Genomic DNA, 144179 nt, shown 5'->3' on the forward strand with positions numbered 1-144179 from the left:
AATTTACGGTGCTGTAATTAGCGCCTTCCCCATTCCCATTATGCCCTATGGGGGCAAAAATGGGAATGGGAAAGGGCAAATGGTGAATGGGGAATTACCGCCCCACTCACCTTGGAATGGGGTGGTAATTCCGCCATCCACCATGGCGGAATCGTAACCTTAGCGGCATGGACCATGGTGCTAATAGCACCATGGTCCTCCGCCAAGGTTGTAATGAGGGCCATAGTATATTTTATTTTATTTTTGGATTTATAGAGCACACCACAGCCCACAGGCATCTAGGCGCTATGATGAACGTAAGAAGGTTTGATTCAGGGTTACAAGAATGCGGCCCAACAAAAGGGTAAAGCTTGGTACAATTGTTTCGTTGCAAAAATACATTTGATGAGGATTACTTGGTTGCAAGACAGAGATACATACAGAGGATGGAATGATGCCCTTCCAGATAAAGTGTCTGGTTTAAATGGCTTTTCGGAAGGCTGCATGAGAGTCAATCAGACTCATCAGGGATGGGAGAGTGTTCCAGAAAGTGGCAGCCATGGTTGGGAAGCTGATGCAACCCACACGCACTCTGCAGGTAAGAGGAATAGAGATTCTGTTAGCATAGGCAATTCTAGAAGGTCAGGAGGGCGTGTGTCTGATAATCCTTTGAGCTAGGTGGGGGGGGGAGCAAGCTGTGGAGACATTTATGCATCAAGGCAAGGGTTTTAAAGACAATCCTTTCCTTGACGGGAAATAGTGAACCTGTCTTCTGAGATCCGAGATATGGTCCCTCCGTGAAATGCCCGTTGCGGCCCTCAAGGCATTGTTCTGGGCTAGTTGAAGTTTAGCCAGATTCTTGCGGGAGGTCCCTACAAAAAGGGCATTGCAGTAATCCAGCCTAGACACAATAATTGCCCTAGCAATGGTGAGGCAATTCTGTTGGGAGAGGAAGTGTCAGGCAGCATTGAGCAATTTAGAGTGGTAAGCGTAGGAAGATGCGATTGCATTGACCTATATATCCATGGTAAGGTTAGGTTCAAGATACAGATACATGCCTAGTGTTTTTGATGACTTGTGATACAGCGATGGGGATGTTATCAGTTGTGAAGGAGCAATAGTGCTTGTCTGGTTTACCCAGAGTGGAAGGGGAACCAATCAGCAGAAGTTTGGTTTTCTCACTGTTGAGACATAACCAGTTCTCTGCCATCCAGGATTGGATCATTGAGTAAATGGAATTGAGGGTGTTCAGGTCCGAAAGGTAATCGCCCGAGAGGAGGTTGAGAAACTGGATATAATCTGCATAGTTGGTGTATGAGATGTCCAGAGTATCCAGGATTTTGAACAAGGGCCTTGTGAATAGGTTGTAGAGGGTAGGAGCTGTGCAAGAACCCTGTGGGACCCCACATTTGATGAGACTAGGGTTAGCACTAGAGTATTAAAGACGTTCATCACTCTTTCCTGTAGGAACAAAGTTATCTATGCACAGGGCCTCAGGGAGAAATTGGCTGCAGAGGAGAGATGATGGCATAGGGTCTTATGATCTACCAGATCAAAGGCAGCGGATAGGGCTAAGAGAAGGAGGAGCGCAGGTTTGCCTGCATCTCTAAGGTCATCCATTTGGTTTTTTTAGGTCAAGCAGTGCCGTTTCAGTGCCATGTCGTGGCTGGAACCCGGACTGCCGTACACCAAGAAGGTGGCTGTCTTCAAGGAATTTTTGGACTTGGAGGTAGGCTGCTTTGTCCAAAGTCTTTAGCAGAAAGGGAACAGTGGTAATGGGCCTGTAGTTCCCTGGGACCAATGGGTCCAGGGAGGTTTTATTTTTAGAAGCAGCCAGACCCACACTTCCTTGAGTCCAGTTGAGACATGGCCAGACTGGAAGGAGGAATTAATGAAGGCAGTGATAAATGGGGCGAGGGAGGAGGCAGAGTCTTTGACAACCTGCGCGGGCCAAGAGTCACCTTTACAATTAGATGGCTTGATGGACTTGAGGAGAGCAATGACTTCGGGTTCACTCATATCCTTGAATTCAAACACCAGGGATTGGCTATGATGGGTCGGGGTGGTGGAGGTGTTTGACTGTTAACCAGGAGGTTAGAGAGGGTCTTTTGGTGGGCTAGGATTTTGAAATGCAGAGTACTAAGTTTGTCTAGCATGGCTTGAATTTTGTTACACCAAGTTTCGTCCTTGAGAAGAGTGGGAGGTGGGGGTGAGAGAGTCTCCAATTCCCTATGGATGGCAAAAATGTCCTTAGTCCCAGATTTGGCATTTTCAATCCTGGAATTGAAGGAGGTGGCTTTGACCTGAATGATAGCAGATTTGTATTCTTTAGAGATGAACTTAAAGTCTGCCTTCGAGGCGTCATTGGGGTTGTTTTTCCACATAGCAAGCGCTGCCCTTTTTATGGAACGAAATTCAAGGAGCTCTTGTGTGAACCAGGCATTAGAGTGCTTTGCTTTCTTGGCTTCTTTAAGGGTGAGCGAAGCAATGAGGTGAACTGCTTGGGTAATGATCCTATTGAAAGCTGTTGCCAGAAGCTATGGGTCATTGGGGAAGGGGGGCAAGAGTGCGGGTACCTGGAGGTAAGGCAGCAGGAAGAGGGATAGTGGCCTTGGTAGGCCCCTTGGACGTGATAATGTCAAACTTGATGCAAAGGTGGTCGGACCACGGAATGGGAGAAATTTCAGAGACGAAGAGGGAACAATTATGGTGGGAGGCCCAGTCCAAGCGTGCACCCTTTAATGTGAGTAGGCTTAGAGATGGCTTGAGTTTTTGCAGGGTGGAGGCGTTTGCATCATTAGGGTTGTTGAGTTCTAGATTGAGGTCCCCCAGGAGAATGATTTTTGAACATTTTTTTAGGTTGTCCGACAGTGCGTGGATAAAGGCCTCATGGAAGGCAGTGGAAGGGCCTGGAGAGCGGTAGACAAGATGAAAGGCAATGGTGCAATTCGAGGAGAGCTTCAGTTTGAGTAGGAGGTAGTTAGAGTTCTGACTCAGTTCACCTTGGATCCTTTGAATGGTGAGTGTGTCCTTGGTGAGGACAGCTACTCCACCGCCCCTTTGACGAGTCCGATCTTGTCTAAATATGGTGTAACCACATGGGATGGCATATTCTTCAGTGAACCCCAGTCCTAGTTTTTTCTCTGCATTCTGGGACATGTAGTCCATGTTTTAGAATGGGAAAAGTGGAACTACAGGTCCCAGAATGCAAAGAAAAAAACAAGACTTGATAAGCACCTACAGATTGGAATGTAGTGCCAACGTATTAAACCTCCACAAACCAAGTGCCACTTAAAAATGTTCAACACATCTTTTCCATCTGCTTTTCCTTTCTTTTAGAAGAAAGTTACACACACTGCTGCTATAACTGCACATATGCATTTTTTTACTTTCATGAACATGCTCCTAAAAAGAAACATTTTAAATGCTCAGAATTTGACATTTTTCATTCCATAAAAATGTCACGCTTTCCAACCTCTCTCTTTAAATCCCTTATACTTCCACCATTCTCCACCTGCTAATACATATGTCTATATCGCCAAAGTATCTATATACACCACTTCACCTTACATATAAAGTACTGTTGTTTCCCAACCTCTACTATAAGACACCAAACACTGCTGCAACAACAATCTGCCATTGCAGTACTACTAGGCCACAGTTACCCTATTCTTTAAAAACACTGCAACACATTACAAATACATTGAACCACAAACACAGCACTTCTTTTATTAAAATCACCAGCCCAAAAATAACCTATATATGCCTCTTTATTTTCACACCCAATTTTGCCCTGTTCCTTGTAATGTCACAAACAGCACCATTCATACTCCAATCGTTCTAACAACATAGTTAACATACTTTACTACACCCCCATAACACAAGTGTATTAACTCTTCTTCTCAACAAATCCTCCTACTTTCATAAATAACAACCTCTCTTACTAAAATTACTTCACCATTACCACATACACCCACTAACTTTCTTTTGCAATTACAGGAAATAAGAAGATTGCCAAAGACAGCTACCGATAAATGAACACGCTTTACATCGTCCTCCCCCTTCTCCCTCTGATACCTCTGGCCCCCTGCTGTCACCTCTCCTCCCTCTTTCTCATCTTTTACTCTGTTCTCCCCCAATGAGATTTCCAGACAAGTCCAATCTATGAAAGTCTTGTCAAAAAAAGGCTTGTCCCAAACCATCAAGGGCCACATTGACACCCTCGCTTCTGCTCCGGCCGACTTAGGCAACCACTCCTTCACCTCTGGAGCCTTCCCCTCCCCTCTGAAGCATTCGCTTATGCACCCCCTCTTCTAAAAAAACCCACAGCCAACCCCTCTTGCCAGGCTAACTATCGCCCGATCTCTATCACTCCTTTCCTGGGCAAACTCCTGGAAAAGCTGGCCATCTCTCAGCTTAATCTTCACACCGATTTTGTTGGTTGCCTCCATGACCATCAGTCTAGCTTCAGAGCTGCCAGAAGCACAGAAACTGCTCTCCTGAACATCCGTGAAGACCTGCTTGCCAACCTTGATTCTAATATCCCATCTGTCCTCATCCTACTTGATCTTCCTTCTGCCTTTGACACGGTCAACCATGCCATCCTGCTCACCTCTGTGATAATCTGGGTATCACTGATCAGGCCCTGACCTCCTTCCTCTCCAACCTACCCTCCCAGTTCCAACTTGGGTCCATCCTTTCCTCTATCTCAGTTTCTACCGGTGGTGTCCCCAGGGGTCTAACCTCTCGCCCTGGCTCTTCAACCAATACCTGGCACCGCTCCCCCACTGCATTACTACTCAAACTTTCAATGCAATGTGGATGACACCCAACTTGTTTTCAGGCTCCCCTCTGCCACCACTTCCCCCTATCTCATCTACGACTGTCTGTCGGCAATCCAGGAGTGGTGCGCTGCCAACAACGTCTGCCTTAATGCCACTGAGACAGAGATCCTCCTCAACGGCACACCTCCACCTTTCTTTCCTGTCACTCTCTGGCTGGGCTCCCTTGGCCCTCTCCCTGTTCCCACTTGTGAGGCTATGAACCTCAGGGTCATCTTGGACTCCATGCTTTCCTTTTCTCCTCACATCTCTGATGTCTCAAAAAACTCTAACTACCAGCTGCACTTCCTCAGAGGTATTCTTCCTTTCCGCTGCTTCCTCCAGAAGCTCACTATCTCCAGAGCTCTGGTTGTCTCTAGGATGGGCTACTGCAACAGCCTCTTTCTAAATCTGCATGCAACCACTCTCCTTCCTCTACAACTCTTCCAGAACAGGAAGGCGAGACTTGTCCTTGGCCTCAAGCCCTGGGGTCATATCTCTCCAGCCCTGTAATCCCTTCATTGGCTCCCAGTTGCTGCACGGATTAAATTCAAGACCCTTTGCATTGTCCACAAGGCTTTCTGGGCCTGGGTCGACAATACCTTCAACCCTCACTTCAAAAATACATTCCTACTTGAGCTCCAACTCCCTCAGGGTCAGTCGCTTATCCAAGCAACGAGTTGGGGGTAGATCCCTTTCCTCAGCTGGGGCTACCCTCTGGAGCAGCCTCCCTGCCCCTCTGAATCTTGAGGAGAACCATCTTTGGTTCCGGAATCACCTCAAGACCTTCCTCTTTGCTTCTGCCTTCGCTCTTCCTCTCCCCTGCTAATCTGTCAGCGTTGTCACCGGGCACCTGGTTACCCTCTGATTTTGGGCCCAGATCCCTGCCCTTCCAGCTACACACCCGCACTGCCTCTTGGAAACCCCTGCACTTGGGTTTGTATCTGCAACTCTACAGTCCCCTTCCAGCACTTACCAGCCACCTGTTGTCTACACCTTATTCTCACACTTACCACCTGCTGGCCGCACTACCTGTTGTTGTTCTATCACGTGTTCTGCACTTTCCACCCCCCCTCCCCTCACACTTTCCCCCTTCCCTCTCCCCTGCACTTGCACATTCTCAATGTCACTAGTAAGATTGTTGTTTTGCCCTCCCTTTTACCCCTCCCTTGCCTCATTACACCCTGAAACACCTGTGTTGGAGCAGGATACAAATAAAATATATTATCATATCACACAAAGTAAGTACATTAATATAGCATGTATCTTTCTCTAATTGTAACAGTGCACTTTCACTATATATTAGCCTAGAGTATTATTATCAAGTCAACAACATTCATTTCACTCTTACTCATTATATTGCACCATTCACACTCTTTCTATTCCCATTATTCAATACACCATCCTGTCTGATACTGCACTGATTACCTGGCTACCCTCTGATTTCGGGCACAGGTCCCTGCCTGCCCAGTTGCACACCCGCACTGCCTCCCGGTAACCCTTGCACTTCGGTATGTATCTGTAACCCTACAGTCCTCCTACTTGTACTTTTGGACACCTGCTGTCTGCACTTAGCATTGCACCTGCCACCTGCTGGCTGCACTTCTTGTTATAGTTTTGATCCAATGTATAGCACTGCCCACCTCCTCTTTCCCCTGGCACTTTTCCCCTCTCCCCTCCCCTGCACTTACACAATATCAAAGTCACTTGGCCTAGTAAGATCGGTGTCTCTGTCATTCCTCTGTTACCCTTTCATTCCCTCGTTGCACTGTGAAACACTTGTGTATAGGTGCATTACAAATGCCATATATTATATCATATCACCACCCATTCCTTACTGGCTAACAACACATCCATCTTTCATCAACATCTATACCACAATTGTACTTCCTTACTATTCCATACCCCTATCCACACGAGGTCCCAATTCCCACCCAACAAGTTTCACACTCAAGGCATTCCAAATCACTATCACACATTATGACACACACACACGCACACACACATCCTCACAACCCTCATCCCTACGCACTAAATCACACCATTATAACAACCACTGTTTACCTCTAAACATCAAAATGTCCCTACCTATTCAATAATGCCACCACTCCCTTCCTCACTAACCCAAGCCCATCACACAGACTCTTACTGTAACAACCTTCCCAACCACACCTATCACCCCACTACACAATCACACACCACTCTATTAATCTCTGCAATCAAACCCACACACTCATGCACAATATATGCATATACATTTCACAACTTTCAAACCCAAACTTTCTTTTTTCCCAACAGACAAAACAGAATGCCTACTAAAAACCAACTCTGTAGAAAACAAAGTAAAAATAGAGCAGATAAGTATAAAAGCAAGCCATGTAGACATCCACCTCTAAAATAAGTTTATAGAAAACATAAAAAGAAAATGGCGAGTAACCACAAAACTAAACCAGCCACCATTAAAATAAGTAAGGCCCCTCTTACACAAACTAAAGGTGAAAAAGGATGTGCACTCAAAAGCAGAACTACTTATGAACCTAACACTATATCTAGCAATGTTAACGTAGCCACAGTAAAGCATTCCAAAAAAATAATTTTACAATAAATGTTCCACTGTAGAGTTCTTCACAATCTTATAAAGACAGCTAAATGTCACGATCTACCCTTAAAAACTACAGCAGAAGACTAATCCTCGAAGCTCTAGTTGACAGCGCATTTGTACTAAAGAAAAAATGTTTATGTTTGTTTGTTTGTTTGTTTGTTTATTTATTTCTAATGCGCACCAAACACAAGGGTAACAGGGTGCAGCAGTAAGAAAATGCAAAGCTTACATAGTTACAAGTATGGTCGCAATAAGACATGTATAGTTACAGGTATGTTCCCAGTAAGACATATATACAAATATACAAGTTATAAGCAAGTAATGAACAGGAAGGATACATAGGCACAAAATCAAATGTTACAATATAGTGGAGGGATAGTCTAAGGCAGCCTATTTGAGGATAATGCAGCGGCACAAGCTAGTGGTCAGTAGAATTGAGCATGTTAATGTAGTTACTTCTAAATTGTGAGTACGGTTGATCTGCTCTAAGCAGTGTGGCAAGGAGTTCCAAAGTTTGGATGCTTTCACGGGAAAGCTATTACCACCAATCTTGGTGAGTCGAAATCTTGGTACAGTGAGGCAGTTTGCATTGCTGGCTCTCATGGGTCTGATAGACGTTCTTCTGTGTGGTCTGTCTACAAGGTAGCTGGTGGCAGCATTGTTTAGTGTTTTGTAGGTAAGGGAGACCAGTTTTAGAAGAAATGTATTATGAGTAGAGAGCCAATTGTATTGGCGTCTAGTTGCAGGGGTATGTTCTCTTTTATTCATGCCTAGTGCAGCTCTTAAGGCGTTATTATGGAGTGTTTGTAGCCTCTGGATGATGGCCTTATTAGCGCCACTGTAAAGAGCATTACAGTAATCTAGCCTAGAGAGTATTAGTGCTCTGGCCAGGATCATAGAGCTGTCATTTGAGAGGAATGGTCTGCCTTCCCTGATGAGTTTACAGGTGTGGTGGTAGAGGCCAGCAATTTCACTTGTTTGTCAAAGGACATGGTGGAGTCAAGGTAAAAGCCAAGGGTTTTTACCTCCTTGGCTACCCTAATGATATTTCCATTTATGGTGAATGACGAATATTCATGGCCTAATTTCTTAAGGTTAAGATGGGTACCCAGGATAACGAGCTCTGTTTTATCATCATTCAGGCATAAACCGTGGGTGGCCATCCATGCCTAGATGATGAGATACACTCTATTCACCAACGCTAACTCCTTCTCATAATCCCCTGAAAGTGGGAGGAGAATCTGAGTATCATCTGCATAGTTAGTGTAGGTGATTCCCAGATGGTCCAGATCATCGAACACAGGCTTGGTGAATATATTGTATAATGTGGGGGAGACACAGGAGCCCTGTGGTACACCACATGTGATAGGGAGAGGGACCTCAGCTGCCGATGGTGAGAAGACCCTCATAGTTCTATCGCTCAGGAATTATTCTATCCATCTGATGGCCTCTGTAGAAAAGTGAGCTGCTGAGTCCAAGTGATTACACAGGACATTATGATCCACTAGGTTGAATGCAGCTGAGAGATCTAACAGTAGGAGGAGGGCTGTTTTACCTTTATCTCTTAACTCATCAACCTGTGTTTTTAAGTCAATGAGGGCAGTTTCCGTCCCATGTAATGGATGAAAACCAGATTGTCTTTCTCCCAGGAGTTTATGCAGTTCTAGATATTTTTCGATCTGGGTGTATGCAACCTTATCGAGTATTTTAAGTAAGAATGGTACTATCGTGATGGGATGGTAGTTAGTAGGAATAAGTTGGTCTAAAGTTTGCTTCTTTAGAAGTGGGAGTACCCAAGAATGTTTCAAATTAGAGGGAATAGTATCAGATGAGAAGGAGGCATTGATCCGTTTAGAAATGAAAGGTGCACGATCTCTAGCTGCATCTTTTATAATCTGAGCTGGGCAAAGATCACCTTTACAATTAGACGGCTTGAGAGATAGGATTACTTTCTCTACCTCTAATATGGAGGTTCTGGTGAAGTGGAATCTGGCAGGATGGTCAGTAGGTATTTTGCTCCAAGCGGGGAGATTGTTAGATTGTGGTGGTAAATTCAAGGTATCTTTTTTTTGGGCAATTTCATTTTGAAGAGTGTTTATTTTATTAGATAGTGCATGTTGAATATCTGAGCACCATGTCTTATTTTTGGTGCAGATGTCAGGTGTAGGAATCAGGGACTCTAGTTCTTTTAGTATGGTGAATAATTCCTTCATACTAGAGTTTGCATTGGCAATACCTTCATTATAGGAGTTTCGTTTTGCCAGGCAGATTTCATTTTTGTATTGCAAAGATATTTTAGTTAGCTTAGATTTGTTATAATTGGAAGGGAGTAATCTCCAAGTGGTTTCACATTTCCTTTTTAGAAGACGTAAGTCCTTTAACTGGGGGGTGAACCACTTATTTAGAAGAGATTTAGGTTTGTTGTCTAGTGTGGTAAGCATAATTTTTTTGTATTTTTGTATTCATGGACCTATGTACCAGGGTCTAGGTTATCAGCCAGTGAGTGTAAGGTAGGGAGAATGGCAGGGATCACTTTGTCCACTGTGATATTGTTTTTGTTCCTTGTTGGGCAAGGTGGGGCAGTAGGTAGGGCCATCGGGGGTGATCTAATAGTTGATAATGTGAAAGACACAAGGGAATGGTCTGTCCACAGTTGCGGTGTGATAGAGGTAATAGTGGCAATGCAATTATAATCAGCTACCAAGTCTAGGGTTCTCCCTTTATTGTGGGTAGGTTTGTTGATTTTTTGTGACAAGCCTAATTCTGAGACGATATTGGCTATTTGGAAGGCATGCTTATCCTGTGGATCGTTAAATCCTAGATTGAAGTCACCTAGTTATAGTAATTGGGTGGTTGTTTTAAGGTTGTAGGCTGTAAATATCCTCCTCAAATGTTCCAAGTGGATCAGGTGTTCTGTAGATTAAGTGGATAGTAAGTGACTGGGAATTAGTTAGAGGGAGTTTAGCAGTGAGGACTTCACAAGATTGTGTGATTTGTGGGGGGGCTAGTCTGAAAGATAGGCTAGGTCTAGATATGATAGCGATGCCTCCCCCTTGAGTTTCATCTCTGTCTTGTCTAGATATCGTATATCCATCTGGGATAGCTAGCATAAGCGAAGGTCCTGCCGCTTCATGTAGCCAGGATTCAGTTATAGCAAGGAAGTCCAAATTACCTTCCAGTATTAGGTCAGAGATGTCCGTTGCATGGGCAACCAGAGATCTGGTGTTTATGAGTGCTCCTTAAAGGAGAGGTGCCTCAGTTTTGGCTGTGGCATGGACAGGAGTAAGTAGGTTGGGGTCAGCTAGCTTAAGTTGTGTACTGTTTGCTGATTAGCGTTGTAATGAAGCAAAGGCGAGGAAGTGGCCAGGATGGAATTATTAAGCTTCTCACCAGTGGGGCAGTTTGTTTTCTTATTTAGTGATAGTGATCTCGTAAGTGATTTTTTGCAGTTTAGTGAGTCTGGCAGGGAGTTTGAGGTTTCTGTCATTTGTCGTGCAAGGGTAAGTTGCATAGGATCCTGAGCCTGTTGCAGTAAGATAATTAGGTTAGACGATGCTAAGGTTGTTGACTGACATTGTAGTCAGGATAGGTGTGACTTGTGCCACCTCAGATGATGGGAGCAGCCAAGCACAGTCCTCTGAGAGGTTAGTTGTAAGGAGTATAGTGGCAGCAAATAAACTGTACATAATGTGTAGGTTTAGCATATTTAGCAAGTGGTAAGCTAGGAGTAGGGTGAGCCTGTTTGGCAAATGAGCCCATCGAGCAGATTCAAATGGCACGGGCAATATGAGCAAGTTCAAGTGGCAAGGGGCAATATGAGCGCAATCACATGGCAAATAAGAACAGTGAGCAAATTCAAATGGCACAGAGCAATATGAGCAAGTTCAAATGGCACGGGGCTAATGAGCACAATGACATGGCAAATAAGAACACTGAGCAGATTTGAAGTGACAAATGAGCATGGTGAGCAGATTCGAATGACACGGGGCGATATGAGCACATTCAATGGCAAACAGGAACAATGAGCAGATTTGAAATGGCAAGTAAGCGCGGTGAGCAAATTCAAATGGCACGGGGCAATATGAGCAAGTTCAAATGGCACAGGGCTAATGAGCACAATCACATGGCAAATAAGAACGATGAGCAGAAACGAAAGGCGAGGGGGCACAGAGTTATGCAATACACTGTCTAACGTGAGTTATGCTGGCATTAATCAGAGGGGTATGGTGACATTTGTAATGACATGGTGAAGTTATATAAGACTCATTAGAAAGGAGGCAAATTGCTTAATATAGAACAATCATCAGGACAAGCATAAATACAAAGGCAGATTTTCATTTGCAGTTTAGCGAATTAGGTCTTTTAGTGTACACGTTTGGCTTGTGCTGGGAAAGCGGCAAATGGCGTCCATTACAAGGTGACAATGTATCATAATGATTGAATAAGCAGGTGAAACGTGCAAGTTGTTGGTGTCTCTAGCCTAATGTTAGTAATAGATTAGGTGTGCACGGGCTTCGATGAGACATTGGCAGTATGGCATGGGCGTTAACAAGTATCAACTTTGGCTGCAAGTGTTCATGCCGGTGGTACAACAGTACTAGGATATGAAAGTTACCTTAGATGCATGAGATGGGCCAACTGGAGTCAGCCATGGCCGGGCCAACCTGGGAAGGGGGTCTGGCTGATGGCGTGTGCAGCTGGGGACAGGCTCAGGACAGGTATCAGCCTTACTCCTTGGGCCTTGCTGACGTGGGACAGCGTTGCCTGCCGGCCCGTGATAGGGCAGTGTAAATGGCAGGAAAGCCAATCAGAGCCTGGCAGTGTAGACTGGGCTAGGTTTAGGCATCGGATACCAAGGCCATGCGGCGGGCAGCCATCTTAGAAGGTGGTGCCTCCCTCATGGTAGGCAATGGAGGTTAAGGTGCAATTTCAGCAAAATAAAGCGCATAAAGGCGCTGGATCCTGTAGGCTGGTTGCTGGTGCTAATTTAGCAAGGTAGGCATCGACTGGATGATATTAGCAATAAATGTAAAGAGGAAAAAGCATTTTCGTTTTTTCTGGCGCAATAGCCTATGTGCTTACCGCTTCAGCTGTAAGTATGGGAGACCTCTCCTGGGCTGGCCCCTGGTCCTGCAGGGTTGGAGGGAGCTCCTGATCCACGGAAGAGGCTGGCTGGAATGCTCATATTGATTTTAAACAGAATTAATTTAATTAATTAATCAATACATTACAAAATGTACTTCTAAACATGTGCAATGTCAATATAGATACCTTTTTAAAACTTCTGTGAAGGTGAATGGCTTGACACAAGCAGCAGAGAACCATATTTCAATGAGGGGGCTTATGAACAAGAACAAAAAAAAACAATTGCCATAGACAGTAATGGCTGAGGGTATGAAATGGTAGGAGGTACCATTATGGCAAAAGAAACCCTTATTAAAATAGTAGATAGATCCTAGAAAATAGAGAACCCCAATTGTTCTGATTAGCTATATATCTAACAACAGCAAATAAATACAAAATAACTGACCCCTCAACAGTTTGCACATACGGCAATAGAAAGCTTGACAATAACTAAATGACATCATGTGCTATCACTAATAACTTATACATATTCCCATTTCCAAAGGCTCTCCAAAAACCTAACATGTATGAGAGCATTATAATCCAAACAGTACACCCATTTCAAGCTATAATACAGCTTCAACCGAAAACAGCCAAATTGCCTGCATCTAAGTTACAAAAAGGCGTTTTTTGCTTAGTAGTATATTTACCATTAGATCTTAAAGAAAATAGAGAAACTGTAGGAGTACAACAGCCAATATATCCATTTTTGATTGTACTAGTTAATGGTGTACCAAGAAAAGACCAAACATGTGTCAAAAACTAGTCGACTTAAACAAAGTTAGACAAGCCCTACAATATCTCAAATTCAAGATTCACCACTACCAGGCCAATTTCAACGTGTAGATCTTGTTACTGAAGCCAACATTTTAGAACAGTATAAAATTCAAAGTAAATTCTATGTTATGGAGTTGCAAACACTTTAAAAACAGGTTCTAATATTACATGTCTGCTACACATCTGCTTAAAAAAATAAAAGACAAAGATGAGTTTTTGCAGCCAAGTATCATAAATCTCTTGGCAAACATGCATGGTACAAAAGAATCTGTGTTCTGATGTCACACAGATGTATGTTGTATGCTAAGGAACCTAGCCCTACCCACATGGTTTGTTACGTTAAGTTGAGCAGAATACACATGGGATGATTTGCACAATTTCATATGCACTGCAAACCAAAATAAAGAGGGAATAAAACATAAAATCACCAGAAGAACTCTGTTCCCTTGACCCTGTCATTGTATCAAGGTACTTTCACCATAATTTCTTTGCCATGCTGCACTTCATCTGCAATAAAACGACCCCTCAACTCAGAGAAGTGGACCACTTCTTTTGGAGAAAAGAATATCAATACAGAGGAATACCACACATCCACATTTGTGGATAACAGATGCTCCTATATTTGGCCATGACAGTGATGCAACTGTTTTACAGTTTGTTAAAAATACATTTCCTGCAACATCCCTTCAGTAGCCACACATAGTGACCTATGTACACAAATCATCCGCTTCCATAAACATAAGTGTGGCAAATATGCCAACATAGATATAAAAACAAAGGTAAATACTATGCCAAATGTCGCTTTGGCTTCCCTAGACCAGTTTTCACAAAAGGACAAGTAAATAGCTTGATGTCCTCTGTTAGACACAGTGTAAAAGGGAAATCCCCTAAAAACACATACAGCATCAAAAGGGACAGAGCACCAAGTACATCAGTGATTACAATGCAATCATTGCCCCCTTGTGGATACAGACATACCATACATTGCAGCCAATTCCACTGCAGATGCAAGATATGTCACAGCCCAGCTCACCAAAGCTGAGATAACAGAGCTAAAAGACCTATGGGATGACATATCTGACAAAAGACTGTCACAGAAATGGCACCGCTTTGGTATAAAAATGCTCTCCCATAGAGAATGCGGGTGCTATGAAGATGACCGTTTAACACTACAGCCTTACATGGCAAATCTGAACACATTGTCTGGCTAAACCTTGGTCCAGCTTCATCCCAAAAAAGAGTACTAAGAGTACTACGATCCTAGCAAGAGATAGAAACAATAGCCACAAATGATCCCAACAGCCAGGACATTTAAAAAAAACAATTTCATTGAGACATACAGAAGTACTGCTTTGGAAAACATGTGCCTGTACGACATAGCCTAAAACTACTCCTACAAAAACAATGTCACACAAGATGAGACCACTGGCAAATATTCAGTCTCAACTTGTGAAGGAAGCCTAGTAAAACGTACGAAACCCAGCCTAATTAATCATATGAAGTTGTCCGCAACATAGAGAACTTTAATACATGGCCCTATTGCAACTTTCTAAACATTGGAGAAAAGAATAAGAAATTTTAGATGACCCTGACTCATTTGAAGCTGCATTCAAAGCAAATGTAAGCAGTATAACAAATGTCATTTTCAAACAATACAGACAAATGTTTGACAATGAACACCAACAAGAGTTAGACATTGAAGCTCTACTAGATAAAAACCATCCCTTACAGAAAGTCAAGAAGCATTTGGAGAACCACCCATTCTAAATGAAACAGAAAAAGACATAACTGAGGTAGAATATACTATGTATCAATCTAAACAATCTGAAGAAGACTTGTCAGTGCTCAAATGACAGATAAATGATGATCAATTCACCATTTATCTAGAAGTCACTGAAGAAATTGAACATGGTTTTAAACATGAAACTAAAACTTGTAGCTCAACAAATTATAAACCTCTGCTCCTGTATTTAAGTGCTGAAGCTGGTTCTGGTAAAACGTTCTTAATGAAAGTAATCAGCATATTTCTACAAAATGTAACAAACAACAACCTTCCATCTGTTGTAACAGCCTCCACAGGTTCAGCTGCCTACAACATTGGAGGTGTAACTTTACATCGACTACTGCTCCTCCCAGTAGAACACCAAAACAAATTAGAAAACTACACATTATCAGCAGAAGCTTCTACTGAAGCAGGCAGAATTCTGAAACAAATTAAAGTGCTCCTGATAGATGAGGTAAGCATGGATTCCAACCTCATGTTGGCTTTAATTCATCTCAGAATGCAGGAAGACCTAACAACTGACTATGAAGAGTTGTTTGGAGGAAAACATGGTATTGTTTTTGGAGAACTCGACCGTTAACACCAATAAAATGTCAACCATATTTTCAAAACATTCAGACACAAACAAATCCGTTACACACTCAATGTAAATCTCTGGCAACATTTACGCTTCCGAGAACTAACTCAAAACAGGCGTTCGTCTGCAGATCTCACCTAAGCTAACATTTTAAAAAGTATTAGAACTGGTCTGCTTAATACAGATGCATATCCATCTTAAATGCTAGACTAATCCATGAGCTATTTGGGCAAAACGTTACTGATGTCATGGAACAATTAACTCAACAAAATATAAAATTCATGTCCTTAATGCCAACCCTTGCAAGCTGTAATCAATTCAACGATACAATGTTGAATAAAGTAATTCAACCCATACTGCATATCACCTCCACAGACAAACTAGACCTGCACGGCATGCCACTCCCTATGTGTCAACAAGCAACAACACATCTACACAGCTTTAGAACAATGTATCTCTAACACAGCTGGATTAGAAAAAGTATTAACTCTGTGTCTAAACTGATGATTTTTTTTTTAAACATAACCTTGACATAGAACAAGGTTTGTCAATGGTGCAATTGGTACAGTTGTTGGCTTCCAAACATATCCACATAACAACAACATTCAGTTTGTCAACATCCACTTAGACAAACTTGCAGAAGTTAAAAAAAGACCACAATAGGACGTTTCCTTCTTTTCAAAGACATGTATGTAGGCAGATAACAATTCTCTCTATCTCTTGCACTGTACACCCCCTATCTAGATATGTACCATGTACCTCAAAAAAATAAAATCTTTACAAAGAAGACTAATACAAATAGAACCCATAGCAGATCTCCCAACAATACGGCTGTAGAAACAAAGAACAACTGCTGCTCCATCAAATAATACAACCACACAACTGTCTAGTCCAAAATCAACAGTACGTCCATCAGAAGACAAAGAGACACATTTCACTTCTCAAACAACTGCAGGCCCATCAAAGGTTACAGAGGCACAACTCTCTTGTCCATTAAATTCAGCAACACAACTGGAGTAAATTGCAATTCAAATGTAGCAATCAATCTTCTCTTTGAATTGCCACCAATTGTTCATAACATTCACTTAAACTGCTCGGACCAGTTGTGTATGCAAATGTACATCCTTCGTAGAAATGCCACAAATATTTCCTGGCAGCACTTACAGTGTCTCAGATATAAGGCAAGAATTGGACTACTGTACGGGAATGGTAAAATACACCATGAACATACAGGAAAATCCACAAGAATTCTTAATTTACTTACTCCAAGTTGTGGAAACCAAAAACATCCCTATAAATGAAATCTTCCAGATTTCATACACATAGAAACATACACACACTCTTTGCAACAATGGTCCACAAGAGCACATTCCTAATCAACGTTTTGTGTATATATGTATCCATACCAAATTGTTAATCCATTCCATTTCACCAGCTTCTGCAGAATGCAAATCATAGAATATATGATACTAATGCTTCTAAGGTACAATTCAGATGGTACCAAAAACAACTGCAAGCTTACTAGCTTCACACACAGCCAAGTATCTCTTGACAAGAAAACCTTCACAAACAGTGGGCATAATCTACCACACTTGTTCTACAACCACTTCAGGCCACTATACTGCATATCTCAAAGAATAAGTGGTTGGTTCAATGTAACAACACCTCTGTTACTCCAAAACATAGGTTACCAACAAATCTAACAAATGCCTACTTAATATTCCTTCAACCCAAATTTAGTCACTAAGGTATAACACAATAAACAGTTAGAATACGCCAACAGTTATGTAACTGCATCCATAATACTACAATAGTACTTTTAAAACCCAAGACAGTTAGTATATGCCAAAAAGGATCTAACTACTTCAACAATACCCTTCATTGCAATAGACTTCAAATATGGCATTACAATTGTTGTTACTGCAATACTGCTTGTAAAATCCAATATAATTACAATACGCTGATGTTACCACTAAATCTAACAAATGCCTACTTAATATTCCTTCACCCCAAATGTACTCACTGAGCTACAATATATTAAACAGTTAGAATATTTCAACTGGTATCTAACTACATCTAAAATACTATATTCAGACCCTCCAGTTTATAGCGATTTTGCGATCACGCAAAATGCTGCGAAAACGGCCGTTTTGCGCAAAATGCCGCGAAAACGGCCGTTATGTGCAAAAACAGCCTCTTAAAAAAAAATATTTTAAAAGTAATCTGCAAAAATTACAGTTTACAAAAAAAATTCCATAGGGTGCCAGGTTCTCAACTTTTTTTTTTTTGATGCAAAAAATGAAATGTGCCAATACATCTCACCACTTGCGCCCAAAAAAAGAGCAGCCCAATCCACAAGGGACATATGAATGGGCTATTTATATGCGTGCCCATTCAGATGGCCTTTTTCACCTCCTTGATCAAATAAAGTGGCGTTTCTACCAATTTAAAATCACATCACGCATTTCCAAGTAAGATGCACTTTTAAATGTGCAGGATTTATAGGCAAACCTACGCGCCCGGGTTGTGGGGGTGCTACTGCATGACAGGGTCTTTCCTGAGCCTATCATGGATTTCTTTTAAGGTATGAACCGCTGCTCTGTCGCTTGCATTTCTGTTCCTCAAACAGGATAAAAATGCATTTTTTGGGTCGCATTTTACAGTGGCAGGCCACCGAAGGGCCTGTCCCTGTGAAAGGCGTTGGGAGCTTGCAGAACACTGTCGGAGAGCGAGTCTATTCAAGGTACTACCCATTTTGATGACAAAAATCGATCAAATTGTACAATTTGACCTATTTCATCCAGTACTATTCGATCAATTTTTATAAATACCGAACATGTGTTGCGGGGGTGTCACCCGCTCCCCAAGTTCAGTATTTTTGAGTTAGGAGGTTGCAGGGTGTTCCCCACTTCCTCAAAATTGGAGGCGGGGACAGAAAAAAAAGAAAATAACAAAAAAGGGACCCTGCGGAGTCGGATCCGACCCACGTTCGAGAACGGATCTGACAAAACAGGGTTGCATGGGAAGCAGCAGCGAGAAAGCAGTTAAGTAGGGGAGGGGGTGGTGGTGAAAGGTAAATTTTGGGTTGTTTGGCTGAAATGCAAATCAATTCGCAGCGAAATGGACTACGGTCAATTCTGCCGCAAATAATTACACTTCGGTCAAACAAGCCAGAACACCATTCAAGGCACCTGGCCAGCGCACAATTTGCACTACAGCTCAAGCCTGTGGAAATGCGCCAATCACCTTTGAGAATAAGGTGACCTGCTCATTTCCAAAAATGAGTTGTCTAAAAATAGCATATCCTCTGCTCTATTTTTAAATGCCCCATTTTTTGAGGATCTGGGTCAAAATCTACATTTTAAAAAAATTTAAAAAATGGTTACACTATGAGAGGGAAAGGAGAGAGAGGGAGAGTGATGAGTGAGATGTGAAGTGATAGACAAGAAAGCAGAGGGAGAGCAGTAGGTGAGAGGAGGAAGCGGTGCACAAGAGAGCAGAGGAAGCAATGATGCGGTGGGCCTGAAATCTGAGAGTGAGCGGAGGTACAGAAAGTAGAGGGAGCGTGTTGTCAGTGAGCCAGAAAGCAGAGAGGAAGCGGTTGTCCGGAAAGAGGCAGTGAGCTGCAGATTGGAAAAAAGGATGAGGGAAAGGATGCAAGATGCAGAAACAGCACAAAAGAATGAAGGACTGTATGTTGCGGGAGGAATTGAGTGTAAGGTGTGAGTTGGGAGTATGATTTGGAGTGTGGCAGGGGCTGGGCAGTGCAAATTGTGACTTGACAGTGTGACATAGCACGTCAGTATTTGTATGACAGGTTCAGGAATGCAAGTTGTGATGGCGAGTTGGTGAGAGAGGCGTGTGGGTGTTTGGAGAACATAGAAGGGGAGCATTTTCAGCATTACAACTGATAATGATCAATGTATTTAACACTATTAAATAGGCATGCACATTAAACCAAAAATGTAGCCAAATCCAACACTGTTCTGCCAAGACATAGACATCTGGGACTCCTCCTATTAAATTAATACAAAAGATACATAATAATGATACCCTAGCTCTCTTGTAGCCTTGCACTCTGCCTATTTCCTGCAATGTGGCAATCTTACACCCTCCAGTTAATACAAAATGTCCTGCAAAAATGCCGCAATAAATAAAGGTTTGTGCCGCAAAATTTGCCATTTCATGCCGCAAAATTTGCCATTTTATGCAGCAAAATCCTGGATGGTCTGTATATTGTTAAAATCCAAGACAGTTAGAATGCACCAACAGGTATCTGACTACATTAAAAACACCACTTCAAAGATGCTTTCTTACTGCAAAACGTCTTGTACAGTCCAATATGGTTAGGATATACCAACAGGTAACTAACTACTTTAAACATGCCCTTAATTACAGCACAGTGCAAACAAATATACTACCACACTTGCACTCACATAATTACAGTAGTTTTTTTTAAATCCCCTATGTATTTTTCTCCCAAAGAACGAATGATTATTTCATGTCAATATAATAACAGTGTAACACACACAAATGCTGTACCACACATAGTAGACAGAATGTACTATTTATGAGGGTCAAAAAGTCAATCTATATGTAAAATCGGATGCTGTTAAAGCTTTTAAACTATCCTGCTTAACAAATTATATTGTTTTTTTCATAGAAAAAGAACCAGAGATGTCAGATGTATTACCGTATGCAACTAAGTAACCATATAAAAATACATATTCCATAAGCACTATCCTCAATTGTACTTTAATCATAAATACCATACACACTTCAATTATATAACTCTACCATATTACAAATACTGAATACTCCCCCTAAAGTACCTATAATTACTATACACATATTACCATAGTATGTGTCACCAGTGGCCAGATTATTGGAGGCATGGCCTATGGCTTATGACCATGCCCCAAGAATCTGGCCATTGGCCACAACCACTACAATATAATTAAACCATATAACAAGTATTTACTATACACCTTCACATAACAAGACACACCCAGAACCTCCTGTAATCCAAATGATGCCCGCAGTAGCAAAATTGACTGTGGACTTGGCGGCACCTGCAAACCCTTTGTTCATCTAAAAGACAGCTCCATGTCAACTTTATTCCACTGCCCCACCTCTTCCAGGCCGTTTTTCGACCAACAAATAACCCCAAATGTGTTTTCCAGACTTTTTGCTCACCGCAGTGTCTATGATCAGTGGTGACTGTCGTAGGACCGACCATGGCAACCGTTTAAAAAATGATGACGCACCACACATTTTTTCACCATCCAATCAGCTTGTGTTTTTGGTGTCTGTGGACATCGAGCCATCCACTGCTTGGCCCGAAGGCTTCCGCAGACTCCAAATCACGAAATGAGTCAACGGACCGGACCCAGATATCACTCATTTTTGTTTACCTACTCTTTGGCAATTTTTTTTTTTAAACTACTAGACGGATTTACACCAAATTTACAAAAGCACTCTTTGGAGAACAGGCAGCTGCTCCTGGCGGAATTTGGGACACCCCTATAACTTTGCCCCTCCTGGACGAAACTGCACCAAACTTCGCAAAATCATTCCAGGGGGGACATATACTTTTTTTTGCAAGTGGTGAGGATTCATCCGGGGGTGGGGTCAAAGTTATAAGCCACCCAAAAAGTGCTCTTTTTATGATTTGAGCAACTTAACCATAAATACAGGTTTGCTATTGTAGACCCTGTAATTCAGTGAAAACAAACATTGTTAAGCGAGAGTTAAGGTGATCAGATGTAACAACAAAACCCTTGAAATTCAGCACTAGCATTTGAAGCAAGTACAGCTTAACTGTGCTCCCCTTTTGGCAGAGCCTATGACCACAATGATGGCATCACAGACTTTCAAGGTTTTTGTTATATGATAGTTTTTTTGGGGCCCACTAGGAATGGCCTTTGGCTGTGGCCACTGTACATGTTGCACCTATGTGTTTCTTTGAGGTCCACCAGCCATGGCCACTGTACATGTTGCACCAATGCATTTCTTTGTGGCCTACTAGCCATGGCCTTCAGCCATGGCAACTGTACATGTTGCACAAATACATTTCTTTGGGGCACATTAGCCACGGCCTTCAGCCATGTCCAGTGGCCACGGACTTCTGTCGTGCTCACTGTACATATTGCACCAATAGGTTTCGCTGGGGCCCACTAGCCATGGCCTTCATTAGTGATATGACTTGTGGCCATAAACTGCGCAACAGGGGGTGCAAAGTTATGGTGTACTTGCTTCAAATGGTAGTGCTGCATTTCAAGGGGTATGTTGTTATAAATCCGATCACCTTAACTCTGTCTTAACAAAGGTTTTTTCACTGAATTTTAAAGGTTGTATTGCTATCTGTTTCACACTAAATCTGATCACCTTAAATCTCTCTTACTAAAGTTTTCACAGAATTGTAAGGGTTTTATTATACTATAGTTTCTTTGGGGCCCACTAGCCATAGCCTTCGGCCGTGGCCTCTGTACATGTTCCACCTGTACGTTTCTTCCAGCCATGGCTAGTGGCCACAACATTCGGCTGTATCCACTGTACATATGTCTCCAATACGTTTCTTTGGGGCTCACTAGACATGGCCTTTGGCCGTGGCCACTGTACATGTTGTAGCAATAGGTTTGTTTGGGACCCACTAGCCATTGCCTTGGGCCATGGCCAGTGTGGCCACTGTAAAGATTGCACCAATAGGTTTCTTTGGGGCCCACTCGCCATCATCCTTCAGCCGTGGCCACTGTGTATCCCTCAGCACTAGGTGTTTTTGGGGCTCAATAGCCATGGCCTTTGCCCATGGCCACTGCACATGTTGCATCAACATGCTGCTTTGGGACTACTAGGTATAACATTTCTTTTTTTCTTTTTCACTCTCTTCCGATTCGCATGGGATTCCCCCGATATTCCTCCAAACTACAGATATAGCGGTAATGAACTACTCATGCCTATGGTAATCCCCTGGTATTCCTGAGATAATGTAAAAACCCTTGAAAATAAAAAAAATCTTCTCTGCCCTCACTGGCACTCACCAAGTGCCCCCTCCTATTTACATGGTCCCCTCCTGCCCCTCTGAGGCGATTCTTCCCTCCCTGGCTCTTTTGCATTACACACTTTCACTCTTTGCTTTGTGTGATGCATTTTCCTTTCTGAGTGCATCTAGTGTTCTGGCTGTGGTAATCTCCCGAAATTCCCAAGTATTCCCCCGATGATCTGAAAACGTTTGAAATCTAACTCGCTACCCAGACCACTCCTAACTCTCAATCTTTACATGGTATCCTCTTACCCCCTGCCCAAGCTCTAGCCTGATGCAATTTCATCCTTTTTCCTCCTCCACATACCTTTTTCAGCCCTATTCATTTTCGTCTTCCCCCATTATTATCGTGGTAATCTTTTGTATCGAGAAATGGCGGATTTTAATTTCTGGAAAGTCTCTGTGCTGTAAAGCGCCAGGGACGATATAGCTATTGTTGTGGGAGTGGGGTTCCCCCTTCACCACTGAATATTTTATAAACTAATGGACAGAATAACGACAAACCTGTCTGGCAAATTAAGTCAATGCTTCGTGCCCAAGTTGTGCACAGCAGTTTTTGCGCTTCAGCTGTGGCAAGTTTGGACTTTTAAGCTATGGGAAAAAGAATGGGAGAAGGGCGAAAACAGTGTTTTTTTGCTTTCTTAATAAAATCATACATTTTTAATGAATCTTTCCCAATGTTTCTAGTCTGGGGTCGGGGGTGGGCCGTGACAAACTTTTTGTTTGGAAAATATCAGCCATATCAGTCCTGCAAGTGAAAAGTTATTAGCAACAGAATTTTCGGATTTCCTATAACTTAAAACACTCAGCTTAACGATGGGGAGGCTATCACTGCCCTATAATATATAGAACATATAGTGAAAATTAATGAACTGCTAAAATTATCAAAGCCTAGTACTGTTGCAGCAGTTGTTTTACATCATAAATGAGAACGGATAATTACCCGATAATACTGCCAAACTTTGTTTCTGTTACTGCCACACGGTCCAGCAGATTTACTGCATTTTTGTGGTTCATAAAACTCTATTGAGGAGTTGGCAACTTTATTGTGCCTGCATATGCTCAAGGTGTCGCCTCTAAACCTGATTTGGTGGTGCGGGAAAGTGGCATTAATGTGATGTTAAACCCCCTTCCAAGGGCTTGAATGGGGGTAACATCCCGGCAGCCCACATTAACGAGGGCTCCAGGCTGTTACCCCCCTTGCAGCAATTGGATCAGGGGCTTAAGGCCATTAGCACCTGTGCTACTAAAGCGGTAATCAGTGTGTCCCGTTCAATGACTGGAAATACTGTCTTAAGATGGCCGACATGGAAAGGGAAGGCTTATAGAATTACTGGCATTATCCTAAACCGCACAACTCGCAATGCAGTCCTATAACTGGATTCCGTAAATGCACTATAATTGTTTTTTTTTCATTTTGTTGACAAAATCATAACTAAATTCACTAGTTTAGAAATATGAGAACATCTCTCTCTCTCTGTATATAAACCAATCCAAAATACAACTTCTAATTTAGAATATGGTAGACTGGCAAATTACTGGTTTGGGGTGTCTTCTATCAAATGTAAATGCTTCATGAAGTCACTTGAAGCATTTGCAGAGTTTGCAGACGAGTAGGAACTCATACAACACGTCGTTTACATCATCATACCTGCCAAAAAATGAAATATGGGAACATTGAAGGATTTTTTCATGGATCTCACAAACAGCTGCAGTTTACTGGCATTTCTGTCAAAATTGAATTCTAGATGACTGCAATTGCGGCAGTGCTCCACACTATAATTGTGCCAATTGCTTCCTGTCTGTTGCCATCCTTCATTCGCCATGCAAGCGGAAATAGAAATGATGACTGGAGGCTAAACACTCAGAGGTCAGTCTGAACTCATCGTTACTGAATTAATCTATTCAGTCTAGTTTTTCGGTGGATGAGCAGATTCCCTTTGTCTGTAGCGCCATACTACAGAAACTGTGTGGCCTATGCAAACTGGGCTTCATTTGCCTGGCCTGCCTTTGTACCACAGAAGGAGTCACATGACACCATCCAATTGAGCTGCTTACTTGGCGTTTCATGGGTCTAGAGCAGGGTTTTCCAACTCTTGGCAGCGATGGCTGGATCCATGTCTGGTTTTCTGGATGCCCCTCAATAATATTCATGAGATAAATTTGCATACAATGATTCTAAATGTATGCAAATATTTCCTCATGAATATTAATGATGGATATCCTGAAAACCCGTCAGGACTCCGGCCCTCGAGGCCTGGAGTTGGACGACCCTGGTCTAGGGACCAATAGGGTCCAAAAGCTCGGAGCATCTGATTGACATGGTTGTGTTGAACTCAGTCATAGCGGGGCTGCACCCGTTTCTGTCCCCTTAGCTCAGCAGTTCTGAGGTGCATGGGGAAGAGCAGTAGAGGGCATGGTTGTCAGTTTCAAGAGGTTTTAGGCCCTAATGACTAAGTAACTTTCTTGCAAATACTTTGCGAACTCCACCTGCTGCCACCTATTAGGGCAAAAAGCCATAAAAAAAACAATACAATAAAAACAATCATTCCATTCCATACATTCGCAACCGAGAAAGTTCAAGGCATTAAGTAGAAGGCATTGAAGCTCATACAATCGGATTGAAACATCTCATTCAGAAACCCATGCTGCCCCCTAAGTATTTCATAATTGCAAGTAGGCACTTTTCATCCACAGTTTTTTTGAACAGCCTAAACACTTCTTTAATAGTCCTTACTTTTTTTGGATGAACAGCAGTCTTTAATAGAACCATTTGAGATGTTATTTAAAGGGCAAAAGCAAAAGAATTGCTGCACATCATCAACCCACATTGTACTATGTTTACACTGACCACTACCTTTGCTGATCTACTCTCTGAGGAGTAACAAATTGCTGAACAGGCAAAATTCCTAATGTAAGATTATTATTATTCATTGGACATTTGTATGGCGCCTATACCCGGGTGTTTCCAGGCGCCATGTAGCTTTCAAGGACTTCACATTCCTCTGACAAGGGATATCCAAGTACATTTCCAGGGGGGAATTACATTTCATCTCTATACATTGTGCAGCTAGTTTCTTGTCAACTCGTTGCTTACTTAATTCTCCAGACTGCCACAGATCATACGCCTTTCTCACTGCTCTCATTTAATATCTCCTTTAAAAAAAATGATGTGTGTGCAGTTTTTAGGATATTTATTCAGGGGGCGGGGGAATAATTGGTTTAGATTTAGATATTTTTATTTGGAGTTCTTCTTCTTGACATCTAGCCAAAAGTTGATTTAGTTGATTTCCGAGGCCAGCCATTATCTTTGATACCAATACTGCATCCTTGGCATATAAAAGGATGCCCCATTTTCTCTGCCCAATAACAGAGCATTTGATTTCATATTATTTATTTAGGCAAGCTGCATCTGATGGACTGTCTTTCTGCCTGTTGGACTGTATGGTTGTCTTTTCATTACTGGAGCTCCCTTGTGATTATAGCTTAGGTAGGTGTGTTTATTATTTGACTAATACCTTAGTGGTAAGAAGGGATTCCTTGAGAGTTTGGAAGGTACTTAGTTATCTAATGAGTTTCGAAGTTTGGTGTGGGACCAGCCACTATCGTGCTAGACGCTCCAAAATGTCAGGAGAGAAGTTCTCTCAATTAGGCTCATGAGATCTAGGTTGGTGATATTCATACGTGATGCATTAGGATTTGCTGACACGTGTTCTGACCGTTGAGGTCTTTCTCAAGGCAGGAAGGATGTAGAACCACTCGTGTTATGTCTTGTAGTCAGAAGCGGGAGGCACGTGTGCTAATATCAGGTGGGTAATCCACAGTTCTGGTGGAGCCTGGATGGATGCTGGTACAGCTTGTTTCGGTCGGTGAATGGATGCTTGTACAGCTTGTTATGGTCGGTCGCACTGGATAAAGTCTATCTAATGAGTGCTTGTAGTTCAGCCCTGTGACGACAAGGGTTGCTCCACAGCATGAAAAGGAAGAAGGCAGAATGGGGGAGGAGCTAGAGTTAAGATGTAGGAATGGAATGCCTTTTCTACAACACACCATGCGATCCAGGATCATTTCAGACTCAAATGAAAAATTTCCCCCTTAAGGCCCTATAAAGATTCTGTTGCTAATCTTATATATAACGGTGCCCTTCTTCTTTTATTTTTTAGCGCCATGAAACCTGTACAGTAATACAAAAACTCTATGAAACATTCCAACCTAACAGAACAAAACACAACAACGTTAGCACTTAAAATTCAGGAAAATGTTTAAATCTTTCTCGTTTGCTAGGGTCCAGTCTTTCTCAGTATTCTGTGATCTCTCTGTGCACACTCTATTAATGCCAATATGTCTACTCAGTGAAGGAACACTCTGCAGACTCGTATGTAGTACAGTACAAAAGTCATGGTCCTCCTGAGGATTGTTCATTTCGGGATTGGTGGAATGTGCAGTACTAAACGTCATACAATACAATGCAAATCAATGACTTCAAGTGTAATGGGCATTACATTTGCCAGTGTTTGTATGTGTGGGATCTATGGTCTGATTTTTTTGATGTGTCTGTGATGTCTGATTGTCATAGCTTATCCATGAAGAAGACATTGATTTCATTGCACTGATGGATATGGATATAGCTATGGTAGGTGACACATTTTATGTCACTGTATTTCTTTATTTACACACGCCGGCATCAAGGAATAACACGCATGTGTAAGACCTTTTTATTGTGAACTTGTGTACTAACAATACATAATCTCAGTCCCACTCATGATCTTCCTTTGGTAGCTTGTACCTTGGACTTCACAATGTGTCCATTCGAACTTCTTTTAAATTGCATGCTCCACCCTTCCCTGACTCTATTAACTCTCTGCTCATCAACTTCCTCTATCTATCTTCTTCTACGATGGACTGCACTGAAACGAGAAAGATCAATGTGTGTGGTAACAGATCAGGGTTCCTCTGTGTGGCTTTTCAAGAAATCACGATTTCTTCCCACCTGGCTATGAAAATCAGCATTTTATGGCTAATCAAGGAGAGTAACATTATGCAAGTTCAAAGCCGTGCAATCACTTGCTCGATGCACGATCAATTGGCCTAAGCTTACATTTTCTGAATGCAGTCTTTGGCGCTCGGTCTGCAGATCTCAAAACGTCCTGAAACCTGCCGCCAGATATGGAAACTTCTGAAGCCATAGTCCCTCTACCTGAGAGAAAATGTTAACGTAAATTCCTGATTAAACTATTTAATTTCTAACCTATCAAGCAATTGTTGGCGCCAACACGGTTTCATGTGGTTCACTGATTTAAGCGCATAACTGTGTTAGCTTACTATGCCTGCAATGCACGGTTCTGGGCTCAGATTATTTCAAGCATTTCTTTGCAAACTGATGCTAATTCTCCATCGTCATTAGATAAAATATTGAACATGATATTGTTCTATCTTTTTTTTAACAGTAAACATACACTAGCTACTTCATAACATCTGAGGTGACCGGCACTCTCTGAGGACTCTCCTCTATAAACCCAAACACAACACCATCATCAACTGCAATGCCAAGACCTTCAAGTTCAAATTGTAATAATCCTGTATGACAAAATCCTGTGCCTGACACCTGAGGTGAGAGGTGGGTGAGACATGGGCCCCCGGGGGCTGCTGCCCACTTGCTGATGATGGGCCATCTGGTGGCATGGAGATGATCCTCTGGCTTACTCCGCCCCATGCCTCCTGTGTGTTAGGATTTATGACCTGGATCCCAGCAGTATGCGCATTGCTGAAAACTGTCCCAATAATTCACCAACTGAGCCAATATGTAATAGTTATTGGAGGCCAACGCTGCTGAAAAGTGAAGCCAGAACCCACTGGTTGTACCCTAAGCTTTGCAAAGACATATATGGTTTTGCAGATACACATACGGTGGCCCAGGGAAAAGCTGAGATCAAGTATTACTTGATAATGGAGATAGTCTGGCAGTCATTAATAGCTCTGCTAGATTTGGGAAGCAAACTGACGGCAGGGTGCTTGGATTATGCATATACAGAACAAATGCTACTCAGGAAACTATTCCCAGTGATGGGAGTCCAGGGTGATAGAGAGAGATATCTCAACGTCTGGATCTGTTTTGGACAGGAGCACAACAGTTGATGAACCGATAGTTAAACAGGTCTGCCTGAAGCAGTCATGTTATTAATGGCTTCTCCCAGTTCGATGCATAGTGTGCCCAGTGTCAATGGAGGGATCCAATCCCTGGAAAAGAAGAAACTCCGTCACAAAAGGCAAAGTTGAATGGCTGGACAGAAGAACCTGTTGGGACTTGGGAATGGCTACCAGACTTTGAGGGACAAACAGTCTTATCTCTAAGCCTCATCCTGAGAAGGCACTCTTTAACCAACTCTGAGGCACCTTGGAGGAAAGGGGAGTGATATGGGATGAAGCCCCAAGACTGACACTCGGAGTGAGAGATGCAGAGCCGTTCCTGGCATACATTATACAATGCTATGCCTGAGTGCAGAGCGGATAGGTACTGAGACCCCAAATATTCTGCCCATAGGTAAAGATGCTACAATACTGTCACATGGGGGAATACGGTGAAAGGAAAGGTGAGTATCTGGAGTGGATGATTTACTCTTAAGAGCCCACTGTTCCTGGTTACTTTCTGGGTCTGGATGAGCTGGCAGTGATCGTCCTTATGTTTCTCTGCAGCGGTACTCCGAGGTTGATTCACAGAGTAAGTTATCATTTGCATGGTCAGGGGGTCATTATTCTTAGGCTCAGCACTATGTGTCATGGAACCTATTTTCTGGGTCCTTGGTTGTGGTTTATGGTGGGTTACAAGGTAGGTCTTGGCAGGCTACTGGTTATAGGTCAGGACATATCTCGCAGCAAAGTAGTCCTACCGGGCAGTGGTGCTAAAGGACAGGCTGGACAGAGGCATTGTAGAGCCCGGTTGTTTTAGTGCCTTAGGTATTTTTTTGGTATGTATAGGTTGGGTTTGTATCTTGGGTATGTAGTCGGGCAAGGTAGGGAGTGAATGGGTATGATCAACTTGATGGCATGAGAGGCTGCTAGGCCCGTGTAGTAGAATTGGAAAGCAGAGAGTCAGCAGAGGGCATATCCTACAGCCTGCAGGACATTAAAGCTGCCAACTGTGGCCCCAGAGTTCCCAATTCTGTCTTGATGTCTTATTGGTCGGTTTCTGAGGTCCGTTCCCTCTGTATCCCTAAGAACACTTGTTGGCTAACTGTAATTACTTTCCAATTTAATGTAATTGAACTCATGATTCTAGAGGTTTTGGTGGGTTTTGGTTGCCCTAGACAGTCTTAATCATGGTTTACGGAAAAAGACAGGTTTTTAGAGCTTTACAGAAGGCCATGTAGTCTTGGAAATGTCGAATGTGAGGAGGGAGTGACTTCCACAGAGTTGGAGCCAAGGTTCAAACAAATATACAGATTCCTCACATGAGCAAGGTAGATATACAGATTGCTCACATGAGCAAGGTAGATATACAGATTCCTCACATGAGCAAGGTAGATATACGGATTCCTCACATTAGCAAGGTAGATATACAGATTCCTCACATGAGCAAGGAAGATATACGGATTCCTCACATAAGCAAGGTAGCAAGGTATTTTAATAGATTATGCTTCATTACATAACCAACCACAGGAGGTTGGGTTCTGTGTGAATAAAAGCATGCAGGAGAACATGTGTACCCTCCCGACAGAGCACCGCAGAGCAAGACAGCGCGTTGAAGCAGACCGCATGGCTCAGTGATGATGGCAGCTTCAGCTCCACTGATATTCCTGGGTATCTGGTTAATTAAGATGGCAATCACCTTTAAAGAAAGCTCCTTTCGTCTAGAGGCAGCCATTCAGGTGAGGATGGCAAAACGGAGAAGCCATGGACCTACTGAAAGCTACAAATAGGAATTACAGACTAATTATGACACAACAATGGCGATAGTTAAGCAGAGATGGTCCATGATTGTGGGGCCTCACCGTGCATAAATCAGGGAAGCCTGTGCAGTGGGTGTTTGGATGAGTCCATATTGCAGAACCAGGTGCCTTCTGATACATATTGCTCAGAGCTACAGTTGGGTGCCTTCTGGCCTCTGGGAGTGTAACTACTTCCCTAACATCAGTATGGTGGACACAAAGAATGTTCAACTGTGCAGTCCAAACACACCAGCAGATGTTGCATGGACCCTATTGGTTGTAGGAAGAATGTTTAATATTATACAGATGTCTATTAGCACCCATGACCTTGTCATTACCAAATGATACTGACCAGAGAAAACATAATAATAATTAGGAAGATTGGTAGGCCTGGCAGCAGAGAGCTTTTATTATAAGTAGGAAACCCTCATTTCACGGCTCCAATTGTATAGCCAGTGTTCCTCAATAACTGGTGGCAATGCACTACCAAACTTCAGAGGTAAAGGTAGATGATTTTAAATATAAAGCACCCTATTGTGAATGCAATATGTTATGACAGGAAAAGGAAGAAAATGGTCGCCATATTAGTTTTAACATGCATAAATGTGGCAAACTTGAGATTCAATTAGTATTCCAGAGACAGAGTGCAAAGGATGAGACAAAAGCCCATCTATCAGATCAGGCCAAGTTGGCTTGAGCTCATCCCAGTAAGGCCACTTGTCCTCACAGTTGCCATCTCATGCCTGTTGGTGGACTTCCAAAGGTGGGGCCATACACATTGGTGACCCCTTGGTGCATGTACAGCGTCAGAGTGAATGCTGCTGAGGTTGAGAGGCCGTTACACCCAAGTATCCAGCATGAGACAGTGTTCCCGGAGAGGCCTCAGAAGAATTCGGCCTGAGGGGGAAGAGCAGATGGGACTCCAGTTTGAGTGGATCTTGTAAGAAGAACCCCAGCATCAAAACTCCACAAAGTGCTGATTCTGACTTCTGTTTAGCAGACCCAAAAGAACATTAAAATCAGCAGCGAGCCATCAAGCTACTGTTAAACCGCTGGCAGAACCAGCACATCTCCATGAAACAGACTGCTGCCTGGGCCATTGGGCCCCTTTCCACACCATAACACTGCAGATTAACCCAGTAGAAGCAGCCACTACAACTACGTAGTTGCTGAGATACGGTCAAGCCAGTTTTCAGGTCTTGAGATACCTGATCAATTCTCGCTTCGGAACAATGAGCCACTGATCGACATTGTCGGGCCACTTTAACCTGTAACTGAACACCGTTGAGCTCATCGAACAGCCTGAATTGAAAACACTGCCACAGTAACAGTGTGCCACAGAGCAAACTGATAGACATTGAACCGCAGGTCACACACATGTAAAGAAACAGAAGGACCAGCAGGCCTCTGTGGAGCCAACATAGAATAATCTCTATGAAGTAATGGACTAGGTGCCCAACATAATTCTGATTTTCAGTAGGTCTATGCAATGCTTTCCCCTTTCAGAGTTGTTAGTGTTGTTAGTGTTTTAAGTGTACGCTGTGTTTTAATAAACCTCAACAAATGAAAAAAAACAATACATAAGAAAATGTTGATATACCTCAGCTCACAGAAAACACATTGAAGCTTGATTGTGGGCGTATTCCCATTATATATAGAGGATACAGCCAATTCTTGCCAGTTTATGAGGCCGATTCATGGAATTAATGTGCGCTAAAAATTCCTGCGCAAGCGCTTGCGAAAACGTGCGAATCGCAGTGCAAGTGCGAAAATCGCAGCAAAACCCGTGCACATCGATTCATGGAAGTCCGTGCGCAAGTAAAATCTGGGATGCGCGCTAAAAATCTGCATGGTGCACGCCGGCGCATAGGTCATCTAACGGCGTGCGCTACGGCCACAGCGAAAGCGCACATAGCACGGCGCACATAACAAAAGTAGGCGTAACACGGGCGTGAGACGCGGAATGGGGAACAACTCGTGAAAATGCGGGCGTCACGAGGGATGTACAGGAGGCAAGTGCGCGGAACACCCACACGCTCGCCTACAACACGTATTCATGGAATCGAATAGGGAAAAACAGTGCAAGGGCAAAGACGCGCACAGACCTAAACACGTCCGCAACACGAAGGCAGGCGGTAGCGTCCCTGCGTATGAAAAAAATGTGCACCAAAATGTGCGCTAACAAAAAGCACGTATATACAGCTCTGATGAATGTCCCATACTGTGGCCCACTAGGACAAATAACGTGCAAAGTGGTACGCGACAAACAACGACACCCGCTGTGTCAAAAATAGCGTGTGCGTGTATTTCGGGGGTGCACGGGAAGTTTCACACGCGATTGGCCTTGGGCGAGCGGGGTACGTGTAAATCTGGGGTTCGCGTGAAGTTTCACACGCAATTGGCCTGGGTACGTGTAAATCTGGGGTTCGCGGGAAGTCTCACATGCGATTTCAGCACGGTACGTGTATTTCGCGGTTGCCGTGAAGTCCTACACGTCAATTGGCATTGTGGCTCCTCCCAGGTGTTCGCTCTACACCCTCCACGGCCCCTGCAGGCAGCCCACACCACAGGGGACTACCCTGCACCCCTGGTCATGTTCCGCAGGCAGCCCATCCACCATGGGTATGCACCCCAGGCAAGCCACATGTCAGCTTGCACTACTGATCACCAACGATGACTCCCTCCACCCCCACCCCCCAGCACTGAGGGGCACCTGCCAGCAGGCCCCCACTCATGTCCACCAGCACCCCCACCCCCCAGCAGTGCAGGGCACCTGCCAGCAGGCCCCCACTCATGTCCCCCAGCACCCCCACCCCCCAGCAGTGAAGGGCACCTGCCAGCAGGCCCCCACTCATGTCCCACTCATGTCCCCTTGCACCCCCACCCCCCAGCAGGGCAGGGCACCTGCCAGCAGGCCCCCACTCATGTCCCCCAGCACCCCCACCCCCCAGCAGTGCAGGGCACCTGCCAGCAGGCCCCACTCATGTCCCCCAGCACCCCCACCCCCAGCAGTGCAGGGAACCTGCCAGCAGGCCCCCACTCATGTCCCACTCATGTCCCCTTGCACCCCCACCCCCAGCAGTGCAGGGCACCTGCCAGCAGGCCCCCACTCATGTCCCCTTGCACCCCCACACCCCAGCAGTGCAGGGTACATGCCAGCAGGCCCCCACTCATGTCCCACTCATGTACCCCAGCACCCCAGCCCCCAGCAGTGCAGGGCACCTGCCAGCAGGCCCCTACTCATGTCCCCCAGCACCCCACCCCCCAGCAGTGCAGGGCACCGGCCAGCAGGCCCCCACTCATGTCCCACTCATGTCCCCTTGCACCCCCCCAGCAGTGCAGGGCACCTTCCAGCAGGCCCCCACTCATGTCCCACTCATGTTCCCTAGCACCCCCACCCCCCAGCAGTGCAGGGCACCTGTCAGCAGGCCCCCACTCATGTCCCCCCAGCACCCCAACCCCCCAGCAGTGCAGGGCACCTGCCAGCAGGCCCCCACTCATGTCCCCCAGCACCCTGACCCCCCAGCAGTGCAGGGCACCTGCCAGCAGGCCCCCACTCATGTCCCCTTGCACCCCCATCCCCCAGCAGTGCAGGGCACCTGGCAGCAGGCCCCCACTCATGTCCCCCAGCACCCCCATCCCCCAGAAGTGCAGGGCACCTGCAAGCAGGTCCCCACTCATGTCCCCAAGCACCCCCACCCCCCAGCAGTGCAGGGCACCTGCCAGCAGCCCCCACTCATGTCCCACTTATGTCCCCCAGCACTCCCACCCCCCAGCAGTGCAGGGCACCTGCCAGCAGGCCCCCATTCATGTCCCACTCATGTCCCCTTGAACCCCCACCCCCGAGCTGTGCAGGGCACCTACCAGCAGGCCCCCACTCATGTCCCACTCATGTCCCCTTGCACCCCCACACCCCAGCAGTGTAGGGCACCTGCCAGCAGGCCCCCACTGATGTCTCCCAGCACCCCCACCCCCCAGCAGTGGAGAGCACCTCCGGCAGGCCCCCACTCATGTCCCTCAGCACCCCCACCCCCCAGCAGTGCAGGGTACCTGCAAGCAGGCCCCCACTCATGTCCCCCAGCACCCTCCCGCAGTAGTGCAGGGCACCTGCCAGCAGGCCCCCACTCATGTCCCCTTGCACCCCCACCCCCAAGCAGTGCAGGGCACCTGCCAGCAGGCCCCCACTCATGCCCCACTCATGTCCCCCAGCACCCCCACCCCCCAGCAGTGCAGGGCACCTGCCAGCAGGCCCACACTCATGTCCCACTCATGTCCCCCAGCACCCCCACCCCCCAGCAGTGCAGGGCACCTGCCAGCAGGCCCCCACTCATGTCCCACTCATGTCCCCCAGAACCCCCACCCCCCCCAGCAGTGCAGGGCACCTGCAAGCAGGCCCCCACTCATGTCCCCCAGCCCCCCCAGCCCCCCCAGCCCCCAGAAGTGCAGGGCACCTGCCAGCAGGCCCCCACTCATGTCCCCCAGCACCCCCATCCCCCCAGCAATGCAGGGCACCTGCCAGCAGGCCCCCACTCATGTACCCTTGCACCCCCACCCCCCAGCAGTGCAGGGCACCTGCCAGCAGGCCCCCACTCATGTCCCACTCTTGTTCCCTTGCACCCCCACCCCCCAGCAGTGCAGGGCACCTGCCAGCAGGCCCCCACTCATGTCCCACTCATGTCCCCAGCACCCCCACCCCCCAGCAGTGCAGGGCACCTGCCAGCAGGCCCCCACTCATGTCCCACTCATGTCCCCCAGCACCCCCAACCCCCAGCAGTGCAGGGCACCTGCAAGCAGGCCCCCACTCATATCCCCCAGCCCCCCCACCCCCCAGCAATGCAGGGCACCTGCCAGCAGGCCCCCACTCATGTACCCTTGCACCCCCACCCACCAGCAGTGCAGGGCACCTGCCAGCAGGCCCCCACTCATGTCCCACTCTTGTTCCCTTGCACCCCCACCCCCCAGCAGTGCAGGGCACCTGCCAGCAGGCCCCCACTCATGTCCCACTCATGTCCCCAGCACCCCCACCCCCCAGCAGTGCAGGGCACCTGCCAGCAGGCCCCCACTCATGTCCCACTCATGTCCCCCAGCACCCCCAACCCCCAGCAGTGCAGGGCACCTGCAAGCAGGCCCCCACTCATATCCCCCAGCCCCCCCACCCCACAGCAGTGCAGGGCGCCTACCAGCAGGCCCCCACTCATGTCCCCCAGCACCCCCACCCCCCAGCAGTGAGGGGCACCTGCCAGCAGCCCCACTCATGTCCCCCAGCACCCCCACCCCCCAGCAGTGCAGGGCACCTCCCGGCAGGCCCTCACTCATGTCCCCCAGCACCCCCACCGCCCAGCAGTGCAGGGCACCTGCCAGCAGGCCCCCACTCATGTATCCCAGCACCCCTACCCCCCAGCAGTGCAGGGCACCTGCCAGCAGGCCCCCACTCATGTCCCACTCATGTCCTCTTGTATCCCCACCCCCCAGCAGTGAAATGGCGATCTCATGACACAAACCAAAAGTCAACTATGTACATCAACCTATGTCCGCCACACGAAGGCAGGCGGTAGCGTCCCTGCGCATTAGAAAAATGTGCGCCTTAACAAAAAGCACGTATATACAGCTCTGATTAATGTCCCATACTGTGGCCCTCTAGGACAAATGGCGTGCAAAGGGGTACGCGACAAACACGGACACCCGCTGTGTCAAAAATAGCGTGTATTTAGGGGGTGCGCAGGAAGTTTTACACGCGATTGGGCCTGGGCGAGCGGGGTACGTGCATTACTGGGGTGGGCGGGGAAGTACAGGAGGCAAATGCGCGGAACACCCACACGCACGTGGCAAAAAAGACGCGCTAATCCAGAAACACGTACGCCAGCAGGAAGCAGGCGTACATGGACCTGCGCAGTATAAAAGTGCGGGCAAACAACAAGCAAGCTCAGACGCCAGGATGAACATACCGTTCCTAGCAGCAGTGGTCGTGGGATACCGCAGGAGGAGGAGGAGGATAGTCAGGCCCAGAATTTTCACACCCAGAACCAGCCTTTTTGGGATGCCTGATGACCAGGTGTATGGGAGGTACAGGTTTCCACCTCACATAATACTCGACCTGGTCAGTGAGTGGGAGTATTACCTCACATCACCCACCCTCTGCTCCCAAGCACTCAGCCCCCTGGAGAAGGCCCTCAATGTACTGCACTTTTGGGCCACCGGATCATTTCAGCGGACAAGTGCCATAGTGGGGGGGGGTGTCACAGGCCACGCAGTCACACTGCCTACACCAGGTCTTGGCCATCATGACTGCACGCCCATCAGTCCGCAGGCACATATACCTGCCCAGAACACCTGCAGAAAGGCAGGCTGCCGTCCAGGATTTCTATGCGGTGGGACAGTTCCCCAAAGTCCTAGGTGCCATTGATTGCACCCATGTGGCTCTACGTCCCCCCCAGGGCATCAGAGCACATCTATAGAAACCGCAAGCACTGGCATTCCATCAACGTGCAAGTAGTATGTGATGCCAAGGGAATCATCACCTCAGTATATGCCAACTATCCAGGGTCCACCCACAACAGTTTCATTTACAGAATGTCAACCCTAAACCGGGACCTAGAAGCTGGGCGGCATGGCGATACATGGCTGCTTGGTGAGCATAAATGCCACAGCACATGCATGCATGCCAGATACTGAGTAATGTCACAACCCTACTAATGATACCCATCACCACCTCCCCAGGGGACAGTGCCTACCCTCTGAGCACCCACATGATGACGCCAATTCGGAACCCCACCACGCCACCCGAGGTAAGATGCAACACAGCCCATATTGCAACCCGGGGCATAGTGGAGCGCACATTCGGAGTGCTCAAGTCACGCTTTCGCTCCCTTTACCCGTTCTGGCGGGCAGCTGTTATACGCTCCCCCAGTAGTGTGCAGGATCATAGTGGCAGCATGTGTCCTGCACAACATTGGACATGGTGGTGCCCCCACAACCCCAACCACATGCACGCCCGCTGCTCATGGGAGGGGAAATGGTGAGGCAGCCCGAACGCAGCTGGTGGCTAATTACTTCACTTAGAATCACACCCCTGTGGAGTGCACACAGCCCTGCCACATACCAGCTGACAATCGATGATGACACAAGGGACAGTCAACTGTCACAACCATACCAGCCTGAGATTCGTCACTTGGAAGTGTCACAATGTGTGCATCCCTACCTACAGAAACACCACCAATGCTGTGTCATCAATAGACACATATGTTAAATGCATTACCCCCTTGCAAAATACATGAGAACAGTGCCATGTCACCCAACCCTTCCCCAGCACCACCACCCAACACACCACGGCATGTCATGCTATGTGAGAGCAAACAAAGCAATCCCGAAAACCTGACACAAGTGTCACAAAGTACAGTGTCCCTAATGGAAACTGGCCACACACAATATGCTCCCAGTAATGTTGAACTAACAACACACATGACCAAATACTTACCAACAATAAAATGCAGCCACACAAGCTCAAACATAACTAAAACATGACAGTACTAAGTTAAAGTAGTCGTAGTCTTACAACCTGAATATGCCACCACATCGCCCCCTTCCAACTGTAGTCTTGCAGGCTTCAAAACTTGTCTGTGTACTGCATACAACATGAACTCCATCTCCAAAGTAGACGGCTTTGTGAAGACATGAGGAATGAACCTGCAAATTTTGAGTGAGACATGGAAGCAGAAGCATACATAATTACACCATGCAGTGTACAATACAACAACAATATACACAAGGAATGTCTACACAGTATCAGACTGCCCACACAGCTCATGGGAGTCCAACGTCACTGTGTAAGTCACTGTCACTTGGGCACACCCTTTGCAAGCCCATGGAAACGAGAAGCAGGAGGGGTGTGTGTCTCACGAACCCAAGCATCTAACCCAAACTCAGGACAAGCCTGCATGTGCCCAGCCGGAATACAGTGGATGTCCACGGGAGCCACACAAGGCAACACACTGTAACAAAAAAACAAAAATCAAAAATCAAAATTGGCCATGTGGAGTACAGGGGGGGTGGGGGAGGCCACCCAGGAGGTCTGAGGACAGGGTGCACACCAACAGCCACCTGTGTGGATGTTGGGGAAAAAAACACCTCCATGGGCTCATGGCCTGCACGGATATGCTATCGTGGGAGAATCAGAATCGCTGTGGTCGCTCTCATAACCCTGTGCTGCTGCCGCCACAGGAGGTGGTGGTGCTATGGGAGGCAGCCCACGCAAAACCCTAGTCTGGTCCTACATGGCAGCAAGCATGCAGGTGTGGAAGGTCTCGTTCTGGAGGATTATAGTGCGGAGAACCCCATGCACCACCTGACGTGAGGCCCGGACCTCCTCCCGAGTTGCCTGCATCTCAGCTGAGAGCGTACGTGTGACCCAATCCAGCTGCTGTTCTGTCCTCAAGTTAGTGGAAGCCTCAAGGTCAACAAGAGTCTCCCTGAGGTGATGGAGTTCTAACCTTAGGTCTTCCCTGTGGACCTGGGACTCTATCGATATGGCTTCCCAAAGAGTCTCCAGTGCCGCCCGTCTGTCCCTGTTGGACGCCAACATGTCCTCCCTGAGTGATTGGCACATGGAGTGTGTTGCCTGCTGTAGTTGCTCCATCTGCCTTTCAGGGGGGACAATGGAAGTGGCCACCCTCTCCATTTCTTGAGCCATCATCTCAGATGATGTTGCCTGTTGTTTTGCCATACCGTATATGGATTGCTCCCATGCGGTATTGCCTGGTGGCGTACGGCCACCACGTTGGCGGGCACCACACCTGTCTGGGGCAAGGCGAATTGCGCCTTGCTGTGCCGGCACTGCCTGAGGCTGCAGGACTGCATTCCCCCTCTGATCTGCTGGCCCAGGAACAGGATCAGATGTTGCGGAGTGTGACCCTGCATCCGTAACCACCAAAGGCAGACCTACCAACACTGACATCCCCATAGAGGGTTCTACCCCTGCTGCAGGTGGGTTGGACAGAACAGAATCCCTGCCAGGAACACTTACCTGCGACGCCACATAGGTCTCATCATCCGAATCGACACCTGAATAGAGGTCTGGGGAGGTGCACCCAGAGACACCCCTAGAGAGAATGGTCTGCAGCAAGAGTGGGTTCTCACCCACCACCACACCACGTCCCCCACTGGTGCCCGGTTGTGCCTGAGATCCCTCCTCGGTCTGCACCATCTCCTCAACCTCAACAGCATCAAGTGCGTCATCCCCTGCAAAAACATGAAAGACAAAAAATGGACACAGGCATTAGCACCATGGCACACAATTAGGCCTGACAAGCTACAGAACCAGTACTTGATTAACACATGTTCCACATGACTATAACCCTTCCATGCATGCACTGTCACTGAGTTTGAAGGGGAGGCAAATGGCAGACACTGATGACACCAAGATGGAAGAGCAACACATTAGCTGCATGCTGGCTAGCAGTGCCATCACACATTGGCCTGTGAGTGGCATGTCCAATCCACATACATGACACATGCCATCACACAGATGGCATGTACCATAGGCATGTCACATATTGTTTGACAATAGGGCTGAGAAATGCGTAGTAAAAGTGGGGGAATTGAAACAATCAGCCTGAATGAACACTGAAAAATACAGAACAATGTTGTTGCAAGATGCCACTTCAAGGGCAACTGACGTGATGTTGCGCAAAATGTCTGCTGTGGGCAGAAGGGATACTGTAATACCCAAATCCATGGGCGCAGAATGTTTTGGGTGAAGCACATGGGTGACCCAAACCACTCGGGCACACACACACCCTCACCTGGCACTCAATCCGTACCCCTCACACACACAACATACACATGGATCACACACACATGCATGTGCACTCACCGGACAATGCCTTGTAATCTGGCAGTTCTCCCACACCATGGATCTGTTCCTCTGTGACGTAGGTCCCAGCAACATACTCATGTATAGTGAGTTCAATGTCCTCTGGTGGAGACCCACCTCCAGTCACCAGAGTAGCGGCATGACTTGAGGCCAGCTTTTTCTTTGCCCTGCGTTTAAGGTCATTCCAGCGCTTGTAGCAAACACCAGCTGTGCGCCTCACAAATCCAAGGCCACTTATGATGTCCAGGACAGTCTGCCAGTGTGCCTGACGTTGAGCAGGTGTGGTCTTGCACCCTGCAGTTATCAACATTTCGCAATCATGTGCGGACACATACTGCACAAGTGCATCATGTTCGGCATCATTGAAGCTAGGCTTCCTTGGCGTGCCGGACTGCGTAGCCGTGTCTAGGGTATCAGCCTGTAGTGGACAAGCACTCTTCCTCTTTCTTTTGGAAGGTGGTGGGGCTCGTGAGTGGCTTACGCCGCTCCGGTCACTAGGGGCAGGAGCACCGGTGGACTGGGTAGTAGGAGTGTGCGAATGCACACTGCCCATAGGACTTGGTGCAGGCATTGGCTGGAGTGTGATGTTGGCAGGGGGAACGTCAGTATGATGGACCGGGACCGACACTGTCCTGGCTGGGAGAGTCAGAGCTGGGGTGGATGGAGCTGCAGCTGCCCCTGCAGCCTCCCCACCCTGCCTACTCGGGGAAGCAGATGACATAGCTGCCCCAGATCCACGTGGCCTGGTGACACCAATTTGCACCGCCACACGTGGCCTAGACTTGCTGCCCTGGAAGTCAGCCTGGGAGTCTTCCTGTGCCAGGTCAGGTGCCACAATGGGCCCGACCAAAAAGGGCTGAGCTGGGATGGCCTGACCAACAAGGGCTGAGCTGGGATGGTGTCAGACACGTTTCCCTCAACCAATGGGGGGGCATGGGTGTCCCTGATTGGTCCTCCACACATGGGGGGATAGGGGCACTCTGCAAATCCCGGCCACGTCCGCTACCGCGCCCACCACGCCCACCTGTTGAAGCTCGGTCACCTTTGCCTCCCTTACTGCTTGCTCGCCTCCCAGCCATGGCACTGATGTTGTTGTGCGTATGGCAGTTGCAGTAAACTATTGTCCTGGGCAATTGGGGGTCAAAGGGGTAGGGTACTAGATGGAATTCGTACCCTAGTGCACTAGCAAGGCTGTATGTGACTCCTGGGGAAAGATGACGGGTCACGCAACGCACAGGCACCCCAAAAATAGAAAATAACGTGCACGCAACCCCTCGTAGACCACGTGCGTGGAAAAATGAACCCGCACTACGGTGTGGCACCCAGAAACACAAAAATAAGCGTACGTGTGTCACACGCAGCCTACAATGACCTCTGAAGGGGTACACGACACATGGCGAAGCACAGTTGGTAAATACGTGCACGACTCACCGTCTGCCTGGAAAAAGAGCGTGAAAATAACGCGCTGGCAACACCCCCACCAAAAGAAGAATTGTACGCTGTCTGAGGAGACAGGACAAAAGAAGAAGTGAACGCTGTTTGAGGAAACAGGCCCAACAGAAAATCAGAAAAAAGCTGTCAGAGGTAACAGGGAGTACGAACTAGAAACGCTGTGAAGTAAATCGCGTGTGAACCGACAAGAAGTACAGAATTCACCCACTCGCTCTACACGAAAAGCACGTACAAGGAAATGACGTCCTACACATACCTTTTAAAACCGGACCACATGTCCAACGTCACTTCCGCGTATACACGCTAAGGCCCTATCCTCAAATTACAAGAGCTGACACTCGGACATGCAGTTCTTGGACGTGTATCATGCACCCGTGTTCAGGGAAACGCCCGCGTGCGCACGTCACAGACGCGCTTAAGCGCTAAGGGCCTTTTGTCCAATGAAATCGCGTACGTGTGCTGATGCGCTTAGGGCCTTTCCTTGAATTACACGCTGACGTGCAAGATTTTCACGTGCCAAATCACTCCGTATCAAGCTGGCCACGCGTTCACACACGGAAGACCACGCTCCTGCCCAGAAGGCCGAATTACTGCCCCCCAGATCCCCGAGTACGCTCCCACCTGCCATCTGCTGCTGTCTGATTGCCTGCTGCCCACGTGCCCTGCCATTTGCTGCCTGCACGTCAGCCAGGGATGCTGTTGCTGTGACCACCCCTGCTGGAACAGAAGACTCCCGACTGGGATTCCATCGCTCCACAGCCCAGCCCCAGGACCCAGTTGCCCACCCACTCCTGCCTCTGGGGTTGCCATGTCCAGCACTACACCATCTGGCGGCACTGGCAACCCCAAGCCAGAGAGGCAGAGGGCCACCAGCTTCACTGCCACCGAAGTTGGTGTCCTGGTGGAGCAAGTCCTGGGGCAGTATGATGCCCTCTTCGGAAGGTCGCGCGCCGACAAGGAAGGATGGACCAGGATCTGGAACGGACATCGTGACTGCCATCAACGCGGAGGAGGTGGCAGTCCGTGAATTCCATCATGTCAAGAAGCGCTGGGAGGACTTCAGGTCCAGAACCCTAAACAAGGCCCGGCGCCTCTTGAAGGAAGCGGATGCTAAGGGGCGCCGGGGCCACCTGTCGGAAGAACAAATGAGGGGCCTGGAACGCATATGCCCAGCGCTCCATGTCCAGGTCCTTGAGAGGCACACCCGTCTGGAGTCGAGCGGTAAGTGAACATGCATACTGATTGGAAGCTGTGTGTGTGGTGGTGTGCCAGTACTGTGCAGGTTGCACATGTGGTTTTGTAGGGCCATGTATGGATGTGTATGTACAGGGCGTGAGGCTGACACATGCAAGTCCTTTCATGTGTGAGACACATGGATGGTGTATTTGTTGGTAAGCATGCAGGCCAAATGCAGATGTGTGAGCACACATGTTTGAATGACTGTGTATGTCAGTTGTCAAGGTTGTGGTGTCACACATGGATGTTGGTTGCAGCTGCATGTATCTGCACTGTGTACATGTGCATGGATGTGTATCTGACAAGTGCGCAACTGTCATGCAACATGGATGCATGTGAGACTGATATGTAGAAGACTGATTGCCAGATGTGACATGGATGCCGATCTTATCACTGCGACACTTGGTGGAGGTGTACACATGCATGTAAGTGTGGTGGCGTGTGTGCATGTCTGGTGCACTCCCTGTGTCTCATGTGATGTCTGGCTCACCTTTGCCTGCTCATGCTGTTGTATGTGTATGGATGGTGCTGGCTGTTGCGATATGGCTGTGAAATAGCTCATGTGTGTGATTTGAAATGACATGTGTGTTGGGGATTGTGATGCCATGTCTGAAGTTTGACAATGACACTCGGGTGCAACTGTCATGTGTGTATGAGTCCATTGTACAGTGCCCTGATGCCTGTGTCCTATCTCTCCCTGTCTGCAACGTCGACTGATGAAGAGGGCGGAGAGGGTGCTGTGGAGCACAGCTGCAGGGATTGCACCGCCAGCCGGAGATGCAAGGACCGGCTCCCCTCCCAGTTTGTCATCTCGTCGGGGAGTGAGGAGTCCGGTGCCGCGTCCCAGGTCGCAGCTGCCGAGGGGAGGTCCAAGAGGCGGAGGTCAGAGTTGGAATCCTCGGCAGCAGAAGGGGCAGCTGAGACCCCACAGGGCCCGACGGAGGAAGATGGCACAGAGTCATCCAGGTTGGTGGGGGGTTTGGTGGCGGAGGAGGCCGTGCAAGGGACAGAGATGGGGTCTGGAGGTGGGGATTCCACTGGTGCTAGTGGTGCAGTGCAGGGGCAGGGACAGGAGGCAGCACAGTCTGCCGCAGAGGTGCCTGTGTGTAATCCTGTCTGCGATCCTGTGACTGCATCATCCTGCACCAGCAGGGATACCTACGTCCAGACCCGTTTTCAGGCAGGGGATGAGCTTACGACAACTGGCCTTCCTCTGCCTGCGGACGTGGCTATCCGGGACCTTGTTGAGCCTGTCCTGGGTGGTGTGGCGTTGCGTTAACGGGCTATGCGAGGCGAAAAAAAAAGCTGTCTTTTCATGGGGAGACTGCGTGTCGTCTCGAATGGCTCGTTGACCACGTCGACCTACTGGGACAGGTCACCAGGGCCGGATTCCTCCGTTTGCTAGGCCTTGTTCCGACCCCCTCCTCAACTGAACCCCCTATGCGCTAGTCGTACTCCGTGCCATCTTCCCACCCATGTGTCACCTGGGTGCCCTGTGGAGCTGCCTCTGACCCTGCGGCCAGGCTGGTGGAGGACACATCCCTGCCACAGTCGGGAGTTGGACGACCAGCAAGGGTGGCCACCTCAACATCTGCACCCCAGCCGGAGGAGGATGTGCAGGCAGCAAGAGCCAGGGCACGGGCAGAGGCACAGCAGCAGCAGCAACAAGGTGGGAGCCATGATGGCTCGGGGCCTTTGTCATCCGAGGGGCAGGCATCGCCCAGAGGGCAGGAGGACCCAGGATGGGAAGTGTCTTCTGAGTGGCAGCGGTTAGGCCATGCCATAGATGCAGAGCAGCAGTGGGCAGAAGAGGCATGGCTCACGATGGTCAGGGCGGAGAACTCCATGCGGAGGGCCCTGAGGCGGGCCGAGTGCCTCGAGGCAATTCGCAGGGAGTTGGAGGTGAACATGTCGTTGTCCCTGCAAACCCTCAGGGCCATGGAAGAGGACCGCCTCCGGGACATTGAGCAGGAGTTCGATGATGCCCGGGACATGCAAAAGTGAGCCGTCGGACTAGCCCGCTGCCCTTGTAAATAGTTAGATAGTGTTAGGTTTCCTTTGGTTTTTTCTTTATTTTGGTTGCGCTTGGACAATGCACCACGTTTCTGTATATAGTTTTTCATTAGGTAGTATTTTTGATAGGTTTCATTTCTTCAGATGGGATCATGGACCCTGGATTGTTCATCTGTATATAGTTCACTATTGGATTCATCTCTTTTTTTTGGATTTCCCCATGGAGAAATGGTTTTCACTTTTGTTTTTCCCTTGGATTTGCTTTGATGGACTGTGACTTTGGACACCTTTCCTTTGGATTATGATTTATTGTTTTTCACAATTTTACGGACATGCAGCTTTTCTTTTTTATTCCCATTGTTGTTTGTTTGATTTTAATTCCATTCACGTTGCATTTAATACATTTTTTTGTTCATACTTCGATGTGTGGTATTATCTCATTGGTTTCATGCATGTCATGATATGGGTTTTCACATTCACTTGCAACCATTGTGTGTGTGTGACAGACATGTGTTCATTTACATACTTGCCATTGGGGTTGTATCATGTAATTGCCTTTTCTATGTGGGTGGATGCAATACTTGGTTGGGTCTTTGGGCTGGGGAGGCTGGCCATAAGGGCCATGATTGAGGATCGTCATGACCTGGGGGCAGGGGGACATGAGTGGGGGCCTGCTGGCAGGTGCCCTGCACTGCTGGGGGGTGGGGGTGCAAGGGGACATGAGTGGGACATGAGTGGGGGCCTGCTGGCAGGTGCCCTGCACTGCTGGGGGGTGGGAGTGCAAGGGGACATGAGTGGGACATGAGTGGGGGCCTGCTGGCAGGTGCCCTGCACTGCTGGGGGTGGGGGTGCAAGGGGACATGAGTGGGACATGAGTGGGGGCCTACTGGCAGGTGTCCTGCACTGCTGGGGGGTGGGGGTGCAAGGGGACATGAGTGGGACATGAGTGGGGGCCTGCTGGCTGGTGCCCTGCGCTGCTGGGGGGTGGGGGTGCAAGCGGACATGAGTGGGACATGAGTGGGGCCTGCTGGCAGGTGCCCTGCACTGCTGGGGGGTGGGGGTGCTGGGGGACATGTGTGGGACATGAGTGGGGGCCTGCTGGCAGGTGCCCTGCACTGCTGGGGGGATGGGGGTGCATGGGGACACGAGTGGGGGCCTGCTGGCAGGTGCCCTGCACTTCTGGGGGGTGGGGGTGCAAGGGGACATGTGTGGGACATGTGTGGGGGCCTCCTGGCAGGTGCCCTGCACTGCTGGGGGGTGGGGGTGCAGGGGGACATGAGTGGGGGCCTGCTGGCAGGTGCCCTGCACTGCTGGGGAGTGGGGGTGCAATGGGACATGAGTGGGACATGAGTGGGGGCCTGCTGGCAGGTGCCTCTCAGTGCTGGGGGGTGGGAGTGCTGGGGGACATGAGTGGGGGCCTGCTGGCAGGTGCCCCTCAGTGCTGGGGGGTGGGGATGCTGGGGGACATGAGTGGGGCCTGCTGGCAGGTGCCCTGCACTGCTGGGGGGTAGGGGTGCAAGGCGACATGAGTGGGACATGAGTGGGGGCCTGCTGGCAGGTGCCCTGCACTGCTGGGGGTTGGGGGTGCTGGGGACATTTATGAGGCATGAGTGGGGGCCTGCTGTCAGGTGTCCTGCACTGTTGGAACCGAAGACTCTCGACTGGGATTCCATCGCTCCACAGCCCAGCCCCAGGACCCAGTTGCCCACCCACTCCTGCCTCTGGGGTTGCCATGTCCAGCACTACACCATCTGGCGGCACTGGCAACCCCGAGCCAGAGAGGCAGAGGGCCACCAGCTTCACTGCCACCGAAGTTGGTTTCCTGGTGGAGCAAGTCCTGGGGCAGTATGATGCCCTCTTCGGAAGGTCGCGCGCCGACAAGGAAGGATGGACCAGGATCTGGACGGACATCGTGACTGCCATCAACGCGGAAGAGGTGGCAGTCCGCGAATTCCATCATGCCAAGAAGCGCTGGGAGGACTTCAGGTCCAGGACCCTCAACAAGGCCCGGGGCCTCTTGAAGGAAGCGGATGCTATGGGGCGCCCGGGGCCACCTGTCCGAAGAACAAATGAGGGTCCTGGAACGCGTATGCCCAGCGCTCCACGTCCAGGTCCTTGAGAGGCACACCCGTCTGGAGTCGAGCGGTAAGTGTACATCCATACTGATTGGAAGCTGTGCGTGTGGTGGTGTGCCAGTAGTGTGCAGGTTGCACATGTGGTTTTGTAGGGCCATGTATGGATGTGTATGTACAGGGCCGTGAGGCTGACACATGCAAGTCCTTTCATGTGTGAGACACATGGATGATATATTTGTGGGTAAGCATGCAGGCCAAATGCAGATGTGTGAGCACACATGTTTGAATGACTGTGTATGTCAGTTGTCAAGGTTGTGGTGTCACACATGGATATTGGTTGCAGCTGCATGTATCTGCACTGTGTACATGTGCATGGATGTGTATCTGACAAGTGCGCAACTGTCATGCAACATGGATGCATGTGAGACTGATATGTAGAAGACTGATTGCCAGATGTGACATGGATGCCGATCTCATCACTGCAACACTTGGTGGAGGTGTACACATGCATGTAAGTGTGGTGGCGTGTGTGCATGTCTAGTGCACTCCCTGGCCCTCATTACGACCCTGGCGGAATACGAAAAACGATGGCGGAAATGTAATACCGCCATCGAATACCGCCCGTTGCGATCATGACCCGTCACCGTAAAGTACGATGCCATTAGCGACACCGTAGCGAACGCCAACGCTAACTGCACCAAGTACGCGCACGCGCGCCCTGCAAAACCGCAATATCCGCCATGGCGCAACGGTACGCGAATGCTGACCCCAGCGGACATTCACCTAACGCCATCAAGCATGGCAGAAAGTACCATTCCGCCATGGCGAGAACTACGGCATCGCGAACCAACCATAATGGCCCTACTGAGTGCCTGTACTCCACTCCCTGGCCACATTGCACAACTCCTCGTAGGCGCAATGCAGTCACACCATGCAACCAGCGAAATGTACAAGTCACCCATGCATGCCAACGAACAAATGCATGCAGGGGCCCCAAGTGCCCTGTGAGTGGCCATCCACAATTGGCAACACACCATTGCCGTACTGATGCAGCACAGGCATCTGAAGGTGCAAGTACACCAAAACGAACAGAAAATTCCATGACACAAAACAACAACAGTCCCCCATCGCTTGCCACCAGTGCAAATCAACATCCAAAGCAGTAACCTGAGGGAGACTGCACCAGCCCTGTACACATGCCAGTAGTCAAACCAACCATCAGCATAAGGACGTACCACACAACTGTACCCAGAAGCCGGAACCCAATGCAGAACACCTCACAATACATTGCGCCACAAATCGGAATATGCCACATTACTAGCAAAGAATAACGCTACACGGTAAATATCTGAATATAAATTTAATGCACATCAAAATCACCAAGCCCATACAGCCATTAGAACATAAAATCACAAATGATCAGCATTACTGTGGGCTGCTTCCGCAATAAATGACCAGCTTCCCCATGTGTGACGCCCTGTACCTTCATGGCACACAGGGGCTACATCAACGTCCAAAAAGGCAACATGGAAGCGCCTAGGACCGCAGGGCCGTCCCATGAAGTAGGCACTAGTCCAGCTGGAAGCTAGGTATGCTGCACCTAGCCACTAGTACTGCGTAAGGGCATGTGGGCCATTGGCGATCGTCCCATAAGATCGTAATGGTGCTCCACTGATTAACTCGAAGCTGCAGGTGTCGACTGTAGAAGCCATCTGCAGGAGTGGCGTACAGATGGCAGCGGCAGAAGGGGAGGAGATACCTGTCACCCAAATGAAAAAAATGATAGTATGGGCATCCGAACTCCATATGCATTACTCACTTCATTCAACACACCAAACCTACAACCATATGCATGCCAGCCCACTCATAAGGATCAATTGCACCCAAAAATCACTTGCGAATCATTACGACACAAATCGAGGTGAATACACTATTTCAAACGAGTGTCTGTGTGCATGCGCCTGTCAGAACAGGATCCATCAGATGGGATCATCAACGTGCATAGACACAAGTGATTGAAGGCGCGTCGAGACAGGGAGGGTTCAACAAGGGCAGACAGACGATGGTCCAACTATGGCAGCCTTGTATCACATAGCGCAGGGGAAGGGGACAGATTCCAAATAGGCATGTACATGGCAGACTCCCAATTAAATCATCTTTCCATGCATCCATTCATCATTCCCTCATCCCGTAATGAAAACGCCTGAATATTCACTCACATAACATTCGAAATTTCCATAGAGTCTGTGCGTAATGCAGCCTTCAAAATCCACTGTGCTCCTGCCCGGATTCCTTGTGTAGTGAAGTCACATGTATTTGGGAACGTCCTGCCTTATCGTCCACTACGCCATGGTGCATCCCATTCAGACCATATCAATCATTGCATTCCCGTCATGGGCCCTGTCCCAAGGACATTCAACAATAGAACGTTACATTTCCAGTCAGACCTGTGGGCGTCTCCACGCCGCTAGTTGAAAACCGAAAGCGCTGTCCTTCGAATTCCTCATTTGCAACATCACGTTGAAAAGGCATCTGTGAACGCTTGTATTCACAAATACATGTATGCAGTGCGGCTGTGTGTGAAAATGGTAACTGGCCTCAATCACTGATGGGACTCCCCGCCGTCGGAGAACGTCGGTACAGTGCTGCATGAGGGTCCACCGTTGATCGAGCACTACATTCCACTGACCCTTCACAAGTCTGCTCGCGAATGCAAATATAGTATGTGCAACAATGGGACCATAGCAGAATTAACATATAAACCAATATTCCACAGCCATCGGGATTAAGAACATGATTGCAAATGCAAGATGCCATGCGTCGAATTGCAGCGTCGTGTGCGGGACGTTCTCGCACGAAAGGCATTGCAGCTGACACAGGTGGAATGAATCACCACAGGTGAAGGCTATACAGCCTGAAAACACATAAATTGCACACCCAACCCCCTCCCCCAACCACACCCACTCCAGAATGCTACCGGCAGGACTAGCGATGTTGGGCCTGGGGGACCTGATTGCACTGCAAATACTCCAACTTCAAGAAGAAGACGGACGCCAACTACTACAACAACCGGCCGCACAGAGGAGACGCAGGAGGAGGAGGAGGAGGAGGGCAAGGCATGGCCAGCAAGCCCCACCAGCACAGCCACTACCACCACGCAGGCAGCCCGCAATCCCACGCCTCCGAGCTAATCCGTTCAACCTCACAGCTGAGCAGATCCACACCCTCTACCGTTTGGACTGGGACACCATAACCGCCATTGTCGACATGACACACGCTGACCTTGTCAGCATGATAGATAGCCCAACCGCCATCCCACCCCTACTGAAGGTGGTGTCTGTACTCCACTTCCTGGCCACAGGCACCTACCAGCACACAGTCGGACAGTTGCATGGCATTTCACAGCCACTATTCTCACGGACACTATTCCAAGTGCTTGATGCCCTCCTGAAGCACTCAGACGACTACATCACTTTACCACGCTCGGAGCAGGAGCTAACAAACACAAAAGTAGGATTCCATGCACTTGGCGGCATACCGGGTTGCATTGGTGCCATCGACTGCACCCATGTGGAATTGGTTGTCCCACATGCCATGGAGGCCCAGTACCGCAACCGGAAACAATATCATTCTATCAATGTGCAAATGGTGTGTGACTCCAACAGGATCTTTACACATTGTTCTGCCCGATTTCCGGGATCAACACATGATTCTATGGTCTTGCGGAACTCTAGAATACCACGCTACATGGAGCGACACGCAGGGCGCCGATCCTGGCTACTCGGTGAGTCTCATTTAATGCATGAGTATGTGGGGTAGGTGATGCGTGAATGACCTGGCAGGAAGGGGGGGGGTGCGTACGTAGCAATGACATTCCACAAACATCCTTTCTTGTCCACATACAGGTGATTGCGGGTATCCACTGAAGAAATGGCTCCTTACACCAATCCGGAACCCACAGGACCAGCATGAGGAGGACTACAACCATGCCCACTCACGTACCCGTGTGGTCATAGAACAGGCATTCGGCCTACTGAAGGCTCGTTTCCGCTGCCTCAGCAGGTCTGGCGGGGCACTCCTGTACCGCCATGAGAGGGTGGCAAAGATGGTCATGGCATGTGTCATGCTACACAACATGTGCGTACGTAGGAATGTGGCCATGCCCCCCGACGCAGAACTGCTAGCACCTGAAGATGGTCATGATGAGGGTGGGGATGTGGAAGCACCTCAAGGGGTCCGCGAGGCACAGGAGGCCCGTGAATTACGGCAGAATCTCATAGATGCATGCTTCTAGCACTCACGCCTGGTGGCTGTTACATGGACACAGGACTTGTGGCACTGTGTGTGTCTGGGACATGCACAATATGGACTGTACGCCAGGATAGGCCTCGTACACAGAGATCAATGTCCACACATCTCATAGGATGAATATGAAGATTTGTATTGCAGATGTGAGAAGACATTACACACCCAATCGACCCGCCACCCAAAGAAGCCCAACACACCCCCTCCACCCTCCTACCTCCCCCCCGAACACCAGTGTCCAATGACGCTCATTGTCAGTGGGCAGACGCTATTGCAAGCCCCCTCTCCGGGTATCAGGGGCACCCCTGCCTGTGGAGCGCCGGGTCCTCCCAGATCTACGTTGGGGGCTGCCCTGGACGGAACTTGCAACGGATGATGTCTCTGCCTGCTCACGTCCATGCATGTCCCTAAGGGTTTGTGAGAGCTCAGTGAGCACACGGCGCACAGCGGCAAGTTCACCACATACGTCTTTGGACGTCGCATGCAGTTCACCCCTCAGGCTCTCGGTACTTCTCCCATTTATGCCCTTAGTGTCTCTGTACTTCGCTCGATTTCTGCCCTAAGTGTCTCAGTAGATGTTTCAATGGCTGCCTTAGAACCCCCACATTCATCAGCATGCTCCTTGAGGAGCGTGGCCATTTGCTGCTGTTGCACTATCATCTGCTCGAGGGACTGTTGCCTCTGCTGGGCCATGCCCATTTGCGGTGGTGTCACAGAGGGGCTGGACGCCTCATGTTGCCTTGCAACAGGCCTTGTTGGGGTTGGCCAGTCGTCGTCTTGTGGGTGCCCCTGCGTGGTGTCCTCATGGTGTACGGGATGAAACATACAGGGGGATTGGGACAGGTCATGGATGGATCCTACATCTACAGCACCGTTTCCTGTGTCGGAGCATGCTGGCATGAAAGCAGTTTCACCTATGGTGCTGCTGCCACCAGAAGCAGTGCCTTCTGTGGCATCCATTGGGGGGACCTGTGGAGCTGCTGTTGTGGACATGCTGGCTGCTGGGGTGCCTGTTGATGTCCCCTCCAGTGTGCTGCCACTCGATTTGTGCCGCTGCCGTGCCTTGATCCGTGCAGCTGAGGTGGAGGGTCTTTGGCCGTTGGTCTTGGCCCTCTTTGCAGGTGTGCTGGTAGGGGTGTCCTGAAGCTCGTCGTTGGAATCGGACCCTGTGGTGGAGTAAAGGAGGGCGAGCGTTATTCATGGGTCTGTGGTGATTGTAATGGCAATTGTATCACATGCATTGGGGTGGTACCTGGGGGTGATTTGGGTCAGGGCCTTGGAGGTGGTCTCATTTTTGTGTGCATTGGGGATGCAGTTATTTTGCAGTCTGCAGTTAGGGTGTGCATGCTGCACATGTAGGGTGTGTTTTTTGGTTTTTTGAATATTTAGTTATTTGATCTGACTTTTAAGGGGCGCTGTCATGGCATTGTATGTGGTCGTTCTCCTGAACATGTGTTTCTATTGCACTATGGGGACACATGGTACTTCACATGGTTGGTAATTGGGGATTTGCCATAGTTTTATTTGGGCCACCTACCTGATTCTTCTGATGTCTGCACTCCTTTCTCCATCCCTCCGACTCCCTCTATGCTCTCCATTCCGATGGTGGAGGCACAGATTTCTTCCCAGGGGGTCAACTTGATGGGTGATTCCAATCCTCCCCCGGTAGCTGTGGCAATGTTCCGGTTGGCAGAGAGTATGCTCCGGACGCGTATCCGTAGGTCGTCCCATCGCTTTCTGCATTGCTGTGGGTTGCGGGGTGCGGTCCCCACCGCACTTACCCGCTGTGCCACCAGCGCCCATATGGCCTTCTTGTTCGCAAGTGCCGTCCTGGTCATTTGCGTGGAGAAGACGACGGCAGCGTTCTCCTGGAGGGTCTCTGTGAGCACGGTGAGTTCCTCGTGGGAGAAGTGGACCTGCCGCTTGCGGTCGCATGCTTTTTTAGCAACTTTTCCCATATTGATTTTTTGGACTGGGGTGGCTAACGGGTTGGGATGTGTCTCAGGGTCGGATTTTAATGGTTGTGTTGGGATTCTGCTTTTATAGGTGTACGGCGTGCTGTTTCCCGTTCCGGCCCCATGTTTTTACTTCCGTTTCCGTATATTTACGGTGACCGTATTTTGCGCTGACCGCTCATTACGGTGACCGGTAAGATGGGTGGCGGAATTGCACCTAGGGCGACGTACGACGGCGGTAAGGGGCGTTTTGGGGTCATTTCCGCCATCGCGGACTTTGCACTTCCGCCATGGCGTAATGCTCGTGCCCGATGGGTCAGAATTAGCCGCACTTTCCTCCATCGTGCAGTGGCGGAAACGCTATTTACGCTATGGCGGTCATGTCAGTTGATTTCCGCCAGGGTCGTAATGAGGGCCCCTGTGTCTCATGTGATGTCTGGCTCACCTTTGCCTGCTCATGCTGTTGTATGTGTATGGATGGTGCTGGCTGTTGCGATATGGCTCTGAAATAGCTCATGTGTGTGATTTGAAACGACATGTGTGTTGGGGCTTGTGATGCCATGTCTGAAGTTTGACAATGACACTCGGGTGCAACTGTCATGTGTGTATGAGTCCATTGTACAGTGCCCTGATGCCTGTGTCCTATCTCTCCCTGTCTGCAGCGTCGACTGATGAAGAGGGCGGAGAGGGTGCTGTGGAGCACAGCTGCAGGGATCGCACCGCGAGCCGGAGACGCAAGGACCGGCTCCCCTCCCAGGTTGTCATCTCGTCGGGGAGTGAGGAGTCCGGTGCCGCGTCCCAGGTCGCAGCTGCCGAGGGGAGGTCCAAGAGGCGGAGGTCAGAGTTGGAATCCTCGGCAGCAGAAGGGGCAGCTGAGACCCCACAAGGCCCGACGGAGGAAGATGGCACAGAGTCATCCAGGTTGGTGGGGGGTTTGGTGGCAGAGGAGGCCATGAAAGGGACAGAGACGGGGACTGGAGGTGGGGATTCCACTGGTGCTAGTGGTGCAGTGCAGGGGCAGGGACAGGAGGCAGCACAGGCTGCCGCGGAGGTGCCTGTGTGTAATCCTGTCCGCGATCCTGTGACTGCATCATCCTGCACCAGCAGGGATACCTACGTCCAGACCCGTTTTCAGGCAGGGGATGAGCGTACGACAACTGGCCTTCCTCTGCCTGCGGACGTGGCTATCTGGGACCTTGTTGAGCCTGTCCTGGGTGGTGGGGAGTTGCATTAACGGGCCATGCGAGGCGAAAAGCCGTCTTTTCATGGGGAGACTGCGTGTCGTCTTGAATGGCTCGTTGACCACGTCGACCTACTGGGACAGGTCACCAGGGCCGGATTCCTCTGTTTGCTGGGCCTTGTTCCGACCCCCTCCTCAACTGAACCCCCTATGCGCCAGTCGTACTCCGTGCCATCTTCCCACCCATGTGTCACCTGGGTGCCCTGTGGAGCTGCCTCTGACCCTGCGGCCAGGCTGGTGGAGGACACATCCCTGCCAGAGTCGGGAGTCGGACGTCCAGCACGGGTGGCCACCTCAACAACTGCACCCCAGCCGGAGGAGGATGTGCAGGCAGCAAGAGCCAGGGCACGGGCAGAGGCACAGCAGCAGCAGCAACAAGGTGGGAGCCATGATGGCTCGGGGCCTTCGTCATCGGAGGGGCAGGCATCGGCCAGAGGGCAGGAGGACCCAGGATGGGAAGTGTCTTCCGATTGGCAGCGGTTAGGCCATGCCATAGATGCGGAGCAGCAGTGGGCAGAAGAGGCACGGCTCACGATGGTCAGGGCGGAGAACTCCATGCGGAGGGCCCTGAGGCGGGCCGAGTGCCTCGAGGCAATTCGCAGGGAGTTGGAGGTGAACATGTCGTTGTCCCTGCAAACCCTCAGGGCCATGGAAGAGGACCGCCTCCGAGACATTGAGCAGGAGTTCGATGATGCCCTGGCCCGGGACATGCAAAAGTGAGCCGTCGGACTAGCCCGCTGCACTTGTAAATAGTTAGATAGTGTTAGGTTTCCTTTGGTTTTTTCTTTATTTTGGTTGTGCTTGGACAATGCACCACGTTTCTGTATATAGTTTTTCATTAGGTAGTATTTTTGATAGGTTTCATTTCTTCAGTTGGGATCATGGACCCTGGATTGTTCATCTGTATATAGTTCATTATTGGATTCATCTCTTTTTTTTGGATTTCCCCATGGAGCAATGGTTTTCACTTTTGTTTTTCCCTTGGATTTGCTTTGTTGGACTGTGACTTTGGACACCTTTCCTTTGGATTATGATTTATTGTTTTTCATAATTTTATGGACATGCAGCTTTTCTTTTTTATACGCATTGTTGTTTTTTTGATTTTAATTCCATTCACGTTGCGTTTCATACATTTTTTTCTTCATACTTCGATGTGTGGTATTATCTCATTGGTTTCATGCATGTCATGATATGGGTTTTCACATTCACTTGCAACCATTGTGTGTGTGTGACAGACATGTGTTCATTTACATACTTGCCATTAGGGTTGTATCATGTAATTTCCTTTTCTATGTGGGTGGATGCAATACTTGGTTGGGTCTTTGGGCTGGGGAGGCTGGCCATAAGGGCCATGATTGAGGATCGTCATGACCTGGGGGCAGGGGGACATGAGTGGGGGCCTGCTGGCAGGTGCCCTGCACTGCTGCGGGGTGGGGGTGCAAGGGGACATGAGTGGGACATGAGTGGGGGCCTGCTGGCAGGTGCCCTGCTCTGCTGGGGGGTGGGGGTGCAAGGGGACATGAGTGGGACATGAGTGGGTGCCTGCTGGCAGGTGCCCTGCACTGCTGGGGGGTGGGGGTGCAAGGGGACATGAGTGGGACATGAGTGGGGGCCTGCTGGCAGGTGCCCTGCACTGCTGGGGGGTGGGGGTGCAAGGGGACATGAGTGGGACATGAGTGGGGGCCTACTGGCAGGTGCCCTGCACTGCTGGGGGTTGGGGGTGCAAGGGGACATGAGTGGGACATGAGTGGGGGCCTGCTGGCAGGTGCCCTGCACTGCTGGGGGGTGGGGGTGCAAGGGGACATGAGTGGGACATGAATGGGCCCTGCTGGCAGGTGCCCTGCACTGCTGGGGGGTGCGAGTGCTGGGGGACATGTGTGGGACATGAGTGGGAGCCTGCTGGCAGGTGCCCTGCACTGCTCGGGGGATGGGGGTCAGGGGGACATGAGTGGGGGCCTGCTGGCAGGTGCCCTGCACTGCTGGGGGGTGGGGGTGCAAGGGGACATGAATGGGACATGAGTGGGGGCCTGCATGCAGGTGCCCTGCACTGCTGGGGGGTGGGGGTGCTGGGGGACATGTGTGGGACATGTGTAGGGGCCTGCTGGCAGGTGCCCCTCAGTGCTGGGGGGTGGGAGTGCTGGGGGACATGAGTGGGGGCATGCTGGCAGGTGCCCCTCAGTGCTGGGGGGTGGGGATGCTGGGGGACATAAGTGGGGGCCTGCTGGCAGGTGCCCTGCACTGCTGGGGGGTGGGGGTGCAAGGCGACATGAGTGGGACATGAGTGGGGGCCTGCTGGCAGGTGCCCTGCACTGCTGGGGGTTGGGGGTGCTGGGGGACATTTGTGGGACATGAGTGGGGGCCTGCTGTCAGGTGTCCTGCACTGCTGGGGCGTGGGGGTGAAAGTGGACATGAGTTCGACATGAGTGGGGGCCTGCTGGCAGGTGCCCTGCACTGCTGGGGGGTGGGGGTGCTGGGGGACATGAGTGGGGGCATGCTGGCAGGTGCCCCTCAGTGCTGGGGGGTGGGGGTGCTGGGGGACATGAGTGGGGGCCTGCTGGCAGCACTGCTGGGGGGTGGGGGTGCTGGGTGACATGAGTGGGGGCCTGTTGGCAGGTGCCCTGCACTGTTGGGGGGTGTGGGTGCAAGGGGACATGAGTGGGGCCTGCTGGCAGGTGCCCTGCACTGCTGGGGGGTGGGGGTGCAAGTGGACATGAGTTTGACATGAGTGGGGGCCTGCGTGCAGGTGCCCTGCACTGCTGGGGGATGGGGGTGCAAGGGGACATGAGTGGGGGCCAGCTGGCAGGTGCCCTGCACTGCTGGGGGGTGGTGGTGCTGGGAGACATGAGTTGGTGATCATATTGCAACGTGACATGTGGCTTGGCTGGGGGGCATGCCCATGGTGGATGAGCTGCCTGCGGGACATGACCAGGGGTGCCGGGTAGTCCCCTGTGGTGTGGGCTGCGTGCAGGGGCCGTGGAGGGGGTAGAGGGGACACCTGGGAGGACCCACACTGCCAATTCACGTGTAGGACTCCCCGCGCACCCCCAAAATACACGTACACAGGCCAATCACGTGTGGAAGTTCCCGCGCACCCCTGAAATACACGTACCCAGGCCAATTGCGTGTGAAACTTCCCGTGCACCACCGAAATACACGTACAAAGCCCAATCACGTGTGAAACTTCCCACGCACCCCTGAAATACACGTACCCAGGCCAATCGCGTGTGAAAAATCCCGCGCACCCCTGAAATACACGTTCCCAGGCCAATCGCGTGTGAAAGTTCACGCGCACCCCTGAAATACACGTACCCAGGCCAATCGCGTGTGAAACTTTCCGCGCACCCCTGAAATACACGTACCCAGCACAATCGCGTGTGAAACTTCCTGCGCACCCCTGGAATACACGTACCCAGGCCAATCACGTGTGAAACTTCCCACGCACCCCTGAAATACACGTACCCAGGCCAATCGCATGTGAAACTTCCCGCGCACCCCTGAAATACACGTACCCAGGCCAATCGCGTGTGAAACTTCCCGTGCACCCCTGAAATACATGTACCCAGGCCAATCGCGTGTGAAACCTCCCGCGCACCCCTGAAATACACGTACCCAGGCCAGTCGCGTGTGAAACTTCCCGCGAACCCCATAATACACGTACCCTGCTGGAATCGCGTGTGAAACTTCCCGCCAACCCCATACACGTACCCCACTCGCACAGGCCCTTTCGCGTGTGTAACTTCACGCGCACCCCAGTAATACATGTTCCCCGCTTGGCGTTTGCTGTTTGGCAGCCCTGTAAACTGGTCCAGGGTTAGCGCAGCCCTTTGCGATGAATTGGGAATTTTGATTGCTTTTCCTTGCGTGAGGGCGTTCTTGGGGGCGTAAGTGGCGTTGCTGCAGGGTCGCTTGCCACTCTGCGCCACGCCTGGTATTTGAGGCTAAAATCCACAAATACGCTGTGCGTGGATATTGATTTTAGCGCACACGGCTGGCACAGACATTCGCACGCGCACCCTGTGCGCCAGCCATATGCGCCACTTTTGTGCGAAATTCTATGCATTACCCTGAAAATCTTTTGCTTGGATTTGAAATGATATAAGTCATTTATAACGTGCCTCTACACAGGTGGTTCTAGGCGTGACAAGACAATGGAGGGAAGAAATAGGGAGGACCAGACTAATGATCTTACTAGGCCTTGTGACATTCAGATCGTGCAAGTTTGAGACAAAGCTTCTAATTGTAACTCAAATAAAGACTCATAAAGTAGTACAACAAACAGCATTTGGTTTAGAGTACAGTGACCAAAGACTGGCAGAGTGATCGACAGTAGGGGGTTCCAGGGAACATGGGGAACACTTTAAGCATTAAAGATAACCTAGTGAAAAGAGCAAGCATGCCTTGTGCACCTAGGGCAACATTAATGTGAAAGTGTCGCAGCATGGGAGTTTCTCTGATATAATGCGCTCTTTTGGGCCTGAAGCATGGCATTTTTAGCACGGTTCAAAGTGACTTTGCACTGCTGAAAAGTGACTTTGCACTGCCGACACAAACCCAGATTCATGGAACTGTGCAAAGTATATTGTTGCAAGGAAAATTAAGTGCAAGTTAATTTTGCACTGCAAAAATATACTTTGCACAGTTCCATGATTCAGGGTTTGTGTTGGCAGTGCAAAGTCACTTGTCAGCAGTGCAATTTCACTTTGAACCGTGTAAAAAATTCCATGAATCGCGCCCTTAATGGGCTTCATTATGTAAAGCTCAGAGGCCACTTAAACTGGAATTAGCGCTCTTCGCTATACATCCCATGCACTTTGTTGTTACAGAAGAGCCTGCAATATGCAATAGCAGATGTATGCATGCTGTTGAAAGAAGCGTTTCCTGATTCTCATTGGGGCTACCTAGTGCAAAACAGGGAATGGGTGCAAAGGTGACATATGTTCCAGTTATAGACAATGTGCCAGTGTGTATGCCCCTCCCCGCCCCCCCCACCCCCCGTGACACTATTGTAGAACGTCTGCCACCCACGGGGTGGTCAATATTTTGTGCACTTGGGGCTGCTGTGTGTGTAGCATTTATTCGTGCATTTATTTATTTATTTATTTATTTATTTACATTTTTATAAGGCGTCTCTCACACGTAGGTCTCAGGGCACACATCAATGCAGACCCTTATTGTTCAGCCGGACCCAAGAAGACCTGATTTAAGCAGGTGTGGGGGGCACACCAACAGCAGGTGTAAGTCATTGAAACAATAGGGCAGCGCCCAGTACAGCGGCGCAGCCACTCTGTCAGTTTGCAGCTACCAAATGGATTGCCTTCAAATTTGGTTGATTTGACCCCTGACACTGAATCATGAGACTCTCCTGTTAACCCAGGGCCACATTGGAGCTTTGCAATTACACCTTGCAACGTAATAGCAGCAGGAAAATCAATACACGACACAGAATTATTGCATATGCACTGCTAAAATAACATGCACACGACCCGCATCTATCGGCCTTGCCATCAATCAGGATCCACCTTTTGCTCTTGTGACCTCAAACAGAATTCAATACCATCCCTTCTGTAGTTTGCCAGAGGTCAAATGCTTTATATGTATCAAGTGTCAGATTATTGGGAACAGATGGCAGGTTGCCTATTTGAACAGACACTTGTGTTCCCTTTACCCAAAGTTTACAAGAGGCATAGGCAAATACAGTGCTTACATTTTAAAAAGACACAGTAATGAAAAATAGGTGTTTAATTTGGAGATATGAAGGGGGGCTGAGTGGTGTGAAGAAAAACAAAGGTGATTTAAGCATAGATTCATTCTAAGAGTCTATTATAACCTCAAACTGTGATTGATGTAGTACATTACCGCAGAGCGTCATGTGGGTCGCTCGACATGCAGTGAGTTTGCTGATTGAGGGGAGCCTGGCCTTCCCTTTTGCATTAGGTTAAATCTGGGCAAATCTCTTAAAAACCCAACCTGTACATTTCCACGGGCTCAACATCTGGATTTGGGTACACCTGTGGGAGATTGCGGGGTGGGGGAATCGTGTGTAGAGCATGGATTCGGATGAGATCACAAGGTTCAAGTGGGATTCTGGCCCTGCTTCGAAGATTCAGCAGAAACAAAATGAGGCAGAGACAAAATTGGGATGGCTTTGTGGCAGTGCTTAATTCGTTAAAAAAATAAGTGCCAGGGCCAAAATATTTTCGAGCACTCCTGTGACACTGTGGGTGGCAGCTTCCGCACCACTGCTGCCACCACCCATGGCTGCTCCCCACAGTCTCGGCATATTCTGGGTTACACTACAGCTGGCACCTGCTCACTGTGCTTGATGGATGGATGCTCTGTCTACCACCACTTCATAATTAAAGTGACAATGAGACAATAAGTGCAGGGGTTCAGAAATAGGGGCCAGGGCTGGGATCTGGCAGACACCCCAAAAATGAAGCACTGCTTTGTGGGTTCAGTTTGATTGCAGGAAGGCGAGGCAGAGCTGAGCAACACCACCGAGCAGGAGGAGCAGGAATGTTTGAAGAGGGATTAGACAGGAATGTCTTTTCTTGGCAGAGAGTAGGAGTATGTGTTGAGTGAAACCATTATTATTTTTTATTGGGAAGACTTATCATGTTTTTCTTAGTTTGGTACTCAATTTTGTTTTATGAAACACTTTTTTGGGGGGACATCAGCTTATTTTGGAATGGCAAAGGTCTTGTATTTTTGTAACAGAATCCTTTTTTTTGGTCTGTGTTGCAGTTTTGTTTGATTTGAAGACAATGGCAGGTTGGGAGAATGCGATTGCTGTGCACTCCATCAGAGAGTAGACTGATCTCAATGGGGGCCGCCGGTTGATGCTGAGCTGTTGTTCCACTATGACTCTGAACACATGGGGACCCAGTCATATGTATAACCAACAGATATTCCCAACATGGCAGGGGGCTAAAACGTAATTCAACCTTTGACATGGTTTTCCATCCGTAAACAAAGATACATATGAATTAGCCAAATAGTTTTGTATTCGATTTTTATCAATGCACTGTCATCCATGTACACACTAGCATTGTCACTAAACGCCTCAGTACTTGTCCAGTAGTGATATAAACAAAAAGATGACTTCCGCTTGCCTGGCCATTTCAGTCTTGTTTGACATTGATCTGGTGTCTCTTGCTGTCATTTTGAAGCATGTCTCTGCATCCAGCTATTGTCTGGCTTGCCTTTGTTGCTAGGTCTCCTGTTGTATTCATGCTGTCTCTCTGGCTGCATCAGCCTCTTATATAGTTTGCCTCTCTTCTGGGGTCCCCTGCTGTGTTTGCCCTGCCTGTGTGGTTGCATCAGCCTGTTGTCAGGCTTGTCTCTGTTCTGGAGTCTAGTCTCCAAAACAAGATGGTCTCTTGGTTGGCATGATGCTTGAACCGCAGGTGGTTTTGTCACTGGGATGCGTACTTCTTAAGTGTCAAGAAGAGTAATTGCCTGGATTGTCTTGTCTTAATTTACCCACATTTCTTGTACCACTCTTTTGTGCATTTTCGGCTTTTGTTATGGTCCTATTTTGAGAGAATTGTTAGCTTTTGTTATGGTCGTATACCAAGTAACATACCTACGATCATTTGTTAAGCAAAATAAGCATAGACCCAAGGTCATCCACCAATGAGCATTAGTTCTAAGTTTATCCAGTAACTTTAAGTTCATCGACCAATGAGAATTAGCGCAATGCTCATCCAGCAGGGGCGCCACTTGAACAACTTTACACAACACCATTATACTCCTGATAAATAGTTAGCCCGGTTAGACTCCTCTGGAACCCTGTAGATAGTTGCCACTCATTTCTTATAATGAACAGATGGACACCCGTTCAGAAATATATGTTAGATTTTGTGTAATGAGTCACACAGATAATCTACCTCCTCCTCCAACAGATGCTGCAGCTTGAGTTAATGGTGGGACTGGTGGTTGCACAGGTGTTGATGATAATAGGATAAATGGCAGGTATGATGGCTTGAATAACCTGTGGTGCTACCCCCTCAACAAATCAGAGAAGGGGAGGAGGAGGCTGCCTGCTTACGGGACACTTCTAAATGATGTCACTGTCATAAGCTAAAGTGCGCCGCTCTAGTGAGTGAGGCCTGTTTTACCTACATCAGCAACAGTGTGTTATTCACACACAAAAGGACCATGTCCATTTCAGCTAGCATCTCACGGTTTATGGGTTCTAGAGCAAGCTCCTTCTCCAGAGAACAGGGATGCAGACAACTTTGCCTGGCAGCTTAGGAAATGTTGACTAGTTTGTGAGCACCACTCTACCCTCGGGGAGTCGCAAAAAGAATGTGTGTTTGCCTTTCCCTCCAGCAATGCAAACAATAGGCATGTGCACTCGCTTCCTTGTGGGAGTGCAGTAGACATTGGCCATCATTACGACCCTGGCGTTAAGGGGTTAACGGCGCCATAAAAAAGGTGTCAGCGCAGTTAAACCCTTAACGCCCGATTACGAGGTCCCTTTGCGGCTCCCGACCTTAACTGCTGGTCTGGAGCAGCCGTTAAAGTAGGGACCTGCAAAAGGACTTTCGAGGTAATTACGGTATCGCAATTTGCAGTTCCGTAATTACCGCCTTCCCCAGTCCCATTGAGCCCTATGTGGCAAAAATGGGAATGGGGAAGGGCCAATGGTAAATGGGGAATTACCACCCCGCCAACCTTGGAATGGGGTGATAATTCCCCATTTATCATTGGCGGAATCGGTAAGTTACCAGCGTTAACCATGTCGCTATTAGCGCCATTGGTTAACGCCAGAGTCGTAATGAGGGTCATTGTGCCTGTGTCACCATTCGTATTGCAGTTAAGCAAAATACATTTGTGTGAACCTTCTTTTGGCAGGAGTGCAGCAGAAACTTAGGTGTGTAAGTGAGTCGCTCAGTTCACTTGATATGGTGATATGTCCAAGCAGGAAAACATCTTAAGTACCTCTGTGCTGCATTCTGATCACAGACATACAGAATGAAGGTATGTTACTTAATACTATAACAAAATTGTTAATCATCTTCACTTAAGTTGTTTGCAATCACCATCACCAACACGACTACAGCATAATTTAAACTTCGCAGCCTGAGCAACTAGTATTTGTATTTGGTATTTTATTTGGGATTTATAAAGCGCTTTAATCCAAAGCGTTGTACAGAGATTCATAAAAAATGGTTCAATAAAATGAAAATACTGACAGGAATAGAAAAGTTATCAGCCTTGTATATCAGTTTGCAATAAGTAGGTCTTCAGTGAGGAATGAAATACAGAGAATGAAGAAACTGAAAGGAGAAAAAGTGGGAGAGAATTCCAATGAAAAGGAGCTAACAAAGAAAAAGAACGAAAGCAGGAACTAGCACAAGGAGGACGAGAAACTACAAGAAGAAATTGTGACTGAGAGCAAAGAGAAACGGTAGGGATATAAACTGAGACCGAGGCGAGGTAAGTAGGTGCCAGATTATGAAGAGATTTAAAGACCAGACACAAAAAAGTTAAATTTGAGACGACAATGCAAAGAGAGCCAGCCAAGAATAGAGAGAGAAGAGACAATAGAACCACGTGGGAGTAGAAGATAAAGAAGATTAATGGAACCGTTGAAAACGAATTTCAACGGAGCAAGACGAGAGAGAGGCAGACCAAAGCTCTGAACTGGGGGTGAATGCACCGGCTTCAGGGCGCTGTTACCGTCTGTGCTATCACCGCAGGCATTAATAACACCCCCATACCCATTGGACCCAACAGGAATGGGAACTAACCGCAACCCCGCAACTCGGGATCCGGTGCAAATTGCACCAGACCGAGTTGCTGTAACGCTAATCTGCTATGGTACGGTGCTCATTCATTTTGATATACGTCAGTTGTTCAACGTGAGGTACAGGGAAACCTCTCCAATTGTCAGAGACAATCGCACCAGCAGCACTGTATACACATTCTGATTGCTCTATAGCTGAGGCGCAGCTAAGGATGTCGATGGCAACACAGACAAGTGTTGCTGAATGCTCAGACTACTTGGAGAACCAACACTGCGGTGGGCCATCGTTCTTTCTGAGATGGATATGTCGCTCAAATATGCATCCACCATCTGTGCAGAAGATCACCACAAAGATTGACCTCAGTTGTCTCATCACCTGCACAATCTCTCACTCATCTGTGCCTTCACGTTTCATTGCCTTTTTGGAAAGGTTAATTTCCAACAAGTATATCAATGGAAGTATCTCCCTAAGGGAAAAGGATACACAGAGTGCATGCTGTGTGGATTCTCCAAATTACTATTGCAGGCAGCAACATGGAGCATGAGATGCCACAGAGTCATTGCGAAGAAGACCCGTCAAATGCTTGAATGTGTCTATAGATGTAGTCACTTACAGCATTGCATCATGGTCGAGAACATTCAAGGTGGGAATGACATGGACATTTTTAGATGGTAGTGTGGGAGTTTGGCCCTGCAACAATTGCACAGCATTTCTGCTGTTATATAGCGGAGTAAAGTGAGAGCCGCTGCAAGCGTATCATAGTCAAGAGAGCAAGTGATGACTAAACGCGTCACCACAAGGTGCTGAACATCTGCAAGGCGAGAGTTCCCAAGCCCTAAAGCAGAAATAACATTGCAGCCATGGTCTACTGTCAGAGAGCGCAGGTATAGCTGCTGTGGAACTGTGGTTGGCTTAAGCATCAGTGTTCTCAGGTATATCTCCCAGCCTTTGGTTGCCATACAGTGTGGTATGTCTTTATCATCATCATTCTCACCGAATGTATCACCACCAATGCCATCATCAGATGCCAAAGGAGTGGAAGGGGAAGGAGTGGTGGCAAAGGCAGTGGCTGTGCCAGGTTCAAAGAGATTCCAGTGACCATGTGCCTGCTGCCACTAACCTATTCATGAGAGCTGCACATTCAAACCCTCAACAAGCACATCCCATTCTGAAGCATTTCTGAAACAGTTTCAGTGGGTGGCTCCTGTGCTGCTCCACTGCTGCCACCTCAGCCAATCTCTACAGGGCCTGGGTGTGTACCCTGGTCTGTTGCAACATGGAGGATGTTATACATTCTCACTTATGCCAGACTCAGATGTCATGGATTTGGGCTGTGGGCTGGCAGCAGTGACGTGCCAGACACAGCAAAGCTGGTGATAAAATTAGAAGCACGTTTAGCCAACCCAATTGGTGTTTCAATGCTCACAGAAGCTGTGGTTGGGGTGCTAATGCAGGTTGCCACCTGGTGCTGTACAATGCTGCCATTCACGATTCATACGTACCCAACAATTGCAGCAGCTGCTATTTCTGCTGTAAACCATGCAACATTTCCATGTCTTATTCTCCTCCCCCCCCCGAGTTCTCAAATGGTATGATGTGTGATCTTGTGACTGGCCTCATCTGTGGTAGCAAGCTTCAAGCATGCTAAGACATCTAAAAAAAAGTGCTTCTATCAGCTGTTATCTAAACCAAGTTGTGTTTTAATGTGTGTTTAAGCAAGACACCATATTGCACATTTCTCTGTTGTCAAAGCAGGTTGTGCTTGTGTTATGTCACACACGCAAGCACAGACCCACACAGAATCAGCTTGCCACTAATGCCACTGCCTGAGTGTTCAGCAAGACCCTGCAAAAAAATGTACAAACATGCCGAAACACTAGTGTGAGCTACAGCGCTAAAGCAACTTGTGTGTGGGTGAGGGTTCAATCATGCCACTCCAAAGCAGATTTCTGCTCCATCTAGGAAGGTGGAGGGCATCACACATCCAATCCACCCACCACGAGTGCCACTACCCGGTACACCAGCAAGACCCTGCACATATATTTCCCAGCCTGCTCTCAATACTTTTCCACTTCCTTCAAATTGCGCTAATACATTTAAAAAAAAAATCACAAGATTTTGTTACCTATTGTGTTTAACTAATACGTCTGTGAGTGGTATAACTTCCTTTCATCGCGGGATGTTTTTCGCTGGGTTTTTTAGCACTCATTTGTTTATGGAAAAAAACCTCATCGAAATTATTAGGCAGTTGGAATAATATATATTTGGGGTGTGGGTGTTCGGGAGCATATACAAAATAAAAGTGGATGGGTGGTTTGGGGGAGCCCCCCAAAATAAAAAATAAAAAAATCAATGAGGTTTTTTGTTGAAAAATCCATGGTAAAAAAAACCTGCAAAAAAACACCCCGCGATGAAGTGACTTTGAACCCTGTGAGTGTACATTCAATCAAACCATCCCAGAACAAAATAAGTAACCAAGTGTGCAGTAGATTTTTCTTTGCAAAATAAAAATAGAAAATCCCTTGTGAGGCTTGGATAGATCATTCATTTTAACGATGTTTGCAAAAATAAATATTAAAATCATTTTCTATTCAACACTACCTAAAATCACCCCTACAATAAAGGCCTTAAAGTCCTGGCTGAAATTAAATGCTCCTGCTCTCAAACAGCAACAGCCATCACCCTCCTCCTCCTCCTCCTCCTCCTCCTTTTGCTCCTCCTCCTCCTCCTCCTCTTCCTCCTCCTGCTCCTCCTCTGAGAGAGTGAAGTGACTGCTGGAGAGGAGATTCAGATAATCAAGGTCAGTCACCTGAGTGGCGACTCTGGCCGCTTGAGCTTCATTACACAAATCCCCTGAAGTTAGAAATGTTTGACGAATCACAAAGCCAGTAGAAATTCAGATGATATGGCATTTGGCTAAACTTAATCACTCAGGCTTAGATGATGGCGCATCCTCATCCAAGACAATTCAAAATAATGGATCAAAATGGTGCATTTTAGAGCACAACTGTCTTGGCAAATTGGATCAATAAAAATGGCGGCAATTTTGAACGGGAACATGTGAGATGCTCTAATCCTTAGATGGCGAATCTACAACAGAACACTGATGCAAGTCATGTATGTGCCCAACAGAAGATTGTGTGACCAATGCACAAAAGACAACAATATCTGTGTGCAGCATCAAAGGGAAAATGACAACCGTTAATCATATATGCAAGTAATTAGGCCTGCTTTAAAGAGTGTGACTGATGATGCAATATGCAGCATTTTTCACATGCTACATATTAAAATAGAATCAGAATTGAGAGACTATCACATTAACTCTGAAATGCTACCAGGTGCCAGGTTGCTGTTGCCACATGCCAATTTACTCACAAAGTATGTGTAAAAGGAAACGAGTGTGTAAAGCCAGACAATCAATATCGGAACTACTCTGAAATGTGGACAGAAAAACACAGAACGGCAAAATAAAACAGTGTACACAAGCCTACCACACAAAAGGACGCCCACACCCAATCCAGGATGCAGAGGCAGCACTACCTTAGGAAAAGCCAAACGCTGGAATGCCATCCCCACCACCCTCAAACAGGAATCTTCCTTCCTCACCTTCAAAGCTGGCATAAAAACATGGTTAAGCAACAACCCCTCTCAGTAAGAGGCCAACTGCCTCCCATGACTGACCCTACTGGAACCAGGGTGCACTACTGCATCTCCACCTGTGCACCTCACATTCCGACCCAGCTGTAACCAGGGTCCTATTTACTGTTATTTATCTGTATAACCTGTATACCTGCTTTATATCTGTAACCTATATTCTCAAGCGGCCAGTTACCCCAGGGTTCGGCGCCCGATATAAGTAATAAACAAATACAAATACAAATACAAATACGAGTCCAGGCAGGATTATGGTATTCACAGATACAGAAGGATTTGAATCGTTCAAATGCTGCTAGTAGAAGGAAAGGAGAGAGCAAAAAAGAAAACACATGGGTCAGACAACAATAGAATGTCCTGAGGAAGGTGGTCTAATACATATCCCACCGAAACATCCAGCTAAAATAGGGGACCAAGTATCCCCATAACTTCTAGAAAAGATGAATAGGAGTAACACCAATCCATTTACTTGAAGATGTAGACCCTTATCAAAAGAGAATTGCAAATATATGCACATGTGGCTGTTAAGTGGGAATGACTGCACGTGGGGTTTTGAAGAAATTGTTGTTTTTATATGTAAAACATACTGTCTTGCAGCACAGGATGTTTGTAACACTACATTTGATGAATGAACCATGATAAGAAAGATGCTTTAATCATCAGAAATATTGTAAAATGAAGAATTGTTTGCAAAAAATTGATTTATGAATCAACAAAAGAAAAAAGAAAAAACGCACAAATAAATTACTGTGTTTTTCAAAATATAAAAAACCCCAATAAAGTTGTATATTGGCCATAAAGGGTTAGTTCCAAACATTGTTGCATTAAGTACTACAAGAAACTAATTATAATAGCAATTAAAACTAAATCATTGGGTACACCATTGTGAAACACAAACTGAACAGGACCTGCATGGGAAATGACCCTTGGCGGGCGATAGGGACCATAGTGTCAACTGGGTTGTTGGTGTCTCATCCCAGTAAGTATGTACCAGCATATCTCTCAAGTTGCATCCACGTTTGATAGCAAACCTTGGGGTATTTAGTAGTGCCTTTCCTACATTCAGAATGGGCCAATGTTTCTTTACTTGATTTAGTAGCACAGAGGGGAAATGCTCAACACAGCCGTAACTTGGTTGCTGTCCCATTCATTAGTAAGGTTTTGTTGCAATGTTACATCTCTAAGGATATTCCTTGCCCCTTTTCCCTCTTGTTTTAGTCATTTTTTGGAGTTTGCATTTAACTTTGAGGTCAGCTGTTTTGACTGGTTATCATACTCCTCTCTGGTCAAGCAATTCCTCCAGAAGCATAGATATTTTCCAATGGGTAAATTATCTCTCGGATGTCTTGGATGGTAACTGGAGTAGTGTAAAAAACAGTCACAATCTGTTGGTTTTTGGAATAACGAGGTTTCCAAAGTTCATTTGAGGTCATGCATGGGCAGGTCTAGGAAATGTATCTCTACTTTACTAGATGTCATTTTTAATTCGAGATGCCTGTTCTGGCTGTTGGGCGTCCTCTGTGAAGATCCCAAAAATGTCATCAATATATTGTTCCCACCTATCAATCAAGTTGTCAAATGTGTTGCTGTTAAATATACTTATTGTTTCAAAGTTAGCTAAGTACAGATTGGCCAGGTTGGGGGAAAAGTCACCCTCAAGGCAGTCCCCGATATTTGCTCATAGAATATTTCTTCATGTAAGAAAATGTTCTTGGTGAGGTCTATCTCTGTAAATTGGAGAATCAACCGATTGGGGACCCCTTTTGTGATGTCATTCTCTAGCAGGAGATTTTCAATCACTCGCAGTCTTTCACCTTGGGGATTTTGGTCTACAGAGATTTGATGTCAAATGTGATGAACAGATTCTTGTTGTATCAAATGTTTGTCCTTTCAGCAAGTTACGTATCTTTTATGTATGACGTCATTTTTGGAATCTCTCTTTTAAGAAAAAAAGTCCATAAATTGAGACAGTGGCTCTAGAATTGAGCATATCCCAGAGACAATAGGTCGTCCTGGTGGAGGGCCTACACCCTTATGAATTTTAGGTAAGGCACAAAAGGCAGGTGTTCTGGCATGGCTTGGTATCAAAAACTCTGCTTCCTTGTTACTAAGGTGTCCTTCCGCAATGGCTTCCTCTATTATAGGGGTGATGAGACCCCATATATTAGGTGTCGGATCATGTGCCACTGGTAAGTAACTGGTTCCGTCATCTAGGAGACTGATCACCATATTGTGGTATGCTTCAGAGTCCATCATGACCAGTGCCCCACCTTTATCTGCCTATTTTAGTGTGATCCTGCTGTTGGCAGATAGTGAGAACAAGGCCACCTGATCCTTTTTGGTCACATTTGGTATGTGGGACTGTGTGTTGCCACAAGTTTTCTAGGCTTTTAAAAATAGCCTTTCCAATGTAATGGACTCTGGTGATATGCCCAACAATGGTGGATAGAAAAGTGGACTTGTTTCATAGTCCAGATGTATTAGTGACTGGATCCATTTCCATGTCACCAAAAAATAGCTTAAGTCATATCATTTGGAAGGGATTGGGCACAAACGATAGGCCTTTCTCTAACACCTTTAGTTCTTCTTGTGTCAGTAAATATTTTGAAATATTGACAACTAGTAATTTACATGTATCATGTACCTGCCCTATCCCCACCTCTGGGTAATCCGTGCGGGTTCTCTTGCCACCTGCCTCTGCCCCGGCCCCTCTGTTAATAAAAGAATGGTGGTGGGGGCAGTGGTGTTTGCTGTACCATTTCTGGTTGATTCTGGACCTCTTGAAATTGTACATTTCTTTCAGAATTGTGCCTCCTTTGTGCACCCGTGGACGTTACTGGTCTATTTTCCTCCTCCAAGCTATTGCTCAAGAAACTCCACTGGTTTGGTCTTGGCAATCTTTTCCCCTTTTTTAAATGACTAGAATAGTTCCTCTGACCTACTGTTAGTCCAAAGGACCAGTCAATCTGGCCACCCATTAGGGTGTGTTCCAGATACTAGGAGTCCTGGTTGCATGGATATTCTTTCTCATATGAGGATGCTATGATGTCTTTTTATAGTTTCATTATTTTCTTATTTACATTTAAGTCTTTAAACTCTTTTCATCTAGTTCTAGTTTTATTTTCTGTAGGTCTCAAGGACCACCTTAATCAACAGCTCATCCTGTTTCTCTATGATCTGGCAGACCAGATCTTCAGAGACCTTCTTAGCTGTATTAATAATGAAGGCAAGTCTCTTTTTATGCACAGTCCAGAGTGAATACAGCCCTCTAGCGAAATAAACCAGGAGATAGCTTTGCAAGGATAACAAGTTTTAATATTACAGAATACAAATATCAGCAAAGTACTATGCTGCATGAGAACACTCTGCTCATCTGAAAACAAGCAGCAGCTTAAAAAGCCTTGTGGCATCATCATATACAGTAACAACTGGTGCCACTGATTGGCAAGACCACATACATGGGCCTGCTCCATAGGGGATTCCAGGCTATTGGTTGGTGTCCTTGCCATCTATCGGGCTCCACGTGGGTCAGCTGGGCTCATCATGTTGCCTGGTAAAGGTCGGGTCGCTCATATAATACAATGTTATATTTATAATAACACGCTAGACCTACTACTATATCACTGTGGCATGCACCTGGGCGACTTGGGTTTGGTGCCAGGGGGAAGGGAGGATGAAATACAGGAACACTGAACCAGACATTCTGGGCTTCGTTGATACCGCACCTCCCGCACCCAAGGTCACCACGCTGGGTTTCGATCTATAATTTATCTCTCCCTTTACCTTGTGTTACCAAGGGTGTGTTTTATGCCGGGAGGTGAAACAGTTGCGTATGCTTAGATCTTTTAAGGACCCTTGATTTGCGCTAGGACAGGGGGGGTCGCTTGCTTATCATAGAATGTAGGGGTGGGGGTCGGGTCAGTGGTCTATGGTTGGCTTTGGGCTGGCAGGATGGGGGTTATAGGCCTTCTGGAAGCTTAGTGTTGATGAATAGATGCTGAGCGGAGTCTGGTGCTGTCTCACACTCTTGCAGGGTGAATTCCTCTGAACAATACGAAGTGTTTGCAACAGTGAAGGGACATCGGGGAAGTGGACTTCCATGAGAACTGGCAGTGTGGATTCATGCTGTCTTAATGATGTTGGGCCTAGTAAAATCTTTCCATGGTGCTCAGCTGGTGCAGCGTGGTCATGCAAGCCTGTGCTTTTGTCATGAATACAAAATGGCTTTTCTTTCTATGTATCTCCTAATACGCTATATTACTTTCGCACCGAGTTTCATAGTGTGGTTCGCTCCCCCCTTATACACTAGACTGTCTCATAGGGATTTCGCCTCACCTGAAAGCGCTTAGGTGGGTGGGATATGCTCATTTCCATCCGAACAATAATAAGGGTGAGTCAGTCCCTGGCACATTTATTTGATATACAACTCTGGTCTTTCCCGAACTGAATTTTGTCAAGGAAAATGATAAGTCCAATGTGTATAATGAGCCTGTTTGGTGCACTAGAGGAACACAAATATTCCGTCATTAGCGCTCCATGCAGCTCTGTGCGGATGGTTATAGTTCATTCCACTCATCTTCATTAGTATGTATATTTAGAGCTGTGATACTGCCCAGATTTGAAGGGGTTGCAAGGATACCTTCAATGAGTTCCTCAGCAAAAGCCAGGTAGTTTTGTTCGCTCATTTTGATGTTGATAATATTCAGGTCCTTATATATATGTATTTATCATAAGACCGCCAGCAGAAGCTGGCTGAAGGATAACAACACCAAGGAGGTCCTAAGAGGGTGTCTTGATTCTTTCCAATACCCCATATATATTGTATCACAAAAATGAAAGAATCCAATTTGAGTTCAAGTGAGACAGAGTCCACTCTCTTCAATTCGTTATTGTGATGTTGAATGATAAAAGTGACATTCTTTTTTTTTCTTCAAAGCGTGATCCTAGATCACTTGTAGTGGGTCTATAATACACCAAGGGCAAAGGACAGTATTTGCTCAACAGATCCTTGTTGGCCATGCCTTTGATATAGTCATCGCGGATGTGGTAAATGTCATTTTTATCGTTTAACATCACAATAACGAATTGAATAGAGTGGACTGCGTCTCACTTAAACTCACTGCTAGTATTAGATTAGGGCAAACATCTTCTGCTGTCCCCTTTTTTTAGATAGGCTGCAAACCAGCAAACATTAGGGTTTTGCACCCCACACTAGGGCCAGCAGTTCTTTCTGGAGGGAGAGATAGTGACTCATTTGGGCACTCTGGAATCAAATTGCAGTATTTCAATTTGAGGTGAGCCACAGCTTGTTGTGCAGATTGTTTGTTTCTGAATTTCACATGAGAATTGTAAGCCCAGTGACAGGGGGTTAATGCTACTGATCTCCTGGACCTGGGTTATAACCTTCCTGTTATTCCATTTGACATTCTTCATTGCAGTGACCAACCACCACCTAAAAGGACAGTGAGGTCACCCTGGGAATTGTGAAACAGGGAAGGAGCCATATTCATTGCACGTTATAGGACTAATGAAAGGACTGAAACAAACAGACTTTTGTCAGCTTGGAAACACAGCCGAGTCCCTGTCAAGTGAAGAGGGTTTTGGAGCCAGTGAATAGAAGTTTGTTTATGGTAAGTGGAACTAAACATGTCCCAGACTACGGGTTTCTCCATTGTGGAAGGACTTGAGCCTCTTTCCCACCAGACGGGGAGGGAGCCTACCAACATACAACACAGACCTGTACAGAATGTACGGCTTTCAGCCACTCAGAAATACCATTCAAGAGGGAGAATTTAGGTTAAGCCTATATGAAACGAATGACAATGTGACACCAGGGAGCTGAGAGTAAGGTTGGGGCAGCGTGACTGGAGAAACGACTGCTCAGAAGTGGTCATTGCTGAATAGGGATTGGGTGTTTTCTGGGGCCCATATGTATAAAAAGACCTTTTTTCCTGTTCACAGAGGATCCCACCAACCTGCTAATCATTCACTCAATATTTGTGCTAGCACACCGTGAGGATTCCACAGACTCTATAAATGCCCCCTCATCATTTATGTCTGGAGGGGCTAATGGTTCTAAAGAACCCCCTAGACATTGCCATATTTCCACATTTCTTTGTTATCAGAGGATGAGAGACCCATAGAACAGACAGCGACTATACAAGAGAAACAGAGGCTACTTGCCATTGATCATGACTCCACCAGGATTGACTTCCAGGAGTGATGCTTTGTAGGGGCAGATACTTCTTTCACTTGCTTGGGAATAGAAAGGCCTAGATCCTTGTAGAAAATAGCCAAACTTGATCTAGACACCATGATACAAGGTATTGATAAGAAAATGCATTATGTGGAAGTGCATTAACTTAGGCCTTTGGCGGAAAGGCAACACAATTAAAATGTTCTTGCTCCCAATAACCCTCTATACCCTCAAAAGCCTTGTGTCAAAAATCCCAACATAAAGCATTTCAAAACCTAAACAAGTTCAACTTACTTATAATTATGGACGAATACGAAAGTTAACTTCTCACTCAGGGGCATGCAAACACTGACATCTAAAGGGGCTATTGGATAACCGAGGGTGTGTAGAGATAGTTTCCAATTGATATCGGCTTGCAGACTATTCAGAAGAACAGATCACCACCCTGCAAATTGGATTCGCTTTTAGGTAACGGCTCATGCAGGCATCCCAGTAGAGGTACTGCTTAGATTTGCATGTTGGTTAGGCATTTGAGGAAACTCTGTCAAGTTAATGTTTTATGAAGAGGGCAAAGAGTTGCTTATCCATTGTAATCAATTAACAGTTCGGAGCAGGTGCTAAGCAGAACTTCGTCCTGTGAAACAATCCAATACTTTCAGTCATAGGGAAACTATTTCTCTGGTTCTCCTGCGTTTTATTTTTCCTATCCTGATAAAGGTACATTCTCCTTTTCTCACCACTTTCTTAATATTGTCATAAATCATTTTAGTACCCTGAGATAGCAATATGATCTGAGGCAAAATAAAGTCCGGACCTTCCTGTACCTAGGCCTTACTCTCAAAGAATGGTAGATCCCCCATTGATTGCCATTGAAAGGGATCTACTGCAGTAGGACCAACATATTACAGGATAGCTCTTTGTGGTGGAAGCTATCCCTATCTATGGTCTAGTGTTCAAACAACACTGTTACTTTTGGGCATGTGTCGAATAGACTGGGGAGAGGACCTAAATCGCGATATCAGTGAATGTCTATAACTCCGAATATTAGGCTCGATCCCAAACACCCATATCAACCTGAATGACATATTGAAGCATTACAAAATATGCTTCAGGCTGCATTGGACTCCAGCAAAGATGCATGGAATAGGTGCTCCCCACATCTCATTACTGATGTTGAGGGGTCTATTAGGATGGAATATGTGACAAGATAATTATCTCATTTCTGGTGCTACTGATATTGCCTTATTAACCGCCATAGATTGAAGCATGTTTTGCTATGCAATAACCACTACAAATAATTCAAAATTCCCAAAAGTGTTGCACCTCCACACATGCTATGTCACTGCCTCAGTACCCACAGAAATGGCAATGCCAGGGTGACACTTCTACAAACAGTTGACGCCATTTTCATACTTCCCCACATTCATATTGTCCACGATGCAAGAGTATTGACATTCCACTGCAGGCAAGAAAACAACGTACACAAATAAAAGGAGGCCTATGCAGGTGTGTTCATGCTGGGGACAGAAAATGTCAGACGTGTGGCCTGATTTAGATCTCTTGTATGAAATTCACTCCATGATGTCAGAAATGATGTCATAAATGCACGTCATGTATATCTGTAATAATAATACAGTTGCATTGCTGCTCCTCTTCCTGTGCTGCTAGCATACTAGTTAATGAGTGCCTCACATTAAAGAATTGTGGGCTGATCGACCCATCGGGTAGAACAATCAAGGCAGATATTCCGAGTCCCGAAAAACATGCAAAATGCCTCAACTTAAAACTAATGATGGACACAAGAGCATAGTGCCCCATTTTAGACTCCAGCATGTCTCTTAGGTGGAGCTGGGACAGGCGTGTGAGGCATAGAGCGTTGGGAAAAGTTCAGACAGTAAAACTGTCAAACTTGTAAGCACTGGACGTCCCAGCCACTGCCCACCCATACCATGTAATATCTATGAATACTTACAGCTAGGACTGCAGCCTCTGGCCAGAAGCATTGAAGGATACCACACCTATAGAAAAAACCCAACTTCCACACTTTACTGAGGTGGTTGTGGGGAGACCCTGCACTTTTGGGTGCATGGCCTACGGCCATGCACCCAACAGCAAAGTTATTATCCTCTTCACTTACAAGCCAACATGGGTTTCATCTAGAGCGGTGGTTGTGGCCAAGATGTATACTTGTGGGTGCATGGTTGCAGGCTGTATGCCATGCACCCAAGCATGTACACACTGCCCACAACCACTGCAGCTTATCACATTTATACTTCACACCCACACAATCGATTATATATGTGGCAGGTGTGGCTAACTCCCAGAGTTTTGGGTACATATTCAGTACATGCTACATTTACAATGTTTCCTTCTATGGGTGTGCTACTGATTTTTAAGCAACCATGGGTGTAACATGCTGTGGTGATTGTGGCCAGGGCCTACAGTATTGGGTGCATGGCCGTAGTCCATAGGCCGGACGCCATACTTCCAAGACTGTAGGCCCTGCCCACAGCCACCGCAGCATGTCACAGCAATGGGTACACCTGTAGTATACATTATTGATCAGATGGTTGTGGGGAGTGTGTACAGTCTAGGGTACATGGCCAAAGGCCATGCACCCAAGAAGACACTTCTAAGCAGTGGAGTTATAAGCTACTTCACATCCATAGATTTAAATGTATGGACATACACCTAAGATTTTAGGCCCTGCCCACAACCTCTGCAGCATTTCACAGCTACAGAGATACCCCTAGTATTGAACATCACTCAGGTGGCTGTGGGGAGGGTCTGCAGTCATGAGTGCATGGCCGCAGGCCATGCACCCAACAGCACAGTTATATGTAGTGTACTTACAAGTCACAATGGGTGTGATATGGTGTGGTAGTGCATCACTCAGACAGTTTTGGGGAGGGCTGCAGTCATGGGTGCATGGCCGAAGGCCATGCCCCCAAAAGCACATTTGTACGTAGTGTAGTTATATGCCCCAATGGATTTCATATGGTGTGGTGGTAGTGGCCAGGATGTAGAGTATTTGAACAAAATAATAAGCACTGCAGTTGTAAGCAACTATGAATTTTATATACTGTATACCCATACATTGATAAATCTGTGATATGCTGTGGTGTTTCTGCCCAGGACCCACAGTCTTGCCTGCATGCCCAAAGGCCATGCACCCAAGACTGAAGTCATAAGCAGTGGGGTTATAAGTGAATATGGGTGTGGTGTAATGCGGTAGTTGTGTGCACGTCCTAGCGTCTTGGTGGCATGGCTGCAGACTATGGTCCCAAAAGTTAACTTATAAGTAGTTAATTTACAAGGCCCATGGTTTTGATATGCAGCGATGGTTGTGGGTCAGAACTATACTCTTTGTACCTTGGTCGTAAGGCATAGGTGGTAGGTTACACAACCAAGATGCAAGGGCCAGCCTACAGCCACTGCAGCATATTAGTACCGTAGAATAGACATGTAGTTTCGCATGTGTACAAAATGATTGCCAAAATACTTACTCCTTACTTTGTTCAGAATCCATACATGTTTTAAATGCCTTCAGTACTTGGCGGAAGTATCCTTTTTTAATTTCTGTGATAAAAGAAAAAAGTATGTTAGTCTTTGCATTTTATGAAAACTTACTACATTTCATAATAGACAGTTTACCTTATTTTTTTACACTCATATTTAGTTTACAAACCAGTGCATTCTGCTCAGTTTTTGTGTTTGCTTTTCAAAAAAATCCATGTCGGATAAAAAAAAAACTTTATTTGCTATAGTACTAACTACTTCCTTGTTTCCTTTGAGTGTTTCCTTCATCTTTCTGATTAATGTTATGTTTGTTGCCTTGCTGCCCATTTTTAACAACTGTTAGATACCTGTAGGCATATTCTAACTGTGCTTTTGTTCTTACAGTTCTGTGATATTCATTTATTTGTGTCGTTGTTATATCCTCTTGGGCAGTTAGATACCTGTTGGCGTATTCTAACTGTGCATTTGTTCTTACAGTTCTGTGATATTCATTTATTTGTGTCGTTGTTATATCCTCTTGAGCAGTTAGATACCTGTTGGTGTATTCTAACTGTTTTTAGTCTTTTCCATAATTTTTTTGTACTCTTGAAGTACACATTATTTATTAAATTTTGGCTTTAAGAAGATTAAGTACGCATTTGTAAGATTAGCTGGAATCTCTGCTTTAGAGTAATGGTGCTATCATTACATTTGAACCATCCACATTTCTTTTTAATGCATGCAGTGTAGTGACCTACATTGGTTGTAGTTCCTGCATGGTAGATTATACCTATTGTTGCAAAGGTTTTCTTTCCAAGTGACACTTGACCGTGTGTGAATCCAGTCAGTTTGCAGTTGTTTTTGGTACCATCTGCATTATAACGTAAAAGCATAAGTATTATGTAGGCATTATGTGTTTGTATCAGTAAGGTGGAGCGATTGTCTGAATTGCAAATCATACATAATCTGCCATGGTTTGCATTCTGTAATTCAAGTTGCTGAAATGGAATGGATTCACAATTAGGTATGGAAACATACACATATCGCTCATTTGGGATTTGTTCCTGTATCACATTGTTACAGAGAGTGCATGTATGTTTCCACATGTACGATATCTGGAAGATTTCATTTACAGGTATGCTTTTGTTTTCCAATACTAGTAGTGAGTACATTAGAAATGATTGTGGATCTTCTTGTGAGTTCATAGTGAATCTCACCATTCCAGCACAGTAGTCCAATTCTTGCCTTATTCCATGAACACTGTATGTGTTGTCAGGATTGTTAGTTGCATTTCTATGAAGCACTAACATTTGCAAACACAATTGGTCTGTACTGTGTAAGTAAATATTGTTAACAATTGGTGGCAATTGAAATAGAATATTCATTGCTACATTTGCATAGCAACTTACCCCAGTTTCATTTTCAAATTTGAATGGACCAGCTAGTTCTGTATCTGAGTGCATTTTTCAGAGTTTCTGTTCCGTCTCTGAAGACGTACCTGGTTTACATTCCCTAATAGGTTCTTCTTTGTTTGTGGTAATTGATGAAGCTTTAGCTTCTTTTGTTTTCTTTGAGGTATTTGCTGTTGGATTCTGTTGCATTTCTGTTTGATTTAGTTTTCTTTTACCACGTTTCACTTTAAGTGGAACATGATATTGTTTCAGATGGGGGGTGTACAGTGAACGCAGCCTATTGTATTCTAGAATGCAAGGAATATCAGCTTTGAATTTACTTGCATCAAAGTTCATTAGCAATAGACCGTCAAGTGTACGTAAGCGTGATAATGCTACGTAGCTCATGCCTTCTTTAAAGACTGTGGGCCTCATTACACGGTAGGCGGTAAGGGTTTACCGGTAACGGTATTTTACCGGTACCAGTAAATCCTTACCGCCTTACTATGAGGTCCCTTTGCGGGTTGGGGATTTTAATGCCTGCTTTTTGCAGGCGTTAAAAACCAACCCGCAAAGGGACCCAGGGAGCTAATTACGGTACCGCAATTTGCGGTGCCGTAATTAGCGCCTTCCCCATTCCCATTATGCCCTATGGGGAAAAAATGGGAATGGGGAAGGGCAATGGTGGAAGGGGGAATTACCGCCCCACCAACCTTGGAATGGGTCAGTAATTCCCCTTTGCACCAAGGCGGTGCCGGTATTTTACCGGCATGAACCATGGTGCTAATTGCGCCATGGTTCTCCGCCTACCGTGTAATGAGGCCCTGTGTTTCCTATATCTATCAATGCTTTGTCTAGGGTAAGACCTTGGGATTTATGAATGGTAACTGCATATGCAAGAGTTAGAGAAAATTGCTCTCTACGTACAAACATGTCTTTGAAGAGAAGGAATCGAGCAATTGAGCATCATATCTTTTTCACTTCTGAAAGTTTATGAAAGCTAATATTGACAAACTGAATGTTGCTGTGATGTGGGTATGATTGAAAGCCAACAACTGTAACCAGTGCTCCATTAACTAGTCCTTGCTAGACGTAAAGATTACGTTTAAGCATTACTCTACAGTTTAAGGATAATTTTAATATTTTTTCCAACCCAGCTGTGTTGGGGATTGAATTTTCTAAACTGTTAAGTCTTGTTGTGGCTTGCTCACACATGGGTACTGTCATACCATGTACGTCTAGTTTGTCTGTGGCGCTAATTTCAATTATTGGTTGCATTTCTTTATTTAACATTGTTTCATTGAATTTGAAACAGCTTGCAAGAGTTGGCATTAAGGCCATACAATTGACATATTTGTGCGCAATTTGTTCCATAACATCAGTTGCACATGCATTATTGCCATAAAGTGCATGAATGTGCCGGTTTTTCAATACTGCTTGTGCTTCTTGCGATAGTACACCAACTCTAATACTTTTTAAGATGTTGGCATAAGTGAGATCTGCAGAATGCCACATGTTCTCTGTTAATTCTCTGTATTGGAAATGTTGCCAAAGGTTGATATTTCCTATGCTGCCAACAGCTTTACGGCAGAGTTTGTGGCCTAAGGTTTTAAAAATAGGTTCACCTTTCACTGGTGTCAATTGTAGAAGATCTCCGAAAACGATAATGTGTTTCCCTGCAAAGAGTTCTTCGTTGTTACTTTTAAGAACTTCTTGCAATCTGAGGTGAATCAAAGCCAACACTAGGTTGGAGACCATTCTCACTTCATCTATTAGTAGCATTTTCATTTGTTTTAATACTCTGCGTACTTCCATTGCAGCTTCTGCAGAAAGTTTGTAATAGTCTAATTTATTTTGATGCTCTACTGGAAGCAGTAGTAATCGGTGTAAAGTGACACTGCCTATGTTGTAGGCAGCTAAACCTGTGGGGGCCGTTACAACAGCTGACAGTTTGTTGTTTGTCAATTGTTGAAGGAACTTGCTGATGATTTTGATTAAGAATGTTTCTCCTGATCCAGCTTCACCACTCACATATAGTAGTATAGGTTTGTAATTTTGGCAGGAACATTCTTTATTTTCGTGTTGTACACCATGTACAATTTGTTTTGTTACGTCTTCAAAAATGCTGCGCTGATCTTTGTTAAGTTTTGCTTATTGTACAGTTAAGTCTTCTGTATCTTCTTGATACTGATACATGGTGTTTTCTACTTCTGCCATAGCTACTTCTGCGTCATTTGCTATTAGTGGTTGTCCTAGTGGTTCTTGACTTCCTGTTACAGAAGGTTGACTACTGTCGGAAGAGTCCTTATCTAGTTGGGCCTGAAGTTATTCTTCCTGCTGCTACTCATTGTGTAACATTGTTTTGTACTGCGTAAAGTGCACATCGGGGATAGTGCTTTCATTTGCTTTAAACGCATCTTCATAGCAGTCATAGTTATCTAGTATGTCTTCCTCTTTTTCTCTTTTCATCAGGTTTTATATTATTTTTGTATGCAAAGTTTTGAGCTATGTGGTATAGACACATGCTTTCCAAAGTGCTACTCCTGTTCGGATAGTATGTGTCCAGCAAATTGTTTTTTAGAATGTCTTGGCTGTTGGGATCATTTCTGGCAATTGTTTCTATGTCCTCATATGATTTCAGCACTCTTTTTCTAGATTTAGCAGGACCAAGACTTAGCCATACTATGTTGTCTGATTTTCCATACAAAGCAGTACCGGTTAAACGATCTGCTGCTTCATAGGCTCCACATTCTCTATGAGAGAGCATTTTTATGCCTAGGCTGTATAATTTCTGTGATAGTGTTTTGTCTGATGCTAGGTCATCCCAGAGGTCTTGAAGCTCTGTTTATTCTGTAGTAGGCTGTAACATATTGTGCAAGAGCAGTAGAATTGTTTGCAATGCACTGCACATCTCTATGTTTGCATTCCATAAGAGGGCAATGATTGCATTGTAATCATTGATATATTTTGATTTTTCTGTTCTTTTTATGTAATGCGTGTTCTTAGGTGATTTAACTTTAACACTATGTTGAACTGAAGACATTAAGTTGTTTACTTCACCTGTTTCTGTAACTGGTCTAGGGAAACCAAAGCGGCATTTGGTGTAGTATTTACCTTTGTTTTTGTATTTGCGGTGACAATATTTGCCACATTTGTGTCTTTGAAATTGTAAAATCTGCCCATGCAGCTCACTATGTGTCTGTTGTGAAGGAATTTCACAAGTGACATATTTTTGGATAAACTGCAAAACAGTGCTATCACTGTCATGACCAAATTTAGGTGCACCTTTGATCCATAACAGCATGTGAATATGTGGTGCTCTTCTCGCTTGAAATTCTTTTCTCCAAAAGAAGTGTTGCACAAAGTTCTCCAGGTGTTAATATATCTATGTTGTTTTTGTTGCTGTTTGCTATGCGTAGGAACTCATGTAAATCTTCCCATGCATATTCTGCACAATTTAGTGTAACAAACCAAGTCGGTGGTCCAAGGTTTCTGATCATACAATGCACATCTCTGTGCCATCTGAACCAATATTCCTGTGTACCATGCATGTTTGCAAACAAATTTGTTATACTTGTTTGTAAAACCTAATCTTTTTCCTGTACTTTTTGTATTAACTGATTAGCTGACATATTTTGAAAGTGGGTTCCAATTTCAAAATGTGTGCAACTCCATAACATAGCGTTGCTAATTCACTTTCATAGAGTAGGTGGAATATGTATTCCACATTTTGTCTAAATCTGGGATCTTGCGAATACATTCGTAATGAGCGGTATTCTGATGCCCCAATCTGAGTGGGTCTATCATTGTATCTTCCACCTTTGCCAGTAGGAAATAGCAGTGGAAACGCACATGCTTCTATACTTTTTTCCCATATACTCATTGGTGAACCTTTGGTTTGTCGCATTTGGTAAGTTTCTAGTGCATCATCTATGCTTTCTTTGGAATGCAATGGATAAATTGTGTTCTGGTCCAAAAGAGTGGATACTGTAGCAGGATCCAGAAGTTCGAATTGTCCAGTTTCTGATGGCTCTTGAATTATTTCAGTTGTTTCCCTTAAGCTTTCTTCAACATTTATTTCCTTGTAGTACTCATTATTGTCTTTTAGATATTGCAATGATTGTCTAACTTTATGTAAGTCCACCAGATGTTGCCAAATGTTTTTGTCTTTTGTTGGTACACCATTTACCAAGACTATTAAAGAATGCTCTATTGAACGTTGCACTCCTAGAGTGTTTACATTTTCGGTTAGATCTAATGGCAAATAATCTACTTTGCCACAAATGCCTTTCAGCAATTCAGAGGGAGGTAATTTTGCTGTTTTTGGATAAAGGCGTATAATTGCTTGAAATGGGTGAACTGTTTGAATTATGATGCTCTCATACAAATTGAGTTTTTGCAGGATTTTTGATAGTGGGAACAATTCCAAATTATTTGTTATAGCACGTGAAGGAGTGTGGTTGTTGTCTAATTTTGTAGTACAGTAACTGCAACATATTAGGCGTTCAGTTAGTTCATATTTGTTTTCTGCTAAAAGGTAGAGAGATAATTTAAACCATTTGCTCTAAAACTATGGCATTTTGTAAGTGGCTTTCACTTCCAAAATACTTTCTCTGAATACGGTCAATTTCTTCTTGTAAGTATTTGGGTGTACCATGCAAAAGAGTCTTATTTAAATTGCCTAATTCTGAAGCTGGAATGTTTGCATAGTATATTTTATACACTAGATTTCTTACATTTGAATGATGCACTGATATCCTTTTGATCTCATGGAAGGTGCTTTTGCAAATAGGCCCAGAAATGCAGGCTAATGAATGTCCTTGTAGTCCTATGTATTTGCGCACTGGACAAATATCCATATTTTGCAGCACTTTCATTTTACTTTTGTCTTTCTCTTTTACATACAGATTGAGGAACGGACGTGAAGATTTGAAAGCTTTGTTTGGAATGGCACACATTGATGTGCACGGCCATTTGTATACTGGACGGTGTGGTTCTGTCGAATCGAGATGTAATTCTGAGTTTTCAGGGGATATTTTTGTAAGCAGTGTTTTTGTTCCATGATGTCACTATTGATTTTCTCATACCCTCGTCCACTGCTATGGATGGCAATTGTGTTTGTTTGATTTTGTTTGTATGCTTGTTCATTAAAATATGGTTCTGTGGTCGTCGTGTGACTCCATTCACCTCCACAAACATTTAAGAAATAATTTTTGTTCACATTACGTTTATTGCTGAGTTTCTTTTGTAGTTTGGTACTTAGTTTTGTTAGTGCTTTCATCCTACTTAACACTAATATAAACAACTTCCTTTTGAGAAGGATTGCACTGTCCACGAGAGCTTGTAGGATTAACTTTCTAACTTTTTAAGGGGTGAGGATGATTTTGGTCCTCTTCTTAGTAGATTCTGAAGCAAACCATTTTTGCTAAAATACTTTTTTTCCTATGGGTTCTTGTTACTATATCAGGATTATTAGGAGCATTGTTAGCTGTACTGGTAGCCGATCTTTTGCCACACTTTTTGTGTTTCGTGACACATTTTGATGGAGGAGGTAAAGTTTTGGTAGTTGAAGCTTCCTTTGTTTTGCTAAATGACTGCATTAGCTGGTTTGTTCTAATGTTCTCTACAAGCTCTACTCCAGATGGATGCTTAGATTGAACACTTTTATTTTTATTTGCTCTAGTTCTGCGTTCCTTTCTACGTAGTTGCTTTTTGGTAGGCATTCTTTGGTGTCTGTTGAAAAAAAGAAGGCATGTTTTGGTCTGTTGTTCAATGTATGTGTGCTGTGTGCATGCGTGCATGAGTCTGATGGGGAAGCTCTTTGTCATGGTGTGTGAATGTGCATTGGACTCTTACAATGATTTGGTAAGGCTATTCTACTGTTTGTATACTACTACAATGTGCTTCAGATGAGAGTACAAAGTGGCTTAGTGATGACGAGAAGCATTATTAGAAAACGAAATGCCATAGACTTGAAACAGCAACTTCTTTTCTAGAACTAACCTTCTAATGATTCTGTATGTTATTTGAGTTCCAAACACACAGGGATTTGTGAGCCATTCTGCCTGTAATTCTCTGTTTAATAAATTGGTATTTGTAAGTAGAATGGTTCAGAAATCAATGTTTGCTTTGGTGTACAAATTAAACAAATAACCCATGCAGCCTCTTTGAAGAACAGTTACAACATAAAGTTAGTAATGTGCTTACTTTTTTTACGAAATGACCAGGGTTCTTTGGAAATGTCGTTTGCAGTGTAGATGCTGTTGATTCGCAGGAGAGTAGTCTTCACTGCGATTGAAAAAAAAACATTAATTACTTTGTGTATTTACAGCAGTGATGATACTGCACACATTAATTGTGCATCTTTCGTCAGAGCATTCTCCTTTCATATTTCATCCCAGTGCACGTGTGCATTTCACTTCACTCTGTGCTGCCTTTGTATGTTACTTGCAATATGTTACTTGCAAGTCCTTCTGAAGTTACAACAATTTTAAGGTTATGGTAATGCCTTGTTTTTTAAAAGGTATACTATCTATAGGAGCGAGGTTTGTAAGCGATAGGGCATAATAATACATGGGAAAAATGTTTCTACTTGCAAATTATAAACACAATACCGACACATCAGAAGACCCTCAGAGGGAGATGTCACCACAGCAATCGGGAGCTCTTATTTTTCTCATACGATCACATTGCAAGTAGCATTACTGTAGGCCATACACAGTACAGACATTTTTTAATGCAAAAGTCATACCGGTGTTCTTTTTTTTTTAAATTTCTGGCTTCATACTAATATGCAAGTCTATGAAGGTACTTCTGATAGATGACCTCATCTGAAAATGTAGAGAATTATGGTGAAGAATTTTATAGTAGACTTTTTTAAACGTCAGTTGTATTCATACACTATTATATCTACTTGAGTCTAAAAACTAAGAAAATTATGAACTCATGTGCTATGTCTATTAGGAATGTTACTTGTTTTATTCTTTTATTCGATGTATTTTGATGAATTGTGGAGAACTTTGATAAATTTCGTAATTGTTGGTTGATTTTGTAAAAATTGTAAAGGTTTAAACAAACCAAAACAATAAAGATAATAATAGAAATCAAAAAAAAAATGCAAAATAGGCATGCTTGTAACCTATATATAAGTTATGCGGAAGACAGTAAGAAGTTGTGCTTTTTGTCAATGATAAATCGCACATTTTGCACTTAAAAGGGGGAGCGTTGGTATGTATTGCCTATGCACTTTTAGCGGCATTAATTTATTTAAATTACATCATAAGGGTGGCACATGTTCTCTGATTAAAATATGCATACCTGTACTCCATACTCATGCATGTGCGCATGCATGGAGCTGTACGCAGAAATCCGCAACACTTACACAGTAGTTTGTGAAGTAATTGCTTTGCAATGATATGCGACTTCCATTCAGAGTCATCAACAGTACATTTGAAGTGCGCAATGTTGATGACAGAGTTACATTTAGCGATGTTCAATGTGATTGGTGGATGGTTGTGTGTCCAATGAGGGACTCGATTTGCTACCGATGTGGAAAGGGTAGAAGAACAGGGTAAGAGCTCTGTGCCGCACGTAGCCAATGCTTGTCCGCAGGTAGGGCGTGTCACATACGGGTTTCTACAGCAAATCCTGCATGGAAAGAGGACTGTAGGCATCAGCCAATCAGATGTTCACATTACTCTTTTGTGTTGAAAGACGGTGCGTATACTGAAGATGGCAGAGGTGGAGAGGGTCAGGGTTTTGGTGCTTGGAGACATTTTGTACATGGCTTACAACACTATGCCGAGAGTAGGCATGTGGCACACCATTTCAATGTGAGAGGAGTGGAGGTGGTGTGGAGCGCTGACACTGATGCCAATGTTGCAGCAATTCTGCAAGTTTGCAGAGACATGCGTATGATGACCACTCCTCATGTGGTCATTTTGCACTACGGTGCTTGCCATTTGGGCTACGTGAGTTCACGTACTTTGTTGGCAGATTTGGGACAGTTGGTTGAAGCACTCATGAACATCTTCCCAACAACGAAAGTATTTTTTTCTGGTTTACTCCCTAGAGTAAAATGGGACATCAACTCTTCTGTGCAGATCAAAGTATTGGGAGGTGTATCATCAATCGCGGCATGCATGCTTGCATGTTACGAGCTGGTAGGTTTTTCTGCAGCCACGATAACATTGTTCCAAGTAATGCAGATTATTTTGAAGCAGATGGTGTTGCGCTATCTTCTTTGGGAAATGCCATGTTCTTTTGGAACGTAAGGCTTGCTTTAGAGAAGGTTCTGTAATGGTTGTAGGAGTACAGTAAGGACAACAAATACAAAAAAATAAACAAAATAACATGTCTGTAAGGCATCTGCCCAAAAACAAAAACAAAAAAATGGCTCTTTTCAGATCCCGCCTTAAAGGGGAAAAAGGGGAATACTACTTTAATGAACCTTCGTCACGCCTTGATCCTATACATGTCCGCGGACATGACGGTAGTTTGCAGGCTGTGCATATCACCAACGGGGATTCTGGGGTGGAGACGCATGCAAATGAGAATGAGTGGGCCTAGGGATTGGTCAATAAAGTTCAGTAGGTGTGTTCTCAACGGCGAGATTCAGTGAGGCCGTCTTCTACCTGACAGGAGACCACACAGCCAAGGCTCTGCATGCTCCAAAACAGATTATCTGGATTTTGGGAGACTCATGGATACATTGGTTGAAGGTGCATGCAGAAAGCTGCCGTCTATCTGCAGATCTCGGATTTCCTCATGTAGAAGTGCACTGGCATGGTGTGCGTGGAATGAGGTGGCTGGACTTGGTACCTCTCTGTGTTACTTTACTGACAGAACGTCCTCCAGACATACTTATCATTCATTGCGGAGGCAACAGTTTAGGCCATGTCTCTGGAATTTCTTTGCAATTTTCAACGTAGGAAGGACTTGCGAAGGTCAGGGACATGTTTCCAAATTGTGAAATACTTTTTTCCCGTATTGCACAAAGACAAAAATAGCTGCGTTCTTCTGCATTTAGTCCACAAATGGAGAAAGCAAGACGTAATGTGAATAAAGCTGTTTGTGCCTTTCCAAGAGATGTTGGTATGTCCTCATTCCACAATGAAAACATTTTGTTTCGCAGTTCTTTCATTTTCGCAGAGATGGAGTCCATCTCACATATGCTGGCAATCAGATTTTTCTTCGCAATGTACAACATGCATTGCAACCTCTTTTGCATTCACAATAACCTATGCGACAATCCGTATTCTCCAATCCACAGTTTTAACCCACACAACACACCACCGAAAAGCTCTTTTCAGAGCCACCACTTACTCCCAGCGTCCACTTCATTGGATTTGCTCCGCATGCACCCTCCTTTTTGTGTGTCCTACGACTGTCCGCAAACTTTTTCACGAATGCGCGGAGGCCTACATCGGTCACTTGATAGTTCTATTGTTAAACTGAGAAAGGTGGCTATTTGTTTTCCTCTTTCCTGCTTTTGGCAACACGACACACTAGGAGAGGAGGACAAAGGAGGGTAAGGAAGGGACACCAACCACAGGGATAAGAAAGGGCACGTGGACAGAGATAGATATAAGGTGAGCTTCACTTAGGTAAGGAGCAGATCTTCTGGTGCTCTGTGACCGTAGTCTCAAAAGCACTTCGAAAACTCTCCCCCCTGCAGAGTACTGTGTCACAATACATACACAATATTGTCATCTTTGAAAGGTAAGGGTCAACAGCATCGCAAATGGCTTGTGAGGCAGCTGGAGGGAGGTGCTCCCCCACAGGAGTGTCTCTTGTGGTGACACGATCGAACACGAAGGATGCTGTGGAGGAACTCAATCGACTACGCTCTTCACATGGCACCTCCTTTGCGAATGTCTGCACTGTGGAATGAAGTGAGGTGTCGCTTCATGGTTGTCGTACCAAAGCTGTACGCACAAGGTCTTCCGCGACTCAGCACCACCTGGCACTGGTTACACCTGACCAGGTTCGCACGTGCTTTTGGTACGTTCCCATAAACGGAAAACAACCGCCACACCCACGACTCCCGGCGAGTGTTTGTAGTGCAGAGTTCCTCCACCTCATTCTCTTCTTCCTCTTCTTCCTCGATCTCACCCTATGTCTCTCTGCAGGCCCTTTGGGGAGGTGGTGGTGGTGGCAGGTTTGGGGGTGGTGCAGAGGCTAATGAAACAACAGCAACCATGGGTGCCATACCAATTACTTTCCTTTTGGTCACTACAGCAGTAAAGGCTACAGCTAGCAGGACAATAAAGATGCGCTCGGGGGTGTGGCCATTTAAAGGGGTGGAGGGGTGCGTCTCGTGACCATCTTTATCACTGAAAAGCATCCGAAAATTTCACACAACATGCTCACAGATAAGCTATTGTCTGGAATATGTGAAATTATATTTTTAGACTGTACAATATTTTGTCTTGTGTGCATAGGTTCCTTTTGTACTGTTGCAGAAGCACACAAGCTGCGCAAATTAGTCCACACGCTCAGTGTGTGTGCTGTCACATGATGATGTCCTGAACACATCCACGACAGAAATGGGTGTCCGCTGGACAGCAAATGCAGACTAACAAACTTGCGTATGCGCGCAAGTGTCCTAAGGACAGTGTTCGGGTCCTCAAACTAATTCAAAGTGCAACAAAAGTGAGACGGACAGTTAGGGTCAGGCGCGATGTTCGCTGTACTTATGGTTGTACTGCGCATGTGCTTACATGATATGCTCACTGTGCGGACAGGTCCAGTGTCCAAAGGACAACTCCATTTTGTTTGACTACGCCCTTGCCGGCCACTGTGCCTGTTCTATGGACGCCACCATCTTGGCTGCGGACAATACGGACACGTATACTGTCCTTTACACATTCCCATTTTGCTCATTTACTGCCATCCTGGACACCTGGTGTGTTCTACGAACATGTTTTATCTCGTTTGTAAGTGGTACGCCAAGGTATAATGCCCTTAGCACGCCCCTTTCTGTTTATGTATGCACAACTTGCACAGATGGTGCAGTCAAACATCAACTCTGTCTTACTTGACATTAGTAAGGATAGGTGCACTGTCTTTACAACATCCACATTCCATTCCTTTCGGATAGGTCGAAAAGGTGCGCTGTTCGCGAACATTTTAAGTCTTTTTAAAAAAAAAAATATTCCTCTAACTCTTTAACTACAACTACTATACAAAAACATTCCAAACATACACACAAACTTCATTCCAAAGAAAAACCGGGGGAAGCAGATACTGACACAAATATAGGGGAATTAGGGTTCAACACGGGCTGGTTATGAGGGGAAGATTTGTGAGGGGAAGAAGGGATGGATGTTTCGTCGAAACGTCTATGTTCTTCTTGAAGGTTTGGGGATGGTTCACTAGGGAATGGAGAAGGGGGACAGGTACAGGTGGGACAGTGGTAACGTACTTTCCCTCTCACACAGTCTTCTGCAAACTTCCTTAAACTTTTAAAATTCTCATTCAATGTGTCCATTTTCAATTCAGTCCTACTGATCCTGTCTTCTTCTGTGTCATTTTTTGACCTTTCTTCTTTTCTTTCCTAGTCTGTAAAAAATAACTATATATTTATTAAATGCCCATAAAATACTGGCCATTACTTTGCACACGCAGAGTACTGTGTACCATTGTTATCGCTCTCTTCTGACGTTTCCCCATGCGGAAAGTACTGTTCCAACCACTCCAAAGTACTCGCCATTTCTGTGTCAAAACAACAGAAGGGCATTATTATTTCTGCACCACATACCAAAAAAAAATACACACACATACGAAAAAATGAACTCCACTTACTATTTTGATGTTATATCCCTTCGTCCTACTGCGTCCATCCACTGTTGGTCTAGGCTGCAGAGTTTCTGTGAAGTAATTACGATGGAGGTATCTTTTTTTATGGTACCATCCATTTCATTCTACATGGTTATTAAATGCATCGTTTTCATTTCACACGTTTCAGTTTCCATACATATTTTTTAATACTTATAATGTCTTTCTGTCCTTTTTCTAAGTTCAACATTTTTTGTGTACGGAAATAGTACAATTTCAGATACCCCCTGCCTGTTTGGGTACTTTTGCTCTCGTCCGCGCCCGTCCGCAAACAGGCGCTCAATCCATCCCTCTCTAATAACAATAGGGAGGGGGTTCTGTATGTCCTAAGTTACATGTACATCAAGTACGTACATTATAATACATTTCTCCGAAAATCACATGACAACAGTGTATCTTCAGCACAACACCTTCATTAACACAATCTTACGATTAAGTTCCCCTTCCAAAAACCTGTACAATTCACTACAAAAAAAACTTTGTTAAGGGGGCGTTATTGTTAATTTGCCCTACCAAAAATCTGTGCACTTCACTAAAAAAAATGCTCCCACCTCCCCACTATGGTTCAAAGTAAAACCGAAAAACCCCTGAAATTCGCCAGTTATGGTAGACTACGCCACCATACCTGCCATCTCCACTGTGCACTGCTAACACTAACACCTGGCACATGAAAGATGGAATCACAAATGTCATTGATGACATCACTGACGCCATCACTTGTTTAGCCCCTTTGTTTTCGTTCACTGCCATATATATATATATATCCATTCAGTAAAACAACTTTGTTAAAGGGATGTTACACTTCACAGTGAAACAAAAAAACACTACGCTTTCCCTAATTATGGTAAACTAGGCAACCATAACTCACACCACCTACGTTCATTGCTAAGACTAACACCCAGGACATCAAAGATGACATCTCAAATGTCATTCATGACATCACTGATGACATCACTGATGACATCACATGTGTACCTCCCTCATTTTTTTTTACTGACATATGTAAGCCAGGTGCCTTTTTTCACTATCAGCCAGGAAGTGCAGAGTGCACACAGGCCTGGCACATGCCAGCTGACAATTGATGATGATGACAAAAGGGACAGTCAACTGTCACAACCATACCACCCTGAGATTGTTTTCCTGGAAGTGCTACATTGTAGCAGTAAAAGGCACACATTCATGCAGCATGAAGGACTGCCCCCTTGCAAAATAGTACACCCAAATAGTGGCATGTCACCCAACCCCTCCCTAACCCCATCTCAGCTACCCAACACACCATGGCATGGCATGCAATGTGAAAGCAACCAAATGAATGCACAAGACATGACACACGTGTCACAAAGTGCACCGTCCCAAATGGAAACAGGCCAGAGACAATTCCATCTCACCAATGAAAAAGAAACAGCACACATGAACAAATACTTACCAGCAAGAAAAAAAAAATACAGGACCCAACAGTGGCAACGAATTACAGTAAAAAATGAAAGTAGTGCAAGTGTCACAACCTGACAAAGGTAGCACATCAACCCCTTCCATCTCCAGTGTGTTGCTGGTAGGTACATGTGGCAGTGCACTGCATACAACATGAACTGCATCTGCAATGGAGACAGGCTAGTTAAGACATGAAGAAGTAACATGCAAATATGCATAATGGCCTCTATGGAATAGAATATACAAATCAACCATGCAGTGGATAAATTATCACCAATCCCCACTAGGGGTGTATACACAATTTAGACTACAAACTGCCCACACAATTTATGGGAGCTCAATGCCTCTGTATAAGTTACTGTCTCTTGGTCACACCCCTGCGAGCCCATGGAAAGGGAAAGCAGGAGTTGTATTTGTGTCAGGAACCCAAGTTTTAAATACAAACACAGGACAAACCTACATGTGCCCAGCTGGAACACACAGTGGATGCCTACGGAAGCCACACAAAGCAACACACTGTAACATGAATGTACAATCTGAAATAAAATAGTTATCAACAAAAAAGGAAATGTAAATTAAAAAAATGAAGTGAAAAATTTAAAGAAAATTAAAAGTAAAACAAAAACAAAAAAGTAAAAATGAAAATGTAAAATACTAATTAAAATGAAAAAAGAAAAAAGAAAAAAAATCAAATGAAAATGAAAAATCAAATAAAAAATGAAAATAAAATGAAAATAAAAAGAATAAACTGAAAAAATCAAAAGAAAAAATGAACATTTCTAAATCAAAATCTAATTTAAAATGAAAATCACAATCAAATATCAAGAAAAAAAAACAAAAATAAAAAATAAAAAATTCAAAAATAAAAATAAAAAATAAAAATAAAAAATGGCCATGTGTCAACCAGTGGGGGGGCACCCAGGAGGGAGGAGGTACAGGGTACAGAATGCACCCCAACACCCACATGCGTGGATGTTGAGGAAAAAAAAACCTCCATGGGCTACCCTATAGTGGGAGAACTGCTGTTGCTGTCATCACCCTCTGGTGGTACATTAGAAGGTGTGCGTGGTATGTGAGGCAGACCATGCAAAGCCCTGGCATGCTCCTCCATGGCAGCAAGCATGCAGGTCTGAAAGGTTTGGTTCTGCCGGATGATGGTCCGTAGATCCGCATGCAGCACCTCACGGGTAGCACAGACTTCTGCCTGCAAGGCCTCACGTGATGCCGGATCCCCTCACAGGTTGCCTGGAGCTCAGCTGATTTATTTATTTATTTATTTATTTATTAAATGTATATAGCGCGCAGGCAGCCCAGGGGCATTGTGGCACTGTTACTTGCAAGGAAGACTTAGTTACAATGTGTGCAGGTTGTGCCTTGGGTTACAGTGAGGCAATGACCTGTGATCAGATATACCACATAATACATCATACAATACAATTATGAGGGCTAGGCCATGTAATTGTTAGATGAACAGGGTCGTTTTCAGGGTTTTCCGAAAGGCGGTCAGTGAGGGTTCAGAGCGCAGGGAGCTAGGGAGGGTGTTCCAGTGTACGGCAGCGAGGTATGGGAAACTGGAGCCCCCTGCTCTGGTCCTTTTTACCCTGGGTACTGAGAGCATGCTGGCATAGGGTGATCTAGTGGGTCTTGTGGAGGAGACCAGGTGGATCCTCTGGGAAAGGTACATTGGGGCGGCAAGATGGACACATTTGTGGGTGATGCTTAGAGCCTTGAATAAGATCCTCTCCTTTATGGGGAGCCAGTGGGAAGCTTTTCTGGCAGCGGTGATGTGCTCTCTCTTGGCGATGTCTTGTGCAGCGCGTAGGGCACTGTTCTGTATTACTTGGAGCTTCTCAAGATTTCAAGCTGAGATTGTGCGTGTTAGCCACTCCAGCTGTTGTTCTGACCTTTTACTCTGGGACACCTCAAGTGCACCCAGAGTATCTCTGAGGGGCCTGTGTTCTAACCTCAGGGCATCCATGTGGGCCTGTGACTCTGCAGATATGCCTGTGCACAGAGTCTCCAGTTCAGCCCGTCGGTCCCTGTTGGACGCCAACATTTCCACCTTGTGTGAGCAGCATGTGGACTCTGTTGCCTGCTGCTGTCGCTCCACCTGCCTTTCTGAGGGGATAATGAAGTGGCCACCCTATCCACTGCCTGAGCCATCATCTCACATGATGCCCCCTGTTGTGCTGCAATAGTATACATGGAGTTCTCCCACACAGTATTGCCTGGTGGCGCACGGCCACCGCGTTGGCGGATAGCACACCTTTTTGGGCCAAGGTGATGTGCACCTTGCTGTGCTGGCACTGCCTGAGGCTGCAGGACTGCATTCCTCCTTTGATCTGCTGGCCCAGAAACAGGAGCAAATATAGTGGCGTGTGACCCTGCTTCGTAACCGCTACAGGCAGACATTCCAACACTGAATGCCCCATTGAGGGGTCTACACTTAGTGCAGGTGGGTTGGACAGAACAGCATCCCTGCCAGAAACACTCACCTGCAACGGGACATTTGTCTCAATGTCTGATTCAGCACCTGAGCCATAGAGGTCATCGGAGGTGTACCCAGAGACACCTGTGGACAGGATGGTCTGTAGGACTAATAGATTTGCCTGCACCACCACCCCACATCCTCCACTGGTGCCTGGTTGGGGCTGTGAGTACTCCTGCCCCTGCGCCATCTCCTCCTACTCAACAGCATCTAGTGTCTCATCACCTGCACAAAGATAAAACAAAAGTAATGAAGACAGGCATGTACAGCATAGCCGATACACATAGGCATCACAACTCCAAAATGGAAAAGCAATACATGTACTGCATGGTGCATAGTACCTGCATCACACATTAGCCTGTGAGTGGCATGGACAATCCACAAACATGACACATGTCAGCACACAGATGGCACGTAGCATAGCCATGGCAGAATTGACCAGGACACCCAGATGGTAATAAATCAGTACTGTCCCCCATCCATGTGAGACGCACGTCATGAAATAGAACATGCAAAAGAGTGTGACAAAACACACATGTGTCACATGCTGCAACAAAGCCAGTGTTTACTAATACAGTGATGGTAGGCACATGGATACATCAATGGTAGGTCACTTGGACATGACACAAGTCAATTGTCATGTTGAACATTCAAACAGGGCTCCGAAGTGATCGTGTGCAGCGCATGTGTAGGTGCACAAAAGTCAATCAGCCTGATTGATGAAATCATTCCCATAAAAAGTTAACACATGTGGGGCCTTGTGGGGTAAAATCCATGTCTGAAGTATGGTGAATTTGCAGCAGAATGGCACACAAATGTGTGTTTATCATGCAAATGATTCCATCAATCAGGCAGAATGAAAAGAAATACAGTATTAACAATGTTATGGCATGATGCCAGTTGAAGGGTAAGTGCAGTCATCAGGTGCAAAGTGTTTACTGCGGTCAGTAGGGATACTGTGAAACCCAAACCCGAGGGCGGGGGATGGTTTGGAGGCACTACATGGGTGACCTATAGCAGTCATGTCTACACAGCCTGACCTCAATCAGAACACATCACCCAATCAACATACACAAGGTTTGCACACAAGACGCATGGCCACTCACCAGACATTGCCTCAAGATCTGGTAGGTCTCCCACGCCTTGGATCTGATCCTCTGCGATGAACCCTCCAGCGATTGCCTCATGTTCTGTAAATTCATCCTCCTCTGGTGGAGACCCACTGCCAGTCACCAGAGTAGAGGCATAATTGGAAGCCAGCTTGTTTTTTGCTCGGCGTTTGAGGTAATTCCACCACTTTGAGCAATCATAATCTGTGCGCTTCACAGATCCAAGGAAACTAATCTGGTCCGCGATGCACTGCCAGTGGGCCCTACGTTGAGCAGTCGTAGTCTTGCACCCTGCAGTCACCAGCATCTCGCAGCCATGGGCCGACACGTAGCCCACAAGTGCGTCTAGTTCCACATCATTGAAACTCTGCTTCCTTGACGTGCCGGAGGGGTGAGCCGTGTCTGGGGTCCCAGCCTGTTCCACAAGAGCACGCTTCTTCCTCTTGAGAGGTGGTGCAGACCCTGAGTGGTCGGTAGGGGCTGAAGCACAGGTGGACTGGGCACTGGAAGCAGGCAATGGCAGGATGACCAAAGGTCTCACTGCAGACATTGGCTGCTGGGTGCTGTTGCCAGGACCAAGCGGCACAACTGCCTTGGTGTGATGGTCTGGGACCAACACTGTCCCGGCTGGGTGACTCAGAGCCAGGGTGGATTGAGCTGCAGCTGCCCCTGCAGCCTCCTCACCCTGGCTACTTGGGGCAGCAGATGACATTGCTGCCCCAGATCCACGTGGCCTGATGACAGCAACTATCACCGCCACACGTGGCTTTGACTTCGTGACACGGAAGTCGGCCTGTGAGTCATCCCGTGCCAGTTCTGTGACCAATCTGGGCCAGGTTAACAGGGCCTGAGCTGGGATGGTGTCAGCTGCATCTACCCAACCCATTGGGGGGGCATAGGTGTCCCTGATTGGTCCTCCACACACTGGCCTCTTGGGCTACCCTGCTCAACCTGGCCACGTCTCCTACTGCGGACACCTCTTGGAGGTCGGGCACCTTTGCCTCCCTTAGCACTTGGTCACCCCCCAACCATGGCACTGATGTTCTTGTGCGAATGGGAGTTGCAGTAAACAATTGTCCTGGGCAATTGGGTTGAAGGGGGCAGGGTACTAGATGGAATATGTACCCCTGTGCTCTAGCAAGGCTGTCTGTGACCCCTGGGGGAAGATGACGGGTCACGCAACACTCAGGCACCCCGAAAACAAAATTTAACATGCACGCGACCTCTGGTAGCCCACGTGCATGGAATAAAGGACCCGCACTACGCTGTTGCACCCAGAAACACAAAAATAAGCGTACACGTGGTACACGCAGGCTACAATGACCTCTGAATGGGTATGCGACACACGGGGGCAACCACAGTGGAAAAATATATGCTCCTCTCACTGTCTGCCTGGTAAAAGAATGTGAAAAAGATGCGCGTGGGCACGTTGGCAACACCCCTGCCAAAAGAAGAATTGAACGCTGTCTGAGTAAACAAGGGGTATGAACTGTAACCGTTGTGAAGTAATTGCATGTGAACCGACAAGAAGTACAAGAATCACCCGCTCGCTCCCCACAAAAAGCACGTACAAGAAAATGGCATCCTACGCATACCTTTTAACCCTAGCCACAGAAACACTCATGCGTACCACATCACTTACGTGCTTATGCGCTAAGGACCTTTCCTCGAATTACACTATGACCTGCTGTTTTTTCACGTGCCAAATCACTCCGTATCAAGCTGGCCACGCGACAACACATGGAAGACCACGCTCCTGCCCAGAAGATCATTTTCCTGCCCCCCAGAGCCCCGAGCCGACTCCCACCAGCCATCTGTTGCTGCCTGCCTGCCTGCTGGCCACGTGCCCTGCTATTTGGTGCCTGCACGTCAGCCATCTGCAGGGGTCCAGTTGCTGTGACCACCCCTGCTGGAACAGAAGACTCCCGACTGCAGTTCAATTGCTCCACAGCCCAGCACCAGGACCCAGTTACCCACCCACACCTGCCTCAGGGTTTGCCATGTCGGGGCAAACACCATCGGAGACCACTGGCAACCCCCAGCCAGAGAGGCACAGGATTGCGAGCTTCACAGCAGGAGAGGTTGGCATCCTGGTGGAGCAAGTCGTGGTGCATTATGATGCCCTCTACAGAAGCATACGTGCCGACAAGGATGGACGGGAGAGGATCTGGCTGGACATCGTGGTTGCCATCAACGCAGAGGGGGTGGCAACCCGCAAGCTACCACACGTCCGTAAGCGCTGGGAGGACTTCAGGTCCAGGACCCTCCGGAAGGCCCGGCGCCTCTTGGAAGCAGTGGATGCAGTGAGGTGCCGGGTTCACCTTACCACCGACAACATGAGGGTCTTGGAACGCATGAACCCAACGCTTCACCGCCAGGTCCTTGAGATGGTCACCGGTCCGGAGTGGAGCGGTATGTGTCCATGCATACTTATTGGACGCAGTGCATGTTGAAGTGTGCCAGGAGTGTGCAGCTTGAACATATGTCTGAAAAGGGCCATGTATGGATGTGTATGTGCAGGGACATGAGTGTGCTGCATGTGAGTCTAGTCATGTGTGATGCATATCAATGGTGTATGTGTTCCAAAGCATGATGCACAACTGTATGTGGAGATGCACACATGTTAGCATTTCTGTGTATGTACTATGGCATGGTTGGGATGTGACACATGGATGCTGGTTCCACCTTCATGTACGTGCATGGCACACATGTGCGTGTGTGTGTTTGACATGTGTGCGACTGTGATACACCATGGATGCATGTGACACAGACATGTAGGAACCCGATTGGCAGATGCAATGTAGTTGCCGATGATTGCACTGTGACAGACGGTGGAGATGTAGAGATGCATGTCTGTCTGGTGGCGAGTGTGCATGTGTTGGGCAACCCCATGTCGCTTGTGACGTCAGGCCAACCTTCGGATGTTCATGCTGGTGTGTGTGTATGGATGCAGCTGCCTGCTGCACAATTCATGTTAATTTGTGCATGTGTGTGGGTTCAAATGATATGAGTGTTGGGGAGTGTGATACCATCTGTGAAGTTTGACACTGCCACTTATGTGCAACTGTCATGTGTGTATCGGACCATTGTACAGTGCCCTGATGTCTGTGTTCTGTCTCTCCCTGTCTACAGCGTCAAATGATGAAGAGGGTGGAGATGGTGCTGTGGAGCAGAGCGTCAGGGATCCCACCGCCAGCCGGAGACGCAAGGCCCAGCTCCCCTCCCACGTAGTGATCTATTCTGGGAGTGAGGAGTCTGGTGCCGCGTCCACGGCTGCAGCTGCCGAGGGGAGGTCCAAGAGGCGGAGTTTGGAGGTGGACTCCCTGGCAGAAGTAGGGGCAGCTGAGCCCCCACAGGGGCCTATGGAGGAAGATGGCACGGAGTCATCCAAGTTGGTGGGGGGTTCGGTTGAGGAGGAGGCTGTGGAAGGTGCATGCACAGGGCCTGGAGGGGGGATTCCACCGGTGCTAGTGGTGCAGTCCAGGGGCAGGGACAGGAGTCAGCACAGGCCGCCGAGTAGGTTCCTCTCCCCGATCCCGATCCTGTGACTGCATCATCCGGCACCAGCAGAGATGCCTCCGTCCAGACCCATTTTCAGGGAGGGGATGCGCATACAGCAACTGGCCTTCCTCTCCCTGTGGACGTTGCAATCCGTGACCGGATTGAGCATGTCCTAGCTGTGGTGGCGTGCAGGGTTCTCGTCTGGACAATGCACATCATTTTGAATCCCTCTTTGGGCGCATCGACCTACTAGGACAGGTTGTCAGCACTGGGTTCATCCGTGTGCTGGAACTTCTTGCGACCCCCTCCTCAACTGAGCCCCCTATGCACCAGTCATCCTCCGTGCCATCTTCCTGCCCAAGTATCACCTGGGGACCCTGTGGACCTGTCCCTGAGCCTGCGGCCAGGCTGGTGGAGGACACGTCCCTGCCACAGTCGGGAGTCGGAGGTCCAGCAGGGGTGGCCACCCCAGAAACTGGACCCCAGCAAGAGGAGGATGTGCAGGCATCAACAGGCAGGGCACATGCATGGAAGCAGCAGGCTCAGGGTGGGAGCAATAATGGCTCGGGCCATCAACATCACAGGGACAGGCATCGGCCGTTGGGTAGGAGGACCCAGGATTGGGAGTGTCTTCCATGTGGCAGCGGTTGGGCCAGCAGATAGATGCGGAGTGGCGGCGGGCAGAGGAGGCACGGCTCACAATGGTCAGGGCAGAGAACTCCATGCACTGGGCGTTGAGGCAGGCTGAGTGCCACGAGGCAACTCGCAGGGAGTTAGAGGAGGGCATGGCTGTATCCCTGGGAGACCTCGAGGGAAAGGAAGAGGCCCGCCTCCGGAACATCGACGTTGAGTTCGATGAGGCCCTGGCACAGAACATCAAAGAGTGAGCCGTTGGACTAGCCCGCCACCTTTGTACATAGTTCTTTAGGCTTAGGTTTCATTTGTTTTATATATTTTCTTTGGAGTTCATGGACTTTGCTCCACTTTATGTACATAGTTTTTTTTAATAGGATTTTTGGTAGGTTTCCTTTTGTTTGGGGATCATGAACCCTTCGGACTTGCAGTGAAAACAGTTCCAGACTTGTACATACTTTCATTATTTCTTCATCCCATGGATCAATGTTTTTTTTGTGCTTTTGTTTTTTATTGACTTTATATGGACTTTGGCGATGGACCACTTTTCAGTTTTCATGTCGTGGATTTTTGTTTTTCATTGGATTTTACAATTTTTTGGGTATTCCTTTCATAATTTCTTAATGTGCAAGTGTGATATTCATTATGTATTTGATTAAGTTTTTAATACATTTCTTATATGTTCATTGTTGGTGTTGTGTACTCTCATTGGTTTTGTGCCTGTCTCTATGAGCATTGCCTCAGTCATGTGTTGCCACTGTGTGGCTCTGTTGTACATTTATGCATGGCCATGCTGGTTCTTTTAAGACTCTCATGGCATGGTTAATTTGGGAGTGGGTGCAGTGGATGGTTGCGTGCTTGTACTGGGGGCGGGGGGATTTGGGTTGGCATTAGAGCCATGGGTCTGTTTTGTTATGACATGGTGTTTGGTGGGCCATTTGTCGGGGCCTGCTGGCAGGTGCCCGTCAATAGGGGATAGGGGGGTGGGGGACATGAGTCGGGGCCTGCTGGCAGGTGCCTGTCAATGGGGAGTGGGTGGGGGTGGGGGACATGAGTCGTGGCCTGCTGGCAGGTTGCCGTCACTGGGGGTGTTGTGGGGGACATGAGTCGGGGCCTGCTGGCAGGTGACTGTCAATGGGGAGTGGGTGGGGGTGGGACACATGAGTCGGGGCCTGCTGGCAGGTTGCCGTCATTGGGGGGCGTGGGGGACATGAGTCGGGGCCTGCTGGCAGGTGCCCGTCAGTGGGGGTGGGTGGGGGTGGGGGACATGAGTCGGGGCCTGCTGGCAGATTGCCGTCACTTGGGGTTTTGAGGGGCACATGAGTCGGGGCCTGCTGGCAGGTGCCCATCAATGGGGTGTGGGTGTGGGTGGGGGACATGAGTCGGGCCTGCTGGCATTTGCCCTCACTGGGGTGGGGGGACATGTGTCGGGGCTCCCAAGTGCATGGTACCAAGTGGCCTGCTTGCGGGGCATGGTCAGGGTGGATGGGCTGCCTGCGGGGTATGCCCAGGGGTGTAAGGTGGTCCTCTGTGGTGTGGGATGCCTGCGGGGCATGGGTAGGGTGGGAGGGGCACACCCCGGAGAGCCCACACTGCCAAATTGCATGTGAAACTCCACGCGCACCCCAGGAACACACGTACCCCGCTTGCGCCAGGCCAATCACGTGTGAAACTTCACACGCACCATCAGAATACATGTACCCTGCTCGCGCCAAGCCAATTGCGTCTGAAACTCCCTGCGCACCCCCGGAATACATGTACCCCACCCAGGGAGATTTTCAGGTGTTTTGGCTCCTGCAAGCGGGGTATGCGTATTCCGAGAGGTGCGCAGGGAGTTTTACACGTAATTTCACTGCTGCCAGCGGGGTACGCATATTCTGAGGGGTGCGCATGGAGTTTTACACGCAATTTAGCTGGCACGAGTGGAGTACGTGTATTCCGAGGGTTGCGCAGGGAGTTTTACATGCAATTTCGCTGGCGCGAGTGGGAACGTGTATCGAAGGAGGTGTGCGGGGAGATTTTCACGCGCTTTGGCTGCCTCGAGCGGGGTACCCGAATTCAAGGAGGTGCGCAAGTACATTTTCACGCATTTTGGCTGCAGTGAGCAGGGTACGCATAGTTTTTCACGTGATTACAGTGTAGCGGGCCTGTAAGCTGGCCCAGGGTTAGTGCAGCCATTTGCGCTGTATTGGGGATTTCGATGGCTTTTCCCTGCGCAAGGGGCGTTCTTGAGGGGGCGTAACTGGCGCTGCAGGATGTTCGCAGTGCCACGGCTGAAAACGGCTTGGGAAATCCATGAATACGTGGTGCGCCAAAATGCTATTTAGCGCACACGGCTGGCGCACACTGGCGCACCCTCCCTCTCTGCGCTGCTTCTGCCCTGAATTCTATGAATTACCCCCCTTATCGTTTAGCTAAAGTGCTTAGTTTGCAGTAAACTAGTCATCAACCTCCTACCAGCTTTTCGGTCAATCCCTTCAGTAACAAAGCCCACCAATGAACCAGCACTTACTGTGCCATCCCCACTCTGCAGCAATCTACAGTTGATGCTCCACTTCGAGCTGCAACACACAAAAAGTTTAACTGATGTATGTAGCAGGAACACAATCTTTGCAGAAACTGTTACAGCCATTGGCACCTACTGCGTTCATGTAGGATGTAATCGAGCTATTCGCAAAAGCTTGTTATGTGCATAATAGTAAAAGAATTGACATGAATCCTCAACTGTCTGCAATAAAATAAGTTCCAATTGGCTTATTTTGTAAGTTCTGTTGGCTTATTTTGTACATACAAGATGCACGTTTGTTGCCACCATCTAAATGATGTGACAGTAATGTTCGTGACTGATTGCAGTATCCTTGTTAAATACATTGGGCCTCAATAGGACCTAGGCGTTAAGGGGTTAACGGCGCCGTACAAGGTGTCAGCGCCGTTAAACCCTTAACACCTTTCTACGAGGTCCCTTTGCAGGACCCGACCTTAACAGCTGGTCTAGACCAGCTGTTAAAGTAGGGGCCCGCAAAGGGACTCTCGAGGTAAGTACGGTACCGCAATTTGCGGTACCGTACTTACCACCTTCCCACCTTCCCCATTCCCATTATGGGGCAAAAATGGGAATGGGGAAGGGCCATGGTGGCATGGGGAATTACCGCCCTGCCAACCTTGAATGCTAATAGCACCATGGTTTTCCGCCAGAGTCCTAATGAGGGCCATTGTCATCCTCAGATACTTTGCTCAGCAGGCACTTGCATTAATGGGCAAAATAAACAAACCACATGCCTATGTTTCTGTCCTAATGATGGTTGTCATTTTTTGTTCATTTGTACAATGGCAAAGGAAAAGTTGATGAATTGGTGGCATTAATGTCCAATCTTCCTTTATCAAGTAATTTGCATATGCTGATCTTTATATAGATAAGGTTTCTATTGGATGCTACCATGCATCATATTCATCGGCTATATTACTTCCAGTGTCACAAATATTTGGGCCCTCATTAGCAGTGAGCCGGTCTGGAAATTCCGGGACCTGCTCACTCCGAGTCTACCGATAGGGACTGTGAACTATCGACAGCCTTGACCTGGCAGTAGTTAAGGCCCATACTAGCAGATAATTCACTGAAGCACCGGCACCGTTTCTAATAGTGAGGGTGCTTCAGTGGTCCCATTTACATGGGGTCCTATGGGACTCAACAGGAATGGAAACTTACTGTTCCGCTGCCGTTCATTGCATCCCAGGATTACCGGGATATCAGGCAGCGGAAATAGTGAGCCGAGGTTCGCGGCCTACCAGCACCCTTGTAATGAAAGCCCTAGTGTTACAAAACATGTCTCGGAGGCAAAATTGGCATTGTCTGCTGCTTCGTCTATCTGGTAGGTCGTGTGAGGAATTGAAGGTATTCGCCCGTTCTCCCAAAAGGGAAGCCCCCAACCTGTGAGAATAGAGAGGTGAGCCTGCTTCGCAGCACCCTCCCTCAGTGTCGAGGCAAGTGGGACCTCACGGGATAGACTCTCCCTTTGGGGCCAAGAACTCCTGTTCCTGTGAGGGACTCCCTGAACAAACCAATACAATTGCCCACATGGGACTATCTGGTGATCTGAAAAGCATGGCACCTTTAGCTTTAGCTGAAGGCAATGTATAAAAAAGTCAAGGGCAAAAGAAAAGGAGTATATCTCTTTAATAAAAAGATGTATGTTTAACTTTGCCGAGGGGGGAGAGAGGAGGCAAATCTGATGTACAGGGGAAGTTCCCTGACATCATTACGCTGATGAGAGGCAGAGTCGAGGTCTCTCGTAGAGCCCACGTCTTGTGGAAAGTGAAAGAAAGAGAGTGCAATATGATGGAAGACCAGCATGTGCTGACACGAGACATGTGACAGCAGGACCGAGGGCACTATCAGTGACCCGGTAGTGGCATGACCACGAAGTAGTAGTGGTTGGCAGGATAACCAAGGAAGAACACCAAGACCGTCCAAATTGAAAGTGTGTGTTGCTTCTGAGCCGACAATGCCAGAGTAGAGCAGGAGTCTGAAGCAGACCCAAGGAAGTGAAGCATAGAAGGCAAATGTAAAATAGAATCATACAGAGTGTGTGTCAAGCCCAACCACAGGCCTCCTTCATGAGCAAGGTATCTGGGAAAATGGGAGAGGGGGGAGGCACACCGGATACCATTATGAATCAGTGAAAACTCGTCCCAATCAACAGAATGAGAAAGTGGGACTAAAAATGTGTTATAAGCAAATAACAAAGATCCCCAAAGAGAAAGATGACTGTTGTATGAAGGTGAAGCCTCAACCCATTATTCGAGAATGGGTCATAAATCACACACAAAGTCAGAACCAAACTGAACATCCTGGAAGAGAGGGGCTGAAGAAAGTAGGAATAAAGTTGCGCTGGGGACTAATAGCGCAGAACCCTGAGGGGAAAGAGAACTATTGTATGAAGGTGAAGCCTTGTACACAGACTGGGTCATAAATAACAGCCAAAGTCAGAATAGAAATAAACAGCATAGACGAGAGGAGCTAAACCCATGTCTCTGGGAGTCAAGCAGTAAAGGAAGAGACATTATAAGATTGAGAATTGGTGGTGAAGATAGCCTAGAATGGGAGAGAGAATACCCCAAACAAGTACTACTAAAAGGAAGACCTGGGAAATCAGAAATTGAGTGTGAAGAAAGGTTATGGTGGAGGGGCTGATAACCTGAGAAACACAGAAAGCAACAGAGATAAAAGTTTACTTGAAGACCTACTGGAAATGATCAAAGATGTGCCTGTCCCACTGAAAGGAAAGATATAAACCTTAATTGGTGAATGAACTTGTAGAGGAGAGCCAAGTACCCCCACCTCAACCACCTCACCTGTATTACCTATATGTTGGGAGCCAGGATGTGAGACATGTGTGGTACCAGTGAAAATACTGATATCGAAGAGAATCCTGGAAGCAAGGTTTCCATTGAGAAAACCGTACCTGCATAAAACAAAATATGATGGACGTTTGAAAGAAAACCCGGAAGAAGCAGAGCAAATGAATGGTCAGGACTAATGATAATGTCAGACAGAGCAGAGTTGACATAACTAGAACAGATGCAGAGACTAGAGAATGCAGATATTCTATAAGGCATTAAGAAAGTATCAAGGATAAGTGACATCTTGGGATCAAGGTGAAGAAGTTTATGCCATAAAATGGATGAAGACATCCATTTAGTTTACATGTGTACAGATGCAAAGAAACGCAAGCAGGCAAACTATTCCTGAGGCTGGCTTTATAGTGAATAGATTGAGGCATGCACCATAATATACATATATGCATTAAGGATACACAATGGATGTTTCCACTACGTGTTATAGCAGAGTTGGACTGAAAATGGAAGTCCTCATCTTCAGTGTGGCGCAATAAGAACACACATGAATTAAAAATTAATCTAGGAAAGACGAGGCTGAATGAACCATGAAGTCAAGCAAAGAAGCCAAGGTCTTATCAGGATGAAGTTAACTAGCAGTGGATACAAAATGGTGCGAAAGCACAGCTCCCGTTCAGAAGGCATGAACAACACACGAAAGACGTGAGAGGTGTACTAAAAAATAGTATTTTAAAGACAGTAAAAGATCCAAATCATGGTCTACAGTCACATGGAAGGATGAAGTTGGATGAACAAGATGCTCACACCTACGAAAGAGGGCAGAGCGTGCCGTCACTCCCCTGATTCTCCACAGTACAGAACAAACTCAAGGCCAAGCTTCAAAGCCTAATTGACTACGCTGACCACTGAGGTGATGATAGATTGATTTGTTAATTGCTGGGAACCTGGGATCAAATGAGCTCCCCAGCACCTGGAAGTCCAATCTGCGTGCTGCTAGACGTAGGTGGAAAAGTACTGACGAAGGTTAGAGTGCCAACCAATTGTAGAGGACCGGGTAATTAAGGGTTCTATAGTTTGTGTTGCCAATGGGACGTTGTGTATTTAGTGACGGTCATAGTGGCCATTTGAGGGAAGGGCTTAGTTGTCCCACCTGATGTTAAGAAACCTATCACTTTCACTTACCATTCCATACTAGTATAGATCATATATGTAGATGTTCACTCGGAGCATATCATAGTAATAGGTTCTGTAGTTTGCTACGTAGGATGACGTTGGTAGTGATGCAGGTCAACGTCAATGATGACAAGTTTTCAATATAAAAGTACCATTTTTTATGAATTTCATTGAGTAAGAGGATCGAGCGAATTTATTGATGTTCGTTATTCTCCCTGTTTTAGACAATTGAAAATAAAACAGTTATCCTTTTTACCAATTAACTGAGTCATTTTCATTATTGATGTTGAGTAACTTCTGCATCCCCATCCATCTCCAGGGTAATTGCTACTCATCTTAAAGGGCTGAGGTTATTCAGTTCACTCTAGAGAGGCCAGATGCCGAGAAGACTTCCCTTGGTCTATTTAAGTTATTTTCAAATGGTGGTAGGGCCAGATAGGGCAGTTGGACAGAGGATAATATTCTTTCGGACTTTACAAAAGAAGGATAAGCAGCCTTAGCTTCTTAGCTATGAAGAGTATTCCCTCTAGTGATAGGAATTGTTAGACCTTTTCATATGAGGTATTAAAAAGAACCTGGAACATGTGTCCGACTCCTTCTTCCGACCCTCCACCGTGGATAATGGCCGAACAAGAAAAATGCATGCCAAATTATCCTTGATTTGATGATATACACAATTTTAATTAAAATCCAATTATTTCTGTTAATCTTTTCTAACTAACATGCCAAATATATAGTTAAAAACAAACACTCCAACTTGTGGCCAATGTTAGTGGCATAATCTACTACAAATTTTGTAATTTACCCTAATCAATCCAGGAAACTCCCTTAGCGGTGAGGCAGGGGGAGACCTCAGATCCGTGTGACAGGGACCCAGTTCTTTAAACTGCACTTTTTGCCACCACAGATTATGAGAAGTCTCAAGGGGAACTAGTTTAGGGTGTAGGTTATCATCGCCAGCCTGACACACCTTAGGCCTTAGTAACCAATACTTAGAGGGGAAATGGCGATGCCAGGCTCCCATAGATTATCAGTGTTGTTTTCCTTTCATTTTACAAACCTACTCGCTATTTATATAAAGACTTTCTGTCGGCCCATACATCAGACTACATGTTAAGTGAACTCTGGTGACTTCTTTTTAAGATGTTGGTGTTACTTTTATTGTTAATTTTGTTAAAGTCAGCCAACAGGCTGTTGGCAATGCAGTAATAACTTCAATAATTTACCTCTGAGGTACAGATTCTGCATTCCCCACAGCCATTCAATACAACAGGAGGCTTGCATAATCACCGACATGTGGTGTTCCCTTTTGCATCCAGAGAGGCCCTCCTGGTTCTTTTATTTTAACATTTTACATAGCAGCACCCTCTGGAAAAGTCACTGCAGACATTTGGCTTCTGCATCTCTCATACTGCGGGTAATGCCCATCTTTGAGCACAGCTATTAAGTTTTGAAGGGTACTTTGTACTTGCATTGCATTCCAAGTGAACAGGAATGGCTTCCGTGCAAGGTGTTCTCGCACATCATAGAGGTGAACATCCTATATAATGGTGTTACTGCAGAAACAAAACAATTTGCATGAGGTGATATTTGATGTTGTGGCAATAGCCCCTGCAGTGCTTTAAAATGATAGGGACCTCCATGTATGTGGGTTTATGGTAGCATGCACGTTTGGGCAATACGCAATGGGTCCAAGGAAGAAGACCACAGGTGCCTTGTGGCCAAACAACCCATTGATACCCTTTACTGTGAGGAATGGGCAGGTAATTGACTTGCAAATACTCTCAAGTGAGGGGCTGCATTACATAACAAAACTGGTGATTAAAAAACCAATGGGCCTCATTACGAGTTAGGTGGAAATTCGTAGATAAATCCTCCAAAAATTAGCCCGGAGGAAATACTGTTACCGCCACTTGGTCAGGTGGAATTGCCGCCTGATTACAAGTGGCGGTGGCAGTGTAATTCCCCTTTTATTTTGGGTCCATTGGACCCAATGCAGCTTTTTTGTGGAATTGCTGCAGCGGAATTACCGCAGAGGTAATTCTGCCATTTCAGCTGATTTTTGGGCATTGAGTGGGAAGATTTACCTCTAGGGTTTTGCTGGAGGTAAATCCTCCACTCAAAACCAAAACTCATAATTTGGCATAGTGGTAAAAACTCAGTTACTGCCAATTTTACCACTTACCGCCTAACTCATAAGGATGCTCAATGACACCAATTCTTAAAACAATTACCTTTGAGCCAGACAACAAGTAATCTCAACAAGATCACACCAAGCAGAGCAAGAAAAAAGAGAGATGAGTGCTAGCAAATGAAAAGAAAATGGGCCTCATTCTGAGTTTGGAGGTAACCACAGCGCTATTTGCGGCATGGCTGCCTCCAAACTCGTTCCGATTCCGCCCTGGCAATTACCGGTCCATTCCAAGGTTGGCGGGACCGGTAATTCCCCATTCACCAGGGCCCTTCCGCATTACCATTTGGGAATGGGGAAGGCGCTAATAACGGTACCGTTATTAGCTCTAAAGTCCCTTTGCCGGTCCCGTCCTTAACGCCTGCTAAAAACAGGCGTTAAGGAAGGACACACAAAGGGAACTCGTAGTAGGGCGGTAAGGGTTTAACGGCACCAGTCTTGTTACCGGTGAGCGTTAACCCTTACCGCCCTGCTTGTAATGAGGCCCAATATCTATTCCCCTTCCTGCAACATCCAGTAGTGTTCAGAACTTTTCCGACCATAGTCTAGTAAAGTTCTGTGCCATTCCCGTCTGTTCAACACACAGGGCCTCATTACGACCCTGGCGTTAACCATGGTTGACGCCGGTAAATTACCAACTCGACCATGGTGAATGGCGGAATTGCCACCCCATTCCAAGGTTGGCGGGGCGGTAATTCCCCATTCACCATGACCCCTTCCCCATTCCCATTTTTGGCCCATAGGGCTCAATGGGAATGGGGAAGGCGCTAATTACGGCACCGTAAATTACGGTGCCGTAGTTAGCTCGTAGGTCCCTTTGCGGGTTGGTTTTTTAACACCTGCTAAAAGCAGGCATTAAAGTGCAACCCGCAAAGGGACCTCGTAATCAGGCGTTAAGGGTTTAACGGCGCCATAACTTTTACGGTGCCGTTAACCCCTTAACGCCTGGGTTGTAATGAGGCCCACAGACGTCCAACCTTCAAGGCATCAAGCCAACATGATGACCTCTACACATATCTGAGCATGCGGTAGGGTAGAGTAGCAGTAAAGTCTAGAGTTTAAATATTTTGTTGAGTCCCTTGTTTGGCATAGCAATCCACGCTCCCCAATAGGGCCACTTCAAAGTACTCAATTGGTAGGCAGGAATCACCCATCTAAAATTGCAAATCTGCACCTCACTAGAAGCAAGAGGACACACAACCTCAGAGCATCCGCAGTTCAGTTCCATGCACTTTGCAGATGTTTAACACATGATTACACACTATTGGGTTCCCTAGTGAGTATTACAATCGCGAGTCGGACATCCATATTTGGCATCAGATCACACCGACTTATCACGCATTGCATGGAGCCTGGTATAGCGCAAAAGCAGTTAAGAACTTGCAGAGAGGTGCAAACCCAGAAGTAGAATCACAATGAACCCCAGATCAACCCATTATTTCTGAACCACATTTAAGCTGCCCCACCCTGTGGAAAGAATAAAAGAATAAGGAAAGGATGAAGCACTGGTAGGTTCAAACCCTCTGCAATGGTTTTCTCCCATATTTGAAAGTCAAGTGTCTAATTCTTGACACTACCAATGCACTTGTTGTACAAGTATAGAAGCATATATAAGTGTAAACACAGCACACTAGATACACAGCATAGCTACCCACTTACCCCATACCTGGTCCCGGTTCCCTGAATGGCGAATTACCGGACCATTCCAACCTAGAATGACCCAGTATTTTCCCATTCAGGGAACCCATCCCCATTCCCATTCGAGCCCCCATAGGGCTCAATGGGAATGGGGACCATGCTAACAACGGGCACGTTAATAACGGGCCCGTTGTTAGCATGCTGGTCCTTTAGTGACTTCCACTAAGGGCGCCTGGTAAAACCAGCCGCCCTTAGCGGGACCCACTAAAGGACCTCGTAATGTGGCGGTAAGGGGTTAACGGCACCAGTACCTTTACCGGCACCGTTAACCCCTTACCTCCAACCTCGAAATGACCCCCAAAGACAGGTATGTAAATTACCTTCTCATTCCCTCCATCACAAATCTAGGTCAGGGTGTTAATGCACATTGTGAGAGCAGCACATGAGTGCGCCGTATCATTGCCACCTACTCAGTCCCTGATCTGTGGATCATGACATATGGTGTATGTACACACGAAGGGTGCATGCCTCCAAAAGACATACACATGGTAATCTGTTGCAATGCCACTCATGTACACATATTGAAAACCTGACACTTAAAAGGTAGCCTTCCCACAAAATAGTTACTCAACAAAGGTTGGGCCCAATGCGCTTGCTGGCGGCGCCGTTGCAAATTCTGCAGTCAAGAATAGGATTTTATGACCCAGTTCAAAGTCATAGGCACCTCTGATTATGGAGGGGCTTGCAAATTCACTCTAGCCGGTTTGTGATCTTTTTACCAGCACCAGTTCAGAATTATTGTCGTACTTGTCTGCTCTATCATTATGAATCTAAGTAGGGTGAGGTATGTCAACACTTCTTTTTTTTTATTTATTACTGTAGTGTGTTACTGTTTACAAAGAATCTTTTCGCTCTCATAAACAAAAATAACAATGTAGAAAAAGAGCAGTGTAAAAGAGAAACATAAATAATACATGCATTGATTTACAAAAAGAAATGATTTGGATTAACCGTTTGTAAACTCCATGCTTAAAGCACATCAATTTATCGGATTCCAATTACTCCAAAAAGTTATATTTTTGTCATGTACTTGTCTTATTAATTAATTACAATAATACACAACTAAACATGCTTGGAGTAATCAAAGGGATACACAGAGGTTTATCGATAGTTCACATTTTTTATCCAGACTTTGTTATTCTCATTCAGGATTCTGACAAGGGTTGCTTGCCTGTCGCTGAAATACACACATCTCAGTTCGACTGGATTTTATGCTCGTATGGAATTCAAGGAGAGAGTCTGATTCCTTGGAAATATCCAGGTCTGTATTCAACTGCTAAACTGCTTCGGGAATGCGAGATTGAGGACTGCACCAAGGAAATGGTGAGAAATGATCCAGTCTCATGCACTCCTGCGGGTGTACACCAACAGAGCAAAGAGGATTCCAGATAATTGATCAGTTGGTGTGATTATTGCCTCAAGCTGACTCTACACCTGGAACTCTTTTGTTCCCTTGGAGAGCAGTTAAATATTTACATAGAGAAATAATGTTTAAATATTACCTACTTAGTTAATTTCTTTAAGGCTTAAGTGCTGAACATAGGGTTTTATCTTTGTGTGTGATTTGTGTGTCTTTACATTATATCATAGTCTTGTATAGCAAGTCCCTTTTCTATGCCAATAGAAATTAATCCAAAGAGCCAAGAATGAGATGCACGAGGTATGAGAAAAACAAACAATTATTGCAACTGCCAGGGAAGAGTAATATCTAACAGACATTCAAATTACATTAAAGAAAATGGTTGTTTTTATAATCATTACAGAAAGAAAAAGACAACAGTTATTGCAAACTCCATCTTAGTTGATTGGCTGGTGTAACAATAGTATAGGTACTTCTATACATTTTGCACAATCATTGGCCTATTCTAACCATGTTGTAAGATGACGTGCTTGCTATATAGCTTATTTACAGTGAAGTAATTTCTTTTCTCACGCGCTGCAAATGGACAGAAGCATTAGACACATGTATCAGTGAGAACTACTTTTACCATTGGTTGCTCCTGGAGGTCTAGAAATGGAGTGAATGATTACAGAATTGTTGACCAATCATCTTCATGAGATGTGACAGTGTGACACATAAAATATATCTCTTCAAACTACTTTCTATTTACCTCAGCGACTGGAACCATCGTACTGTTCCTGTGAGTGTGAACTGCTTAACCATCATTCATGTTGCGACTCCATTGTTGGGAGAGTTACTTGCATATCCTTCCTGTTCTAATGAGCTCATCTGATCTGTCTCTGACCTTACATGCTCGGGCTTAGCTGCTTCCAGACTTAGTTCATTTGCAACAGCGCAGCATTGTACTATGTGTACATGAGTGTTTGTGCATTATAAACAATCATGAAACTGTCTGTATTTGATATTACCTTCATGTGATGTGAATTGGGTGCACTATTATACTGATTACTGGGTCTCATATGAGTCTAGTGCAGGGACAGTGATGCTTGTGTGAATTATAGCTTCATGAAGGGTCCCTATCATCCCTGCATTCACACGATGTGAGTCAGATGTAAGCCTCTGTATTGGTTGCTAATTCTAATTAGGGCCACACTGTGGATTATGGTGTTTTGTATAACTGGTTATTTGACAGAGATAACTTTGTAAGTGTAATTTACCCTACAGGCGGAAGTGTTGTACTGTGGTTATTCTAGTTCTGTGACCATGCTTCTTCAAATCTTGCTGCTGTTCGACTCCTGCCATCTTATGACCTCCATTAAGTTGCATGTTGGCTGTTCTGCCTAGGGACATAAATTGTTATAATTCTCCGGAACATGGCTGTGGGTACTCGGTAAACCTGAGGTGTCCTGGCTAATCGGTGTACAGTGTCTTGCCCTTAAACTCCGGGGCCTAGTATCTTTTCATGTTACACGTGTTGAACTTCACTACCATGAACTAAACCCTGGGAAAGTTTTTGCTCCCCTTGCATTGACCAATCATTGCGTGGCATTCAACCTTTGACTGTGTGAATTGTTGCAACTTGTAATGTGTATATGCATGTGTGTGTGTGTGTGTGTGTGTGTGTGTGTTGCTTTTTGTGAGGGACTGTCTGATGTTCTGTGCTGATGGGGAGGCTTTTGTGATTTGCCTACATGGCCTACATATATTGTATTCAGCTAATGTAAACTAATGGTGATTATTTATTCATCACTATAAACACTTGTACAATATTTCCCTACAGATGTTAGATGCTGCTGGGTTAGGTTAAGTACATATTTGTTTGTCTATAAGAGGTGTGATATAGCCGAACTAAAGTGTAGTTACTGGGTCTTGTTGGCCTATGCTAGAAACCCTTCATTACACAAGGCTGCTCTTTAATTTGCTAAGTGCTATTTCATAGGGACTTTTCCAGCTTTTATTTGCATGCACGTTTAGGAAGCTGAATGTATTGACCCATATTTTCATATTCCACTACATTCCCCCTTTCATCGCCTGAGGGATGAATATTTCTCTAAATTCCCTTTCATAATCTTCTTCTCTTTCTTCAGGCCATTCGTAAACACTTATCTGTATCCATATTTTGCCTACATCTCTCAGGTCTCCCCCATACACAATATAACCCCGTGGTGTGCATTGTAGGTAACTGTGGGGCCATTCTAAATTGGCATCAAAATAACATTCAAGGTAGTAAGTGAGGTCTGGGGGTGGTGACCGGAGGGCATTGTCTGGGCATCAGCATCTACTTGTTGGGTACCTGCTTGCTTCTCCTACCTGTGATTGGTCATCTCTTTGACTGCTTCATCCTTCCAACGCTTCCAACGAGGAGTAGCATTACTACCTGTCATAACTGCAAGGAAATGTATTTTATTTTTACGAGACACAGAGCAAGTAATAATTAAATGATACATGTACCACAGTAATACCAAAAGGATGAGGATAGGAAACAAAACTATCAACGTCCCATTGTTCAGATTTTTGGGAGGGACGTAGGTCCTGCAGAGCCTGCCCTCCATTGCTGTAATCAGGTTGAGCACCATACAGTGTTGGAGTGCCACAAGCCTGAGTGTGCATAACTACTTGTGAATTTCGTTTAATCCATGCTCAGTTGCATTTGAAAGTTCCATCAAGTTCCACCTTATCAACTGTAGCCATTTTGAGTTGGTGACTCTTTGTATTCCAGGTGCTAATAATGAGGTGAGGAAGAATTCAGTCTTGGTGAACATGTCATACTTGGGGGTGGCATCTTTTCCAGTGCTTCATCAGCTTCCTTTGAGAAGTATCCACACTGTTTCTTTCTTTGCACCCTAGGTGAGTCTATGTGTCCTGCATTTGATGGGGGCTGTTCAGGGGACTGGGATTCCTTCCTGGGCATTTGCACACGATTCTCTGGGATAACCATCACTGGTGCATGCAGGGTAACAAAGGAGTAGAGACCACTCCAAGATGATGGCAAATAATAATAGGCCTTACTACCACATTGCCAGAGTATATCCATTATTGTGGATGCACAGTCGTTGAATGCTGGCATCTGGCAAGTCCTGTTGCAGTTTTGACTGCTTCCAATGGGAACACTTCTTCGGCCTCTGAAACAAAATGAAGATTGAGTGAGTTTCTTTACTATTACAGGTTGTTTATGTTGATGCAGACTTGTCAATTTATTCACATGTAATGCCCATATGTTTCTACACAGTTCATCTGTACATTTTATTTCTTGTTCTGCAAATCCCATTATCCCCTCAGCATTGCATACTGCTTGCCCCTTAATGCATTTCCTGTTCCAGAATGTTGCACCTTCTATGACCACTAATGATTTTCGTGGACACTGGGTGCCCTCTTGCTTTCTCATCGTTTCACATTCACATTAATCTTTTGAAATTTTTTCCATTTATATGTACACTGTATGTCCCTGAAATCAGCCCTGAAATTTACAGGTCACAAAATGTGGCAAGTACTGTGCCTCTAAAGTCAGCACTTCCTGTGACAAGAACAGTCTGCGGGTGCCAACCACATGTAAGATTAGCCTATATATTTGGATTGATCCAATTACTTGGGCCCTACTGAATTCTTTCAGGAGATTATACCATGCATTTGTTCCTTCTGAATGATGTTCAACATGCTACTTGCTTCATTATTCACTTGTCTTCTATGTCTAATCATAAGGTTATTTCTAAAAGCAAATATATTTTCTACATTTGTACCATTGGTTTTAGCCCTTCTAAGTCCTAATCTTGGCAGCCCTTTTCAAAGGATTGAAAGAAGGAGAGAAGAAAAACAAATAACATATCTCTATCAAAACATTTTTCACAATCCCGCAACTATTTTCTTGAGCTTTCTCCATATTGACCGTAGCATTTATTCTGCTGTGCCCAAAAGGGCTTCCGTTTCATCTTGTACTTGTTTTTATAATCACTAGGGATCGTCAACTTTCGTGGTTTGCTCTGGTGTTGTATACAGTTGTTTTTTCAGAGTTGAGGTGCTGTGCTTGTGGCCTCGCATGAGTCGATCAGATGCACCCAGGCACAATGATACTTGAGTTTTGCAACTGTTGGGGTCGAGTGTTCCACCTCATGGGGACCCGCGAACTTAGGTTCATTCCATTTACAAACATGCTGTCCTTGTCACCACATTGTAGCTGAAGAGGATCCTCTGTTGTGGCACATTGCTGATCTGTTGGAGCCCTTGTATTTGCTCTGAGGTTTATCTGCAAAGAAATTAACTTTGCACACATTGACATATTCTTAACATAGACTTTGAATTCCTCTCCCAACAATTTTGGACTGTGATGTGCATCTGACACTGTATGTGTCACACCGCTCCCCGCACGAGCTACGACTCGTCCTACTAAGGCACGCCCCTCCACGTCCACAGCCTCTTCTCAACCAACACCCAAACACACACGTCCCGACAGGGGTACCTTATCACCTCATCAGGTGTCACGCTATGGGGCAAGGCGTGGCATGCTCGGCAGGGCTGGAGTCTATCGCCCTTCATGTTTGTGGCAAGCGAACTGGAGGCTTCATCACAGAAACGCACGGAGGACTGCGCGACGTAGCGCGGCTCGGAACACGTGACTCGTTGCCTAGCAATTCTCAATGCTTGGGTATACGTGTCACGTGATAGTGGTCACGTGTTTCCTCTCCATGGATAAAAGGAGTCCGGTTACGGAAAGCGTTGCTTCACAGCTGTTCTATCTGGATCACGTGTTGCTTACTCTTCGTTTCAAGACTCCTCACTTCATCTGACCTCGGCTTTGTTATACGGATTGCTCAGTGCCTAACTCTTGTCTGCTTTGGAACTTTGGACTATTGGTTGACAAACTATTTTTGCCCAACGGATTGCTTGTGTCTTGCCCCTTTGCTACCTTGGAATTTGGATCCACTGATGCCGACCTACGCTCTGCCCTACGGACTGCCTTGTGTTTAGCCCCTCGGACTGCTTTGGTACTCTCTACGTTTCATGTGTTACGTCAGGACTCCGGTCCTGTCTTAGGTGGTTACCTGCCCATCTCTGCTGCCACGCCTGCTCGGACCCGCTGCCCCGTTCTGAACAACTGGCTAACGCCTACTTTCGATTCTCTGAGATAACGCTCCAGTCCTCACAGGTATTTAGTGCCCTGGTTGTTTTCACTAAGAATACTACATACTGTACAGTTACATAACCTTATCCCTTCCTTTGCAGCGCTCCAGGGGTTCTTCCAGTTGTTCCTGAGTCCTGGCTTTACGGACTACCTTCTTTGGCCCCAAGCATCACTCTGGCGGTATTTCCGTGATTGTCAGTCTGATACTTGGGAACAGAGGGATAGCCCATACTCTGCACGACCAACAGCTGCGTAACAGTATGTGAGGGTACTGATGGGGCAAACATACTCCTTCCTCTTACCACCTCGTGAGGTGTGAGTTGGTGATCTTTGCTAGGCTGTTTTTTTAAAACTGAGTATGACCATGTAGCCATCTCTTTTTAGGGGTAGCGCACAATTTCGCTAGTTTTAGTTCCAGGAGGCAATTCAGCCACTCTGCCATTCCATTTCCCTGTGGTTGGTATGCAGTGTAAAGCTTGTACCTAATTCCTAACAGTCAAGTGACCTCTCCCAGGAATGAATTTACTGTAACGCTCACCTGGTATCCACGGGTACGTCACTCAGCCTGTTCTGACCTCTTACGACCTCGAACTCTTCCCTGGAGGCTACTCGACTGGAGACTGGGCATGAAACACAAGATTGGTAGAGTTTAACTCCCTATTGTCTCTGTGTGCTTGAACCCCTTCTTCCCCGGGGTCCAACCCTTCCCTTTGATCCACCGCTCACCTTGTTTTCTTGGATAGTGTGCTCTCCGTCCTGCTTTCAGCGCAGGGGCGCGTTGATTGATGCAGGCTCGTTGCTGCCTAGTTACTTCACTGGCAAGAGTCCGACAGGTAAGTATAATGAGTCTTTTGAACAGTTCTCTAACTTCGTTCCTTTCCTTCCTTAGATGATGGCCGGCATCCGGGGATGGCGGCGTGCTGCTGAGATGAGTAGCACTGAAAGTGAGTGAGAGCGCGATGCGCAATGCACCCCTTTCGTATTTGTATTGAACTGAGTTCTTTTTCTGTGTTTTTTTAGGTGCCGCAACGTTTTCAGCGTGGATGCCGGTTATGAAGAACAAATGCGGTGAGTAAGCGTGGCATGCGCCACCTCTAGATGTTTCCACGCTAACCTGGAGTGTCTTTTCCCTCTTGGAGTAGGATGAGAAGTTCTGGAGACAGAGTTCCCCCAGAGCGGTTGGGATTCAGGTAAGCGTTTGAAGCTCGTACAGTCTTTAAAAATAAGCGAAGATTTGCAAAATGCTTACTAATGCCTTTTTTCTGTTCTTTTCCCTTTTCCTTAGGAAGCAGCGTGCCGGGATGGGAATGACACCGCCGAAGATGCCCGCAGAACAGAAGAAGCAATGAATGATGGGCAGAAGCGCTGCAAGGTAAGGCTGTTCCTAACGGTGTTCTTGTTCTTGCACAAGCTGAGCGCAGAAGAAAGATGCAGGCCTACTGGAGACCGATCCGAACACGATGAGTGTCACGCTGCAGGTGCAGAAAACGCAAAGCATGTTTCTCAGCCTGGGCGTGGCTTAAATAGTCTCTGGGTATCCCAGGTGTCTCTGGGCTGAACCACACCCAAAAGACTAGACTGCACGTGCAGTTCTGGGAACCGAAATATGGGGGGGGCATCCATCTTGTCCCCATCAATGCACTACAAGAATTCAAACCACTGCATTCAAACCACCTGATGCCAGAAACTGACAGCTAACAACCCCTAATATAAACTAGAAGGACAGATAAAGTAGATCAAAGCAATGAAATGGTTAATAAGAGTAAATCATACGGAAACAGTAAAGAGATTTTAACTCCAGCATTGACAGAATGCATGCGGAATGAACAAAGTGAATGGCGTGGATGAATTACTTAGAATCGATGAAACAGGTGGAACAAATGAATGTGCTGAATGGAAGAATACATGAGTGGAAGAACAGATAATTACATAGTTCGAATGAGTGTGGAAATTGAATGAATATGCTGATTGGATGACTCTATGGAATGGATGAACATGTTGAGTGGATGAGTGTGTAAAGCGGCTGGGTGTGTAGTACGGAGGAGCGTGTAGCACGGATGAGTGCGTAAATACAGAGAAGCGAGTAGAACGCAGGAGTGCGTAAAAACAGAACGGATGAGTGTGAACGGGATAAGTGTGTAGAATAGATGAGTATGTGGAGCAGATGAGTATGTAGATCACATCAGTGTGGATAACGGATGAATATGCAAGTGCAGAGAGTGTGTAGCTAGCTGGAGCAGTTGAATGTATAGACCTGGAGAATGTATAGAGTGGAGGAGTGTATAGAGCGGAGGACTGTATAGAGCGGAGGAGTGGATAAAGCGTAAAAACAGATGAATGTCCAGAACGGATGAGTGTGAACGGGATAAGTGTGTAGAATAGATGAGTATGTGGAGCAGATGAGTATGTAGATCACATCAGTGTGGATAACGGATGAATATGCAAGCGCAGAGAGTGTGTAGCTAGCTGGAGCAGTTGAATGTATAGACCTGGCGAATGTATAGAGTGGAGGAGTGTATAGAGCGGAGGACTGTATAGAGCGGAGGAGTGGATAACTGTACAAAGAGAATGAGTGTACAGAACCGATGAAGGTATAAAACAGATTAATGTAGAGATGAATATATAGAACAGGATATTGCTGTTGAATGCGTTAAAAGCACGAATGCTTAAAGCGGATGAGTGCGAAGAGCAGATGAGTGTGTAGAGGAGATGAGCACGTAGAGGAGATGAGCACATAGAGGAGATGGACGCGTAGAGGAGATGAGCGCGTAGAGGAGATGGATGCGTAGAGGGGACGGGTGCGTAGAGGGGGCGAGTGCGTAGAGGGGGCAAGGGCGTAGAGGGGGCGAGTGCGTAGTGAGGATAAGTGCATAAAACAGGTGAATGCATAGTACATGTGAGGGCATAAAGCGGACGAAGGCCAGAGCGAACGAGTGCCTGGAGCGAATGAATGCCCAGAGTGAACGGACGTGTTGCGTAGAGCAGGCGAGTACATAGAACGAACAAGCACAGATTGCATCCAATACTGATGAGTGCCTAGAATGGATGAACACATAGAGCTGCCGAATGCGTTGAGCGTGGGGCAGACATGAGTGCATGCGTGGGTCGGACAGGAGTGCATGCGTGGGGTGGACAGAAATGCATGCGTGGGGCAGACAGGTGTGCATGCGTGGGACAGACAGGAGTGCATGCGTGAGGCAGTCAAGAATGCATGCTTGGGACAGACAAGACTACACGCGTTGGGGAGACAAGAGTGGATAGGAGTGCATGGAACTGACCGGAGCACATAGAATTGCGCACCGTATATAATATGGTTTGGAATGCAGAGAACGCTTGAAAGAGCATATAACCCACCATGACTGGTGTTCGCATGGCTGACTGGAGTTCGCGGAGCGGACTCGAACGCGCGCGGCAAGCCGGAATGCATGAAAGCATGGAGCGGACCGGAGTGCATGGAGCAGACTAGGTTGCATGGAACGGACTGGAGCGCATATAATTGCGTGACATATATAGTATGGATCGGAATGCAGAGAACGTCTGAAAGAGCATATAACCCATCATATCACACCACCACGCTTACTCTCTCCTTACATCACCACTCAACTAGAACACAGAGATACTATGACACCATTCAGTATAACTGTTCTCATACCAAAATCTGCTGCTCACTCCACATCGTTCTAAGTAATCACTGCTGGTTACACCCCCCCCAGCCAGGCGTCCTCCTCAGGCCTAATGCAGCCACATCCGGTCTGGATAAATCCTGCCAGAATGAACACATACTCCTGATCTCTCAACCATCACGCCTACTGCTAAAAAGCAGCTATTACACGGATACCGCACGAGCTGCACACATACCCGGTGCTCACACGCACCTTTTGACTCTCTCTACTCTCTCTACTGATCTGAACTTCGGTTCCCAAGGGCGTTCAACCAACCAGTGCCTTCAGACCATACCAATGGTATACAAGGCGCTATATAAATGCAAAATAACAATAACAACAACAATAACAAGTCCAATCCCCAATGTTATCCTATGGGAGTGAGTGAGTGAGTCTGGTGCCACAAGCGCCAAGTCTGACTCAGTGGGTCTTTAGAGGGATGGAGAGGCCCTTGAGGGCCATGTAGGTGATTGTGGCCTGGCTCCAGCCTGACATCTTGGAGGGCTGGGGACATGAGGGGCAGGAATCATGACATTTACAAAGTGGGGACCAGTATCCAACCTCAAAGTCTCGCAGATTCCACATCTAGGGAATACCTTCCTCACCAAGAACCTGGCAACGAATTTAGCATTCACATTGACACAATGGCCTGGATCGATCCAACAGGTATGGACACACTACCACTAGTACATGCCTTTATGTGTTGCACCGGTTCACCATATCTATGTAATTCATATGGATTTCTTTGAGGTCCCTGTGGGGTGGCCAATGTTCCCTTTAATGTCTTGAGTGTGTGTCCTGGATGGAATTGGCCCCAAATGTGTCAACTTGTTCAGCCAGGTTTGGCGCAAACCAGTCTTCACTTATGTCAGCAGCTATGTATTGCTTAGGCGCATGTCTAGGGAAATTGAACTGTTCAATAGCTCTATGGGCATCACTACTTTACATGTGTTGTTTTGTCTCCATACAATGTCAGTTGGGAATTCGGTGAATCCCCTTTTTACCCATAAAGGTTTTTAATCTGCTGGGGCTCTTTCCTGAAATGTAATTATGTGTTCTTTTGCACTGTATGCTTCTGGTAGCCTTCCTTATTAGGCTGCGGTAACAGGCATTGTGCATTCTTCCAGAAAGGGTATATAAACTGTCTGTTTTGTGTCTGTAGCTACATTTCCGCATGACATGAAGTCTGTTCCTTTGGAGTGCGCTGTGCACTTTACTATAGCAACATGCACTGGGCCTTTCAATGCTTCTGTTAGTCTTGCTAGCAAAATTGCATGCTGGAATGGGGACCCATATGCCCGTCTGTATTCTCCCCTCTTCCATTGTGATAAACATGAGTGCAATGTAGTTGTTCTGTATGCAGAATCAGTGTATATGGTAACATCCTTATATACGGAGATCTGTAAAGATTCAATAAGAGCTATGCGTTCTGCTGCTTGTGCTGAATAATGTGAGGGCAATCTCTGCTGCATCACTATCTGAAATTCCTCTTCTTGTTGTTTTACATATTGCACTACTGCTGCAGCCATGTGCCTCTCACCACTTTCCTGGTCTATGCTTGATGACCAATCTACATAAAGTACTTCTCTTGTGTCTATGGGGTCTTCACTGATCCTGCTAAACTCATTTGAGTCTCCCTTGTATACTGCCCAATCATGTACTTGGTCTTGTGGCACAACCAGCTTGGCAACATAAATTGATGTGTTAATTGTGTGGCACCTCACTATGGTGATGGCTGGATTTGTCAGAATTACCTTGTATCCACATGCCCTCTGTGTGGTGAGTGTGAACTTGTTTTTCTCAAGACTGCATGATCAACACACAAAGTGAATGGATACCGTACGACAATTGTGGCAGATGTCTGTACTGCAAGTTCTGCTGCTGCTAATGCTTGTTCTCATGGAAAATATCCTTGCATTAATGGGTCTTGGAGGCCACTATAAAATGCCAATGGTTTCTGTGACTGTGATGATCGCTGTGTCAGTACTGCTGTAATTACTTGGCCATTTGAATGTGAAAATAAGAAGAATAGTTTTTTGTAATCGGATGTTGCCAGTACAGGTGCACTGCTGTTCCTTATTTTGAGGTCATCATAGCATTCTGCCATTTCATCTGTCCATACAATTGTTCCCTTCATCTTTTGGGCTTCCTTGAGTGCCTGAAATAGGGGTCTAATATGTTTTGAATAATCGATCACTCATGTGCTCCAATAATTGCATAACCCTAATAATTGCTGCATCTCCCTGATCATGTTTGCCTGTGGTGTGTTTCTCACTGCTGTGGCTCTGTCTAGGCTTATCTTTGTTCCCGTTGCAGATATGATTTGTTACAATACTTTCTGACAGTATTGTAGTTTGTCTTTATCCACCCTGTATCTCTTGCCTGCTAGTAATCCGAAACATCTTCAATTCAGGCGTCTTTTGAAAATGCTCCTCTTCTGACGTATAGTGGACGGTGTAGTTGTGCTTGATGCTTTAGTGCCAAGATGCCTTTGGACCTACGAGTGTTCAATAAAATCTTCTAATATAACATAACAGTATTGTCAGGAGCTGTACTGTTTTTTTCTACACTGGTCTTCTGTTATTGCTACACACTAGTCCATGTTGATATTCCCTATGTCCATCTGCAGGACTCTGTGAAAGACACTGGAGTATTTGCAGTACCACCTGGGGCAGCCTAGTGTGTTGGAATCTGTTTCCGTATTGTGAAAAAGCTGTCAGGTACTGTGAGTCTGGATATAAAGTCATGGTGAAGAATGCATATTACAGAGAAGTAGACTGCATTCACAGGTATGTTCCATAATATTGACGCAGGGTTTGGCACTACCAGATATTCTGCTCCCACTATGTCATTTTGAGGGTGAAGATCCTGAATAAATCTCTGTGATCCCCCTTTGACTATCAATGGATTCCTAAAGAAAGGCAATATGTCCACTGTAGCCTCTTGGTTTCCCAATATGGCCACTGTAGCCTCTTGGTTTCCATTGCCTTTACAGTGATACTTAAGGTGCGGGGCTCCGCTATGATGGGAGCTAGAATATAGTGACCCCAAAAGGTTGTTCCCATCAGGAATTGGTATATTCAGTGAAAGGTTAGCATGTAAAATGCAGATCAGAAATAAATCCAAATATTTACATATTCAGGCACTTGGCAAAATGCAGAAAATTCCGGTATAAGTATGCTTGTGTGAATATTTTTTTAATAAACCAAAACATAGATAATTCAGTCCAAAGCTTGAACTAATCACTTAAGCATAAATACTGCTTGTTGAATATGAATTGGACTGTGTGCGTGCATATTAATTGCTAATTCAATAGCATAATGTATAAAACAAAAATCAATTGTAATCATAATTGTCAAGGGTCAATGCCAAGAAAACCAAATCATAAAGGCCTTTCGGCGGTGTGAAGACATGATGCCAGCCTTCCTCAGGACCAAGGACAATCGTGGACCCTGTAGATACAAAGCGTGAGCGTAACCACGCACATGACAGAATCATAATTATACAAATCAAGCCAAGTGTGGAAAAATAGAATAGAACGTGAGAACCCCATCACCTGTAGGGAGAGAGCCTAACACAGCAAGCACCACTCTGACAGGCCCCATGCTGCATCAGCCAGTGAAGACTTAGGAAAAAGTAAACACATAAATAAATAAATAATAGAGCTGGCCCACCCTGGGCAATGAAGCAACCATTAGCCAAGAATCGGGGAGAATGGCAACCGACCATTAGACGAGTGGAAGGCGCTGAGGACGTTCCCCTAATGTAAAGGGATCGGGATGGAACATAAGAAACCAAAAGAAACATCATGAAGGCTGCCCTCCAACTCCTAGAACGCAATATGAACTAGAGAGAATCAAATGGTGGGGCACACTTACCGGAACGGCGACCATCTGCTTTTGGCGTGTTGTCAGGAGGTAGTGTAGAGGTACAGTTGGGGTTTAGCAATGGATGCTGCCGGACTAGCTGCTCTAAAGTAATTGGGGGGGAGAGAAAAAAGAATTGGAACCCGAGATGCTTTCTTTTTATGTACTGATTTGAAATAACTAAACAAGGTCACTTTATTTTCTATACTTTGCACACTAGTACTGCCGATATTGTCTTTATTACAAAACATAAGGCAGCACATTCTATCTCACCTGGAGGGAAAAATAAAAGGGCACATAAATTGCTAGAAGCCCTTGATGATGTGAATATTCTGATCAAAGAAATCAAGGGTTTATTAGATGACATTGAATTACCCCAAAAAAAGAAGTTATATCATTAAAAAAGCGGCTGTGCCTAACTGTGTGGCAATAATGGAGGACACTGGAATTCCCCCTGAAAGTGCAGCCTCCGTTCTAAAACCCATTTTACAAACACAGGCCTACCTCTTTAGAAAACTGGGATATGCTGAAGGATTACTTGGGGCCTTTTGAGATTGGCCATTTTGAAGGTCAGGAGGGGGGGAGACATTTCGACATCCCGGTAGAAGGCCACGGAGAGGGGGGGGCAGGTGATTGTATTGCATTCCCCCACCGACAACTTTTTGGATTTATCTAGTCCTCATCCTCTTTCAGAGTGTAAATGCCTCAAACCCCCCAGAGTTTGGAGGGGGAGACAATGCCTGTTTACTCAAAATGAAAGACCTCATAGGGAATATTGAAATATTGGACCTTATGTCAAATCACTTCCAAGCTTTGGAATTGAGATCCCCAGGGGGGAATGTAATAACTGAAACTGATAAACAGCTGGGGAAAAAAGTACCACAAGAGCAGGGTGATATGCACGAGGGGGTTGTAGGTGGTGGAATTGAAATGGGGACCCAAACTGATTTTCTCCCACCCAGAAGCTTGCTTAATGTTGAGTCAAAATGGGTGGGCACTGACCTGACTTTGCTAATGGACATGGGAGGGCATTTTCCTGTCATAAAGGAAGCATTGAAAGGAGTGCTGTGCCCTATTGAACTTTCCCTCAAGAATTTGAGAGACTCTACTAGGGTGCTGCTCCAGTCCATATTAAAAGGTTTAGCTGTCATTAAAGAAAGGGTAGCATCTTCATCCAGTGAGATGAGCTTGGACCTGAAAAAATCCACTACCAAAACTACTTCTGGTAAACCCCTCACTAAAACTGATCGGCAGACCCAGTCTACCGCACAGGGCCCAACTGCTACCCCCCTAGCTCTGCCACATCGAGTGGTAAGCGGGAGAGGAGGCTTTGGAGAGAATGGGCCTCTGTCTCCGTTGGCTCGTGTTGGGCTTGCCCATGAGAGATAACATGTTGGGCCACCAGGGCCTATGCCATTACCTAGCAGGGTTCACAGTGGACCAGGCAGTGTGAGCACCCCTACCCCAGCATGGCTTTCAGATACTAATGCCTGTCCTATGGGTGCCCCTACGCGAGAGAGAGTTGGTCAGACATGGGGTAGGCAATGGAACTTGCAACAGCCCACTGAGGCCCATGCTGGTCACATGGGTCCCCAGGTATTGGAAATACAGATTCACAGGAGGGGTGGATACCCACGTCACAGCTCACCAAACCCCAATGGGCCCAAAAGACAACTAGCATGGCCTCGGTGACACTATATAATGTAGGTCTCCTGCAAAGCCCTTTAGTATCATAGGAAATCCTCACTAGTAAAGTAATCCACTTTCTTAGAAGAGGGTGTACATCCATAATTAGGTGTGACATAATGGGTGAGAGGTTCCAAATGAGCCCTCAGGGCGATTATAAGATTGTGGTCTATCCTAAAAGTGAATGGCTGGTTGACGGACTATTGGCTATTGAAGTGAGAGCCTTTCCTCCCATGGGCTCTAGAATTACACTTAAACCAACGCGTGTCAGCAATAGGAATTGCAGCTATGATTCTATGCCCTCACCTGTGGTGTTTCCCCTTCCCTCCATGGCACAGATGAATGTGATACTGTATAACACCCTATGTAGACATATGCAGATCTTGAGGCAATTGATTCGCATGATGTTAAGTTGCCCCAACTGGTCCAGCCCGAAAGTAGAGAGATTATTATTATCTCTTGGAACTTAGCAGGACTTAGGAAAAATGTGGTTGAACCGACATGGTGTGATTTTATCCGGGGGTATGATATTATCTACTTCCAGGAAATGTGAGATATGCAGCCAACTACCTTTCAGGGCTATGAGGTTCTTTGTGTGCCGGCAGGGAAGGGTCCTAAGGGCCGGCCTTTTGGGAGCCTTGCCACATGGATCAACACTGCCTTAGATGAATATAAAAACTGGCTCCCCCAATCTCCAATATATAATCTCTTCGACTGGGGGTGCTAAGCCTGTGTCCATATAATGTGTATAATCGAGTGGCTGGGAAACACTCAATGAATATTCTGCTGGAGTCAAGAATAAAATGTGATAATCACCAAACCTTGCTGGTGGGTGATCTAAACCTCCAGGTTGAACCCCTAGCAGACTTTGAGGGTGTGTGGGAATATATCGATGAGGCCTGGGACATATCCGACCTTGATACCACCAACAAAACAAAGGACACATCCTATGGCTCTTAGCCATGCTAGTGCACTATTGGGAATGGGACTTAGAGCATGCAACAGCCGTTTTAAAGATGACCAACCACCCAGAACAACGTTCCAGGGTCAGAATTGCTCTTCGATTATCAATTATAATTTTCTCTCACTGAACTTGTGGAGCAAAACCACTGGGTTGAAGGTTATGAATGTGCAGGTGAGTGACCATAATCCATTGTTGCTGAAATGATCTAAAATGGAGGGAGGGCTAGATAGAGAAGGGACCCCTGGGAAGTGACCAGAGATTTGTGTACAGGGTCTCTCTAGGCAGCACATTAAATGGATCGACCTTGATCAGGGGGAAGTAAAGCCATTTATTTATGAGGCCATCGTGCCAGTCTTGGAGCAACTCACAGGCATGGCTCTGGAGGACCCGAGGATTTTTGAAGCGTACGATGATCTAGTCCACCTCACCCAACCGTTTGTAACAAAAGTGGGCAAAATCATAAAAAGACGTGCCATCAAAACAAACTTGTGGTATGTTAAGGAATGTAGGCAGGCAAAGAGGGGTGTATTACAGTGCTTGCAAAAAGGAAAAGATTTGGATAAACCATTGCTGAGATCAAAGAGCTGGATTATAAATCACTAATTGAGACAAAAGGGAAGCCCACGTCTGGGCTGAATGGGACACATTGTATGTGGTCTCTACCTCCGGCGACTGCCGCACATTCTGGTGATTAGTAAGTGGGTACATCAATGACCAAGCAAGGGATTTGGTAACAGAGATACCTGCTAATGCCTTTTTACTGTGTTTCCAGGAATTATATAGTTTGGATCCAAAAATGCAGGAACTGGATGCCTTGCCTGATCGTTATGAGAATGTGAATGGGCATGAACCAATACAGCTGCAACTGGGGGAGGTCTATAATGCCATACTCTCACAGAAGGGAGGGAAGGCCTCGGACTCGATTTGTTGCCTGTTGACCTGTTTAGAGATGAGGTCATGGTGTGGGACCCATTCTTGTACCTGTTGTTTAATGTCTGTTTGAAACAGAATAGGGTCCCCCACTCTCGGTGCAAAGCCATCATTGTACCAATTTATATAAAGGGAGGGCGTTGTGACCCATCTTCAGGCCAATCTCCCTACTCGATGGGATGGGAAACATTTTTGCTAAAGCACTACGGGAATGGTATTATTGACAATTTGCAGGCAGGGTTCTCTATGGGAGCAAGCACAGTGGACCAGGTGTTCCAGCTATATTTGATTGCACAAAATTACATTCTTGAGGGGGATGACGGTACACGCAGTATTTATCGACCTTAGGACCGCATTTGCTAGTGTCTCGAGAGCAAGCTTGTGGGCAATTATTGCCAGGAGGGAGAGCCATGTCGGGCTGCAACAGATACTGATCCATCTCTACTCTGATAACTCAGCCAAAGTATGTTAGGGACTGGGGGGGGGGGCTCACAGATCCCATTGCAGTAGTCAGAGGGGTTCGACAGGGATGTGTCCTAGCGCACCTATTTTTCCTGATATACATTAATGAGGTAGTTAACCAAGTACAATTGAACTGGTTAGATAATCCGAAGTTGGGGTGGGAGATCTGCCCAATCCTCCTCTTTGCGAATTACGCTGTCTTGCTATGAACGTCTGTGAAGGGCCTCAAAATCACACTGGAGGTCTTTTGTAATGAAATGCAGAGAGCTGAGACCAAAACATGTGTCTTTAGACCCAGACATAAAAGGTCAATCCCAGTGTAGTTGACTATAAATGGGCACCAAATCGAAAATGTACATAACTAGGATTACATGGGTGTTAGACTCAATGATACTGTAGACTGGACCCCCAGATATTAAAAGCTAGTCTGACCATGGAGAAATATGGTGGGGGCATTATAAGGTTTTACTACTCGCATGGCCAGGGTGCTGTTTCGCCTGCAATCAAGATGCTCTTGCCTCTGGCAAAAACAGCAGCCACAAGCTATTGGGACTCGCAACAAGTTGCCTCACTGCTCCCATTAATTATGAATTTGGATTAACCCCAATACAAAAAGAGGTCCAGTATCGGCTTGTGCTATTTTGGCTTAGATTATGGCTGAACCCGAACTACAGATTTTCCGAGAAAGGGTATCCCATATTTTGGATTCGGAGAGTGGGAAGTCCTTACCCTGGTTCTAACATGTAAAGAAACTTTTCGTTTGTATGGTCATGGCTGACCTACGGTTAGGTCCACCGAGAATAACTCAAGGTGGCCTTGCGAAAACTTCTAGAGATTGACTTGGCTAGCGACTGCTTAGAGGTGGCTGCTGGCAGATTTTATTTGAACTACGCATTAACAACTGAGTTTGAAGCCTAACTTCATTATGTTGTCCCTCCATTGGCTTGTAACCTTTATTTAAGGTTTAGATTGTCACAATTGAACTTGGCGTATCACACATCAGAATGGTATCCTAGTGAGAACGATCTTTGGCCAGTTTGTGGCTTATCCATGAAGACCGTGCTCCATTTTCTGTTCTTTTGCCAAGGTTATAAGGTTGGACACGGCAAATACCTAAAAACAATATGCAATAATTATGGTATTCGCAGTACAGGGCTGGTGCTGCATCTATGTAGGAACAGTGGAAATATGAGTGTGGTTTACAGTGTTGCAAGCTACTTAGACTTGGCATGGAAAGTAAAGGGCAAAATCATAAAGGAAGGAAGAGGATTGTGAATGTAGTCATGGAGGCATACATGCTTCCATCAACAAATTCATGAACTCTATATTATTGTACTTTACATTCGCTTCCGATTTTTAACTATGCCATTGTAACAACTGGGAGTAGTCGGAAGGGTAGCCTTGTCAAATTATTTATCAAGTTACATATTTCCTTGTACTTTTATCTCTGTTGATTCTGGTTGCACTTATGTAGTATATGAAATGATAATTTGCCTGCTTGTTTTTAACGCATCACTATGTAATTAACGGATATTTCTTTTTTACTATATCGTTGTACTTTAATGGTATTTATGCCAAAATATAGATGAAATGATGGAATATTTTTTATTATACACAGTCAAAGTTAATAAACCCAAACCTGTATAATTCAGTGCAAAGCTTGAAATAATCACTTAAGCATAAATGCTGCTTGTTGAATTCGAATTGTATTGCCTTTACACCTTGTTTCCCAAAGTCCTGGGAATCCCTGGCTCTGTCCTTTTCTTCCTAACTGGCTGTTGGTTGGAAATACCATATGTGGCTCTGGGGCTGCCTCCTGTCAGACTGACTGGAGCCTTCCCAGGGGCTGTGTGTTGTGGGTACACCCTTTGGTTGGGACTTGTATGAATGGAGTCTGAAGTGAACTCACATTCTGTGTTGTCAGTGTCTGGTTTTGTTTGTATGACACAATGCCTGAGACAGCCCTGACTAAAACTGGTGTGAGTGCAGTGTAGTGTGCGGAAAGGCTGGATGCTTACTCCAATCCACATTCTGTGTTATGGGTGCCTGGGTGGAGTGAATGGCCTGAAAGCCTGTGGGCCTGATTGGCTGTATGCATGAATGTGCTGTGGGCCTGATTGGCTGCCTGCCTGCATGAATGCAGTTGTGAATTATTGGCTGCCTGAGCCTGGCTCAACCTCAGTGAATGGAGAACTGATGTGTATAGCTAGGGACCTCTCACTCACCAATTTTTTCAGAAGCTGAAGCAAGAAGAAGCTGTTCCCTGGAGCTCAGCTGGAGGAAGAAATCTGCTGCTGCATTTTCTTCACGTAATCTGAAAGCTGTTGTGTTCTTCCAAGGACTGATCCAAGAGAGGACCTGGATAGGAGACCTCTTCCCGAGCAGCGAGCCACCATCGTACACCTGTTACTAGTCATCAGAAGTCCCCTAGAATCTAGTACTGTGTGAGAAAGGGTCTTCATGAGTCGAGAGGAGAAGTGCTTAGACATCTTGCGTCGAAGAAGGCCAGTTGTGTCACCTCGGTTCTGGAGGAGTGTTTGTGACTGTTGGAAGCCAGATTGCTGTCTGCCACCCAAATTAAGGGGTACCCTGGCATATTGCTGCCTGATACCCGGGACTGCGAAAGTTCTGCCTGATTAAAGAATCCTTCAAGGGACATCCCTGACAGGACATCTGACCACTTTTTCACACCGAAGAAAATTCCAGTTTTCTGTTTGCACCAAAATCTGAAGAAGACTTCCAGAGGATCCAGCCTTGGTGAGGGTCCGTAGTCCATTCCAATGATTGAGTCCAGGTCACCAGAAGTCATCCAGAGGTCTGTGTTGTGGCACTGACAATCCAAGTCCGTAGACTGCGAAATCCTTAAACCCAACACCTTTTTCTGCCACTACACCTGTCACCACCAAAATGCATCCAAAGTTCCCAGGGGTCTTATCTTCTTTAGCCAAACCTTTTCGGAGTCCACAGCAAGTTTCACCTTCCTAGGACGTCCACAGCCAGAGTAACGCCCATCCAAGTGAAGACCGCAACTGCTGCCTTTCCGAAAGCACCTGGTTCCTCTTTTTCTCTTGGCCTTGACATCCCAGTGTCTCCTTCTCACAAGGGGGTCCATCCTTCAAGAGTCATGTTGCGCCTAGAAACACTTGGGTGCAGGCTTGTTATAAATGCCACATCATATCATATCATGTCGAGTGAAGCCAAGAAACTCTGCCACTTCGCCTGTCAAGGCACCAAAGGTACTCTGACAAGGAAGAGCATTTTCCAGCCTCAGGAGTCATCCAGGGGTCCCAGAGTCATGGTGGTTCTTGTTCTCATGTGGCATCCCAGGTACATTGGGGTGGTAGAAACTGTAAAGAGAAATCAGAGCATTATTGAACATGTTTGTGCTGGGCTGTAAAACACAAGATACGGTGCACACTAACTTTTCCATTACAGGTATCCTAGGTGGGGGGGGTCCTCACAAAGTATTGCTATTTGAGTCTCATGAAAGTATACTGCTTAAGTTCTGAAACTAATCAGCCTTTCTTCCTTTATCTATGAAAGTACACCTTACTCACTAACTCACATGCCTGTTTAAAACTGTCTGCAGTTGGTGCATTTTTTCTTGACATTAAGTCTAGTATGGTACCACAAAGAGTGTATACATATTTGCCATTATTTGACTAGAACTGTCTGAGTACAAGTGTTATTATTTATATGTATATATGTTACTGAAACGTATTCTATATAAAGAAGCTGTGTTATCACCTAAAATAGTGTGTGGACATTCCTTTGTGCAGGTCTTGGGGGATCACTGCACTTAGGAATCAGCCTGCATCACCTCCTGAGAGCTTAAGCCTTGGTTGCTCGTCCATTGCTACCATATAGAGAACCTGGGCTGGGGTGCTGTGTGCCTCTACCCCTACCATATAGAGGGCAGATGTACAGATACCCCCCTCCATTCTTTACACTGGGGCTTCCGCATGGGGTACTGCTGGTCTGAATAAGAATTCTGCGGCCAGGCAAAATATCACGTTCTGCATTCCTGGTTACCAACCTATGAGAATGGTAAATGCATATGCAAATAGTACCTCATGAAGTGGTAATGCTCAAATTGTGCCTGTATTACTGTGGCTATTCTGTTGTAATTCATGCCTGGTGTTAAACACACAATTCCATTATCTGTCAATGAAATGGTCATGTTGAGCTTTTTAAGGAGATCTCTCCCTAATAAATGTGCTGATGTATCAGTGTTGTACAGTAATGGTGTGTTTATCTCTTGATTCCCTATAGTATATCTTGTGTAAAAGGAACCCTTACAATTGCCCCAGAGAAGCCTTGAGTATCCATGCTGTTGTCTGTTAATGGAAACCGTTGTTCCCTTATATAAGATTGGGTGGCTCCTGTATCTACCATGAAAGTAAACATTCTGTTCCCTATATTAACCTCCACTTCGGGTTCCCTGTCTGCATTTGCAGTGATTGAGAGAACTGGGCATGTCAAGGCTTGCTGTGGGCTATCCTATTGTGTATAGGTGTTGGATCCTGGCAGAGGGAAAGTATTGTTACTTATAACGCTGGCGCCAGTGTAGTGTGCAAGTGTTCCTGTGGTAGGGCATTCAGATTCCATGGTACTAAAGTTGCCTGTGCTGGAGGTTGTTGCTGTGCCATATTCAGAATTGCATTCGGTATAGGGTACTGTATGGGCTGTTCCTGTGTGGGAGTGATCATTTGTATTTGTAAATCATTCTGAGGCTGAGCAGACCCAGGGGCATACATTGGCATTGATGCAGCAGCTTGCTGCAGGTCATAAAATCCCTGTGGTGTCCCTTGTGTATAATATGGGGGTGCTCCTAGGTGATATTGCATGGGTGGTCTGCTTTGGCAATCCTTAGACCTGTGTCCCAACTTCCTGCATGTCCAACATGATTCCGCAAATGGTGGCCTTAATCTTCCAAATTCTCCCCCTCGTTGCTTCTGTGAGTTCCCTCTTGCTCCTTGGACCCCTCTGCTATCTCGTCTGTAGCTGTTGTCCTGTGACTTTCCCCAGTCTTGTGATGATCCTGACTGCTGTTGTGTGTCCACGGGGCTTGTTACTACTTCTCCCTCCATGCTTACTTTTGCTAGTTTCTTCTGAGGAATATAGGGAAAATATATTTACTGCTTAGAAACAATGCAGACATTGAGGGGTCCTCTAATAGCAAGAGAACACTTTTCCAAATCTTAAAAACCCTGGAAAAAACACATCTTAAATCAGATCTAGTTTCTCGTACCAAGGAAGACTGCTGTAAGGCGCAACAAGCCTTTTCAGATAAGATCACCATATTTCATGCTAACATTTTAGCAGACCTTGCTTCTGTCTCTGAACCTGTTAATACTAAGGCCTCCCAGAGTCAGGATGCTATGCTTTTTAATTTTTCTACCATAACTGTGCAGACTATGGAGGATATTCTCAAGAAAATGCAACCCACCTACTGTAATGGTGATACTATACCAGTTAAAATTATTTTAAATAATATCAGCTTCTTTTCAACCTTGTTGACCCATTATACTAACGCCACCTTCCGACATTGTACTATTCCTAGAGAGGCTAAGAAGGTTGTAGTCTCCCTATTATTGAAAAAAGCAGGTTTAAATACTTCAATAATTACAGACTAATCCCAAATGTGCCCTTTCTTTTGGAAGTTATGGATCGAGTAGCCACCATGCTGCTACAAAACATTTGGAAAAAGGCCAACGTCCTTAATTCAAGAAAATCCAGCTTCAGAGAACACTAAGGCATGGAAAGTACATTACTTGATCTTCAGAGCCAGATGATGGATTGTATTGACAAAAGCAAGGCAGGGGTATTGATGCTTCTCGACCTATCTGCAGCTTTTTATCTCTTAGATCATGAGAAACCTTTATCTACATTATCCTCAGTAGGTCATTACGTCCCATCAGCTGTGGAGTGGTTGGAATCCTTTCTGTCGGATAGGATGTCTAGAGAGTGTTGGGGTCAGGCCTCCTCGGGGCAATTTCCATTTAAATGCAGAGTACTGCAGGGTGCTTGTTTATCCCCTGCACTCTTTAATATCTATTTATGCCCCCTGTGCAATATCTTGGATAAAGCAGGGGCAAAATTTACCAACTACGCTGACGACACTCTAACTATACAGGATATTTATCGAATCATCAAGGATTGGATGACTCAGCATTGGCTATACCTCAATAGCGGAATGACTGAGCTGCTGATCTTTGGATCTTCCCAAGCAAGGTCTAAATTGGGACTGGGACATGTAGAATTCACTATTGATGGTCATTCCATTAGCGCTTTAGACCAGGTTAAGACTTTAGGATTATAGTGGATCAGTCACTAGGTGCAGATCTGCATGTTACAAATGTCATAAAAAAATTGCAGTACCACCTAAAGCTTCTTAGGTTGGTTAAACCATATGTCACAAATAAGAACTGCGAGACCTTGGTCAGAGCCATCATAATGCCCTGCATTGACTACTGTAATGCCTTGCTCGGGAGAACCAGTAAAAACTGTATACAGAAACTTCATGTCTTTCAAAATGATTCAGTCGCATTATAAAAGGCGTCTTCAAAATGGAGCACATAACCTTGGCCAGGAGGGAACTGCATTGCCTCCCTTTTGCCTCTAGGATTACGTTCAAAATTTTGTCCCTGACGCATAAATGCCTCTTGGGGCAATCCCCGAGCTATCTGAAAGAATGTCTTACCCTTCAAACGCAGGTAGGTCAACTAGATCTAATACTACCAATTGCCTTGTTTGTCCAACAATTAAGAGAACTCGGGGAAAAGGGCAAGCCTTTCCAGTCATAGCTGCTTTGGATTGGAAGCACCTCCCAATTGAGAGGCGGACAGAGGGGAACCTTCCAATTTTTTGAAAAAGGCTTAAGACTCTTTTATTCGAATAGAAAACCTGCTCCCATACAATGATTACCCCCTGCATAGTACCCCATTTTTCTTAGCCCTCTGTGCACTTACGCTTTTGACTGCATTGTTGTTCTTTGTCTTGTGTTATCTGTGTGCCCTAATGCCTGTGGGCTATGGCTCATTATAAGCATAAACATAACATAACATAACTAGCTAAGCTTCTGCGCGCTGCGCTTTCTCTTCAGCCGCACTCACGTCTTCCTGCTGGCAGAAATGCACTATATTTGCCTGTATTACTCCCCATGCTTTCGCTTCCAACCCCACAATTCTATCTAGATCTGTTTGCACTTCAGATGGTAGGCCCTTCCTTAATACGTGGTAGAAGAATGGTATGTTCTGTTTCCATGTTTCCCCTGTCTCTTCCCTCCACATTTCCTGAATAGACTAAATGTACAATGCAGGGTCTTCATCATTCTTCATCGATCATGCCATTATAGCATCTACATCACGTCTGTTGGGGTACGCCCATCTCATTGCATCCCATACACGGGCTCAGCAGTTATTAAATGGAGCACTGTTGTGTGCATCACATTCTAATCGGACCCCTGGGTACCCAGCTTGTTCCCATATTGTGTTTGTGTGATCCCCTTTTATGCTAGCAAAGATGTTCATGTCCCTGATCACTATGGTCACCCCTGCTGTATGCTTTTCTATTGCATTGTGATCTCCAAGGAGTTCCTTTCTGTATCAATGGAAACTGCCTCACCCGCTTTTGGATATGCTGTGTTCTAGCCTTCTTCGTGCCTCTAACCACTGCCACCATTATGGGGCACAGTCTTAGACGCCTCCCCCATGAAGTTCTCTCTTCCTGGTCCTCCTCTATTTCCCAATTCTCCTCACCTCCCTCTGGCTCACTCTCACTTTCTGTTTCATCTGTCCCATAATCTGCTCTCTGTTTCCTCAGTTTCTACTTTCACATTCTTCATTACTGCCTTATACAATTCTTAGAATAATTCTCCTGCTGCCCACGTTTCTGCATCTACCATGGGAAATTGCCTCTCCCTTTTCCTGGTCGCCCTGCGCACTTCTTTCTCTGTCTTGCATATTGCCGCTTCTAAGTCTACGGGCCTCATTACAAATCAGGCGGTCCGGAAATAACGGTGGCGGTAAACCCGCCGCCACCGTTGTTTCCGGACCGCCTGATCCCGACTCCTGCAGGCGGGAGGCGATGTTCCCACCAGGTTTGACCTGGTGGGTTTAACACCGCCTGCCTGCAGGCGGACGACGGCAGCATTACGAGATGCTGCCGGTGTTTCCATGATTCCCCATTCCCATTGAGTCCCATAGGGGATTAACACCATTCCGCCTCCGTGATTCCCGGGAAACCGGGGTTGTAATGCTCCGGTAATTCCGGGAATCACGGAGGCGGAATGGTAATGGTAATACCATTAATGGTAATACGAGTTTTACCGCCTCGGTTACCGCCGGACTCGTAATGAGGCCCTATGTGTGCTTTATTCTCTAGATTTACTATCTGCTCCCTTTATGGCATTTGTTTCCAAATATGCAGGAGGCTTGTATTTGGGGTTTGTGTAACCTGCAGCATGCTTTAAATGATAGTTGCCTACTATGCATTGAAGCCTGTGCAGACTAGGAGCGATTTTCTACATTCGTCTGGGACGTTGACTGTGCACGTGTTGAAGCCAGTGTCGACTTTGTGCTGCCTGATAGGAGCGGATGCACCCTCTGCATTTGCCTTTTCTTTAGGATTACTTGCATCTTCCTCATAGAGCTTCCAAAGCTCCAATATACTCTGTCTCTTCCTTATTTTTTTACCTTTATATGTGGATGGTAGGAGGGTAAACATGTGTGCGATAATATTTTCATCATGGGTACCCTCAGTTGGGCAGGCTGTGAACTTTATTCCATTTGTTCTAACCGCCCACTCGTCATTGTACTTCTTAATTTTCTCCCTATAGGTGGGTAATTCCCTACACATATGTTCTGAAGTAGTGCTCATCTTTTTCATTTATGCTATGGTGTGCAACACAGTAGAGTATAACCTGTACATTTTGTACATTCATTGGCCTACTCTAGCCACGTTGTACAATGATGTGCTTGCTAGTTAGCTCATTTACACTGAATTCATTTTTTTTCTCACAAGTTGCAATTAGAGAGAAGCATTAGACACGTGTATCAGTGAGAACTCCTTTTACCATTGGCTGGTCCAGGAGGTGTAGAAGTGGAGTGAATGATTACAGAATTTTTGACCAATCATCTTCGTGAGATGTGACATTATGACACATACAATATAACTCTTTATACAACTTCCTATTTACATCAGCGATTGGCATCATCGTACTGCTCCTGTCAGTGTGAACTGCTTAAACATCAGTGAGCGGTTCGGGCCAAGTTCGGTGCAGGGGGACATGCTGATCCAAATGGCAAGCTGCTGTTAAGGTGGGCCAAATATGGTGCTCAGAATGTTACAAAGCTGGTGTTCGAGTGATGCAGGTTGGAGCATTTACCAGGATCAGTTCTGGGTTGATCTGGTTCGAGTCATTTGTGTAACAGCTGGTTTGAGTCAGTGAGTGAGACTCCAGCAGTTCGAGTAGTGGTCTGACGTTAAGCAGTTGATATGACCTGAGCTCTGCGGGGCGATGATGTGGCATCAAGCTGGTTTGAGATGCAAGTCCCCTGGTTCAAAAAGTTTGATCAGGGCCAAAATGATTTGCTTGTGGGTCGTGTGTTTCGAAATGCGACACACCCAGTTTGAAAGCTGTTTGACCGGTGTGCTGGCTGTCTAGGCCCTCAGCATGCTATGAATCCCAACACTGAGATTCAGGGTAAAATGGGTCCTTATTCTTGGGCTCCCAAACACGGCGGATGCTGGCTGGCACCACTGGCGTAACAGGGGCCCCCGCAGCCCCTGTGGTGTGGGGGGCCCCACTACCACATGTCCTAGGAGGGGGCCCACTTGGAAAAATATGAAAAAAAATATTTTTTCAAAATCGTTTTTTTTTTAAATTTCTTTTTGAAATCACTTTGCCTGCATAAAGAAATTATTTCTGTAACAGAAATAATGTCTTTATGAGGTCGGAGTGACTACAAAAAGAAACGTTCTTTTTGAAGTCTGAGGGCTCCCCTACCCCATGTCATGGAAGACCCCAGTCTGGAGGCCTCCATGTCATGGGGTGGGGGAGCCCTATGACTACAAAAAGAAATAGTTTATTTTTGAAGTCACTCTGCCTTCATAAAGAAATCATTTCAGTTATGGTTCGGTCCTTAATAGAAATCATTTCTTTATGAAGTCAGAGTGATTTCAAAAGAAACAATCCACCTCATTACAAGTTTGGCCGTAGCCTTGCCGGTAAAACCGGCAAGCTGCCACCCAACTTGCGCTTTTTTTCCAGCACCAGCGAATGGGCAATTACAGGGTCATTATGGCTCCACCGGACCCAGTAATTGCCCATTCACAGGCGCCAGGAAAAAATGCTCCCCATTCCCATTTGATCCCCATATTCCAATGGGAATGGGGAGCTTGGATGCACCGGCACCATTCAGAATGCTGCTGGTGCATCCAACATGCTCGGCTCGCGGGTGCCGGTATGCCCGCCAAGTCAGACCTTGCCGGTGGGAAGGCACCCGTGAGCAGAACTCGTAGTTTGCCGATCTGGTAACAACGGTACCGGCAAGCTTACCGGTACTGTTGTTACCGGACTGACAAACTTATACTGAGGCCCAACTTTTTGAAGTAATAGGGCTCCCCTCAACCCCATGACGTGTGCGTGTGTGAGTGTATTGGGAAAGAGTGTACACTTAAATGTGGAGGTGGCTGCCTGTGTGAGTGTATGGTGAAAGGGTGCACACAAATGTATGGCTAACTGAGTGTGCGTGTGTGCGTGTACAGTGAAAGGGTGCACACTTAAATGTATGGGTGGCTGTGTGGGTGTGCCTGCAGGGTGAAAGGGTGCACACTTAAATGTATGAATGGCTGCCTGGGTGTACCTGTATGGTGAAAGAGTGCAAACTTAAATGTAAGGATGGCTGCGTGTGCATGCGTGTATAAGTGATTGGTGTTTGTGCTTGTGTTCAGGGGCGCAACAAAACCTACATTTCGGGGGGCTGATCCTTCAAATGTTGGGAGAGGCGCTAACTTTACGGGTGGTAGGGGAGGTAAACTCATTTGTGTGGGGGCATATAACTTTTTTACACATTTTAATAAGACTATTCTAGTACAGCTTCAATGTTACAAGCAGTTAACTCTCTACTTTAAGTGTGAAAGCACCCACTTATGAACTGTTGTGAGAATGAACGATCCCATGTTACCTTTCTACACTTCCCTGGCATGAAAGTACTAAGCCCACATCACAATTTCAATTGCCTAAATAATTTGGCATTTGAATGCAGGTACTAACAGTGAAATGCTTTACGTTAGTAACTGATGGGCCCTTGTTAACAACGAAACCCAGGTGCCGTTTAACATCTGTCTCCTGTTCTGTCCTGCAACTTCTCTGAAAGTCAGCCAGGTTGAGTCAACATAGCCCAACATTTCTGGGGGTGAGTGCTGCAGCCCAGTCAACTGAATATTGTTAAGCCGCTACTTGTGTTTAATGCCTTAATTACTTATTGGTAATCGTCATTACTCCTAGCCCTATTCTTCCTTGTCCCTGTACTTGTGTATGAGGCAGTACTTGTGTATGAGGCAGTATGGGATGAGGTAGAGGTACATGGAGGTAATCCCTGACTTAGCTACCTGTATCTTCATTACTCCTAATGCCACGCTTCCTCATCCCAGTATTTACCTATGAGGCAAGGAGCCTCAAACGTAAGTTCTGGGACAAGGAAGAGGGACAAGCAGCTGATTTTGGAGGTTGGGGTAGGGCATAAGAGGGAGAGGGGATCTGTGGGCGGTGGGATTGTGCGATAAATCATAATGGTTGTCCATGTCCAGGCTAAGCAGGCATGATATGTGGTATTAGTGGCTAGAGAGGCATTTAGGTGCAGTCTAATTATTCCTCAGTTTGGTATGACTTTTCTTTTTACTCCGCAGTCCTGCTAAGTGTAATTACCTGGCTAGATTGGCATTTGGGTGCTGACAGTCTAGCCATTTCTTACTGCAACATTGTATATTTTTTGGAGCATCTGTGATAAAATGATATGATATAAGTCTATTATAACAAGCCTGTACACAAGTGTTTCTTGGCGCGACAAGCAATGGAGTGAAGATAGAGGGTGGAAAAGACAAATGATCTTACTAGGTTGTGTGTCATTCAAATCGTGCAAGTGTGAGAATAAGAAATGCAAAGGGAAAGGGAGGGGGGAAGTACAAGGAAGAAGGGAGGGCAAAACAGGGCTGCAAGGCTCCTTGTAAGTGCAGCCAGGACAGTGCGGCTCTGCATAGTGCAAGGATAACAAGGGACTGTAGGGTTACAGTTACAGTCCCTAAGTGCATGGTAGGCTGGAGGCAGTGCAAGGGTGACTGATCAAGAAAGAGCCTCGGCTCAGTGAGACTCGCTAAGCAACCAGTCAGTACAGCAGACAGGTATGTAAGAGGATTCAATTCAACACTACAGCTAAGTCAATGCCTAGTCTGGGATACTGAATGTTAACCCTTATTGATATATCTTTATGTCCAGTTCATGCGTTCTGGATGACTACCCCTATATAACACCCCTCTCTTTGAATCCCCCTGACCCCACTGAGCCAAGAAGTAGTTCTGTTTTGCAAGTTAAAAGGTTTATTTGATAATTTAAACAATAGATATATATATCACACTTTATAATAATTTAATAATTGAATATCACACTGAATCTGAGCAGTAATCAATAATGGATAGTCTGGCACTAGCACACTTCTTTATAATCAATGATGAGTGGTTATAGGATGGATAAGATAGTAACAATACTTTATGGTTTCAAATGGATGCAAGGTGGAATGAAAATGCAGTACAGAAAATACTCAATATGCGTTCAACAAAACAATGTAATCACTTTTCTCTGGCAATCCCCTCCCCCCTTTATGCAATGCAAGGAAATGGAAGGAAAGCACACAGTTCTCAGAAATGCAATAAACTGTAATTCAGTTCACCCCAGCAAGCTTACACTACAGAAGTTGGAAACACAGGCCCAAAATGCTTTTATATGTGCTGGCAATGAAGTGAGGAATATGCTGAAAATGGTTTTAATTCCCTCTAGAGGTTCAGGGTGAGTGTATCAAGTTAATATTAGTCCAGGCTCACTTTAGCAAGGATCTCGGAGTAACTAGCAGGTTAAACGAATTTTTGGCAACTGAAAGCAAGAAAACTGCTGTTTTCACACGTTGAGAAATTTGCAAATCGCGGTAAATTCGCGAGTGCATTTTTCACGATTGCGGCAGAAGTGTATGGAATAGGAATGCGGTTCTAGGTTCGTAGAAAAGCTGAGATTCTAAGCCTTCAGAGGAAAGGTACTGCAAGTCTCTAGCACAAACGGTCACAGAGATATGAGCGATTAAATAAAGGTAGTTTTTCAGATTTGGATTGTTAAAATTCAAAGTGACAAGTGCAGCTTGCAACTAGAAAATGACAGGTGACAGCTTTACAAATGACAGGTGACAGTTAGGAGGCAGTTCTACTTAGATTAAAATAGCTTGGATTAGATTATTTTAACTAAGAGATTGGTTCTGCACAGTTCTGCTAGGTACTCACACTATATTCTTGAATTAAATGGGCCTCGCCACGGATCTGGTCAGGTTTTAGACTGGACTCTGGTCTGGTCTCTGCACTTCACAGTCATCTGGGTCAGCTCTCTGGTTCTGCTAACAGTGGTCTGGGTCAGCTCTGCTCTCTCTCTGGATTCTGGAGATTGATGGATTTGAAGTCTGGATCTCTGGATGTGGTATGGTCCAGCAGAGTGCGTTGCAGCAAATGGAATTGAAGTGTGCCTATCTGTCCTGTCTGTCTGCTTTTATGTGTTTTGAAAATGGGTGTGTGAGCAGCATCACTAAGCTCTACCCCTCTCCACTTGTCATAGGCCACTTCATCCTCTTCCCCTTGATTGGGGAATGAAATGAAGTGTCATCATGATGAGGTCTTTTTATGATACAGAGAACCCACCCCCGTCAAATTACACACAATCTATATTTTGACCCAAAAGACATATATGCACAGGTACACATTTGTTTAAAATTACATGCACCCATCACATATCACAGGAGGTATACCCTGTCCAAATCTGCTCTTCCTGGGAGCTTGCATTCAGAAATGGCGACATTTGCACTTTTTATCTGATTTCGCAATATCGGACATTACCCCAAATTTACACACATGTGCGCAAGGAGTATGGACATTAATTGATGAAGTGTCAGATTTTTAACATGCATACATTTTAAGTAATACCCTCTTAACTGCTAGTTTGCCCCCAGATCATGCCACCGGTTCTAAAAACCTCTTAAAATGTGGGCAGAAAAATCACAAGAATTATGGTATCATTTAAATAATTTTCACAAGTCCGTACTATGAGTTATTCATCTTTTTCTGAAACCATATTCTGGCTACAGGGGTGTGGTTTCCCCCCAGCACAAGGTTGAATTTCTGGTTTTTCCAGTTCTGCCAAGCCAGCTTGCTCTCACAGGCAGTGCTCCTCCCCTTTACTTCCAGGAGGAAGCCACTTTTTACGGCCCCCATAATAAAACATTTGCCTGAGTCAGGACAGGGCTTTGTTCAATTTCCTGCAGAGCCCAGGTAATTCAATCAGGGAAGTGTCATATCCCTTTTGGTGGGAGCAGCAAAAGGCAGATAGGCCTGGGAACACAGCTGTTGTGCAAGTCTCAACTCCTGTCGGGGGTAGCTGGTGGGCAGAATTCAGTTCCTTAAGCCAGGCCCCAGCTAATGTCACTTTTGTTCCCCAGTTTAAGTCAAAACAATTTTTTACATATGCAGCTAGGATGCTGATTCTAAGTTTAAAACTATGACATTTAAACAATTGCAACCTATGTGACACTCAAAAGTAGGTCACTCATTTCTTTTAAACATTTAGGTTTTTAGTGTCTTTCAGTCCAAATTTACTTAAACTGCTGAAATCCACAGCTCAGCCAGTCTTGTTATAAACCTTCAAGTCACTTCAGAATATAACTTTAGATTGTATCCACCTCTCAGTAAGTCTTTCTTTGGCTTGCCTTGGGTTCATTTATTCAGTTTTAAACAAAATCTGGTGGTTTTAAAACGCCGGCTTTCTGATAGTGGTGAGTACTGGTACTGCACCCCTTTTTGGGATTTAAGAAAATGAATTCCCCACAATTCTAGGTTGCTTTTGGCAGTCAGCATTGCCATTCCCAATGGTTTCAGACTACTGTGTGGGTAGTCCAATGGTGGTTTTAGGCAGTGCCCATAACATCGGCAAAATGGGTGGCAGCCTATTCTTCATGCACTTCCCTGGGCATTTTCTGGGAAGCTCTGGCCATCATGATGTTTTCAATGCCAGTACTGCACAGTTTTTGAGGTAGGGCTTGGATGCATGGGTAAAAACATCCCACAGGTAGGTCAGCAGGGGAGCGAGAGAGCGAAAG

The sequence above is a fragment of the Ambystoma mexicanum genome, chromosome 5q (assembly GCF_040938575.1).
Source record: "Ambystoma mexicanum isolate Mex_15411 chromosome 5q, UKY_AmexF1_1, whole genome shotgun sequence".
Taxonomy (NCBI): Eukaryota; Metazoa; Chordata; class Amphibia; order Caudata; family Ambystomatidae; genus Ambystoma; species Ambystoma mexicanum.